This window comes from Phyllobates terribilis, unplaced genomic scaffold, assembly GCF_046119375.1.
Source record: "Phyllobates terribilis strain yellow unplaced genomic scaffold, ASM4611937v1 Scaffold_2__4_contigs__length_985480577, whole genome shotgun sequence".
Classification (NCBI taxonomy): Eukaryota; Metazoa; Chordata; class Amphibia; order Anura; family Dendrobatidae; genus Phyllobates; species Phyllobates terribilis.
Window position 1 is genome coordinate 63,614,047 of NW_027362762.1, and position 144,179 is coordinate 63,758,225.

General features: G+C 45.0%; 2 protein-coding genes across 3 annotated transcripts; one reads left to right on the plus strand and one right to left on the minus strand.

Annotated features, from left to right (window-relative positions):
• Nucleotides 1–287: 287 nt before the first annotated feature.
• Nucleotides 288–84,298, plus strand: LOC141192769 (N-acetylated-alpha-linked acidic dipeptidase 2-like). Of its 2 annotated transcripts, XM_073662054.1 has the most exons (19): nt 289–494; nt 8,009–8,120; nt 8,201–8,387; nt 10,738–10,839; nt 11,289–11,414; nt 22,309–22,495; nt 25,013–25,106; nt 28,532–28,624; nt 30,472–30,557; nt 42,136–42,255; nt 46,429–46,511; nt 64,487–64,550; nt 66,359–66,426; nt 72,576–72,667; nt 74,445–74,535; nt 78,834–79,098; nt 80,540–80,621; nt 81,207–81,299; nt 82,045–84,298. In XM_073662054.1, the coding sequence occupies exons 1-19, from the start codon at nt 410–412 to the stop codon at nt 82,229–82,231; spliced, it is 2,217 nt and encodes a 738-aa protein (XP_073518155.1). In that variant the 5' UTR covers nt 289–409; the 3' UTR covers nt 82,232–84,298. The 2 variants fall into 2 exon arrangements, with proteins under 2 accessions (XP_073518156.1, XP_073518155.1); XM_073662055.1 differs by lacking the exons at nt 80,540–80,621; nt 81,207–81,299 and having other exon boundaries at nt 288–494.
• Nucleotides 84,299–88,595: 4,297 nt separating this feature from the next.
• Nucleotides 88,596–106,562, minus strand: CHORDC1 (cysteine and histidine rich domain containing 1). Its single transcript, XM_073662060.1, has 11 exons — nt 106,383–106,562; nt 101,926–101,975; nt 101,779–101,835; nt 101,167–101,324; nt 100,823–100,926; nt 96,546–96,604; nt 95,258–95,328; nt 92,159–92,264; nt 91,043–91,162; nt 89,980–90,042; nt 88,596–89,474 (listed from the first exon to the last, which is right to left on the minus strand). Exons 1-11 carry the CDS (start codon nt 106,438–106,440, stop codon nt 89,328–89,330), a joined length of 993 nt encoding a protein of 330 aa, XP_073518161.1. The 5' UTR covers nt 106,441–106,562; the 3' UTR covers nt 88,596–89,327.
• Between the last annotated feature and the right edge of the window lie 37,617 nt (nt 106,563–144,179).

The window sequence follows — 144,179 nt, forward strand, 5'->3', positions numbered from 1 at the left end:
CAAAAATGATACTGCGAGTGGATATATATATTATGATTCATATTAGTTACGTTTCATCAGCAAAAAAAAGTTCTTCTTTTGCTGTAATTATCAAAATGATTGGTCAATTAGTGGCAAAGAATTCTAAGATGAACATGTAGAAATGAAATACAATAGATAAATGTGTTTTTCTAATACTCTTATCAGCTTACATAAGTGCATCATAAGGAGCTCCTAAATCCATCCATTTACTCCACTGTAAAGTAATCAGATGTCGTTTGTGCTTTCAGCCGCTAGGTGTCGCGAGTATTCACTTTCAGAATTGCAAAACAAAAGTTTTGAAAAATTTGCAAACTTCTCCTTCCATTACAGAAAGTTCTCCGGTGTCTGTCATTAGCTGCGCGGAAGGAGATCCGGCAGGTCAGGCTTCATGGCCAGAAAGAGAGGAGTGAAGAGAAACTGTATAGTGATTATTCTGTCCCTGGCTGTGCTCTTCCTCCTGGGAGTGCTTGTAGGTGAGTGCCTCGTCTATTACAATGTGTAGCAGAGAACAGCTGTCAGGCTGAAGTGACAATCACATGTGCAGAGCTGTGCAGGACACCACCAGGCGTTATAACAGGGCAGAGGAAACTTTTCAGCTTAGTGAGGCTGCACAGGAGCAGGTGTGACAACATTACAATGCCTGATGTGACTTTTTTTTTAAGATTTACTTACATAGTTGTTACACTGATAATTCATAATTAAATAATATAAAAATTAGAAACCATAAATATCTAAAAAAATATGTATTATTGATGATGATAATATTGCATAAGTTTTATATTCTAGAGGAGATATAAATCCTCTAAACGTTTACCCCGCTTCCTTCTCTGCCCTATCATAATAATAATCAAGGTCCAGGGAGAGAACCTGCAAAAATCTTCCTCTCTCTGTTTTCTGCTGGAGCGGAATTGGTTAAAAATATGGACATGTGCCATCAGTCCTATATAGAATAGCAGGTGATATAAATGGATCACTGTAGGATTGACAATCGCCCAGAGGTGGACATATCATTGGTGCAACCGCACAGGGGCCTGAAAAGTCAGGGGGCCACTACTACCTCCATAGCAGGTGGAATTGTGCATTACGATGAGCTCTTGGACTGCAAAGGGCCCCATATATTGTTCTTGCCCAGGGGCCCTCTTCTGTCTGTGTTCGCCCCCGCATTCACCAGTGTCTCCCCTAGCAATGACTGTATGGTCACAAAGCGGTTTATTGTTGTGTACAAGGTTTACGCTTGTGAGTCTGATTAAGGCTTCATCCATACGTCCGTTTTTTCGCAGATATCGGCTTTTCATTGGAGTCATTTAAATCAGCGAGTCCGTGAAAAAAAATCCAGACAGAATTCAGATATTTAATGAGTAGGAGAAGCTTGGAATATTTTTTTTTTTTTTTACCATATGGGTAAAATGGTAATGTTAAAAAAGAGAACACACGGCAAATAATCATGAGTCATGGTAAAAAAAAAATTTTTTTCATGCCTGCAAAAAAAATAAATTGAAATTAAAACGAGGTGAATAGACATATAGATAAAAGCTGCTTTATTAAAATATAACGCATTATATATAAATATATATATATATACATACATACATATACACCTGATAGATGAAATGCAGAGCCGTTTTTATTTTATGGTGGCCTTTAATCTATATGTCTGCTCACGGGGGAAGCACCAGATCGCCTGGTTTTATTTTCCGGTTGTGATTGTTTTCTGCTGGAGCCCTTCTTGGAGGAGATGCCCATAGCACACGGGGTGAGCCCCACCCTGGACATACTACTCTCTCCCTAAACGCTACATAGAGTTGTGCCCTGATTTGCACAACTTAACCAGGTGAATGTTCTTATTTTTATTCTGACATATTACACCATCGTCATATACTCAGCGCGGTTCTTCTTCCCTTTCTCCCTTTTCCAGGAGAGATTACCTCCAATTGTTGCAAAAAATAACAATAAAATAGACGTCTATAAGAAGCATAAAGTTATGTACACACATGACGTATTTGCAGTGTTTTTTTTTTTCTACAATGAAAACTAGAGTGGTGGCAACAATCAAATTTTGAACGCGTTATTACATGCGTATTTGCAGCGTTTTTACTTGCGTTTTTCACCCATAAATGAATGTAAAAACCCTGAAAGGACTGACATGATGCGTCTTGGCAAAAGCGAAGCAAGGCTCAAAGTATGCGTGGGAATTTTTTTTTTTAGAAATCTCATTGATTATGCTAGTACTGTGAAATTTGCAGCAAAAAATGTCATGTGTGAAGATACTCCCACTTCCCGCGACAAAAAATATAAACAATTCATGAATTGCTGTTTAATATTCAATCAAATTCCCCACTTAATACTGAACCCCAGAGTGTGTCGTAACCACTTTTGGTGTGCATATATATGGCAATAGTCATACACAGCCCCCCCTAGGAAGCCCACACAAAACGCGCGTCGGGGCTGAGAGCAGTGGGTCCCACAGGGAGAGACATGAGTAAGAAATCTCTTTATTAATGCATTTAGGTTACTAGTTGGTGTCCTTAATATTATTGCTCAGCAAGAAAGCATTGACTATATTGCAACTTACATATGGTTACCATACCGACAATAGGACTTTTAATTGATCCTTTCTTACTGAATAAATATACAGTACATGCAATTATTGTAACGTCAAATAAAATCATCATATAGCACTGACACTTTATAGCTATGATTTTTCATTTTTTTTCCTCTCCAGTAGTTGTTTTGTGAGGACCACATGCTCCTTTTCACCTGAGTCCCCCTGTTATTGTTTTATCTTTTGCAGGTATTATTATAAGTGTTGCCAATTTTTGTCCATGATTTAATAAAATTCAATTGATTATGTAATATTGGCCGATTGATTCCATGTTTATAGTAGCAAAAAAATGTATGGCAGTGGTGTAGCAAAAAAATGGATGGCAGTGGTGTAGCACAAATAATCCATTAAATATTTTACGGGTTGTGTGTTTCTAAAAGAACAAGTTGGGTACACTGTGTGGGCACATAGGTGACATATTTGCATTTCCACTTTGCAAATGTCATGCGTCTGGATTCGAACCCTTCAGTCTGTGCTTTGAGGTCAACTTCCCTGTCCACCGAGCCACAGTGGATACACCTTTTCTCTGGGTGTTTAGTTTCTGTTACCCTAAAAAAAATGAAACAAGGATAACAGGTGTTTTTTATTTACTAATTTGTCTGCCCTATCACCTTTTGAGTGCGGCTTTATATACTTTCTCCCTCATGGTATTTCCTGCTGGTGATAGTCTCATTTGGCTGTCCAGCCATACTGCTGTAGTTTATGCCAGTCAGTGAATGACCAGCTAGGGTTTATCTCTCTGCTGTCTCTATCAGTACGTACTTTATCCTTTATTTTGTATTATGTGGTTTGTTTTACTCACCCTTGGATCGCTTTCTACTTCAGCACACTTTCCTTTCTGTAGGTAATTTGCACTCTGCTCTGCCCACCGTTTTTTTTCTGAGTAACAAGTAGCATAGGTCCGAGTTGCCATCATCTAGTCAGTGGTTAGGGCTATCTCAGCTCAAGCAGGAACAACTAGGGACTGCGGGGGCAGGATCTCCAGTCTGTACAGGAACCAGCAGGGTCAGTTGCAGTTTTTAGTGTGTAACCTATTTTCCTTGAGGGAGTTGATACACTATCATAACAGCTAAATCCACTCTCTTGCTTTTTTTCTGGAAAAGTTCAGTGGAATCAAAATAGTACTCACATGTAGATGAATTTTGTGGAGATGTGTAGTTACAATATGTTTTAATTTTGTTTTTTTTCCTGCTGTTCTGGCACTTTAGGGCTTCTGCAAATGTCGCCCACAAAGTATTCTAGCAAAATATGTGCCCCAAAAGTCAACTAGCGCTTCTGCTTTCCAAACCCCACCGTGTGGCCAAACAGTAGTTTGGGAGAAAATGCATAAGAAATTGTGGGGTCTGTTTTCTCCTATTATCCCTTGTGAAAATTAAAATTTTGCAGCTAATATTTTTTAGTGCTAAAAATGTACATTTTTTTTTCTTTCCATGGCCCAATGTTTTAAAATTGTGTGTGGACCTGTGGTGGGTTGAAGATCATCACTACACCCTTACATAAGTTCCTGGAGCAGTTAATTTTCCAATGTGGGGTCGCTTGTGTTTTTTTTGTTTGCGAGCTGGCACCTCAGGGGCTCGGCCCACAATCTATTAAAAAACAACCTGCATTCCAAAAACCAAATAGTGCTCCTTCCCATCTTACCTCTGCCATGTACAACTTCATAAGGGATATCACTACGTTCGCTAGATATTGCATAACAAATTGTCATATCCATTTTCTACTATTATCCCTTGTGAATATGAAAAATTAGAAGCTGAAGAAGCATTTCATGGAAAAAATAATAATTTTTCATTTTCAAGGCTCAATTTTATAAAGTTCTTTGAAACACCCGTGGATTTAAAATCCTCATCACATCCCTATATTAAGTCTTTCATGGGTTTAGTTTACCAAATGAGGTTACTTGTGGGGGGAATATCTGCTTTTTTTGGCACCTCGGGGGCTTTACAAATGCAATATGGCATCCACAATCTATTGCAGCAAAATTTTTGAGTCAAAAATCAAATATTGCTCTTTCCTTTCCAAGCCCTGCCGTTCGCCCAAACTTTCATTTTCAACCATATGTTGTCATTATTTTTAGGATAGATTGGAGGGGTGCAAGAGTGTTAGAGGGGAGGTCACAGAGCAGGAGGTTGCAGTATTCGAGGCGGGAGATGAGGGGCTGCACTAATGTTTTTGCAGATTCTTGGTTAAAGCGCACCTGTCAGCAGGATTGTGCTCAGTAAACTACATACACTGTCAGGTGGGCGCCGTTACACTGATTAATATGATACCTTGATTGATGAAATCTATCCTGTGGTTCTTGTGTAATCTTTACTTTCAGTTTGCAGATAATGATATGCCCGTGCTCCGGGGTGGCCTGTGGGGGGGGGGGTGTGTGCTCTATCTGGTGCTCTGCTTGCATATTCATCTGTATGCTCTTATGACAGCTCACTGTGCTTTCACTGACCTGCCTCCTATTTTACCTAGCCCTGCACTACTGGATGCATTACGTAAAATAGGAGGCTGGTCAGTGAAGGCACAGTGAACTGTCATAACAGCATACAGATGAATATGCAAGCAGAGCTCCAGATAGAGTGCCCCCCCACAGGCGGTCCTGGAGCACGGGCATATCATTATCTGCAAACTGAAAGTAAAGATTACACAAGAGGCACAGGACAGATTTCATCAACCAAGGTATCATATTAATCAGTGTAACGTCGCCCACCTTACAGTGTATGTAGTTTACTGAGCACAATCCTGCTGACAGATGCGATATGCTGACGCATGAAACCAGCCTTAGGGTATGTGCACACGATGCAGAAATGAAGCAGAAAATTTCTGCATCATTTCTGCATCTCCCTGGCAGAAAAAACGCATGCATATTGTACATGCGTTTTTCCTGCGGAATACATGCGGATTGACAAGCGCTTTCCAGGCAATTTTAGCATCACTTGGAAAGTGCTTGACAACTAGGTCACACTATATAAATCCATGCAAACAGCATGGATTTATATAGTGTGACCTGAGAGAATTGTAAAAATAAAAAATACATGTATACTTTACCCTCTGATGGCCCCCGGTGTCCTGCTCCATTCTCCCTTGCCGGCAACATTGAATTGAAAGACCTGCCGATGTCAGAGTCACGTGACCCGTCACATGACTCTGATGTCAGCGCAGGTCCTTCAACTCAGTGCAAAGTGTCTGGAACCAAGCAGGAGCTGTGCGCGGGCCGCCAGAAGGTAAGTATACATTTATTTTTTATTTTATTCTTTTTTTACAGCTTTTTTAATGGTACCTGGGTGTGGATGAGACTCTCCTCTCCTCCACACCCGGGTACCATCCGCATATTAGAACGCGTCAATAACGCAAGAGCAAATGCTGTCTTGCGGAATTGGCGCGTTCTAATGCAAGTCAATGGCAGCGAAAACGCCGCGTTTACGCAAAATTAATTGACATGCTGCGGATTTTTGACCGCAGCGTTTACGCTGCGGAAAAATCCGCATCATGGGCACAGCACATGCGGATTTCAATTGGGGAACATTGCTGTCCTTCTACCATGCGTTTTTAATGCGTTTCCGCAACTGCAAAAATGACGCGGAAAAGCATTAAAAACGCATCGTGTGAACACAGCCTTAGATGAATTCCTCGAGAGGTCTAGTTTCCAAAATAAAGTCACTTGTGAGCTTGACCAGTTTCACAACAGCAGTTTTAAACTTGCCACGGGTTAACAAATTTTCTGACAGCAGCTTTGGATATTATGAGGGGCGCTTTATTTTAAACGGTATCACTTTGGGGGAGTTTCATATATATGAAACTCCCCCAAACTGGACATGTTTTGGTATCACCATAATCGTACTGATAAGCAGAATCATATTGCCAGGTGGTTAGTTTTACCACAAATTGTACATTGTTAAAACAATTCCCAAAAAACAATGTCAGAATTGCGTTTCTTTTCACAATTTCACCGGACTTGGAATTTTTTCCCATTTTCCAGTAAAATGAATGGTGTCATTCAAAAATTACAACTTGTCCTGCAAAAAAACAAGCCCTCATATGTCTGTGGACAGAAAAATAAAAGAGTTATGGTTCTGGGGAGAAAGGGAGGAAAAAAAAAAAACAGAAACGCAAAAATGGAAATTGACCCCATCGTGAAGGGGTTAAGGCTAAAAGTGGTTTGGTGTTTAAGGAGTTAAGTCTCGTTATTGTGTTAAATGTGATATATAAAAAAAAAATTGTGCAGTTTTTTTTCTTATCATGACCCTTATTCCAAAACAAAGTTAGTAATCTTGCAATTTTCACGCTGTCCATTGGGACATTTTCAGTCTCTAATTTCCTCATATTTCAGGAAACAACACATGTACATTAGCAGCAATGAACCTTATCTTGTGCACTAACGCATCTAATGATCGTGTGCAAAGTTCATTATGAAGGGAGGGGGTGCAGCGGAAGCTGTCATACCAACTATTCTGATTTATGGATCATGTGTTATCAGCTGTGTATACAGGTGTCCTATTTCATTGTAATCCTGCCTGTGATGATAATGAGACTGCTGAAAACTCGTCCTTAAGTCTAAAATAGCCCCAATTGTCAGTGTGAATTAAACAAAATTATTAATTTTAGTTTCTTAATAAGAATCATATGAAATTGGGCAGCACGGTGGCTCAGTGGTTAGCACTGCAACTTTGCAGCGCTGGGGTCCTGGGTTCAAATCCCATCAAGGACGACATCTGCAAGGAGTTTGTATGTTCTCCCGTGTTTGCGTGGGTTTCCTCCGGGTTCTCTAGTTTCCTCCCACACTCCAAAGACATACTGATAGGGAATGTAGATTGTGAGTCCCGGGAATTAGACCCATCTGAACTGTTTTTGTTTCTCTCGTGAATGAAGGGCTCTCGTATGGAGGAAAGAAACACAAATACAGTAGTGTCTACATGTTGACTCCCATTTCTCCCCCATGGGTGACAAAGGCTTTATAATCAGTTTTTAGGTTGTAATTATTTCCTGAGGTCGAATACATCTTGCCCTACTGGTAAGTGGTTCATGTGTGTTGTCATAAAATCGAAAAAAAATGATACAAAGCTGGTGTGATCATATATTTACCAAGTGGCGACTTATGGCCATAATGGATCCAAACAAGTTCTCCATTCCTTTACTTCCGGCAAGTGAAAACAACCCTTTCCGGAAATAAAATCTTCCTAATTATTGTTGTCGTTAATTATTGCCATAACAGCCCATTACGGTGTCGCATGTTTTTCCCTTACGTGTTTGGGCTACATACAAGGACATCAAGCTCTTTGATGAAGATGTGTCAGATCTTTATTATTTTTCTTGATGAAAGCCAAAGAGAGCTGGAAGAGAAGTTTGTTATTTGTTGTAAAACTTTTTGATGTTTTTTTTTTTTGCTTTCAGGTTGGCTTATTCGACCGTCACATGGAAATTATGATGTCACTTTTAAACTTCGGAACGTACGGAAGGAGATTGTATCTGACATGAAGGCGGCGAACATAAGAATGTTCCTGCGGTAAGCAAGAGAAAAAAAATAGGTTGCTCCTGCTTAAAAATAATTTTTTTATTTCTGAAACGGACTTCATCATCTTTCAGAGATTTCACCAAAATTCCTCATTTGGCTGGAACAGAACAGAACCTTCTCTTGGCCCAAAAAATCCAGGCTCAGTGGAGAGATTTTGGATTGGATAAAGCTGAGTTAGTTCACTACGACGTCCTGCTGTCCTACCCCAATGTAACCAGTCCTAACTATATCTCCATCATCGATGAACACGGCACAGAGGTGAGATGATGCCAATTGTTTTTTTTTTTTATATATATATATATATTTTTGTGATTACCGATGAAGAACTCATGATACATTTTTATTTAAAGGGTTATTGCCACTAGTGAAAGTGATCCATTTTCCAAAGCATAGGGGATAACCTACTGATCATCACCAATGGTCCAACCCCCGGAATTCTTAGCGATCTCAAGCCCCATCTGAATGGAGAGGAGATGTGCATGCTCAACCTCCACTCCATTTATTGCCTATGGGGCTAGACGAGTAGAGAGGGTTTTTATGTTTTTTTTATTCTAAACATATTTTAAACACTTTGACTTTTTTCTAAATGTAACAATCTTGAATTTTCACAGCTTTAAACACATAGAACCAGAGCAGTCTCATAGTAGCTGATACTTTCTGTTTTTAGTAGCTCAGCTTTGCCATGTAGACTGTGACAGAATGAGCAGTGTCACCTCATTAAAGAGTGATGTTATCAGAATCCTCTCATTGTCATTAACTCCTTCCCGACATATGACGTATTTGTACGTCATATGTCTGGTCAGGTTTTTTGATGAGGGCTCAGTAACGGAGTCCGAAACTTTTCCGGCAGATGATGGTGTTAGCATTCAGCCATCATCTGACTTTAACAGCTGCAAGTGGAGCAAAGCTCTTCCCTCTGCTTTCTACCTATTAGATGCTGTTGTCTTATTTTGGACGGCGTGTGTGGACCGGGGGTCGCGCTGTTCTTACTGCCCATCAGTACCCACAGGTACATGATCGCGGGATGCTAATGGGTTGCCAAGAAAGCTGGTGGTCTGCTCAAGACCCCCATGCCTGTCATGACAGTATTCCAGTGAAAGCCAGGCCGTGGCTGGCGTTCATAGTAGACCATTATTTTTGCTACACGCAGCAGTAATGTAGTATTACTTTGTATAGTACAAGCGATCAGATGATCACAAGTTCAAGTCCCCTAAGGGAACCACAAAGAACAGCAAAAATTAAAATGTTTTTAAAAATATGGAAAAAAATAAAAAAAATATATAAAATTCTCACATTTAAAAAAAAAAAAAATAAATAAAATACATGAGGTGCTTTCTTGTCCATGAAAGTCGAATCTATCAAAGTATAAAATTAATACGTTCAGTAAACTCTGTAATAAATAATAATAAAAAAAATCAAAACACCAGAATTGCAGTTTTTTGACCACCGCAAAAAAATGTAGTATGAGGTGATAAAAAAAAAAAAAAGTGTGTATATACATAGTGTATATATATATATATATATATATATATATATATATATATATATATATATATATATATATATATATATATATATATATATATATATATATATATATACTATGTACCCCCAAATAGTACCAATAAAAACATCAACTTTAGGATGCAAAAAAACAAGCTCTCATACAGCTCCATCAACTGAAAATGAAAAACCTTATGAGTCTTGTTTTTCACCACCTAAATAAAAAAAAAACCTATGCATATTTGGTATTGCTATAATCGTACTGACCTGGAGAATCCTACTGCCAGGTCATATATACCATAAAATGAACACTAAAAAAAAAAATAAAATAAAAAAATAATTGTGGAATTGTGCGTTTTTTTTTTGCAGTTTCACTGCACTTGGAATTTTTTTTCCCACTTTCCAGTACATCACATGATAAAATGACCAGTGTCATTCAAAAGTACAACTCGTCCCACAAAAAAACAAGCCCTCAAATGTCTATCTTGACAGAGAAATAAAAATGTTATACCTCTTTGAAAGAAGGGGAGTAAAAAGCGAAAGCGTAAGATTAGAAAATTGCCATGTCAGGAAGAGGTTAAAGAAATTATCGGCACTGCCCCCATTGCGGTTCCCAATCTAAATTCCCTATCGGTATGTCTTTAAGTGTGGGAGGAAACCAGAGAACCTCGAAGAAATCCATGCAAACACGGGGAGAAGTTACAATTTTTCAGTAATCATACCGGCCACTGGAGCAACTTCACTAGGATGATACTTGTTGTTTGCTGTAGAACACTTCCCAGCTTTACTGTATAGACTGAGACAGAATAAGCAGAGTTCTCATCATGAAAGTGATGTCACCAGAGTCATTATCATTAATGGGTGGGCAAATTAAAAAGGGGAATTCCAGACGGAAGTATTTAGCAACTGGTGAAATCTGACCGGTGGGATAACATCTGATCACCAGAAGGGGAGCCCCATTCCTCCAGTATTTTTTTTATACATGTAATAGGTCATCATATATTAACCACTTAGGATATGAATTTTCTGATGATAAACAAAATAGTTTAATTGTTATTAATTTTAGGTATAACTTAAAATGTTCATTTTTTTTTTTTTTGTTTAGATATTCAACACTTCCTCGTCAGAGCCACCACCAGAAGGATATGAGAACTTCACGGATATCGTCCCACCATACAACGCTTTTTCTGCTAAGGGAGAACCTGAGGTAAGTGGACCAGTTCTGAGACCTCATGAAAGGCAGTGAGCTTCCTTCCATTTGCAGTCTACTTTTAAGCAAAAGTTCTTGGGGTTTCTAAGGCACGGATGGGATTTGTATGAATTCTTCTTTTTTTGTATAATATCTTATGAAGATTGTATCACTTCCGTGCAAAGAAGCCACCTTGCTAAAGTAAGGTTTAAGATGATAGACCATCGACGCAGCCATGTCTCTGGTCCAGAGTGTCAAACTTCAAGAGCACACTGCTCCCAGGAAGCCAGGAGGCAGGGGAGCGATGTGCTCCCGAAGAGAGAAGATGAGTCCAACCCTTTAAATAGAAGAGCCAAGACCTCCAATCTAGAATCAAATGTTGGAGCTCGAAACAGTCAATTGATAATGATCCGTTATTGGACTTTTATTAGCGTTATCGTTGCTGAGTTTGTTTCTTTTTCTTGCAGGGAGATCTGATCTATGTGAATTACGCCCGAACAGAGGACTTTTTTTTTCTTGCGCGAAACATGAGCATCAATTGTACTGGAAAAATTGTCATCGCTCGATACGGGAAAATCTTCAGAGGAAATAAAGTAAGAACTGGAGGATTTTTTATTAGATATTATAAAATATTCTTAAACTTTTATTCAATTTCTCTTCCCTTATGTAAAGTAGACGGTTTGGAATGATCTAGGAACATATTGATCTCAGCCTGGTGCTACGAGCCGTTGGGACCGGGAAGTGCATGGGTCTGTAACATAAGTTACTCCTCTCTAAGGCTATGTGCACACAACGTCTTTTCCAGGCGAGCGAACCCTTCGAGTTTTTTCGAGAGGAAGATGCTTCAGAAAATGCTAACCTTTTTTTTCGCATGTTTTGGTCATTTCCTGAGCGCTATTTTGATAACCACCGGTGGATCTTATTGAGCGTTTTTCCAGTGTTTTGGGGTCGTGTTTTTTTTCTGTATTTTTTTTTTTTTTAGCTTCATTGAAGAAACCACTAGCAGTTTTTAAAGCAAAAATGCTCAAAAATACGCTTGGGCGTCTTTGAGCCTTCCTATTGACTTGTAGAGAGTGTATTTAGAGTGGAAGATGCCAGAAGAAAGGACTGGTGCCTTTGTTTTTTTTACCCGCTTGGCATCTTTGGAAACCTGAAGCAATTAAAAGATGTTCAAAAGATGGAACATATGCACAGCAAGGGGCTTTTACATCGCAATGCATGTTTATTTTTTTGAGTTAACCCTTTTCAGATGGGTTTCGGAGCAGACCCGCATGAAAAAGGCGTCGTGTGCATATATCTTAAGGATAAGGCTATGTGCACACTGAGTATTTTGAGGAATTTTTTGGAGCAAATCCTCCTTCTCAAACATTGCTTCAAAAACCCTGGGAAAACTCTCCCAATACATTCCTATGAGAAATTCACTTTGTTGTTCACATGAGGACGTTTCCTGAAGGGGTTTGTTGATAAATTAAATTGCACGTCCCTTCTGTCAAAACTGGGCACTGTCCAATTAAAGGCTGCGAAGGACGCTTAAAGGGAATAAGTCACCCAAATTTACATTTCAAGCTAATCACATACCCCTGTAGGAGAGTGAGAAGCAATGAAAAATGTTTTGTTTTTTTAAATCTGTTCCTTTGTTGCCACACCCACCCCCGCACTCCCAAAAAAAAGTTTATTGTAATATTCAAATGAATCCGGCAACAACACTCAAAGGTAAGAAGATCACCCCACCATAGCTTAGAACAGATTTCCCAGTGTGTAAGATGTAATGATCTCTTGGTCTAACCTCCTGCATGAGTCGGTGTGGGAGGAGGAGCAGCACAGCTGAGTTTGGCTGTGTCACATTACAAACCCTTCGATCAGTTCTCCTCCCCTCCTAGCACTGTCAGCTCTGCTGTATTGTCACCCATGCTGCCTGCCCAGAGATGAGAGCTCAAAGTGTCAGTATCAAATTATTGTCTGTTGTGCTCAATTTGCCTCCGCACAGCAGGCATAAGTGTGATTACTGACACACTCCGTAATCAGGGTTTGTAATGTGACACAGCTAAACTCAGCTGCACTGCCCTTTAAACCACACTGACTCATGCTGGAGGTTAGACCAGGGAACAGAGCTGTATCATTACATCTCGCATGCTCTACAGGGAGAAGTACACAACCCTAGTGAAAACTATCTGATCATTTTTTTTTTAAGTCCCAAAGGGTGTTAACTCATTAGGTGACATAGTTTAATTGCTAATATCTCCCAACTGAGGAGTGAAATTAATAAAATAAAATGTTTTATGCCGCAGCCATTATTACATTTCTCTTTAAAGGGAACCTGTCACCAAGTTTTCCCCATTATAAAGTAGGGCGAGCACCTCTAAGCCGTCATATACATCATTCTGATATGCCCACTATCAGTATTTGGTCAGTATTTTTTCTCAGGAGTGGAAGCCAAAACCAGGAGTGGGTGATAAATGCAGATTTGGTGACTTGTTTCTATTATACCTTTTCTCTGATTGTTCTTCACCTGGTTTTGCCTCCCACTCCTGAGAAAAAATACTGAGCGAATACTGACCAAATACTGATAGTGGAGCCGTGGCCTAACTACAAGGCTCTTCCAAAGGTTAACGCTTTCCCATTGCAGACGATTTTGATTTTTCTTTTTTTCTTGACTTCATTCATTTTACCGTGCAATGTACTGAAAAATAGGAAAACAAATTAAAAATGTGGGGAAATGTTGAAAAAAAAAAATTTCATTTTTGTCATTGTCTTTTGGGTTTTGTTTTTATGGCTTTCATTGTGCAGTAAAACTGACTTGGTACCATGATTCTCCAGGTCAGTACGATAACCGCGATCCCAAATTTGAACAGTTTTTGTACATTTTAAATGTTTTATTGATACCATATTGGGATACATAATGTTTTAATTGATTTTTATTCAATTTTTTTAGGGGGGGGGAGTTGCGGCCACCGAATAACATCTGGTGTTTAGTTTTTAAAAGTGTTAATAATAGTTCTTTATTTCTTTATATCCAAGTTGACAAAAGAGGGGTGATTCAAACTTTTATGTTTTATTTTTTAATATTCTTGAAAACTTTTTTTTACTTTATTTTTAGAGCCCGTAGGGAACTTAAATGGTTATCCCCTACTCAATTTCTATATTTCCTGGTGTAAAATAAAAACAGCCTGTACTCTCCTCCAATGCTGGCACCTTTCCAATTATGTCGATGCCATATCTCCCAGGGCTTGCATGACGTTATGTCAAATGAGCCCTGCCACCCATTATCGTCCTCTAATGAGCCGCTTTACTCTCACTTCCTTCTGATGAAACTAACATCCAGAAGAAGTGAAAGCTGCTGCTGCTCTCTGACTTCCTGCGAATGAAGGAAATGAGAGTGAAGCGGACGCTGATTGCCTGCAGGGTTCACGTGACATAACCTAATGAGAGCTCTAGAAGATCCAGTGCTGACATTATGGAACAGCGTCTGAAAAAGAGGTGAGTATATACAGGTGCATCTCACTACATTAGAATATCATCAAAAAGTTAATTTATTTCAGTTCTTCAATACAAAAGGTGAAACTCATATATTATATAGAGTCATTACACACAGAGGGATCTATTATATAGAGTCATTACACACAGAGGGATCTATTATATAGAGTCATTACAGACAGAGGGATCTATTATATAGAGTCATTACACACAGAGGGATCTATTATATAGAGTCATTACACACAGAGGGATCTATTATATAGAGTCATTACACACAGAGGGATCTATTATATAGAGTCATTACACACAGAGGGATCTATTATATAGAGTCATTACACACAGAGGGATCTATTATATAGAGTCATTACACACAGAGGGATCTATTATATAGAGTCATTACACACAGAGGGATCTATTATATAGAGTCATTACACACAGAGGGATCTATTTCAAGTGTTTATTTCTGTTAATGGTGATGATTATGGCTTACAGCCAATGAAAACACAAAAGTCATTATCTCAGTAAATTAGAATACTTTATAACAGCTTGAAAGATTATTTTAAAATCCGAAATGTTGGCCTACTGATGACTCGCCCAGCGGGGGATATAGGGGACTCGATACCCGGGCCTTTACCTCCTTGGGATGTCACGGCGGTCGGCTCCCGGGCCCTTACCCTGGGGTCACTCTTAAAAAGAGGTTGTAGTGTTTTTAGTTTGTCTCGTGACGCCACCTGTGGTTTCTGGTCATTTGTACCAGCGCTGCTGCAGACCTCTGAGGAAGTTGATAGGGCAGCTAGGATGGAACAGCTTCCCACAGGTGGAGCGGGCCTCAGGGCAGTGTAGAGTTTGATGGTGGGTGATGCTGGGACTTGTGGTGCAGGAGAGATGGTGCAGCGGAAATAACTGATGGAGGCAGTGGAGTGCAGTCATCCGAGTTTTACTCAGTTCTTGTGCAAGGTTCTCAGGTACACTGTACGGGTGTACGCCTCCGCGTCGCACTGCGACTACCAGACCAGGGGTTCAGCTCTTCCTCAGATGTGTCAGGAGCGCCTGCGGAACCCCGCTTTCTTTAAGTTCCTAACTAGTCCGACTTCTCACGCTGGGTTTTCTCCCTCCTGCCCTGCGCTTCCCCACACTCAGTCCTGATCGGATGCTCTGAAGTCCCTCTGGGCAACCTGGAGTTCCCGGACCTACTTGACCCTCACGGTGACTAGGGTGAGGCTGTGGCAACTGCACCATGGAAGTGCAAAAGCCTCCGGTTTTTCCGTCCGAGACCTGCAGTAACACGGCTGGTCCAGGGGCCGGTCCCTTTCTTGCGGCCTGATCCCTATGACACCCGGCAGATTCGGGGCGTACGGGTGCCATCCTGCACTCACCATACCTCCTGGGATCCCTTCTATAGAACGGAGCCTTTCACCTCTGCTCCCCTCCTGGGCCTCTGTTACTAGGCCCCACTTGTGGAGCAGAGCTCCTGAAGAGCCTCTGCTACCCTCCTTCCTTCTCACTGACTTCTCCACTGACTGTCCTGCCACCCTAAGATGGCTTCCCTTTATATACCTCCTACAATGGTGCTCCCCTAATCTACATCCTCCACCCACACCCACTACTGGTTCCCCCTACCTTTGGTTCCCCCCACTCCAGCCAGGGACAGGGCTCAGCAGGAAACACATTGCATCTTGCCCATCCAGCCGTCCTGGAGCAGTGTAGTGTTGGATGCAGGTGTCGGGGTTCCGGGCAGCACTCCCTCCTTACCTGAGAGAAGGGAGACACCACACCTCTGGGTGAGGTGCAGTACCTCTGTGGTGACTGAACCCTCAGGGGCGCCACACTGAAATATATGCTCAGTAAATGCACTCAATACTTGGTCGGTGCTCCTTTTGCATCAATTACTGTATCAATGCGGCGTGGCATGGATGCGATCAGCCTGTGGCACTGCTGAGGTGTTATGGAAGCCCAGGTTGCTTTGATAGCAGCCTTCAGTCGTCTGCATTGTTGGGTCTGGTGTCTCATCTTCCTCTTGACAATACCCCATAGATTCTCTATAATAGATTCTCTATGGGGTTAAGGTCAGGCGAGTTTGCTGCCAATCAAGCACAGTGATACTGTTGTGTGTAAACCAGGTATTGGTACTTTTGGCCGTGTGGACAGGGGCCAAGTCCTGCTGGAGAATGACATTTCCATCTCCAAAAAGCTTGTCGGCAGAGGGAAGCATGAAGTGCTGTAAAATGTCCTGGTAGACGGCTGCGCTGACTTTGATCTTGATAAAACACAGTGGACCTACACCAGCAGATGACATGGCTCCCCAAACCATCACTGATTGTGGAAACTTCACACTAGACCTCCAGCAGCTTGGATTGTGGCCTCTCCACTCTTCCTTCAGACTCTGGGACCTTGTGGAGTGTGTCAGTGACTGCCTTCTGGACATCTGTCAAGTCAGCTGTCTTCCCCATGATTGTGGAGTCTACTGAAACAGACTAAGGGACCTTTTTAAATGCTTAGGAAGCCTTTGCAGGTGTTTTTTGTTAATTATTTTAATTTGCTGAGATAATGACTTTTGTGTTTTCATTGGCTGTAAGCCATAATCATCAACATTAACAGAAATAAACACTTGAAATAGGTCACTCTGTTTGTAATGACTCTATATAATATGAGTTTCACTTTTTGTATTGAAGAACTGAAATAAATGAACTGTTTGATAGTATTCTAATTTAGTGAGATGCTGTTATTATTTTACAGAGGGGTAATTGAAAAAGGGTTGTCTGAATTGTGGGCAATCCCTTCAAACCTATAATTATTTGATAAGATTTGATTTGATAAGATAAAATAACAATCTCCTAAGAAGCAAAGCCCATGGTATCCCATCAATTCTCCTTAATCACATCATTGAAGGGGGGGGGGGGGGGTGCGATGGGTACCAGAATCAGCACGCCACTTTGGATGCACCACTTTCTAGTAATTGACAACTGCATTTATATTACCCGGGGATGCTATCAATATTCAATTGGTTATTATGATTTGCTAACTTAGAATGATGACTCGAGTGCCACCATTGCTTTAGCACAGGCTTTATTAAGCCACATTGAGACATTTGTGAAATATGGTCTAAACATGGTCAACTAGTGGCACAAGATAATTTTAGCAACTGACAATGATGACATAGCACTGGCATGTGCCATCAATGTCCATTTAGTCCAACGATGATTTGTGTGCCACAGTTGTCTTGGCACAGTTTAAATTAGGATATAAAATCTACAGATTTCCCACTCTTCCCACTTTGTCCACTAAACCGCAGGGAATTTGAAGGGCATCCCTTGATCATGACCCATCCAAGATAGTCATCGACTTGTGGCAAAATATGGGTTCAGCTACTGACATTGATGACATATCACCAAGATGTGCCATCAATGTCCAATTGGTGGTAGTCTTTGGCACAGGTTAGGTTAGGGTGCGTAATCTAAAGGATCCCTTGGTCTTCACACTGTGACCAATAGATAGACCTAGACTTTGGGGAAGAGAATATCCACAACATGGTCACCAAAATAGTCATTAGCAGATCACAGTTCGATGGGCAAGTGAACATGGGTAAGAGTGAGTTGGAGTTTGGAAACAGAAGAACTGAAGTCTAGCAAAATGTCCAGGTGTTCTGGACTGGTACAATGTTAAGAGCAAGATAAGGGTCAGAATCAGAAAAGGCATAGTAGCGTTGGCACAGCATAAAAGGGGCCATCAGAAATGTTGTCTAAGGGTGGAATGGGTCAAAAATTGTAATTCATGTTTATATAGAGCAGCCAGCTCTATGACTTGCTGACGACTGTGCATTCGGATTAACCGGACAGCCAAGTGTCCAGATTGCCCAGTGGGCTGCCTGCCATGATTGGAACATGCACCTCCCCATTGCAGTGGGGGCCTGGAAGCAGTGAACAGTACAGGACCATGTTGGGGTGATAATGTTACATTAGAGGGGGTCTAACTATTGTAACTCCTACCCAAAAGTAGAGTGGCATGCAACTGTGACCTTCTATCAATCCCACTTCGAGAGACCACAGGGTTAACCATTGACTCTGTTGGGCCAACTACGTGACCACCTTCACCACCTTCCACCCCCCCCCCAAAAAAAAAATGTATGAAGCCAGCCAGTTGATGGATAAAATTGACATTCCTTCAGCCTTTGTTGGTTGAATAAGTTTTCTTTGGATTGGTTTGATGGCAAATGCTGACGGTGATCTGCAAAAATGATGAAAATATAGGCTAATTATTACAGAAGTCAATTTAGAGGATGGCCACTGCTTTATGTGGCTACAATAGGAGGCCATTTGGGATTTGGGTTTCAAACATGGGATAGGGGTCAACACTAACCTAAATTTGCCCCTGGCCTGATTAGCGTGAATTGTTGTAGGTCCTGCAGTATTACTCTTGTCTCTAATAACATTTTCTAAAAGTCATACTTCTGTAGAACAAGGTGATTTAAAAAAGTAAACTGGTCCAACATTTTTATATGCTCCTCTTTTGGGTAGGTTCCTCCCGTAAATTTAATTTTGGGGTCAAACACCTTCGATCTGAGTTATATCTGTTTTTTGCTGATGCTGGCTGTATAACACAGCCATCACCTGCCATGTGTAGATCGGGTTCAGCTCCTGAGACTGCTCCAAACACCTTCTCCATACGTGAGCCAGATGTTGGGAAGGGTTTATATGGATTGTCTAATCAATGAAACGGTGTGATCAACTAATTTTTCAGGGACCTTTTTAACCAAGGAGGACCACCCCTTTTATTTGGTAAGCTAACTTGTATAGCGGCATCATATTCTGCACAGACTTTATCATCATCACTTTCCCCATTGGGGCTCACAATCTAAATTAATTCCTTATCAGTATGTCTTTGTAGTGTGGGAGGAAACCCACGCAAACACGAGGAGAATGTAGAGATGTTGTCTCCCAGCGCGACTAAGTGTGTATTGTGGCACAATGTTATGACGTTGCCGTCCAACTATTACAAAGAGGTGCAGGGAATGCCGCAGTCAGTAGGCAGTTTGCAGGGCTGATGATGTGGCCACCAGACCAGGGTCATGAGAATCTTTTTGCTCAACGCTACTGTGTAATATACATAGCATTTCAATACGTTTCACAAGCTTTAATCCTGAAGTGAGTTTTCTTGACCCAACCTCCCTCTTATCTTCCTCCCGCCAGTAATTTCGAGAATGTGCAATGAAACTAAGGAGGCTAATGACTATAATCAGCTCCCACCAGGAATTGTGCAGGGACGGAGCAGGTGCTAGACCTCACCACCAGACTTGCTGATGCCTTCATACAACTATTGGTGTTTTCTGCTAATTACTCCAGGAATGTTGTATCCGTTGCTCAGCCGCGGCCCCCCTCGCTGTGTCAGCAACCAGGGAGGGGAGACAGAGCATTAGGCCGGTCAGCACATTGCTTGGTCATTCGTTAGTCGGTCCAATGGTCTTGTGATGTTAATGAATATCCCAACTATCACACATACAACCACATGGTGTAACATAACGATATATGACTATTAATAGGAAATGCGGAATTTTATTTATTTTTATGTAGCATGCTGAATTTTTCAAAATATGTGAACCCCTCCCAGATATACATAGGTGTTCATTGGGTGATCTTCTGGGATCACTTTTTCACGGCACAGCATGATAACCGAAGTTGGCCTGCTAAAGCCACTCTGGTCTGTAGTACACCTGCCATTTTACTCATGTACTTAGGGCTCAGAGTATTAATTTTTTCAGAAGAGTTTCCTTAAAGGTGTTGTGTGGTTAGTAGCGCGTCCCTCAGCTCTGCTCTTTGCAGCCTTGATTCACAGCACTGGATCACGTGGGATTGAAATCTGGCACGTGCACACATCATCGTGATATCAGCACATTCGTAGAACAGCCTTTGCCATCTTCCAGTTTTGCACATGCCCAAGAATGTTTTCCTGCAAGAAAAACTGTGTAAAGGCAACTAACTTATGAAGGTTCTTCAAACAGCAGGCACATGATAGGCAACGCGTTTTGGAGCTGTACTTCCTCAGGCAAACCTGAACGAGTGAATACAGCTTCGAAACGCGTTGTGTGTTTTCACCGCAATATTTTTTTTCATGTTTCAATGGTCAGAAGAATAGAAGGAACAAGACGAAGAAGAAGACCAGCAACCCGATGGCTTGATAACTCTTCAAGATAATAGTGGAGAAGACCCTGATGGACCTATCTAGTCTTGCACAATATCGATCTTCCTACAGAGCTTTCATCGATCAAGTCACCATGGCTCGACATCAAGCCGAAGGCCGTTTAAAAAAAAATCCCGTGGACAGCGCTCATCTATCCTGCAAGAATATTTTCCCGAAATACGGAGCACAGATTTTTGGAACAAATGGTGTGATTCTTGATAGGGCAAGCTGCCCTGCCGGACTTCCTTTAAAGAGATGGTGTTATGATGGACATATAAGATGTCATTCATGAGGTTCCCTACTTACGAACCACCTGTATGAGCCAGAACGCGGAGACCTGAGAACAGCTCCAAACCTGATGGTTGCGTTACATGGCAGCCATATAATGCAGAATGTAAAATCCAACATCTTTTTTAATGATATAAATTTTTACCTTTGCTAATTTTATTTAGTATTTGTATCTTGTAATACCCTATAAAATATGACTACCTAGAAACAATTAGCAAGTAGGCTAACTGCAGTTGATAAATCTTATATGTAATGCCATATTTTTCCTTTGGGGGTGCTGCAGGTAAAATGACCAGACAGGTGCCTCTGAATCATCCCAATGAAGAACTACTTTCTTTGTAGTAGAAAAAAAAAACAGTTTTTATGGAGTACCCAGAGGAAAACCAAATATGGAGAGAACAATAAACTCTACGGAATAGTGGTCCTTTGGGGACATTTTTAATTTTTTTAACTTAAATTCATTAAAATTTATTTTTGGTATTGAGTCTCATTAAAAAAAAAATGTCTATTGCTGGCCACAGAATGAGTTAACTTGGAATCTGTCAGTCAACTCCTTATGACGATCCAATGGGAAGTTTTGTAACTCTTTTATCTGTCTTTTTCTGAGCTCCCCTCAGCTGGTTTATGATCACTGACCACATCAGAGTTAAATGTGCCGGGAAACAAAGACCCTGTAAAAGGCAAACGTGCAACATTTTTCATAACAAAATTTTTGCATGTGGGTTTTATTTAAATATTTGCATTTTTTATATTTTTTTTACATTGTTGGTCTCCGTGCTCTTTATTGGCTGTAGCATGAGATTAACTAAGAATCCATCAGTGATCTTGTTCTGATGGGGCGTTTCTAAATCTTTTTATCGTCTCTTTAAACTGATTTATGACCATATAAAAGGAGAGCTGAACATCGATGTGGTCATAAATCAGCTGGGAGGAGCTCTGAAAAGTACAACGTTACAAACTTCCCGTCAGAACCAACTCACTGACTGTTCTCAGTTAACTCAAATAAAAATAAAACATTTTTAATTCATCCTGATTGCGCAGAACGGGTCTACAATTTTTGCCAGCTGTGCAGGTATCTGCTGACGAAACATCATCAGTGCTGCTCTCTTCACTGGGAGAAGGAAATGATCAGCTCTGGAACCATTTAAAGGGATTGTCCAGCCTTAGGATAGAAGTCTGCAGTTGCTTTGTGACTGCAGACTTGTGAATTCTCAAAGTGAGCAGTGGGCACATAACTGCATGTATGCAAATCACATACTTGTGGTCATGTGCCGACTAGTCGTGTCCATCCTCACTCAATGCAATTGTACTGAGTGAGGCCAGGCACGTCTAGTCGGAATGTGGCTGGAAGTGTGCAAATATTTGCGGTTTCATGACCGCCCGCTCCCCGTACCGAAGAATCCTCACAGTGTGCACGCTGTGAGGATTCACTAGTCTGCATTCACATAAGATACAAGTCTGCAGTCACTCTAAGGATGGACAACCCCTTTAAGGTCCATGTTTACATACTTTTGTCATTGTTTGATACTCATTGATGCTGTATTTCCATAGGTGAAAAATGCTATACTAGCAGGAGCCAAGGGAATTATCCTGTACTCAGATCCGGCTGATTACTGCGCTCCGGGGGTTGAGCCCTATCCCGATGGTTGGAACCTGCCAGGTGGTGGTGCCCAACGTGGTAACGTCTTGAATCTTAATGGTGCAGGGGATCCTCTAACACCAGGTTATCCAGCAAAAGGTGAGTGGATGGGAAGAAATTGGAGCAGAAACCTTTAGATTAGATGCAGTTTTTTCATGAAGATCTTGTGATGTCCACCTGTAGCCCAAGTTCCGATCTTCAGTACCAAATAAACAAGATCTCTCGGAGAAGAGAATCATTCTAGCTCAGGAGGTCTAAACATGTCCTTTATTACACTGAGGACCCTTGAATTTAAATGGGAATTTGTGTAGTGCATTTTTCGTCAGACCGAATGCTCCAAGGAAAAAAATCACAGCATGCACGATTCGCCTCCAATAATCGGATCGCACTCGGCCATTCAAGTCTATCGGACTGACAGCATGGAGAAGATAAAGAAACTTCTTCCTTTTTTGTTATTCTCCACATCCTAGAAAAATGGATCCCACTCTGATCAGAGTCTTATCAGAGAGTAATTAGCATAATTGGACCAATTTTCTCGGAGAGCATACGGTCGTGTGTCCCCAGCCTGTTGAGTACCGTGACTCCATGTCTGTGTCCAGCGTTGAGTCTAATTAACGATTTGGGCCGAGCACAAAATATTACAATGTTATGATTATGATCTCATTCTAGAAGTCCGAATCAATCTGTCTGTTCCATGGTCAGCCATTTATTTGATAAGCCACATGGTCGGACTCCATGGCAGAAAAGGGTTAAAGGGAATCTGTCACCACTTTGGAGTTATCAGACCTCTACTATGGCCATAGAGGGTATAGAAAAGTAAATCTATACCTACCTGTATGGCCCATAGCAGAGGTCTGATTGCAGAGAAAAGCACTTTAATCAATTATATTTTGTACAGGCTTGGCGTCCGGGGGACGGGAAGAAATCCCCACCTATGTGCTTATTATTCCCCTAAATCCCCACCTATGTGCTTGTTTTTCCCCCAAATCCCCGCCTGTATGCTTAATTATCATATCCCCCCCTCCCCTGCACATCACAGGGCCCTGTGACGTGTACTGTGCTCCCTCTTGTGCGGGCTTGAGCAAAGCGCCGCTCACATAGAGCACGCTCTGCGCGCCGGGAAGGGACAGTGGGGGAGAGGGGGAATATGATAATTTAAAGAAGTTGTCCACTACTTTATATGAACCCCCCCAATGTTTTCCCCCGGGGCCCAGAAGTGTTTTTGTAAATACCTTGAGGTGCCTTTTTCTGCCTCTGAGCGGAGATATCGCTGGCCGCTCAGAGGCATCCAGTGAGGTGTGACTCAGCGCTGGGGTCCCCGCAGTGGATGCTGGGCCGCGCCCTTTCCCGATGAATGAGGAGAGGGAGAGAAGGAGAGCGCGCGGTGGATGCCGGGTGTGACGTGCGGGGTAACCCTGCCCACAGCCCTACGTCCACCATGGAACGCAGAAGTGAGTACCCCCCTGCTGACGCCGGAACTTGACGCGACATCAGCGGATGTCAGAGCCGGCTGCAGCCGGGGGTCACGTGGTGCCTGTGAGCGGCCAGTGATGGCGCCGCTCACAGGCAGAAAAGGCTCCACAAGATATTTAGAGAAACACTTATGGGCCCTGGAGGAATACTTTGGGGGATCATATAAAGTAGTGGACAACCCGTTTAAGCATACAGGTTGGGATTTGGGGGAATAATAAGCACAAAAGCGGGGATTTCCCCGGACAACAAGCCTCTAGAAACTAGAAGTGATTAAAGCGCTTTTCTCTGCAATCAGACCTCTACCATGGGCCATACGGATATGTATAGATTTACTTTTCTATACCCTGTATGGCCATAGTAGAGGTCTGATAACTCTCAGGGGGTGACCGATTCACTTTAATTAAAGGGTTTTTCCCCACTTTCATAAATGGGTAATTTTGGATAGCCCTTGTAAATACAAGCAGTTTTGTAATTTACTACTTATTAAAATCTTCAGCTGTTCTTGAGATAATATCCCTTTTCTTGTGTTTACAGCTCGTTTCCTTGGAGACCAACCACCGTTGCTAAACAGCAGAACACGCGTAGTTCTTACAATTTATTTTCTATTGAGCTTGTAAGCACTTGTTTTGGAGCTGGCCAGGATCTATGAAGTGCGCTGTTACCTCCTAATCCTGGCCTAATTCAGCGCAATGCTTAAAAGCTAGACCGCAGCGGTGGTCGGTCTCCTAGGCAACGAGCTGCAAACGAAAGAAAAAAGTGTTATTATCTCAAGAATGGTTGTAAATTATAATAAATAGAAAATTGCAAAAGTGCTTGTTTCTATAAGCTCTATCCGACAATGTCCATCAATAAAAATGGAAATAACCCCTTAAATCACAATTCCATGCAAGGTCAAGAGGAATTTATTATGAATGCTGCTTTATTTGACCTAGGTTAAGATTAAACCTGGATCCATGGTTGAATTTAGTAAATTGTAATATCTTCTAACTTGGTGTAAAAATAATCTTTGTGGGGGAGGGGAAGAGGCAATTATTATGAGCACCATATAATGGCATCTGTAGCCGTTGTTTCTATTTTTTAACCTTCTATTGTTTAGTGCATGTTCAATGATCTTTAGTTTATTATGATCTTTCTCTCCGGAAGATTTTATGTATAGATACAAGGCAGATGAAGGAGTCGGACTTCCCAGCATTCCCGTCCATCCTATAGGATATCATGATGCTGAACAAATTCTAAGGTATGCTCAAAGTGAGAGAGGAGCGAATCCGCCAATAGACCAGGCACTCCAAGAGTTTAGAGATGAAGGGGAGATTGGAGACTGGTCTGTAGTTGTTTGTTCAGGAAGGGTCAAGAGAGGGCTTTTTTAACAATGGAGTGTTTGAAGGAGGAGGGGAAGATACCAGAAGAGAGGGAGAGGTTGAAGATTTTAGTTAGGTGAGTAGTGACGACTGAAGAGAGAGACTGGAGTAGATGTGAGGGGATGGGGTCAGTGGTGCATGAAGTGGGATGAGAAGAAGAGAGGAGCCTGGAGACTTTTGATTCTGTGACTGGGTCAAATGTGGAGAGTGATCCAGAGGAGATGAGGGGAGGGATGGGAGTCACGGCACTTGGTGGCTGGGAGCTGATTTCCTTCTCTATTTTCTCTGTGAAGTAGGAGGCCTCAGCACAAATGTCCATGATAGGGGCCTGCGCTTTAGGACTGAGGAGGGAGTGAAAGGTGTCAGTTTTTTTGGGTTGTTGGATAGTGAGGAGATCGGGGTGGTGAAGTATGTCTGTTTGACCAGGACTGGTTGGGTTCTGACATGATTAACTCAGGGATTCCGTCACCCCACGTGGTCACGTTGGCTCACGGACATTATGATGTCGGAATGTCCTTCAAAGCCTAACCCGCGATGGAAGCACCAGAGAAGAGTGAAGAGGAGACGAGTGCCAGAGAGGATACCCTACAAAAGTCAGGGAGGAGCTGCAGCAGCAAGAACAGATGAAGGGCTAGGTACGTATGATTATTTTTTTTTTTATTTTTTTTTTTTTATTGTTTTTTAAGCCCTTCCCGGCCTATATGACTCCACTTACCCAACACTAGAATGTACAAATTTTGGCAAATTTGAAGCTAATTTGATTAGTTTAGAATCTATTCTCTCATCCTTATTCGGAATATATGAAAGATAGATACATATATTCCAAGTGACTGAAGGCTCCTAACTAAATTTCTACGTAGAAAAATCCGATTACTTGGGCAGGATGAGATGGGGGTTGGCATGGGGGTGGTGTGGATAATGCCAAGCTACTTTTCGGTCCCAGTTCAATTATGTGGAACAGTTTGGGGGTCAGGGATACTGTGTTATACAATCACACACTTTTGAATGGGCTCCAAAGTGGTCCTTTTAACACAGATTTGCATAAACTGCTCCTTTTTGTGGTCCGGATGGTTCTAAGGAAATTTGTCTTTTTGGCTAGTGTGGGTATGTGTACTCTGAGTTTTTCCTGGAGATTTTTTTTTTAGTGCAAATTGAGTGGAAACAATTCAAAACTCCTTAAAAACTTGGAGTCTATGCTTAGGTTCTGCTCCAAAAACTCTACAAAAAGACTCTGTGTGCACACAGCCATGCATGTAAGAACTCTGACAAATGTAATTTCCTAAAATGCAGAGATTAACTGGTACCACATCAGCAAAAACTGCAGTGAAACCACCTATTTGTGAGCATAGACCTGCACAAATACATTGTAACACACTATGAGAAAGGAAAGGGGAGAGCGTTTTGTGGTTCTGTTACATTTACAGTCATGGCTGAGAGTTTTGGTAACCTTGAAAATTGTTCCAGAAAATGAAGTATTTCTCCCAGAAAATTATTGCAATAACACATGTTTTTTATACACATGTTTATTTCCTTTGTGTATCGGAACAACACGAGAAAAAAAGGCAAATTGGACATAATTTCACATAATTCTCCAAAAATGGGCCGGACAAAATTGTTGGCACCTTTCCAAAATTGTGGGTAAAGAACTTTGTTTCAAGCATGTGATGCTCGTTCTCACTCAACCGTGGCAAGTAACAGGTGTGAGCAATATAAAAATCACACCTGAAACTAGATAAAAAGGGGGGAAGTTGACTCAATCTTTGCATTGTATGTCTGTGTTCTAAGCATGGAGAACAGAAAGAGGAGAAGAGAACTGTCTGAGAACTTGAGAACCAAAATTGTTGAAAAATATCAACCATCTCAAGGTGGTTACAAGTCCATCTCCAGAGATCTTGATAAATTGTCCACGGTGCACAACATAAGACTGGATACGACTGTACACTCCTAGTAGTGGGAAACATCCTGATATCCCCATTCACAGTAAGCCGAGACCTTGAAAGTGGGGAGGAATTGCTACACAAAGTGTATGACAAAGTTAAATAACTTTTATAATTCTACAATGATTAACTCCTTGGCATCACCAATTGTTCAAGTACAGCTGACATGCTGTATGGAGCGGGCTCAGGAGCTGTGCTATACAGCCGGCACCTGAGAATACCTGCTGTGATCGGAGTGATATTTAAAAGGTTAGGAATGGAGGGCAGTCTTTTAGGAAGCCCATCGCCCTTCTTTCCCTGAACCTACTGAGGGTCCTCATGTTTGTCATGTTACTACTCATCATTTTACTACAGTATTGCAGTGTATTTTATTGGCAATCAAGCAATCGCAGGTTTAACACTCATAAGGAGACTTTTTAAAGTTGCAAAAAAACCATTTTAAAAAATATTTTTTCAAAAATATAAAAGTTTAAATCACCCTTTTCCCCAAATGTAAATATTGAAATCTGGAAAAAAAACGACAACAAAAAAAAAACTTAACATATTCGGTATCAGTGTGCTTAATTGCCAACTAATAAAATATAAAATTAATTATCCAAAAATGTGAACATCGTAATGGGGAAAAAAAAATAATGGTAATGGCAAAATCACTGTTTTTGATTACATCACCTCCCCAAAAAAACAGAATTAGCACGATACGATACTTGGGTACTGCCATTGTTGGGGCGGGAGCCACTACAGGGGACACGACAAGGTTAGAAGTGTGTCTACCCAGTTACCAGCTACTTATGGGGCTCGACTGACTACTACGTCTCCACGTCTAAATTGGTGGGATATGAACTATTACCTATTTGGCACTTTATTACACACTGTAGCATCCATGTGACAAGTGTTATTTACTCATACAAAGCTCGTCTCTGATTAGTCTATAATTTGGTGTTCACCCCAGTGTTTTGGGGATTATCCCAGTGATTTTAAATTATTTATTAAAAGTTATATTTTAATAGAGTCTCTACTATGAAGTAGTAGTAAAACAAAAAAATCTACTGTATATAGAGGGGTTATCAGTCATTGTACAGAAGGAGGAGGTGAGCTGTGACATCATCTATTGTGAATGGTGGATCCTGTGTTATCTACTGTATATAGAGGTGTTATCAGTCATTGTACAGGAGGAGGAGGTGAGCTGTGACATCACCTATGGTGAATGATGGATCCTGTGTTATCTACTGTATATATGTTATTTTTTAGTGTAGTCCTGTCCGTGATGATAGGATATGTGGATATTGCCTATGGCTCCATTTTTCTCCCATTTGTTACATTAATTGATTATAGATGCTCCAATTAATACACATATCATCTTCCTCCAGGTTAATAGGAGGTCCGGCATCACCGGCTTCATGGAAAGGAAATCTTAATGTCTCCTATAACATTGGACCTGGATTTTCAGGCGTCTCCAAACGGTAAATCCAAAGCTCTGATTTGTCTATTCTTTCATTAATTTTTTGCTAATTGTATAGATAGAAATATTAAAAAGGAATGCAACAAATAAAGAATGTGATGGATACTTTAGAGAAGACCATCCATGACAAGTGACCGTTGCAGGTACTGCAGTTCCCACGAAGCTGACTTGCAGTACCAGACGCCCACACAAGGAGGCGTTTAAGGTACTGCTGGGTTCAAATTATCCTCCAGAATGGCCATGAATGTTGCATTATGGAAACCACTTTACCTCGAGACTCTGTTTTTTGACGATATTATGCAAGTAAAACAGCTTCTTTCCATAAGAGCTTTTGGTGACAAGATATTTACTGCAACATTCGACTATAACATGTGATCGAGTCTACGGGACAGTGAGGGGATGCGACCAATGAGACCACCACTGACTGAGAAAATGGGAAACTTGTGTCCCCCTCTTCAATATAGAGGTGGTCATGTATGCGCCCAGCCATTTCTTCCAAGGTTTATAGGACTGATAGAGATGACTGAGTACAACACTCATCTCCCATAGTCCCACAGAGAATGAATGAGTCTGCAGTGCGCATGCACAACCGCTACTGCTTTCAATAGGGGGGACAAAAGTTCCCAGTTCACTCAGAGGGGGTCTCAGCAGTCACACATGCGCACTGCTGCTTCATTCAGTTTCTACAGGATTTCCGGAGAGTGCAGGGCACCGTCCTCAGTCAGTCTTGCGCATGCGCAACTGCTGTATCATTTAGATGCCGATTGATGGGGGTCTCAGTCGTCAAACCCTAATCTTTAGTAATCACCTATTTTGTGTGTAGGTGATAACATGTTATATTATTATTTTGTTTGGTCCGGGTTAAAAACGTCCTCTGTTTTACATGTCCGTTGGGAAGGGAAAGTTTCTAAAATATTCGTCAGACAGAAGCTTTTCCTTGAGGAGTATCGTCAAGAGTTCTTCAGGCTTCTAGGCGTACAATGGTAGACGTCTCCCATAAGTTGTAAAAAACCTCCTGTATAGAATAAAAGTCCCTATTTGTGGGACCGTGTTGTCTGGATATGCTTAGCGCGTATGCTGGGAGCTTTTTGCAGCATACGTGCTAACGTTACATCTGTGAGCAGGGCCGGTCATGCACTCCTTTTACTTCTCCTTTTACTTATATGAAACAAGGGGAACCTCTTTATTGTACATCTGTTGATCAGACTACAAATATATTAACGGGGGACTTAAGTATAGAGGCTTTCCCCAAAAAAGATGGATGTAGAAAATGTTAGCGCAAAAGTGCATCACGTGAAAAAGATTTTCAAAAAACAAAGTTGCCTTTTTTTCGTGCCAGTATAAGTGGACAGAAATGAGATGCAGTACCACTTACAACCTTTGAACAGGTGTGGAGCTGTTTTTTTTTTGGGGGGGAATAATCCTATTTTTTAAGCCCCTATAACCACTTTAGTGTAGTCTTTCCTTTATTTTCAATGATTGCATGAGTTTATGGCACTGTATAAGCCTCTCGTCTGCTCCGTAGGTGTGGACAGCATATCTCCTTGTATCTCAGCTGCTGCAGAACGCATTGTTCATGGTTACAACATAGAGAAGTGAAATTCCAGCCAGCGTTCACTGTATGCCTGTAACCCGTAACCTGTCCCACGCCCCCATTCACAGAGATAAAAGCTGCTGACTCTGTATAATCGTATGACCTGCAGCGAGTCATTCTAGAATGCTACTGTGCGAAGTGCTCGCTCTCTGCCATCAGTTTTATACACACAGAATTTTTTTAGAGTTTGCTTATTTTTATTAGTGTGTAATTATTCACATGCATTAATAAAAAATCTTAAATTAACATTTCAGACAAGTCAGGATGCACGTGTACAACAACAATGAGGTCACAAGGATTTATGATGTCATCGGCACCATCCGGGGAGCTGTGGAACCGGGTATGTACCTAACTAGATGGATGGTTCACTAGGATGGTGGATAGGGCAGATGGGACCCAGATAATGGCAAAATTATAGTTCTGGGGCCCTGACTCCATTCCTGATCAAAACCCTTAGTGCACAGTGGTGTCTAACTCAGGATAATCATTAACAGTGTAGATATAGAATGCACCTATAGAAACATCTGAGTCACTGTGTATATATACATTACATTACTGATCCTGAGTTACATCCTGTATTATACCCCAGAGCTGCACTCACTATTCTACTGGAGCAGTCACTGTGTACATACATTACATTACTTATCCTGAGTTACATCCTGTATTATACCCCAGAGCTGCACTCACTATTCTGCTGGTGCAGTCACTGTGTACATACATTACATTACTGATCCTGAGTTACATCCTGTATTATACTCCAGAGCTGCACTCACTATTCTGCTGGTGCGGTCACTGTGTACATACATTACATTACTGATCCGGAGTTACATCCTGTATTATACCCCAGAGCTCCACTCACTATTCTGCTGGTGCGGTCACTGTGTACATACATTACATTACTGATCCTGAGTTACATCCTGTATTATACTCCAGAGCTGCACTCACTATTCTGCTGGTGCGGTCACTGTGTAAATACATTACATTACTGATCCTGAGTTACATCCTGTAGATCTTTTTATTATAAAAATGAAAAACATAACAAAATTAATAACCAGAAAATAAGCAATGTAATGAACTGGTCCAGCCGCTCCCTCTCTCCTCACACACATATTATACATATATACACAATAATAACTACCTACACCATGACATCTGGTCCGGTTACCAAAGAAAATAATAACCACAAACAATAAATAAAATAAAATAAACATAAACAAAATAAACAATAGCTGACAAATATATACAATTTTTTTTTAAATTAATATAAAAGAAATACTAACTATACAAATATATATAAGACAAAACAAACCCCCCCACACTCAAGCCCACCAGTCCCTCCCCGGCACTGACCTGAGAGCAGGTCCTGCGTCTCATGCCTATATCCAACTTCCATAGGCTAGATCAGGCAGTGCCAGTTTTTCACCCAAATAACCAGTGTCCCTCAAGATGAACCCACCTCCCCCCTTTTCCCTCCACCCAACCTAACACCTACACCCAAACCCATATATACAATATATACAGAAAAAAACAATACAATAACCACAACTGACAAAGCTCAAGTTCGGTGCCTGCAGCCCTACATCACTGTCTACTGATCAAAACAAAACAAAAATCTATGGTGTCAGCAGCAGCCCACCACCAGGAGAGGAGATGACCGGACTAGGGCACACTAAAAGAAAAGCCCCTCCAGAGGATAGCGGCCCTCCGTGTACCCAGTCTCTCATACTCCAGAGAACGCACCTTCACCAGGTCACCGAGTATGGTCCTAAACACATCGTCCACAGGGAGGATTTTCCGTTGCGTCGATACTAAGCACTGTGCGTTCCACGTGTGATACCTAACCACTGCGCTAACTAGAAATAAGGTGCAGCAGTCCCGACAACCCAGGTCCCCGAATGCTCCATAGGCCCATTCCGCATAAAAGAGACCGGCCAGCCGGGGCCAGCCAATGGAGGCGCCCACCCTGTTGTACACCTCTGTGTTAAAGGGACAACGAAGCAGGAAGTGGTCCATGCTTTCCAGCATGGTACCACAATGCTCCCGAGGACAGTTCCTGTCCTCAGAGCTCCTACACTTCAGATTGTCCCTCACACACAGTTTCCCATGGAAGCAGCGCCAAGCCAAGTCCCAAAACTTCGAGGGGATCCTGATAGAATTCAAAAGATGCAGACCCACCCCAAGATCCCGACTTGAGCAATCCCTGAGCGCCAGAGGCCTCTGAAAATGGGTCAACAGAACCCTTTTGTCAAGGAGCTTCCTCGGCAGAGTCCTGACCTCCCACATTCCCAGACCCCACCAGCGAATTACCTTCAGAACCACGGTAGCGTAAGCCGGGAGATGTCCATGCGGTGTGCGTAGGTCCTTCACTTGCCCTCCTGTCTCCCATTCCTGGAAGAAAGACTGAAACCATCCCTTACAGGAGAATACCCACGGAGGAGCCCTCTCTTTCCAGAGGTTTGCAATATTGATCTTAATGAAGGTATTCACAAGGAATACCACAGGGTTGACCATACCCAACCCTCCTAGTCTCCTCGTACGGTAAGTAACCTCCCTCTTGACCAGGTTCAGTCTATCCCCCCATAACAGTTGGAAGAACAAACTGTAGAGTCGAGTCCAGAGAGGCTCCGGCAAGATGCACACACTGCCCAGATAGATCAGCAAAGGGAGCAGGTAAGTTTTGATCAGGTTTATCCTTTCCCTTAGGGTCAAAGACCAACCCTTCCATTGGTTCACCTTCTGAGTGGCGATCTCTAGCCTGCTGTCCCAATTTTGTTTGTGGTGATCCCCCTGGCCAAATTCGATGCCAAGAACTTTTGCAGAGACTTTGGGTACTGGAAGGGTGTCCGGGAGATCAAAACCAAGATCTCCTCCCAACCAGAGACTCTCACACTTATCCCGGTTGATCTTGGACCCGGATGCCTCTGAGTAGCGATTTACCTCTGACATCAGCCATTCTGTCTCCCCATCAGAGGAAACAAAAACAGTGACATCATCGGCATACGCCATGACTTTGAGAGTGGCTTCCGGTGCTGCCTGGTCCATCCCAATCCCAGCCAACGGTCCACGCTCCACCCTCCTAAGAAGCGGGTCAATCGCAAACACGTACAGCAGCGGGCTCAAGGGACAACCCTGGCGAACACCACACCCAACCTCAAAAGAGCTGCCAATCCAACCGTTCACAAGCGGGAAACTCTCTGCCCCAGCGTACAAGGTCATAAGCCAATCAACGAACCCCCCGGCAGGCCATACCTCAGAAGGACAGACCAGATGTACTTATGATTAACCCGGTCAAACGCTTTTGCCTGGTCCAATGACAGCATGTACCCCTTCCAGTGGCCAGCCCTACCCTGCTTCACCGCCTCTCAGACACAGAGTACAGCACTAATTGTACTGCGGCCCGGAACAGAGCAATGCTGGGCCCCCGAAAGGAGCCGGGGCGCAAATTTCACCAGCCGATTCAACAGCACCTTTGCCAAAACCTTCCTTTCTGCATTGAGAAGCGCTATGGGACGCCAATTCTCAATGCAAGATGAGTCCTTACCCTTTGACAAGATGATCAGGGCAGACCTCCTCATTGACTTTGGCAGAGTGCCCGAGGAAAGACACTCATTGAATACCTCAGTGTCGAGATAGGAACCAAGGCGTCCTTAAAGGTCTTATAGAATTCAGATGTTAAGCCATCTGGACCGGGAGATTTCTTTAGGGCAAGCCCTTCAATCGCCAACTTAACTTCCTCTTCCCTGATCATCTCTGTCAAAACGCCAAGAGAGGGGTCTACCCCTGGTTCGGGGACGGCTTCTGCCAGAAAAGCCGACATCTCATCCCAATCCAGATCCCTCTTCCCCAAGAGGTGCGAGTAGAAGGATCTGACGACCTCCAGGATCCCTGATCTGGATCTTTTCAGGGACCCCGCAGTGTCAACCAGTCCTGTAACAACTTTACTATTCACTGACATCTTGCAGTTTCTGTAAGGGTCGGGCGAGCGGTACTTCACATAATCCCTCTCAAAAACCAAAGATGCATGTCTATCATACTGACACCTCATTAGCAAAGATTTCACTCTGGAGATCTCCTCACGGCTATCTCCAGTTGAGACAAGATGCTCGAGTTTCCTCCTCAGGCCGTGATACAGGCGATACCTGTCCAGGCTCCAGAGCTGGCGGAAGAATCTGGCCACCCTTTTCTTGAACATCTCCCACCACTCTGACTTACTACTACAAAGATCCAGTAAGGGTACCTGGCTCTGAAGAAAATCCTCAAAGGACTGTCTTATCTCCGCTTCTTCCAAGAGAGACTAATTGAGCCTCCAAAAGCCTCTTCCCATCCGGGGGGTCTCTGTAACATTCAGGGAAAACAAAATCATACAGTGATCGGAGAACTCCACCTCAACAACAGATACTGCTGAAGAGACGGCTTCCTCCTTTAAATAAAACCTGTCTATCCTGGACCTACAGTTACCTCTATGATAGGTGAACCCCTCGTGGCCTGCGGTGTGCCGGATGTGGACATCCACCAGGCGAGCCTCACTAGCTATACTATTAAGGGCGACGCTATCATAAGTCAGCTTGTCTCTGGAACCTCCTCTATCCCGGGGCCTCGTGACAATGTTGAAGTCCCCTCCAAAAATAACCTGCCGACTCGTAAAAAGGTAGGGCTTGATCCTCTTAAAGAGACACTTCCGGTCCCACTTAGATTGGGGACCATAGATGTTAATGAGCCGAAGCTCCTGTCCCTTCATGAGGACATCTAATATCAGGCACCTCCCCATTTCTAACTCAATAACCCATCGGCATTCTACCGGTGCGGTAAAAAGGACCGCCACTCCGCTATATGGCTCGGCCGCAAGAGACCAATAGGAGGGCCTGAGTCTCCACTCCCTCTTAGCTATAAACACCTCTGCCTTATTTGGCAGCCTGGTCTCTTGCAAAAAGAAAATGTCAGCTTCAACCCGGCTGAGAAAATCAAAGGCCGCAAATCTAGCCATATTTGACTTAATGCTGGCGACATTAATGGACGCCAGCGTCAACGGAGTGGGTACCGCCATCACTGGTGATTGAGTTAGATGGCTTTCTTCTTCCCACTCCCCTTATCCTCTGCCTCAGACGAGGAATCCTTCCCCCTCTTTAATGACACAGAGGTGTCCATCCCCACATTTTTCCTTCTTTTTTCGTCCTCGTCTCCGGACTCTGGGCCAGTCCCTCCCCCAAGGGCCTTGCATCCCCAGGAGGAGGAGACTCGGCGCCCCCTGTAAGCTCCGCCGAAGCCGGAACCTCACCCTCAGCCTCCTCTTCAGAGGAAGAGATGTTATCAAGGGCTTGGAACCGGTTAGAAAGACCAACTAGAGGGGAGTCAGTTTTACCTTCCTTAGGTACCTTGGTCAGAGTGAGAAAAGATGTTTTATCTCCCTTCTTTCTCTTCTTTTTGGTGCCGAGCTTACGCTTGTTCTCTAGCCACCGCTTATTATCCTCATCCATACTTTCATAATGGGAGGATTCTGAGGCAGAGGCAGTTTCCTCCCTGTGGATCCTCCTGACCTCCTCATTCAACTCATCATCCCTCGGGGTCTCAGCAGCAACACTGGCATCCAGGACAGGGGCCGCCCCGGTAGTCTGGGGCTCGCTCCGCTCCCTCTCCTGCCTGCGCTTGTCTACACGCCTCAGCTGGGCAGGCGTCTTTTTATTGCTTTTCTTCCCTGGCCCCTCCGCTCCCCCACCCCTGCTAGTCCCCTCCCCAGCAGAATCGGCCTCATGGCTTTCTCCCACCGGGGTCTCGACTGCATTAGCGAAGGAGTGAGGACAACGGCTGAATGGGTGACCTAACTCACCACACTAGTGGCACCTAATCTCCACACAAGAGGCAGCAAGATGGCCGACACCCCCACACAACGCACATTTCTGCACAGTGCAGTTTGCACTGAAGTGTGTGGGGTCGCCGCACCTGTGACAGAGCTTCGGTTGCCCCTGGTAGAAGACCAGGATACGATCTCTACCCAGGAAGGCAGATGATGGAATGTGGGCAACCGTACCACCTGAACGCTTAAGTTTTACCATAAACGTCCGGGCCCCTGACCAGATACCAAACTCGTCGCGGTTTTTCTTTGGCATCTCCACCACCTCTCCATACCGACCAAGCCACGTCATGATGTCATAACAAGAAAGCGACTCGTTATGAGTAGTGTTGAGCGATACCTTCCGATATCCAGAAATATCGGATCGGATTGGATCGGGCCGATACCCAAAAAGTATCGGATATCACCGATTCCGATACCGGAAACCAATGCAAGTCAATGGGACACAAATATCGGAATGAAAATAAACCCTTTCTTTCCTTGTAGGTTAATTCTACATGAAGGAAAACAACTAACAATAATGTAGAATGTATTGGGGGAGGTGGTTGCCCAAATCGATGGGAACAGTGCTCACAGTGAAACATGAAAAGCCGGCAATTCAGCAGCGGCATATACCGGTACCCGACAATTTAGAACAGAAAGAATAGAGCTTCACACATAGATTAGATAGATAGAAGCATGTCAGTCACATATATAATAAGTACAGTGATAGTGTTGGTTACTGTACTTGTCATTTAGTGTTAAAATAAAGGATTTATAAAAAAAAAAATTGGCGTGGGGATCCCCATAATTTTAGTCTCTAGCGGAGGTTAAGCAGACGGCTGGGGCAGATGTTTGAAGTCTGGGAAGAGGGTAATACCCACGGAGCTTCCCAGGCTACTAATATGAACCCCCAGCTGAATACCTAGCCTTTACTAGCTATTAAAATGGGGGACCCCCCCTCAAAAAATGACATGGGGTCCCCCCTATTTTAATAGCTAGCAAAGGCTAGGCAGACTGCTGGGGGCTGATATTAATAGCCCAGGAAGGGTGCCATGAATATTGGCCCCCTCCCAGGCTAGAAACACCAGCCGTCAGCCGCCCCAGAAATTGCGCATCCATTGGATGTGCCAATTCTGGCACTTAGCCTCGCTCTTCCCACTGCCCTGTAGCGGTGGCAGTGGGGTAATAGGGTTGGAGTTCATGTCAGCGCCAGCTGCCAAGAAGCCCAGGTTAGTAATGATGGGCGTCTATAAGACACCCCCATTACTAACCTACAAAGTGTTAAAAAGAAAAAAACACACACTACACCCAGAAAAAAATAATTTATTTGAAATAAAACAGACCATTTTATTTAATTCTTAGCTTACTAAAAAAAATAGTTACCTGTCCACGTTCCTGCGCTGATCTCCCATGCACAGCTGTCACATCTGGAGATGGTGACAGCTGTGCATGGCTGCTGTAAGCTCACACTGCCGGGAACACGTCCGCTCCCGGCAGCGGGAGCCACTGACTGAGGTCACCGGAGTGCATTCAGTCAGCGCAGCTCCGGAGACCTCCTTTACGGCACTGCTGTACCGTGGGAATTTCTCACGGTACAGCAGGGCCGTAAAGGAGCTGACCGGAGCAGCGCTGCCTGAACTCCGGCGAACCCGCTTATGCAGTGACGGGGCTGCTTTACGGCCCCGTCATTCTAGCGGCGGCAGCGGTTCAGAGCGGTCACATTCTATGTGGCTGCTCTAAACTGGAGATCATCGTGGGGCACTTGTGGACTACTACGGAGGGGTAAGGATAAGGTTGTGGTTTATTATTTTAGATTTTATTACAGGAGATCGATGGCTTCGGGGAATTAGGTGTCTAGGTGAGTATAGGTGTAGTTTTTTATTTTTTACTTTATTTTAGGTGGCGATCGGCAGGGACAGGTAATGTATAAACTAATTTATTTTAGGTAACCACTGGCCACCAATGAAATGTATTTAAAATTGGGGACACAGTAGGGCAATTTAAATAGCAGGATCAGGCTGATGGGAACTACTGCTCCCATCGAGCTGATCCTGCTGGCACGAGTGGACGGGGGACAGACATAGGCCGATGGGAGTAGTAGTGTCACATCGGCCTATGTCTGCCTGCACGCAGATACCCGCAGACATCCCGCACACATCGCACAGACACCGCGCATACACCCGCATACATTGCACAGACACCGCGCACACACCCGCACACATCGCACAGACACCACGCGCACACTAATCATGACGGGCTGATGGTCTGGGAGGTGAGGCTGACTTGTGCGGCCGTGGGAAAGTTCATGTGAGTTCATGCAATGCAGTCAAGCATGAACTCACATGAACCCTCTGAGGGCACCGCGGCGACTTCAAATGAACAGCTGATCAGCATCACCTGATACCTCAGCTGTTCATTTGAAATAACCGGCGGGAAAGTGCAGCACAGAACGGGAAAGCCGGCGGTGAAGTCTTTTCATTGCCGGATTCCCCGCCCGGGTCCTTCGCTCCCCGCTCCTTGGTGCTGTGCTCCCCTCCCGGTCCTAACTTATGATCGGGATGGGAGGTGGCGAGGGGAGCGGAGGATCGGGATGGGAGGCTGCGGGTAAGTGAGTATGGGGCTGAGTGATTGTTTAAAAGCCGGCGGGCGGTAAAAAGCCGCCGGCTTTTAAACAATCAGGAGAATTCTCCCACGCTGGGATGGCATTCTGATGACAGGCTGGATCGCAGCTGAGCGCTGAAATCCAGCTTGTCATCCTTCAGAGACACTGCAGAGCGCAGGCATTATGGGAACTTCCGATTACGGTATTCGATATTGTAAAAATATCGGAACTCAGTATCGGAACTCCGATACCGCGAATATCGGCCGATACCCGATATTACAGTATCGGAATGCTCAACACTAGTTATGAGTCATCACGGTCACTTTCTTGATCTGGTTTTGGCGAGACACTGCCTGAACGGCAAAGTCTCTCCAGCCGGGCTCATTTTTTGCCAACTCATAATTCGTCCAGAAGAGCTCAAGCCCCTCCGGCCGAACAAAGCTGACATCAAACTCAGGCGTGGAATAGGGATGTATCAAAGCGTAGATGTCAATAGCCTTGAAGCCCATCCTCAGCAGGAGCTCCACAACTTTAGACCTTGGAGGACATGCATCACTGCCCCTCCACCGAAGATGGACCACATTCCTACGCACACTGCCTGGCCCGGCTGTTGGGAGGGACCACACTGTACCCCCCCCTTTTTGCTCTCGGAAGGCCCTGAGGCCATGCCTCTCTATCCAGAAGGATAGATCAACCTCTCGACCCTCTACCATTAGTGATCTCTCCCCCTTCTTTAGAGCCTCCGGAAGGCGCCGTTGCAACATGCCGTCCCCAAAGCCCGGAGACGAGGAGGAGGAGGATGCCCTATTTTCCACGGAGGTGACACTGGCATAACTCTGGACAGGCGTTGCCACCCCCGGGGGGCAACCGGACCAGTGACTACATCAGCCCCAACAGCATCACTATTACCCACCTCCATCTCACCCTCCACCAAACCAGCAACAACACCACTAGACAATGAATTGGCCTCATTCACCCCCACCACCACATTCATTCCTGCTGGACCAGTGACAATGGTGGATGACCTTTTGACCTCCGCATCAGGCACAAGGGGCAGAGTCACCTCCATAGAACTGGAGGCGACCTCACCCCTGGTCTTATGTGTGCCCTCCACATCATCAGTCGGTAATTTCCACTGTTTTGAATTTGTAGTGATGCGCCGCTGATCTTTAGCCGCTGTGAGGCGCCGCTGATCTTTAGCATCAGGATCTTCCTGACGAGCGGCGCCAACACAGAATAGCACTTTGGTGGGAGGACTGGAACGCTCAGCCCCGACAGCCCCCTCACACTGCCTCCGCTCCTCAACTAAGTGATCAGCGGCAACAGCATTCAGCGGCGCTGAGGCTACCGGAGCTGCCCCCGACACCGGGCCGCTCCCCCCTCCCACTGAGGAGCGCACCACAGCATCATGGCCTGACGGAACGCCCGCCGCCGGGCCGCCCTCACTATCCAGCCTCTCGGCTGATGCACTTCCTGCTGTGTCCCCGCTACTACAAGCAGAGATGGAGCTCTTTTCCTCACTACCGCGCTGTGCAATCTCCCCGCGCCTTTGAACCGGATCCACAGCAGAACCCGGGCTGGGCTGGGCAACGGGGCTTATACAGCGAGCTGAGCCTGCCGCCGACTCATGGGGTACAGGGAGGGGGGCATAGACATAGCTTACCGCTTCCTGCAGCTTTGGCTTGGTCTTCTTAGCCTTTTTGTGGCCCCCAGGTGCCTCTTCTGGTAGATCGTCACCAAGATGGAAGTTTTGGAGGCACACTGGGGACTCCAGGAGCTTTATCTCGGCCATTAGCGCCCCTCCCTGGCCGCTGCTGTCACTGTTCTCCCCAGAGCCGGCAGAACTGCGACCGGATGCCATTGCTGCCTGTCCTGCAGGGAGCTCGCTGCACGTGGCCTGCGGGTGACTTTGCAGGCTGCTAGGTGGGGCTTCCTGCTGGTCATCATCACTCTCATCATCCACCTGGCTCTCAGGCTGCAGCCCCATCTGCCTTTGCTCTCTGGTATCAGCCATTTCTCTGTAGCGGTCTTCATTTATCAGCTTTTCCTTGAATGGACCACTCTGCTCCCTGATGGTGGCTTTCCTTAGTTCCAGCAGGTGAATCTCACTGGTCAGCCTCTTTACCTCAGCCTGGAGCTTTGTCTTCCTCTGTTTGGAGGCCCCCGCAGCTTTTGCGCTTGTACAGCGCAGCTTCTCCCGAAGTCTCCTGACCAGCTTACTTGCATCTTCATACTCACGGAGGTGGATCATGACCCGGGAGGCATAGGTGGACACAGACTCCCGGGGTCCCTGCAGCGCCCAACCCCCCTCAGTGAGGTCGGCCTCACCTCCGTGAGCACTCAGCTTTCCTCCGGAAGGAGCGCCATCATGCACGCCGCTGTCAGACTTACCCTCCATGCTGGAAGCCTTGCGGCTTCTGGGAGTCTCCACAGTCCCGGCGGGAGTAGGAGCCACATTGCTGCGACTCCTGGTGGAGCGCTTCACCCACGAGTCCTCCGATGTGCAGGCCGGTTGCTGGTTTCTCCTGCCCCCTGCCGGCCTGGTTCGGGAAGCAGAAGCCTGGGACTTGGCTCCATCACTCATCCCAGAAACCCGCTCCCTCCCTGGGTAGGAGAGAGAGCAAATCCCCAGGTGGAGAGGTGTTGGTTCTCAGAGAGATCAGGAGCTCACAGCAGGATCTGCAGCCATCACACCCGTAATCAGCACACTGAGCAGCAGCTGATCAGAGCTGCACTCACTAGTCTGCTGGTGCAGTTACTGTGTACATACATTACATTACTGATCCTGAGTTACATCCTGTATTATACTCCAGAGCTGCACTCACTATTCTGCTGGTGCGGTCACTGTGTACATACATTACATTACTTATCCTGAGTTACATCCTGTATTATACTCCAGAGCTGCACTCACTATTCTGCTGGTGCAGTCACTGTGTACATAAATTACATTACTTATTCTGTACTGATCCTGAGTGACACCCTGTATTATCCTCCAGAGCTTCACTCACTATTCTGTAGGTTCAATATCTGCTTGTACTGGTAAGTCACATTCTAGAAAACAGGCACTTTAGAGTACTCTTGACTATGCACTGTCTTGCTGTGTTATAGGAGCCTGGCTGTTTAGGGGTACAGCTTGTTGACTTTCTAATAACGATCAGCAGCATTTTAAATTCAGCTGTGGAGTATAATACAGTCTGTAAATTAGTATCATCCTAAGTAATATAATTACAAAGTTACTCATCGTTAATGTACATTAATTATATAGAGCATAATATGATGTTGTATTATTGGCTTGTTCCTTGGGATGACATTCATGAACACACATTGCAAGGACTAGCAGCAGCGCCGTTCAGTGCTGGGCAGATATCAAGGATATCAGCTCAGCTCATTTTCCTCATCAGTGTTATGTACTACATGTTAATATTATTTTAGTTAGAGACCACCGTAACAGAAATAGCATTTATTATGATGTCCTACCTTTTGCAGACCGGTATATAATTTTGGGCGGTCATCGGGATTCGTGGGTGTTTGGAGGAATTGATCCGACAACTGGGGCTGCCGTGCTTCAAGAAATTGCAAGAAGTTTTGGTGCAAAAGTAAGAGAAGGTACAAAGTATAATATAGAAGTATAAACCTATATTGGAGGTTGTTTTGGAGACCATGTAGAAAATGTAGTGAAACTATCAGAATTCAGCATTTGGGGGTATCTTCTTTTCCTTTTTGCATGTCGTTTTGTCTAGACAGCATTTTTGCAATAGGGTTTCATTAGAATTTTCAGACCTTTTGACTTCTGCACCCTCATCTTTCAGACGTGGCTAAAAGTTTTGAGACTGACACAAATTTATGTTTTCACAAAGTTTGCTGCTCTAGTTTTTATCTTGTCAATTTGCAATTTTTTGCAATTCATCTAATTACTTTTCATTTTAGAATTATTGCAGTCATTATTCATTGCCATGAAAATTAACTTAATTACAAAATCCCATTTTCCACTGAATTTCAGCCCTGCTACAATGTGATCCACTTACATAATTTCAAGTGATCTTCACGTTCGCGCAGCAGAAAGTTTTGAGGACAAGACAGCTGAAATGATTCAATTAGCATGACAAAGTGATAAGTGTTAGCAAGGACAAGGCAGCTGATATTTTCTCTGTCATGCTGATTGAATTATAAGAACAGACTGGTTGGTTTAAAAGGAAGCTGGTGCTTGAAATCATTGGAAATAAGTGGTTAACAGAATAAAACAAAGAAATATGTTCAGTTGTCACTGCTTTGGATCAAAAGGGATTTACAGGCAAGGACATTGCTGCTTGTAAGATTGCCCCTACATCAACCATTCATCAGATCATCAAGAACTTCAAAGAGACTGGTTCAATTACTGTGAAAAAGACTGCTTAGTACCCAAGAAAGTCCAGCCAGTGCCAGGACGTCTCCTAAAGAGGATTCATCTACGGGATCGGTTCAACACCAGTGCAGAGCTTGCTCAGAAATGGCAGCAATTAAATGGCAGTGCATCTGTTGTCAAGAAGGACAGCAAAGGAGCCACTTCTCTCCAAGAAATATATTGAAGACAGATTGACATTCTGCAGGAAATACAGGGATTGGATTGCAGAAGATTGGGGTCAAGTTACTTTCTCTGATGAAGCCCCTTTCAGACTGGAACATCTTCTCTGGACAATCATTTTTCCAGAAGAAGTGAGTACTATCATGTGTCTTGAGTCTGCCAACAGCAAAGCATCCTGAGAAAATTCTTATGTTGGGGCTTCTCATCCATGGAGGGGGCTCACGCCTAATTTTGCCTAAGAATATTTCCATGAATAAAGAATGAGATCTAGACATCCTCCAAGAGCAACTTCTTCAAACAATCCAAGAGCAATGTGGTGATGATGTTTTTTCCAACATGAAGACATTTAACATTTTTGGTTTGTGGCCAGGAAATTCCCCAGATCTCAATCCCATTGGAAACCTGTGGTCAATCCTCAAAAAGGCAAGAGGAGAAACACAAAACCACAGAAATTGCGATATCCCCCAAGCACTGATGAGACCAGAATGAGTCATCAGTCAGGATCTGGCCCGAAGCTGATATCCACCATGCTAGGGTGGAGGACAGAAGTCTGGAAAAATAAGGGACAACACTTTAAATATTGAGTCTTTATGTAAACTTGTTGCATTTGTGTAAAAAAAAAAAAACAAATGTATGAAATGTCGATAATTGTACTTCAGTGACCATAGAAATACTCAACTAAAACATCTAAAAATACAGAGGCAGCAAAATATGTGAAAACCAAAATTTGTGTCCATCTCAAAACTTTTGGGCACAACTTTACTTAGACTGCAAAATGAGTTAATAATAAATCTGTCTGTGAGCCTATCTGAAGGCAGGTCTATAATCCTAACCTCTCTTCTTCTGAACCATCATCTAAGCTGATTTCTGACTTGTGAAAAGTGAAACTTGCTTATAAATTAGTTTAGGAGGTTGGTTTCTAATACATTTCATTCTTCTTGCATTGTAAACTACATAAAGCAAAAGAAAAGTCTAATTTCAAGAATTGCCATTTTTTTAGTCGCCGCATCTCCTTCGAAAAAATTCAAGGGGAAAAAAAATGTTTCCCTACCTTACAAGTTTGGTATCGCCATAATCATACTGACCTGGGGAAATTCTTCTTACCGCACAATCGTGTGTGTTTTTTTTTTTTTTTTTTTTTAGGTTTTTCAGTACATACAGTAGTATGGTAAAATGAATGGTGTTATTTATAAGTACAACTTGCCCTATGAAAAACACAAACCTTCAAAAGGTTATGTTAATGACAAAAATAAAAAAAAAAGTTATGACTCTTGGAAGGAGGGGAGGAAAAAATGATAGCACAAAAATGAAAATCTGCCACAGTTCGGAAGGGAGTAAAGCCCCCGTCTCACAAAGCGAGATCGCTAGCGAGATCGCTGCTGTGTCACGGTTTTGGTGACGCAACAGCGACCTCACCAGCGATGTCGCTATGTGTGACACTTTGCAGCGATCAGGCCCCTGCTGTGAGGTCGCTGATCGCTGCAAAGTGTCCTGGACCATTTTTTGGTCGTTGCCCTCCCACTGGTCAGCACACATCGCTGTGTGTGACCAGCGGGAGCAGCGATCAGGCTGGTAACCATGATAAACATCGGGTTACTAGGGGCACACGCGCACCTAGTAACCCGTTGTTTATCATGGTTACGAGCCTGCTAAAGTGAGCGGTAACCTCCCGCTCACCGTAGCAGAGTGGTAACCATGATAAACAATGGGTTACTAGGTGCGCGTGTGCCCCTAGTAACCCGATGTTTATCATTGTTACCAGCCTGCTCCTGCTTCAGCAGGCTGGTAACCAGGAGCAGGACATCGTGGAAAGATTCTTTCCACGATGTCGCTGCTCCCCTGATCGTTGGTGAGCCTGCCTGTTTGACAGCTTACCAGCGACCACATAGCGACGCAGCAACGATCCCTGACAGGTCGTATCGTTGTCGGGATCGTTGCAGCGTCGCTAAGTGTGACGGGGCCTTAAGGAAGTGTTACTTCTTCCTACCATGTAGCTCGCCAAACCAGAGTTACCAGATTAGATGGCTTGTCAGGTGTTCTGTATCCAGCCATATGCAAATTGCCTCTTCAGAGAGGAAAAGAACTCTAGTGTCACATTTTGGAAGTAGCAATCCTAAAAGTCAATATTGACCCTTTAACGAACCTTGCCATATGATTTAGGAAACACCATATGACTTGAACTCTAGTGCCACCTATTGGAAGTAGCAATCCTACAAATCTTCTTCCTGCCTGAAGAGGCAATTTGCATATTTAATTTCCCAGAGGAGCATGCATGGCCTATAAGTCTCCTCACTCTGACATACCAGGCCTGGCTTGTCACACTCCACAAGGAGAAACCTTACCCCTTACATCCAAGTCTTAGCCTCTCACCCTGCCAAATCAGATCTCATACTTTGCACCGACGAGGGGCAATATCCAGAAACACCGTATCTGCAAATTGAGATCATGTGACAAGGCTTGTTAGAGGGTCAATATTGACTTTTAGGATTGCTACTTCCAATGGGTGGTGCTAGAATTTTAGTCCTCTTACTGTCTGAAGAGAGAATTTGCATTTTTAATTTCCCAGAGGTGCATGAATGGCGTATAAGTCTCCTCACTCTGACATCCCAAGCCTGGCTTGTTACTCTAACCTTGTGACACATGACACAACCCCGACTATATAAGTCCATGCACCACAATACTAGTACCATTTTCATCATGCATAGAATAACTTTGACGTCACACTTTCACAATACTGAATTGTCATAATAGATTCGTCAACAGCAGCTTGTTGATGGTTTCCACATAGATAAGTTATTTATTTTTTACTAAAAAAAAAAAAAACATTTCAACATCGTCAAAAAAATAATAATACTCTGACACCTAATGTCTCGTAGCCCGGTTCAAGTGAGGGGAAGGAACAGGTTTTCTTGAGATTACATTTGGCAGGTTGTATTTTGCCTGCAGCCAAATAGTGAGATGACGCACTGTGCTGTCATGATGTTTGGGATTTATACAGCATTAATTAACCGTAGATGTTTTATAATAAACATCGGCTAGGACAATTTACTTGTATAAGACCCATTTGAGACTGGTCTATCACGGGCACAAATTTCATTGCTGGCTGGTGGATTGACCTGTTGGCGAATCGGGGTAGGTGGTCAAAATTTTAGATCGGGTTCATTACCCAATTTTGCGATGCACAAGTAATTATTAACATCCCTTTTTTGTTATTTCAGGCTGGCGGCCCAGAAGAACTATCGTCTTTGCTAGCTGGGATGCAGAAGAGTTCGGGCTGTTGGGATCGACAGAATGGGCTGAGGTGAGAGAAATCAATCTCCAGAACCAAAAAGTCCAGCGCTGTTGACCAGGGTTTTATATTTGACAGGGGGAGCAATTAATTTTCTCAAGGGGCCAAATGCAAGAACAAGACACTTTGGAGAGCTGAATCAACAGGCCAAACTTAGTTCTGATTATTATTATTAATATTATTATTATAAATAAATCATTTTATGTTTAATTTTTATTACTTAAAATTGAGCAGAATTAGATCTGTTGATTAATTGCTATTCCTAATATATGTTTCAATAGGGCTTATTGTAAAATGTTTTCTATTAGCAGCTAATCCAAAACTATATAATGTAATGCTTTTTATAAAGTTTATAAATCATACTGCTCCTTTTATTCGGCCCTTTTTCCTTGATCAACAGCTTCCAATACAATATGATGCCCCTTAAACAGTATAATGTTGCCACCGAACTTCCTACGCAGTATTATGTCCCCGCACAGTATGATGTACACACGCGGCCTCCCACACAGTATAATGTTCCTACAGCCCCACACAAAGAATGATGTCCTACACATCATAGAACACAGTATGATGTCCGTACACAGTATGATGTCCCTACACAGTATGATGTCCGTACACAGTATGAGGTCTCCACCCATCCTCTCGTACTATGATGTCTCCACAAAGCCTCTCACGCTGTATGATGTCCCCACACAATATGATGTCTCCACCTATCCTCTCGTACTATATAATATCTCCACACAGCCCCTCACACAGTATGATGTTTCTACACCGTATAATGTCTCCACACATCCTCTCGTACTATATGATGTCTCCACGCAGCCCCCCACACAGTATGTTGTGCCCACACAGGCCTCCCATGCAGTTTGAATTCCTCAAACAGCCACCCCATGCTGTATGATGTCTCCAGTTTCCCCCAAATGCTGGCAATTTAAAAAAAAGAATGCCAAGAGTGTGCAAAGCAGTCATCAAAGCAATCCCTGACTGTTCTTGCCTCGTGGTCTCTGTGCGTTGCATTCCGGCAACTGTTACATTTGGCGTAGTCGGCAGGATGCAACATTCGGACACAGAGATGGCGGATCACTCCGTGACCGAGCCCGGCAAGGGACATATACCCTTGGGGCTATGCTCGGCAATCTTCCCAAGTTCACAGGGAGCAGCATGTTGCTGTGGGACTGGGTAGAGAGGCTGAGAAATATGCTACGCATGTATCCCCTGACCCCTTACGCCCAGGCCGAGCTAGCCCTACTGACCCTTGACGGGGAGGCCTGATAGATGGTGATGTACCGCCCACCTAGGGACTGTGACACTGTGGACAAAGTAATAAAAATCTTGAAGGATATGCATGTGATACCACAGACCTAGGGCACCTTTGTCTGTGGTTGTTCCAGTGGGTCTAAGGGGAAAATGAGACCATAACTTAGTATGTTAATGCTTTGCAGAAAGTGACGACCCATATCGCCAAGAAGGCTCAAGATGGGCACCGAGAACTAGGTCCAATGGACAAAGTGCTGCGTGACCAACACATTGCTAGCCTGAGGAATCCTTCCCTGAAGCAGATCTTAAAGGAGCCGACTGCGCTTGAGCCCATATCTGGGCTTCCTTTAGGTCGGGGTCGAAGCTACAGTCTTGGAGAAAGAGATCCCTATTCTCACCGCCGCGGTCTGGAGCCACGAAGTGGTCACTCCTGAATCGACCTGACTGGGTGGGGGAGATAAGTCAAGAGATCCGTGAGCTGTGCACTCTTAAGGGGACTCCTGCTTCCATCCCTGTAGCTGGTCACACGCCTCCACATGAAAGGAGGTCAGCGTGGAAAGTGCTCCTTCCGAACCCCACCATGCCGCGTACGCAGTCACTCGGCGGAACACAAACCAGAATGTTAGACCTGCGGAGGAAGAGGGCATATCTCAATAGACTTCTCGAGCCGAGAAATGAAAAAAATGGGGACGCCCGTTAAACTAATGTGCCCCACGGTCGTGGATCATACCGTGGGGTTTCGAGCCTCAAAAAGCGGGAGGGAGAACTCTGAGGATATTGTCTCTGAGAGACCCATTATCTGGGCTGAATTCAATGGACAACGCATTCACTGCTTGATGGACACGGGGTCTCAGGTGACCACTAAGCCGGAGACGTATTTCCAGAGTCATTTTCCTAAAGTTGCTCTCTCCCAAAAAGAACACACCATCCGGCTGGTGGCGGCTAATCAACTGCCTATCCCAGTAGCGGGGGTAGGGTGCATCTCTGTCCGGGTGTGCAGAAAAGATCTGGGCCGAAAGGATAGTGCTAACCAAAGGGTCCGGAGAAGGAGGGCCCATTGTAACCCTGGGCATGAGTGTGCTAAAAGAAGTGGGACAAATCTTGGCCGAGGGCCCCGATAAAAATAACTGGACCCTGCCACTTGTGACCTGGCCAGTAAGAGGGTGTTTAAGCAACTCGTGGAAGTCAGCCAAATCCAAACGTTACCTGCTGCCTCCCAGTATCTCGGCAAGGTATTAATACCGCCCGAAACCACCATGACACTGCTGGTGGGACAGACTGTACTCACTTTACCGTTATTGGCACATGTATCCTTAGAGGGTGTGGACGTCCAGATTGAGCCAATACAGGGAGAAGAGGCGCTCTCCGGACTATTGGTTGCTTGCACTCTGGCCAACGTGCGGCAGGGGCAAGTACCTGTGCGCTGCTTCAATCTAAGTGAAGCAAGTCTACAGTTGTTGCCTTGACAAGAGGTGGCTTGAGTTTGTATAATACAGGAAGACCTTAGAGATGTCGCTCAATAGACCGGAAAATGGAAGTGAACCATTGGCTGGACGTGATCTCTTGGAATAGATGGAGGCCAGTCTTACTGAGGTTTCCTCGAGGCAAGTGGACCAATTGAACAATTGCTACAGAGCTATCGGGGGGTGTTGACACAACATGAAGACTACTTTGGGTGCACCAAATACGTACAGCAACTACTGCTCCCATTCGAGAGAGGTAACTGCAGATCCAACCTCAATTGTAGCAGGTGAAAGAACTGTTGCCCACATGTTGCGGAACGGTGTGATCTGCGAGAGTCAGAGTCCCTGGGCAGCCCCTATCATGTTGTTTCAGAAAAAGGACGGTACCCTGAGATTCTGCGTGGACTACCGGAGGCTTAATGCGTGTACTGTGCGGTACTCCTATCCCTTACCCAGAATCAAGGAGTCTCTGTCTGCGTTGGGAAATGCTAAATTCTTCTCTTCTCTCGACCTAGCTAGTGGCTATAGGCAAGTCGGTAGCTGAGAAGGACCGTCTGAAAAAAGCCTTTCTCCTCTCTATGGGCTTGTTCGAGTTCAACCGAATGCCATTTGGACTAACAAATGCACCAGGGACCTTTCAGCATCTGATGGAAAGATGCTTGGGGGATCTCAACTTTGAAGCCACTTTGATATACTTGGATGACATAATCATTTATTCTGCTATGTTTGAAGATCACCTCCAGCGGCTGGAGCAAGTGCGGCTTCAAAAACACGGGTTAAAAATCAAGCCCTGTAAGTGTCATCTATTTAAACGGGAGATTAAATACCTGGGACACAGTGTCCAGCGCGGCAGTACACCCCACCGCAGAGAAAGTGGCTGCAGTCCAGAAGTGGTCCACACCTACCAACCTGAGAGAACTGAGGGCATTCCTGGGGTTCGCCGGATTCATAAAAGACTTCACTAAGATTGCAGTACCACTCAACGAGTTGTTGAGAGGAACGTCCGGAGGAGCCAGGCGTCAACCCATTCAGTGGGGTCTACGACAAGAGGAAGCGTTCCGTGCATTGAAGATGGCACTGACGGATGCTGCAATCCTGGCCTATGCTGACTTCTCAAAGCCCTTTGTGTTGTACACTGATGGGAGCTTGTATGGGCTAGGAGCAGTATTGGCTCAGGTACAAGAAGTAAGAGAGTGGGTGATCGCTTATGCCAGTCAATCGCTGCAGGACACGGAGGAGAATCCGGACAACTACAGTTCATTCAAAGTGAAGTTGCTGGGGCTAGTATGGGCCATGACTGAGATGTTCGAGGAGTACTTGTCTGGGTCAGAAGTACAGGTGCGGACAGACAACAACCCCTTGGCCCACTTAGTAAATTCAAAGCTCTGCGTGCTAGAGCAGTGGTGGGTTGCAAGGATATTTAAATATCAGTACAAGATCTCCGATTGGTCCAAGGCCCTGAACACTCATGCAGATGCCCTGTCCTGAGTCACCCAAGAGAGACATATACGAAGAGCTTGAAGGTGACAAGATCCCAGATTTCAGGCAGTTTGCCGCGACTGTAATAACCACTGAAGAGCCCAGACCCACCCATATTCTAGGTCATTCAAGAGACGAGTGGATACATCAACAATCCAACCCAGAACTACCGAAGCTGAGGAAATGGGTCTTTCTGGGACAACGGCTTGATCAAGAGGTAAGAGAGTGGGTGATCGCGTATGCCAGTCAATCGCTGCAGGACACGGAGGAGAATCCGGACAACTACAGTTCATTCAAAGTGAAGTTGCTGGGGCTAGTATGGGCCATGACTGAGATGTTCGAGGAGTACTTGTCTGGGTCAGAAGTATAGGTGCGGACAGACAACAACCCCTTGGCCCACTTAGTAAATTCAAAGCTCTGCGTGCTAGAGCAGTGGTGGGTTGCAAGGATATTTAAATATCAGTACAAGATCTCCGATTGGTCCAAGGCCCTGAACACTCATGCAGATGCCCTGTCCTGAGTCACCCAAGAGAGACATATACGAAGAGCTTGAAGGTGACAAGATCCCAGATTTCAGGCAGTTTGCCGCGACTGTAATAACCACTGAAGAGCCCAGACCCACCCATATTCTAGGTCATTCAAGAGACGAGTGGATACATCAACAATCCAACCCATAACTACCGAAGCTGAGGAAATGGGTCTTTCTGGGACAACGGCTTGATCAAGAGGCTAGGGCTGCTTCACTCCCAACTACCCTGCAGATCTTGGGCCAGTGGGAAAGGCTCTTCCTGAAAGATGGCCTTGCGTGTCTAGGGATTCAACTACCTCGAGAGTTTGATGGTTCCTGGCAAGTAGTGGCTCTAGAAGCGCTAGTAGTGCAACTAGCTAAAGGAGCTCATGAGAGGGGTACCCAATTTGGTGTGGAGAAGACCTTTCGTTGGTTACAATGGCTGGTATATTGGCCCCAACTGCGTCAAGAGGTTGAAGGAGTTTGCTGAAAATGTTGACGCTGTGAGCTAAATAAACCCCCAGAACAGAGAGCTCTTGTTCAGACTATCCGAACTTTTGTGCCTTTTGGAGGTCCTGATGATCGACTACCTGATGATCGGAACTTCGTACAATGGTTACAGGTATTGCTTGGAGATGACTGATAACTTCACCAAGTTTGCAGTGGTGACCCCCACTTGGGACCAGACAGCTGAAGCTGCAACCAGGGCCATCTGTCAGGACTTCATTTCAATATGCTGCTTCCAGGGACAAGTGATGGACAAGCTGTATCGTATTCACGGAATTGATAAATCTCGAATGACGCCGTATCATCCTCAGGGGAACGGGGAAGGTGAGCGCGGTAACCAAACCCTGTTACAAATGTGGCGAATGCTGGAAGAGGACAAGAAGATGAAGTGACTTGAATTCGTGTGTGGGTTTATAACAATCAAGTCCATGCGACTTCTTATTACACTCCCTATATACTACTGTTCGTGGCGGAACGGAGGAGAAATCACTGAGCTGGACTCAGAAGACCCCTGTCCAGGCAGTAGTCCAGATACCTGGATCCGAGAGTACCAACACCGACTTCAGTAAGAGGATTAGTTGAACAAAAGTTTCGGGAAGTGGAACATTCAAGTTGGTCCCCGATCTTAGGTGGACAACTGTAGCCAGGGTACCGTGTGCTAGTACAGGCCCAGAAGCAAGCTGGATCACCGTTGGGAGGCGGCACCCTACTGAGTAGTGAGAAAGGTCCACCCAGACAACCCGGTCTACGAGGTCAGACCCGAGGGAGGTGATGCTGCCGCACCCAGAGTGTTGCACCAGAATATGCTGCAACCCTGCTCTTCCGAAGCAGAGGACTGTTACGGGGCTGAGTCCCCAACAGAAGTGGCTGAAGTCCCACAAAGGAGGGCCTTAGAAGATGAGGAAGGATTGCTTGCAGTGCCATTGGGTCCACCAGAATTGTCGATGCTGCTCTCAAGTGGGACAGAGAATGAACCGGGAGGTGATTTACAATCCCCGGTGATTGAGTCTTCGGGGACTCCAGAGGCGCTTCGGTGAGTAGAGCCCAGCAGGACTGAGCCCCACTATCAGTTTGTCTGGTCTCAGATACAGCAGAACACCAAGAAGTACGCTTAATTCTTGGCTGAACTTGGGTTACCTGTGAAGAAACGTCGAACTTGCAAGGATTCCACTCTCCTCGGAGACTGGCGAACAAAAAGGGAGAGGAATGTAATAGGAGGCAGTAAAATTGCAGAAGAACTCTTGCAGGATGTGCCAATAGTGGGGAAAGACTGCCATCTGCTGGCCAGGCAAAATCAAGCGGAACCAAGTTGTGCTAGAGGATTTGATGGGTGAGTAAATTCAAGTGCTGGACCTGAACAGGTGACCAACAGGAGGGATTTCCTGGATATTAAAGCCCTGGGCGTCAAACCACAGGGAGATTTGGCGCCAAGCTGGAGAAAAGAGCAGACGCGCTCTAAAGGTGCCACAGAGTCCATCGAGGCAGGCCGCAGCAGGAGGCCTGTGTCACCAAAGTGTCAGACACTGCGTGACAAAATCCGGATCCCTTGCAGAAGTGTCCAGAGTTCTGCATATGTTGGCCAGGGCCAGGACCTGCGCTCTTTGCTGATTAAGCTTCTGGAATCCAACGTCGCCTGTTGAGCCGAGGTCTAGACCCCCCCCTGCCCCAAGTCTGAGAGACTGCCATCGACTATCAAGCCAAGAAGAGAGAGGGGGTGCAGGAGTAGCAGTACACCTAGCCACTGTCACATGTGAAGTCACCAGTATAGATATATAGATAAATGGTAGGTTAAATGTATTTTTTATTTCTCAAAATTTCATATCACAATCTACAACCTCTGGCAAAAATTATGGAATCACCGGGCCCGGAGGATGTTCTTTCAGTTGTTTAATGTTGTTGAAAAAAAGCAGATCACAGACATGGCACAAAACTAAAGTCATTTAAAATGGCAACTTTAGGGCTTTAAGAAACACGAAAAGAAATCAAGATTAAAAATGTGGTACTCAGTAAGGGTAATTTTTTTCATACCAAGCAGAGGGAAAAAATTATGGAATCACTCAATTCTGAGGAAAAAATTATGGAATCACTCAATTCTGAGGAAAAAATTATGGAATCACCCTGTAAATTTTCATTACCAAAACTAACACCGGCATCAAATTAGATCTGCTCGTTAATCTGCATCTAAAAAGGAATGATCACACCTTGGAGAGCTGTTGTACCAAATGGACTGACATGAATCATGGCTCCAACACGAGAGATGTCAATTGAAACAAAGGAGAGGATTATCAAACTCTTAAAAGAAGGTAAATCATCACGCAATGTTGCTAAAGATGTTGGTTGTTCACAGTCAGCTGTGTCTAAAATCTGGATCAAATACAAACAACATGGGAAGGTTGTTAAAGGCAAACATACTGGTAGACCAAGGAAGACATCAGAGCATCAAGACCGGAAACGTAAAGCAATATGTCTCCAAAACAGGAAATGCACAACAAAACAAACGAGGAATGAATGGGAGGAAATTGGAGTCAATGTTTGTGACCGAACTGTAAGAAACCGCCTAAAGGAAATGGGATTTACATACATAAAAGCTAAGCATAAGCCATCATTAACACCTAAACAGAAAAAAACAAGGTTACAATGGGCTAAGGAAAAGCAATCGTGGACTGTGGATGAGTGGATTAAAGTCATATTCATTGATGAATCGCGAATCTGCATTGGGCAAGGTGATGATGCTGGAACTTTTGTTTGGTGCCGTTCCAATGAGATTTATAAAGATGACTGCATGAAGAGAACATGCAAATTTCCAGTCATTGATATGGGGCTGCATGTCAGGTAAAGGCACTGGGGAGATGGCTGTCATTACATCTTCAATAAATGCCCAAGTTTACATTGATATTTTGGACAGTTTTCTTATCCCAATTGAAAGGATGTTTGGGGATGATGACATCATTTTTCAAGATGATAATGCATCCTGCCATAGAGCAAAAACTGTGAAAACATTCCTTGAAAGAAGACACATAAGGTCAATGTCATGGCCTGCAAATAGTCAGGAGCTCAATCCAATTGAAAATCTTTGGTGGAAGTTGAAGAAAATGGTCCATGACAAGGCTCCAACCTGCAAAGCAGATCTGGCAACAGCAATCAGAGAAAGTTGGAGCCAGATTGATGAAGACTACTGTTTGTCCCTCATTAAGTCCATGCCTCAGAGACTGCAAGCTGTAAGCCAGAGGTGGTGCAACAAAATACTAGTGATGTATTGGAGTGTTCTTTTGTGTGTTTGTTTTTCATGATTCCTTAATTTTTTCCTCAGAATTGAGTGATTCCGTAATTTTTTCCCTCTGCTTGGTCTGAAAAAAAATACCCTTACTGAGTACCACATTTTTAATCTTGATTTCTTTTAGTGTTTCTTAAAGCCCTAAAGTTGCCATTTGAAATGACTTTAGTTTTGTGCCATGTCTGTGATCTGCTTTTTTTCAACAACATTAAAAAACTGAACGAACATCCTCCAAGCCTGGTGATTCCATAATTTTTGCCAGGGGCTGTATATTAAAAAAATCATAAAACCTAATATTAGGCTTATGTTTCTCATTCTTTTCATTAGACGGACTCTTGTCCTATTGACTTAAATATACCGTATGTATTTTCTCTTATTTGGGCAAAGGTTATCATGAAGCGAGGGAGAGTTGGTGAGCTGTGACATCACCTATTGCTCACATGGATCCTATTCTATCTACTATATATAGAGGTGTTATCAGTCGTATACGAGGAAGAGGAAGTGAGCTGTGATATCACCTGTTGTGAATGGTGGCTCCTGTGATATCTACTGTATATAGAGGGGTTATCAGTCATTGTACAGGAGGAGGAGAAGGTGAGCTGTGACATCACCTATTGTAAATGGTGGATCTTGTGAGATCTATTATTTCATTGTAATCCTGTCTGTGATAATGAAATTCATAGAAAAGTAATCTTCACGAAACAGCAAGCATGATTCTAGTATAAAGTCTATTTACCAGTTTAAAAATGACAAAATGTCTGACATTTTATTATATAGATATGAAAAATAGCAAAAAAATAAATTGAAAATACACCTGACTTAAATGCAACAGTGCCTACAGAAAATAAAAATACCCTATTCTCCCCTACCATACGGGTGATATTGCAGTTGGCACCGGGTGTCCTGGCACTTGCGTGACCTTGTTAGGCCACATAAGTGCTGCAGCCATTAAGTTGCCACTCCTGGGCTACAGCACTTACACCTTCCATGGAGGGAAGTGTGAGAACTGCAGCCCATTAGCGGACAATGATAGTCTGCATTGCCGATGTGGTATAATAATGGGCTACAGTTTTCACACTTCCCTTGGACAAAACTCAGGCTTTGGGGGCGAGGTGTGACCGCTGCAGCCTATTAGCGGCCACTTATTGGCTTCAGAACTCAAGTGGCTTAACAATGTCACACAAGCGCGTGAAGACCAGGCTGTGACTGGGCTGGGACAACGCTGGCGGGTCACCACTCCACTTATTAATCGCTTGTATACTTGAGTAATCTGGCAGGATCAACCCTGCTAGGACATTGTCAGACTATGTAGGTGTGTGCATTATTCATGAAGACAACTGGAACATTCAGATATCAATGTACTCATACATTTCTAGGAGGATTAACAAAGGAGTGGCATAATGCAGAGTTTTTGATTCATGCACATGTTTTAATTACCTTCTACATTGAAGTTTAATGGGTAATGTTTTTCCTTGTGGAGAGTGACAAGCCAGGCCTGGCTCTTGTGGGGAACTAAGAGAGGGGGAACTATGTAGTGGGTGTGGGTGGAGGAAGCAGGTCAGGGGAGCACTTGAGAGGGAGGATATAAAAAGGGGAGCCATCTTGGGAGTTGAGTAGAGGTCAGTCAGACAGTCTGGGAGAAGAGTGAAAGGAGCAGGAGCTCTGCAGGAGCTCTGCTCAGGAGGAGGGCCTAGTGAGAGAGGACCAGGACAGACTGAAGAGAGGAGAGGAGCAGGAAGGAAGGCTCCAGTAAAGCAGAAAGGATCCCAGGGGCATGGGCAGTGCGGATGCCACCCGTGCGCCCGAACCCACCAGGAGTGGAAGGATCAGGCCACAGAGAGGGGACCCGCCCCTAAACTATCAGAGTTCTTCAAGTCTCAACTAGATAACCGGAGGGTGCAGCATTTCAGGTGCTGCAGCCAACAGCCACCTCTAACTCACCAAAAAGGAGGCCATAGAGGACCCAGGGGACAGAGAAGACGTCGCCCGACAAGGTCTGCGGTCACCGGCTTGGGACACTGGGTGTGAGGTGCAGGGAGACGGCCAGAAGGAACACACAGAACGGGGTCCCACTAAGTACTCTGGAATTGCCTGAGGGTTTACTGAACCCCTCCCTGAGTAAGCACAGGACGACGTGGGAAGTTACCCTGGCCCTGGTAACTTGGAATCTAAAAATCATGAGTAAAACCCTGAAAACTGCACCCCACTGTCTCTGCGAATTATTACTGCGCGATCATCCCCTCTACACCACTCTACACACCTACTTCATCTATAACATCCCTGCAATGCCCTTGAGCTAAGCTCTACCTGTGAAGAGCTAAACCAACTCTGCTGCACTAACATCAGCTCCAGAGGACCCGCTCCGCAGGTGGCGTCACAAACTTTATATAAAAACTATAAATCCCCTGTAAATAACCCCCTTTATTGACCTCCCTGGGTCACGGACCGGGTCACCGCCACTGCGACATCTCCCCTAGCAACGACCGGCCCGGCTACCGAGTACCCCACGGCCCAGGGGACACGTCATACATGCTCCTCTGGGAAATTAAATATGCAAATTATCTCTTCAGAGAGGAAGAGGACTAGAACTCTAGTTCCACCTATTGAAAGTAGCAATCTAGAGTTCTAGTCCTCTCTCTGTCTGAAGAAACATTTTGCACTTCTGCATTGAAAAATAGCTTGAGTATTTGCAGGAATAGAAGGAATGGGATGTACATGATTTGTCCCTATGATAACTCTCAACCATTTGGGGATGGAAGTGTTGACATAGGGAAACTAGTATGTCTGCGTTTGCACAGGCACTGCCGTTTCCAATAATTGGCATTTGTATAAAACTACACTCGGATTTAGTGGGAGTTTTACCTCCCTCGGAGGGTCCGTAGAGGTAGAATCTGCAAAAAATCCGAGTTTTCATATTCACCAAAATCAAAAGAGCAATCTGCAATCGAGTGCATCTAAATATATAACTAGGATCACACATCCCACGTGTTTCTGGGCTGTTAATGGCTCACGGACTGGAAAGGGCGGTGTGGATATGGCAGGGAGACATACGACTGTGGGCGTCTCTTTCTGTAATGACATTTGTTATTATGGAATCATTGAGAGAAACAACTCCCTGACATTTACATTTTACAGAACGGCTTTCATTTCTTGTATTTTGCATCTAATTAAACAAAGGCCACTGGTAAAAGTGATATAATGGAGGAGATTTATAAAATTGACTTTATTTCCCATGGCATCCAATCACAGCTCAGCTTTCATTTCATATTCTGCTTTTCAACAATGAAAGCTGCACTGTGATTGGTTGCTATGGACATCTAAAGGTCTGACTGTGTTATCCTTAGTTACAAGGCCTGAGGCGGCAAAGCATAACACAATGGGCTCAAACCCTTGACGACAGCCGCCATGTGTGTACAGCGGCCGTGCGCCATCGCTATTTGTTTCGGAGCCCACTCCATACAGCACTGGTGCCAGTTTTATTACATATCTGGCACTTGAGAGTAAATTATGTCATTTGAGCAGTTTAACCTCCTAAATGCCACTATCCAGCATGACTGCGGCATTAAAACGTTTTTAAAATGGCAGCTGTCACTTCTGACAGCCATTGAACGTGTGTGCCGATTGGTTGCCGTGGCATCCGGGAGCTTACTAATGGCCCCCGTGTCCGCCATGCTAGAACTCCTATGAAGGAGTTTGTCAATTTCACAATGCACTGTAATACTACAGTGTCAAGCGATCGCAGTGCCCCAAGAGGAATAGTTAGAAATGTAAAAAATTATTAAAAAATAACTAAATAAAAATAAATGTGAGTGTGTGTGTGTATATATGTGTATATATATATATATATATATATATATATATATATATATATATATATATGTATGTATGTATGTATGTATGTATGTATATTATATATATATATATATATATATATATATATATATATATATATACACAGTAAATACCAAAAGTTTGGACACACCTTCTCCTGTAAAGATTTTTCTGTATTTTCATGACTATGAAAATTGTACATTCACACTGGAGGCATCAAAACTATGAATTAACACATGTGGAATTATATACTTAACAAAAAAGTGTGAAACAACTGATAATATGTCTTATATTCTAGGTTCTTCAAAGTAGCCACCTTTTGCTTTGATGACTGCTTTGCACACTCTTGGCATTCTCTTGATGAGCTTCAAGAGGTAGTCACCGGAAATGGTTTTCACTTCACAGGTGTGCCCTGTCAGGTTTAATAAGTGGGATTTCTTGCCTTATAAATGGGGTTGGGACCATCAGTTGTGTTGTGCAGAAGTCAGGTGGATACACAGCTGATAGTCCTACTGAATAGACTGTTAGAATTTGTATTATGGCAAGAAAAAAGCAGTAAAGAAAAACGAGTGGCCATCATTACTTTAAGAAATGAAGGTCAGTCAGTCCGAAAAATTGGGAAAACTTTGAAAGTGTCCCCAAGTGCAGTTGCAAAAACCATCAAGCGCTACAAAGACACTGGCTCACATGAGGACCGCCCCAGGAAAGGAAGACCAAGAGTCACCTCTGCTTCTGAGGATAAGTTTATCCGAGTCACCAGCCTCAGAAATCGCAGGTTAACAGCAGCTCAGATTAGAGACCAGGTCAATGCCACACAGAGTTCTAGCAACAGACACATCTCTACAACAACTGTTAAGAGGAGACTTTGTGCAGCAGGCCTTCATGGTAAAATAGCGGCTAGGAAACCACTGCTAAGGACAGGCAACAAGCAGAAGAGATTGGTTTGGGCTAAAGAACACAAGGAATGGACATTAGACCAGTGGAAATCTGTGCTTTGGTCTGATGAGTCCAAATTTGAGATCTTTGGTTCAAACCACCGTGTCTTTGTGCGGCGCAGAAAAGGTGAACGGATGGACTCTACATGCCTGGTTCCCACCGTGAAGCATGGAGGAGGAGGTGTGATGGTTTGGGGGTGCTTTGCTGGTGACACTGTTCAGGATTTATTTAAAATTGAAGGCATACTGAACCAGCATGGCTACCACAGCATCTTGCAGCGGCATGCTATTCCATCCGGTTTGCATTTAGTTGGACCATCATTTATTTTTCAACAGGACAATGACCCCAAACACACCTCCAGGCTGTGTAAGGGCTATTTGACCAAGAATGAGAGTGATGGGGTGCTACGCCAGATGACCTGGCCTCCACAGTCACCAGACCTGAACCCAATCGAGATGGTTTGGGGTGAGCTGGACCGCAGAGTGAAGGCAAAAGGGCCAACAAGTGCTAAGCATCTCTGGGAACTCCTTCAAGATTGTTGGAAGACCATTTCCAGTGACTACCTCTTGAAGCTCATCAAGAGAATGCCAAGAGTGTGCAAAGCAGTCATTAAAGCAAAAGGTGGCTACTTTGAAGAACCTAGAATATAAGACATATTTTCAGTTGTTTCACACATTTTCGTTAAGTATATAATTCCACATGTGTTAATTCATCGTTTTGATGCCTTCAGTGTGAATGTACAATTTTCATAGTCCTGAAAATACAGAAAAATCTTTAAATGAGAAGGTGTGTCCAAACTTTTGGTCTGTACTGTGTGTGTATGTGTGTGTGTATATTTATATATACACACACACACACACACACACACACACACACACACACACACACACACACACACACACACACACACACGCATATATATATATATATATATATATATATAAAAATGTACCCCTCGTTTAATGAAAGAAGAACCCATTAACTTGAGTCTGACAAAACTAATCATAAATTAAAAATCTGTGTAAATGAAAGTCAGTCATTGCTTTTCAACCCTGCTTCCACCGAATTTTTTAAAAAATATCGTGTTGCCGGGATGATTTAAACAATTTCCTGAAATTTCCTCATCTCTATTTGTGACTCATACAAAAACCCTTTAATTGTTGAAACCAAAATAAATACATCCCCTGCCTCAGCCACTGTCTGATTGTTTGCTTCCTTTCCATGCTTTACACTGCAGCTCTGCATGTACTGTTTGGCTACTGTGCAGAAGCGCAAGCTCAGCATGATCACATCTGGACGGATGATTTGCATTAGAGCTAGGATCAGGGCCGGGACAAGGTATTTTGGTGTCCTAGGCAGAGGAAGCCATACTTTAGAGGTGAGGCTCAACAGGGAGTGTGATTTCAAAATTAGATATAGAATCATTGTTTGGGAACCATTTACACAATACAAGGGACAAATAGTGATATTCATCCCTGACATCCTATATTTAAATGTCAGGCTCAAGGGCAATCATGGAAACTAATATAACTTGACTATAATGTGGCCAGTTGGTTTACAGCTTTCAAATGTAATGTCGGGTCAGCCCATATATACATTTGTATCTCATGAACACACAACTCCAAGTATGTCCTTAACAATAGTAAGGAGATGCTGGGAGTCGTTGTTATCAGTCTTTATCAGACTGTGGACCATATAGGAACCATAGTACTGATGAGACCTAGTCAGTATCAACAAGTAAACCTTTACATCCAGGTACCTTATTGGTGACCGCTTCTCTGATTGAGCCGTTTCTTTCCTTTCGTCTCCATCTTGTTCAGACACCATGATGATTTTTCACATCCACTGCTTGTTTTTCCAGATTCCCTCTTCTCTGGTCTTCTGCAGCACATCCCAACACAGTGCCCTTAAAAATAAGTGTCATTATAATACCCTCTGCATAAAAATATCTGTCCATACTATGCCCTAAATAAGCCTCCAGTGGTATATGGCCTCCACACTGTCCACCTTAATGAGCTACCCCCACCACACTGTTAGCCATTATCAGATATAACCGCCACACTGCCTGCCTTTATGAACCACGATCTATTCCATGGCTGTCCCATCTCCAATGATTTCCCTCTTTATCTCTTTACTCTCTCCTTGCCATGCTAACCTCTCTCCATACTGTGCCCCTGTCACGCCAGGTGTGAGTGCAACACAGAGGGGAAAGGGAAAGGGAGCCCACACAATAGGGAAAGGGGGAAGAGGTGACCTAATCTGGACTAGCTTAACCTTGTCTCTCCCTTACGTCCCTATACAGCCTCCGCAGCTGTCACCGATCACGTGCCTCGCCCTACTATCCCTGGCGTAAGGCTATAGCTGGGGGTGGAAGGAGCACTAGTCAACCTCCGCTAGCACTCTAAAGACAAAAGGGGAAGACAATACAGGGGAATAACAACTTAGCTTTAGAAGAAACTCCAACAGGACACACGGCCTAAGACTCCAGAGAGGACGTGATACTGCTTCAGCCAAATCCAAGTAGAAATGAGTATAACTGGCGACGCCCACCTAGACACCCCAGGTATATATACACCCAGACTAAAGGGAGGTAGTCACTGGGTCCTAAACACAGCCCCCTATCTAGGCAGCTGTCTACATTGCCAAAAGTGGAGATCTCCTGCAAACCACTGCTGGGCGACTGTCTGTCACCTTTGACACACCCGTGACAGCCCCCATTTCACACTGCCCCCTCCCCATATCCATACTGTGCTCCCTTTTCACACTATCAGCGATATTGGCACCAAATTTAAACACCACTCTGCTGATTGGTCGCGGCCACGACCATTCATCGATTTTGGCGCCAAATTTAAACACGCTCTCCGGTCCTCACTAATACGGTTCGCTGATTGGTCGCGGCCGGCGGCTGCGACCAGAGATATTGGCGCCAAATTTAAACACCGCTCTGCTGATTGCGCCCGGTGGGCCGCATACATATTCTAGAATACCCGATGCGTTGCAATCGGGCCACCATCTAGTACTGTATAATGTCCCCACATGCCCCCATTCATTGGCAAACTACAGTAATATAAAATAAATAAATAAAAAATAGCTTATACTCGCTTAATCCAGGCTCCTCGTCTTGTTCAGCTCTGTCTCCTCTTCTATGAAGTACAGCAGTGGGCACTGGATGGCGCAGTGACGTCGCTGCATCGCGCCGTCCGACATCCCTTGCGTGCTCGGTCACCAACAGGGCTCAGACCGGAAGTAGCCTGCGTTTTGCTGGAGTTCCCGGTGGAGCAGGGGGCTGATTACCGCTCCTCTTCTGTCGGCTCACAGGAATTATTTTCGTGTCTAACAGATGCAAATACGATTTGGGTGCGAGGAGGGAGCTGAGGTTGGTGCGCAGGGAGAGAGAGGGGTGAGCGGTGTCTGACACTGCTCCCCTGTGTGCCCGCCATGACTGTGCTGAATGCCTGTGGCCAGAGGAAGATGCCAGGCTGCCACAGGCATTCAGCAATGTCCTATTATTCCCCCATAGCGCGCCCCTCTCGAGGAGGCAGAAGGTAGCATCCTAGGCGGGTGCCTGCCCCTCGTCCTGGCCCTTGCTAGGATACAATCATTATAAATGTACTGTGCTCATAGACTGAAGGAACGGAGACTTACTAGACCAAAGATCTGCTGTAAAATATATAATTTCCATTTTTCCGGACTGGGTGGAAGAAGACTGTCCCAAGACATGTTCTTTTTTTTAATTTTATTTTCTGTGGAGATGTTTGGTATTTACCACACACAACATTACGACATTGAGTTTGACCTCCAAATGTATTATGGCTGCCATGGTGATAGACTGGGCAAGCAAGAATATTCTGCGGAGATCGGATGCTTAATGGGTAAAATTTGCAAAACTGACAAAGAAGGACTAGAGGTGCCCACAGGATATGTCACGAATGTTTCGCAGGGTCGAGTTCCAAGCTCATGGACTCTCTGCAGAAAGAAATGGCCTTGTACAGGATTAGAAAAAAAAAAATGTCTGCCTTCTTCCTAAAACAACCACACTCTGGTCAGCCTATCTGCAATACTAAAGAGAACCTGTATTCATAGTGGCGCTGTTTTGGGAAGAAGGCTGACTTTTTTTTTTTTTTTCGCTTTTGTTTTTTTCTTTCCTTCTCCCAAAAGCTATAACTTTTTTTTTTTTTCCATCGACTTAGCTGTAAGAAGGTCTATTTTTTTTTTCATGGGACAAGTTGTAGCTTAAAATGTAAATACCGCTGAAGGGGATTGAGTGGCATCTAAATGGTTAAAGGGCAGCAATCGGGGCTGGCTCTGGCCACTGCTATTAGAGGCAGAAGTCAGCTGTATAACACAGCTGTCACTTGCCCAGTATGGAGTGCCCCATAGAGTTTTGCAGTAGTATGGTTGCATGACCACTGGTCCATTCAAATTGGGGGGACACAGGACCCCCGCTCTTATGATCGGTTAGAGTCTCCTCATATATTTATCACCTCTCCTGTGAATGTTGTTTATTGGCCAACCCCTTCAATGGGGAGAGCGGATTTAGTAAATTGGTGAGTGGGAGACACTGGACCCCTTAATGTTTTAGGGTTAGACTTACTAGGTTGCCCTGTAGAAACCTTCTGTGAGACATTTTGTAGGCTCTCTTGAAAGGACAGAGAAGATCTCCGCTTATATGGCTCCTATCTCATTACTTTATATTATCGTTATTCATGTTTTGTTTTTTATTTGTCTGCAGGAAAATGCAAAAATTCTCCAGGAAAGAGGCGTCGCTTATATCAATTCAGATTCTGCAATCGAAGGTAATTGCTCCGCACACATGCCCCTACAATAGGGGCTAAAAGTCTTGAGACTTGCACAAATTTTGCGATTTCAGTGTTTTTAGATCTTTTATGTTTCTGTGTACAGTTATAAATATTTCATAAGATTGTAAATGTTTATTAACAAATACATCAAGTTTACGCAAAGGCTCAATAGTTAGTGTTGACCCTGGGGAGTTTCTTGGCCATGGACCCAAAATGTCAATGTTTTGTTCACCGAGCCACTTGGTTATCACTTTTGCCTTGTAACAAGGTCTCCATCATACTGGAAAAACATTGCTCATCATCAAATTCTTCCTGGATGGTTGGGAGAAGTTGCTGTTGGAGGATGTTTAGATCCTGTTCTTTATTCATGGCCATGTCCTCCATGGAGGAGAAGCCCCCATACATGAGTGGTCTCAGGAGGCTTTACTGTTGGCAAACACAGGACTCTTGGTAGCGTTCACTTCTTCTTTGGACAATCATTCCTCCAGATGTCCTAAACAGTCTGAAAGGGTTGCATCAGAAAAAATAACTTTACTGCTGTCCTCTGCTGCCCAATCCCTGTATTTTCTGCATAATGTCACTCTATCCTTGATGGTTTTTCTTGGAGATAAGTGGCTTCTTTGCTGCCTTTCTTGACATGAGGCCATTTCCAAAAGCATTTGTCTCACTGTTCATGCACTGACTCCTGCCTGCTGCCATCCCTGAGCAAGCTCTGCTCTTGTTTTAAACTGATCCTGTAGCTGAATCTTCTTTAGGACACAGCCCTGACACTTGTTCGACCTCCTTGGGCGCTATGCTGCTTTTTTCACAGCAATAGCACTTCTCTGTTGAAGTTCTTGATGAACTGATAAATGGTTGATTTAGGGTCAATCTTACAAAAAGCAATGTGATTGCATGTTTCCTTGGAGGTAACCATGGTTAACCAAAGAAGACAATGATTTCAAGCTTCAGCCCCCTTTTAAAGCAACCAGTCTGTTCTTACAAATCAATCAGCATGACAGAGTGATATCAGCTGCCTTGTCCTTGTTATCACTTTCTCCTGTTCTAACCAGAAGATCATAGAATGTTAGAGTTGGAAGGGACCTGCGGGGTCATTGTGTTCAACCTCCTGCTCAATGCAGGATTCAAAAAACTATCTCGGACAGATGTCTGTCCAGCCTCTGATTAAAGACTTCTAGATAACTGAAATGGTGTAAGTAGGTCATTTTGTGGAAGGGCTGAAATTCAATGCAAATGGGGGGGTTTTGTGATTGTTCATTTTCATGGTAAGGAATGACTGCAGTTTTTAGCCATTCATCTCATCACTCTTCATAACAATCTAGAGTTAATGCAAATTGCCAGTATAAAAACTGAAATGGAAAACTTTGTGAAAACCAAAATTTGTGTTAGTCTCAAACTTTTGGTCGTGGCTGTAGGACTTGACTTATATCTATAGTTCTTGTCAAATCAAGATATTAAATTAGTTAGTACAAAGTTCCATGTCTGGTCACTCATGGGCAGTTTCTGTATAGGAAACGGCGGCCATTTACATCATTGGGTGCGTGAATGAGCGTTTCTCTGGGACATCTTTGTTTTGCCATTTAGAGGATGAATGGTCTTTATCTATGATATCCCTGTACCTTTAATATGACATGCGTAAAGAGATCATCACCACAATATACGGAGAACCACAGGTTGATGATCACTCGTTTTAGCTCGTTCTTCTCCTTAGCTGGAACGTCCTTGGTCACCAGGCTCATTTATCACAATGTTTTTTGTTTTGTTTTTTAATTTTAATTTTAAAATATATATTTTTTTATTTTCAGGCAACTACACACTAAGAGTTGATTGCACCCCGTTGTTGTACAGACTGGTGTATGATGTCACCAAACAGGTGAGTATTGTAGGATAATAACAAGAGAATCAGTTGAGCTCCAAGCGCTGGAACCCCACCATTCCCAATAATGGGGCTCCACTGTCGGAATGGAATGGTTGTCCACGCATGTACCGCCTCTTCACTCATTCTCTCTGTGACTGCCGGAGATAGGCGAGTATAGTGCTCGTTTCTTTCTTTTTTTTTTTTTCCGGCAGTCCCATAGAGAATGAATGGAGCAAGGCCACCACTCCATTCCGATGGGGCATTCTTGGGATCCGTTGGGGTCCCCATGGTCTGACTCCAACTGATCTACAATTTATCAACTACTATGCTTTTGGATTGGTGGTAACTTTTTATGATGTAAATAACCCATGATCTATGGGAGTGACCGGTGTTGGACCCCACAGAATCTGATGATTGATAACTTATCCTAATCTTATGCCCAGACAGTCACTTTAATGGAAACCAGATGGACCACATTGAGCAGTGGATCCGGCACAGCATTATGGTTTACGTTTTAAACAGAAGCCATCCATTATGCAAGTGTGAACAGAGCCTTATGCACATCAGACAATGAAGTTGCAACATCAAGAAAGAAAAGTCATAGAGTTATGGAAATCACATGATTGATAAACATGCTAAAGAGGTTGTCCAGAGCGAAGTCTGTCCTTCGACAACTATTAGTAACCTCGATGTAAGTGCGGGTATTTCTGCATGTGGCGCTCATGCTCAACGATGAAGAAATCAAGGTGTTTTAAAAATATTTTTTCATCATTTACAGTTTAGTAATATGTCTATCCATCCTCTGATTTCCATAATTCCACGACTCTTCCTTCTTGGTGTTGCAATTTCAATGTTGAGGAGTATATAAAGACAATTTAGCGTAAAGTAGTGAAGAGCCCAGGTATGGAAAATGCAGGTTCTGCCAATTAGAACCTTCATGTGATGAGATGAGAACCCAGGGAAAGTATGTAAAATGCAGCTTCACCTTCAATTTTTGCAAATTTTCATGCGATGATCACAACATCCACTAGGTGGCACCAGCATTCCATCGTCAGTATTAATATTAGCATTTCACTTTCAGGGATAATTTATCGTTTAGTTTATCAACTTAATTTTTTTTTTTTTGTACCTTTTCTGTGTTATACTTACCAAAAATTGGAACAGATCCCAGCAGAAAGCAAAAGGAAAATATTCCTTGTGCTTTTAGATTTAAGATCCCTTACTGCAGAATACGATGTTTGCAATAACTGGAAAGATGAAAATCAGACCATGTTGAGATAGTTTAGGGATCATTATAAAAACGGTCGTTATTTTATTTTAAAGGGGTCATCTCGGCGAGTCACTCGCTGTCCTTGTTTCCTACTAGGGCATAAGGATGTGAGAGAGAAATAGACCCCCGCCTCCCCCAAACTCAGGACCCTTTAAAAGCCAAATGGCAGCCTGAAGGGGAGGGGAGGGGGAGAAGGCGTATGCCATCCAATTATTACATAGTTAGTCATAAATGGACACCTTGTAATACTACAGTCATGGCCAAAAGTATTGAGAATGAGACAAATAGTAATTTTTCCAACGTTTACTGCTTCATTTTTTGTAATGGCAATTTGCATATACTCCTGAATGTCAAAGAGTGATCAGCTTAACAGCAATTACTGTACTTGCAAAGTCAATATTTGCCCAGAAAATGAACTTTAACCCCCAAAACACATTTCAACATCATTGCAGTCCTGCCTTAAAAGGAGCAGCTGACATCGTTTTAGTGATTGATCCATTAACACAGGTGTGGGTGTTGATGAGGACAGGGCTGGCGATCAATCAGTCATGATTAAGTAAGAATGACATCACTGGACACTTTAAAAGGAGGCTGGTTCTTGGTATCATTGTTTCTCTTCAGTTAACCATGGTTATCTCTAAAGAAACACGTGCAGCCATCATTGCACTGCACAAAAATGGCCTAACAGGGAAGAGTATCGCAGCTACAAAGATTGCACCTCAGTCAACAATCTATCGCATCATCAAGAACTTCAAGGAGAGAGCTTCCATTGTTGTCAAAAAGGCTCCAGGGCGCCCAAGAAAGACCAGGAAGCGCCAGGACCGTATCTTAAAACTGTTTCAGCTGCGGGATCGGACTACTAGCAGTGCCCAGCTTGCTCAGGAATGGTTGCAGGCTGGTGTGAGTGCTTCTGCACGCACTGTGAGGCGGAGACTCTTTGAGCAAGGGCTGGTTTCAAAGAGGGCAGCAAAGAAGCCACTTCTCTCCAGAAAAAACATCAGGGACCGACTGATATTCTGCAAAAGGTACAGGGAGTGGACTGCTGAGGACTGGGGCAAAGTAATTTTCTCTGATGAATCCCCTTTTCGATTGTTTGGGACATCTGGAAAACAGCTTATTCGGAGAAGAAGAGGTGAGCGCTACCACCAGTCTTGTCTCATGCCAACTGTAAAGCATCCTGAAACCATTCATGTGTGGGGTTGCTTCTCAGCCAAGGGAATCGGCTCACTCACAGTCTTGCCTAAAAACACAGCCATGAATAAAGAATGGTACCAGAATGTCCTCCAAGAGCAACTTCTCCCAACCGTCCAAGAGCAGTTTGGCGCCCAACAATGCCTTTTCCAGCATGATGGAGCACCTTGCCATAAAGCAAAGGTGATAACTAAATGGCTCATGGAACAAAACATAGAGATTTTGGGTCCATGGCCTGGAAACTCCCCAGATCTTAATCCCATTGAGAACTTGTGGTCAATCATCAAGAGACGGGTGGACAAACAAAAACCAACAAATTCTGGCAAAATGCAAGCATTGATTATGCAAGAATGGACTGCTATCAGTCAGGATTTGGTCCAATAGTTGATTGAGAGCATGCCAGGGAGAATTACAGAGGTCTTGAAGAATAAGGGGCAACACTGCAAATATTGGCTTGCTGCATTAACTCATTCTAACTGTCAATATAACCTATTGGTACTCATAATATGATTGCAATTATATTTCTGTATGTGATATAAACATCAGACAAACACTAATAAAAACCAGAGGCCAGCAGATCATGTGAAAATTTAATTTTGGTGTCATTCTCAAAACTTTTGGCCATGACTGTACATTTCACCAGTAGTGGCCGCTGTAGGGGAACTGTATAATTGAACAAAGCCAGACCTATGGCGATCAACTGATCGCTTTGATGAGTTTATGGGGTTGGGATGGTGAGACAATCCACTTTGTGTTAATTTTTAAAAAATATGAATCAGGCTTGGTTGGGCAGTGCTTTTAATTAATGGTGTACCATATAGTGCCTAAATAACACTGCCCAATTAATAAAGGACGCTATAGAAGAAGCCTTTTTATAGGCTCGGGCACCAATTGTAGTGTCAGGGTTGCAACCAGGGCCACCCCTCTGGTGCAGATGGGTGCCCCTAAAAGTGCCACACAAGTCTCCCACCATGCAAAGACCCCTAAAGTCAGCCCACATGTACTCATTTAAACTGGAGAAGGTGATTAGCATAAGTGTGTTGATTGGATTAATGCCGTACCTCCCTTTTATCCTATTAATATTTGGCCTACATTAGTCCTGGCAGGGGTTTTCATTTTATTTTTTTCCTAGAGACATTCATGACATATCAATCTGATAGGTAGGAGCCTCACTCGTCCTGCTAATGGTGATAACACAGTCCAATAGCAAATGTGAGATGCAAAAATGGCAGAAGATCCCCCAATCGTTTCAATATGTCCCATTTATTATATTGAGTGACCCATGATTCGCACTAAATTGGGAACAGTAAGCGGGCAAGGAGCGGGCACCCCCCTCACAGTTATAGTGTTTTTAATGATATAAATATAACTGCTTGCAGCCACCACTAGGGGGAGCTCCCATTAACTGCTTTATACTTATGTCCCATGGCGGATGCGGGTGTACGGAGTGGGCTTTGGGGCTGAGCGCACATCAAACACACAGAGATCTAAGCTGAGCTTAAATGCTGATATATAAACTTTCCTAACTTTTTCTATAGTCCCCATAGGGGACTTGAACTTGCCGTTGTCTGATGGCTTCTATATATGCTACAATACAACTGTATTGCAATATATATAAGAGCTAAAATCATAGTTTTCTATGAAGCCCAATCCGTGGCTAGGCCCTACATGGGTGTTTGGAATGCCGCACCATAGGGAATATAGTAGAAACTAGGAGCAAAAAAGTGCAAATAGGGTCTTATCTGAAATAACACCTATGCAAATAAAGGATACGCTAACCTGATAAGTTTGTGTGACACATAATCATGAATCCGCATGAAAACAGCTGCTGTAGATCCACAGGTCTGCTGACCAGGAAAGAGATAAAAAAAAAAGGAGCTGATAAACTACATTTGGCTTCTTTTTTTTTTTTTTATTCTCTTGCACTTTAAGGAAGGCGCACCTTAAATGGCACTGCACAGTTGGAATCGTTTGCTTGCTCGGTATACGGCAATACAAGTTCACATCCCTTATGGATTTTGAAAAATAATATTACCCCCCCAAGAAAATCACTCTTCCACTATTAAAAATAGACTAAACTTAAGAAAAAAAATGAGCATATACCCTGCTGTAAGTAAATAAAAAACAATAGTGCATATAAATAACAGGATACTTAGTAAACACTGTTTTTGATTAAAAAAAAGCATAAAAGCCATCCCACCACGTCAAGGTGACCCAATCGGGATTGTCCTATTCCATAATATTAAAACCTCACCTAGTGTCAGCTGACCTCAGTGTAGATGGGGGCAGAGCAGGACCGAGGCCCAAATGTACAGGGACACTCCGACTCATTTCTTTAGATTTGCACTATTAAAAATAGACCAAAAGAAATTTATTTGTTATGGCTGTGTCCATAAAAGTCTGATCTATTAAACTAGAAGACTTTTTAACCCATATGTTTTTTTTTTGTAAAAAAATTTTTTTGTTACCACTATAAAAGTTGTGTTGATTTTTATGAGTGAAATATGTGGAAAAGGGTTAAGTCTTTTAGATAATCTTATGATTTGCCTGGTTAAAATCTGAGGAAGCATCAGAGGTCCCTGACGGACACCGTTTGGGTTCTTTATTCCTTTCTCATGATATGTGAGCCGTGCCCAGGATGGCAGCGTATGAAAAGCTTTCCCTTTTATCTACCTTTCCACTCTCCCAGGCTGCCACGGTTAGCCAGTCAAATAGATCAGATTTATTGGAAGTAATCACACAAAAAAAAGGAAACCGTGTCGGTTCTGTGCACACAGAGTTTATAATTTAATATAATCTCTTATCTTCTAGTAGTTTTATTTTCATCTTAAGCTAAAAAACAAAATGTGACATTAAAGACAAATATTCAGTTTTCTCTCTAATCCAAATTGAAAATTAATTTACATGAATTTATCCATAGGAAAACACATCCCTTTAACTTGCACTCATTATTTAAAGGGTAACTGTACTTTCAGGTAAAGCTATTCTGGCCATCATATGACTTGTATCCTGCATTTTCCCCAGTTTTCCTCTCTACAGACTCTTTCTCTAATTTTCAGTTGTCTCTGAGCTAGTGGGTGGAGAGTGTCTGCTATGATGTCTCCTATCACAGCACACACAGATGAATTCCTGCTCTTCATTCTTTAGTCAGCATACAGCAGCAGCTGTAGTGATCAGTGTAGATGTGAAACCAGCTCTGGGGTGAGGTACAAGACTTGATATAAAGCTCAGCACGATCTTTCTGTGTCTCCCTTTGCTTGTTTTCTTACCCTGCTCCTCACTACAACTCCCCTGTCCAAAGAAAATTATAGGAGGTGCAACCTGACACTTTACTTTGCTAGAAATTTGTTTTGCCTTGAGCAAGATGGAGTTGAGCTGTTTTTTTTTTTATGAGCTCAACAAGCAGAGGGGAGGGGAAGAAATGGCTCATAAGTGGAGAAAGCCGCAGAATTCTCTTATAAAATATATTGCAAAGTTTCTCATATTCGTCTGTACTATTGATTTATGCAAAATTTGATGAAGGAACATTTACATTTTTAAGTCTTATGAAATAGTGCCCCAAGTGGATAGGTTGGGAACTGATAAAATATAATAAAAATATTTATTGCTGTATTATTATAAATGTTAGCAACTGAGAGTTGGAAATCGGGTGTCCTATTTCATTGGTAGATTTATTGGTCATTGATGCATTTTGTATTTGCAGATCACTAGTCCAGATGAAGGCTATAAGGGCAGCTCCCTATATGACAGCTGGCTACAGAAAGATCCATCTCCGCAAAAGAAAGATCTACCGAGGTATTATCATAATTAAAGGAGCTGTATACACAGCGAGTGAAATAAGTATAGAACACGTTACCAATTTTCTAAGCAGATATATTTCTAAAGGTGCTATTGACATGAAATTCTCACCAGATGTCGGTAACAACCCATCCCCTCCACACAGGTAAAGAAATCAATCCATAGATGCCCATAAAGTTATGTGTAATAATGAGAAATCACACAGGGAAAAGGTATTTAACACATGAAGAAAGAGAGGTGCAAAAAGCCATGTAAAGTCCTGGCACAAGCTGAAATCTATCAGTAATTAGAAAGCAATCCTGCCACTTAGTTTAAAATAATGTCAACTGGTTCAACTGATGGTCTATAAAAAAATTTCTCATTACCAAGGTGCCACACAAGAAACATCTCATGATAGGTAAAACGAGTCTCAAGACCTTTGCAACCTTATTGTTGCAAACATACTGATGGAATTGGTTACAGAAGAATTTCTAAACTACTGAAGGTGCCAGTGAGCAGTGTTGGGGCCATAATCCGGAAGTGGAAAGAACATCATTTTATCATAAAGTGACCATGACGAGGTGCTCCTCGCAAGATTTCTGACAGAGGAGTGAAAAGAATTATCAGAAGAGTTGTCCAAGAGCCAAGGACCACCTGTGGAAAGCTACAGAAAGACATGGAATCAACAGGTACAATTGTTTCACAGAAAACTATAAGTAATGCACTCAACCTCCATGGCCTGTATGCACGCTCACCATGCAAGACTCCATTGCTGAAAGCATGTTCAAGAGCGGTTACAGTTTGCTCAATAACATTTAGACAAGAATGTGAAATGCTGGGAGAATATAGTCGCGTCAGATGCCATAATACACACCATGGTTGGAGGCCAAAAGGCACTGCATATCACCCCAAAAACCCCATATCAGTGAAGTTTGGAGGTGAGAACATCATGTTTTGGGCTGTTTTTCAGCATACGGCACTGGCAAACTTCGTGTCATTGAAAGAAGGATGAGTGCACAAATGTACCAAGACATTCTTGATAAAAATCTGCTGCCATCTTCCAGGAAGATAGAAACGAGGGTGGACATTCCGGCAAGACAATGATCCCAAAGACACACACAGCCAAGGAAACTTTCTATTGGTTTCAGAGAGAGAAAATAAAGCTGCTAGAATGGCCCAGCCAATCACCGGGCCTGAATCCAACAGAAAATGTATGGAAGGAACTAAAGCTGAGAGTTCATAGGAACCCACGGGAGCTTCAGGATTTGAAGGGTGTTTGTGTGGAAAAATTGGTCAAAATCCCACCTGAGCAATGCCTGCGACTAGTTTCTCCATACAGGAGGCGTCTTGAAGTGGTCATCATCATCAACAAAGGCTTTTGTACTAAGTATTACATTTCAGTAAGCGTGTTCAATGCTCTTTCCCTGTGTCATTTCTCATTATTACACATATTTTATGGACAACTATGGTTTGATTTTTTTTGCCTGTGCGGATTGGATGGGTTATTACGGACATCTGGTGAGGATGGGATAGTTTATACCTATTTTTTAAAAAGTTGCAATTTATGAATTAGGCGAAAACATAAAAAACTGGCGAGCATATAAAAATAGACTTTAAAAAAGCCGCAAATAGAATAATGAATTGGGTGCAAACAAAAAAAACAGGTGCAAGGTCAATGAATCAAATAAATAAATTTTGTAGGAAACCATTGGTAGTGCCTGCAAACCTTTTGTGTCTTGGTCCAGTCACTGCTAACCACTGACGTACCGTGTTCCTACTGTTCTCTGCTCTTCAGAATTAATAAACTTGGATCCGGCAGTGACTTTGAGGCTTATTTCCAACGTCTTGGAATTGCGTCCGGAAGAGCTCGGTATACGAAAAACCCGGTGAGTATACTGCCATTATGTCACCTGGGAAAAGAAAAATTAAATGGTCCTTCTAGTATGGGAATATCATGAACATGTCTTCTTTCCTCCAAAAACAGTACCACAGTGTTACTAGACAACCCCTTTCCTTGACCACTGATGGAACCTCATATGGTTCCTCACCGGTAGGTTCAAGTGTCCATCTACCAAAGTGACAGGGAGACTAAGTGACAGTATAGATTCTTTCAAGAGTTGCCACTTTTCTGTGTGGCCTATATGTGGAGATGAATTGCCATGGAGTTGACTATCTTACGATGGTCATGATGGCTGCAAGAGAAGAGTGTGCTGACTTTGTGGGAGACAGAGACCTGTCCATTCATGTGAGCGAATTACAACAGGTCTACATGAGATAAAGGTTGAGCCATGACGTTGGCAGCAACAGAACGTGTAGACCATCGGCTGATGGAAATTAAGCCAACAATAGAAGAGGAGTGTGCAGATCTTGGGGGTAGACAGTGACTCTTCCATTCATGCGATTCCCTTACTGTAATTATGGTAGGTCTGTATATAGCAGAGACAGAGCCTTGAAATTAAAGGGGTTGGATCATGTACCATTGCAAGATGAGAATGAGCAGCACAAAAAGAAGGTTGTGTTGATCCAGATCAGGGGTCTCAAACTCAGCTGGGCATATGGGCCGCACATGGAAAAACATTTAATTTGGGGGGCCGCATTATTTGCATGACAAAGTGACATTTTTAGTGATACCATTTTATTTTCTGTACACCTTTTGAACTGGTCCTCATCTTGCAGACATGGTCTCCCATCCAGGTCCCCCATATTGCAGACATGGTCTCCCATCCAGGTCCCCCATATTGCAGACATGGTCTCCCATCCAGGTCCCCCATATTGCAGACACGGTCCCCATATTGCAGACATGGTCTCCCATCCAGGTTCCCCATATTGCAGACATGGTTCCCATATTGCAGACATGGTTCCCATATTGCAGACATGGTCCCCATATTGCAGACATGGTCCCCCATCCAGGTCCCCCATATTGCAGACATGGTCCCCATATTGCAGACATGGTCTCCCATCCAGGTCCCCCATATTGCAGACATGGTCCCCCATCCAGGTCCCCCATATTGCAGACATGGTCTCCCATCCAGGTCCCCCATATTGCAGACATGGTCTCCCATCCAGGTCCCCCATATTGCAGACATGGTCTCCCATCCAGGTCCCCCATATTGCAGACATGGTCTCCCCACCAGGTCCCCCATATTGCAGACATGGTCTTCCATCCAGGTCCCCCATATTGCAGACATGGTCTCCCCTCCAGGTCCCTCATATTGCAGACATGGTCTCCCCTCCAGGTTCCCCATATTGCAGACATGGTCCCCATATTGCAGACATGGTCCCCCATCCTGGTCCTTATCTTGCAGACATGTCCACCATCAAGGTCCCCATGTTGCAGACATGTCCCCCATCCAGGTCCCCCCCCATACTGCGCACAGGGTCCCCGTCCCCCCATACTGCGCACAGGGTCCCCGTCCCCCCATACAGCGCTCAGGGTCCCCTTCCCCCCATACTATGCTCAGGGTCCCCGTCCCCATACTGCACACAGTGCCCCCCCCCCCCAAACTGAGCGCTGTATTTCACATGACAGATAAAAAAAAAAAGAAAAAAAAAAAAGATTCTCACCTGTCCTCCGTTCCCTCGGCGTCCTTTCTGCACCTGTGGCCCGCAGGGACAGACCCCATAAAGATCGCGCCTCTCTTCAGCAGCCGCCGCCATCAGCGCTGTAATGCAGTGTATTGCCGCGCAGAGACCGGCTCTCTGCACAGCAATACCAGTGTCAGCCGCCGGCCTATCAGAGACCAGATGCTGACATCTGTGCATGGCAGTGACGTCATACGCTGCTGGGCTGGGACGCAGAGGTCAGCTGCTGGCCTCTGATAGGCCGGCGGCTGCCACTGGCATTGCTGTGCAGAGAGCCGGTCTCTGCGCGGCAATACACTGCATTACAGCGCTGATGGCGGCGGCTGCTGGAGAGAGCCCCGATCGTTACGGGGTCTGTGCCTGCGGGCCACAAGAAGCAGCCGGAAGGGCCACGTGTTTGAGACCCCTGATCCAGATGGAGACAGTGACTCATACATTTATGTGATTAAAAGGCTTGTCCCATACTAACATGTTGATCATAAAATTGGTGGCTGGCCCTACATCTTACACACCCAACTGAAAACTGCTCCAACAGCAGAGTACTCAGCTGCGACCACTAAGTAATGTACGTAGCTGATGTGTTCTGCCCTCTACATTGAGTATCATCATCCGCTGCCAGATCAGTGCTGGTGCCGGGTGTCAGACCCTCGGTGATCTCACCTTGATGACCTCTTCTACGCATAGGCCACCAATAAGTCCGTTCCAGACAAGCCTTTTAAGTTAAGTTATGCAACAGGGACCGCGTCATGAAGTTAGGGATAAAGCAACTTGTAAACCATGGCGATGATAGTAATTGTAACAGCAGAAGAACAGTGTGTTGATTGTGCCCGAGACAGTGACCTGTCCATTCCTGTGACTACTTGAGTTGAGAACAATCTATGTAGCACCCCGAGGGCTCGGCTGCTACAGGGGTATTGCACCTCAAACCAGAGGTGTGATATTCCACTCCCGGGTAAGGATGGAGTGTGGACCAGGGCTCGGTAGGCTGCATGCACCACACACACCCCATTTCCGAGGAACAGACCAACGGTGCTCCCACTAGACAGAGTGCAGGCACGATAGCTTCTGTTCCTGGCTGGAGTGGGGAGGGGAAAGTACACCCAGTGGTGTAGGAGCAGATAGGGGTGGGTTTCTGGGCATAGATAGGAGCCCATTGGTTGCTAGTCACCTGGGCTCACACATAGAGGGAGGTATATAAGGTGGGCACCATCTTAGATCAGTGTTCAGTTCAGGCAGGAGGAGAAGAGGAGAGGAGCTCAGCCAGAGAGGGCTGACAGGGAGCTGTGGCTCAGTCTGGGCCCAGCTCCAGAGGCAGGCCTGGAGTGGAGGCCAGAAGCAGCAGAGAGAGAGAGGAGGAGGAACAGAAAGGAAAGTAAGAAAGGAACTGGAACAGAGGAGAAAGGAAGCAAAGAACACAGAGAAAGGCCCAGAGACACGAAGGCAGAAGGAACCCCATATGCCCAGAGGAGATACTGGGTGAAGGGTTGGCAGAGCAGGGTACCGGAACCCGAATTGGTGGAGGCGACTAATCCTCAGCCAAAACCGGAGGTTGTGACCACATCTTGGTGCGACCCCTCACTACATCCACCAGAAAGGCATACCGTATAGGGTCAGGGAAACCGGGAGAGGTTTCGCCAACAGAAGGCCCGAGGAAGCTGGACAAAGGTGGGTCACTAGTGGGGACGGCCAGTAGAAAGGAAGAGAGGGGAACTCTGAACCACACTCTGGAATTGCCTGGGAGTTGACCGAGTCCCTCACCTGGTGGACGCAGCACGGCTTGGGCAGTCATCGCCTGCAGCATTGACCTGAATAACAACCGTGAGTAAAGCTTTGGAAACTGCAATTACAAGTCTCTGTGTTTCATCGCCGCACCAGCACCATCAGTACTGGGACACTCACACCATCACTACCACCATCATCCACATTAGCTGCCCTGAGGCAATACTTCTCCCGTGGGGAGTCATCCCATACTCCGCTGCGCAAACAACATCAGCCTCAGCGGTCTGCAGCGCAGCGGCGGTCCCCACTGACCGCAATCCACGGGTGGCGTAGTCGGACACTTATTATAACACCAATAGACTGCCACTGGTTTGACCGCCCTGGGCACGGACCGAGTCACCGCCACGGAGGACTACAACCCCCAGCGATCCGGCTCCGGGTATCCCCCTGCACAGCACAGGCCCAGGGGGCGCGTCATCTACATGTGAGATGAACAAAGCCATGATACTGGCAGAAGTAGAACATCATGTAGACTATTGGCTAAAGAGAATGGTGACTGCAGTAAGAGAGGAGTGTGCTGATTTTGTGGGGACAGTGACTTTTACATTGATGAAATTTAGTTATGAATATGTCTTAATGTAAGAGAGATGGTGCCTTGATGTTTGCAGGAATACATACAATGTTTATACGATTGAGTGAAAGGAATGAGGAGAGCAGCAGAAGAAGAGTGTGCTGAAATTGTTGCATACAGTGACCTGCCTTATTTTTCTTCATAACTTGAGCGTAACTGCATAAAATTTTGCGCTAAAAAAAAAAAAAAATTCCAATCGATCGTCTACATACATCGTAACCAATTAAATACAGGTCAAATTTTATATTTCAGAAAACCGACAAATACAGCAATTATCCAGTCTACCACACAGTCTATGAGACTTTTGAGCTGGTGGAGCGTTTTTATGACCCATCGTTCAAGAAGCAGCTTGCAGTGGCCCAGGTGCGGGGAAGCCTTGTGTACGAGCTCGCAGATTCCACTATTATCCCCTTTAACGCCCTGGATTATGGAGAAGAGCTGAAGAACTACGCCGATAGCATTTCCAACTTGGCCAAAAAACACACAGAGCAAATGGAAAGCTACAATGTGACTTTTGGTGAGTACCCTCAAGGAACAAGGTAAAAACCACAACTATCTCCAACATCTACACATGTCAAACAGGTTCTTAAAGGGGTTGTCCATGTTAAATAATACCAGCCTATACTGGATTCTGGATATATAGTGGGTTCTTATGGTGTGTTCACACTGAGACCATTTCTGTTCCAAAAGCTCCTCAAAAAACTATGGGCACACAAGGTCTTTTTTTAGGTTGAAACAGCCTGGAAAACCTGTCAAAAAAAACATGGTTTCCAAAAACACCAAGTAGTTAAAAGAAGTGACCGGTCCATTCTTCTGGTGCTTTCCACTTGGAAGACGGTCTGTACTTACTTTATAATACAAGTCAAAAGGAAAGCCCAAAAGACAACTGGATGTTTTTTTGAAGCATTTTGGTCATTGTTTCACTTAAAGAAATGCTAGCCACGTTTTTTTCACTTCATTGAATCATGAAAACCAGAAAATGAGAGTAATAAAGACATAACAAAAACTATGGAAAAACCACCACTAACCAAAACCGTCCGAAAAATGCTCAGGAAACGACTGAAAAAAAGGTCATAAAAGACGTTCTGGGGAAAAAAACTCAAAAGTTTCCTGAAGAGTCTTCTGCTTGAAAAACTCGTGTTCACCTGAATTAAAAAAAAACAAACAAAACATTGTGTGTATATAGTCACTGAGGAGGAACTCTCCAATTCCTTTCAAAAACTTGAAGTTTCCCTTCAAAAAACACAGCAAAAAGACTGTGTGAACATACCCAAATGAGGATTTTCTGACTATCATAATCGGACCGATTTTCTCTGATGTGTAGAATACGGTCGTTTGACCCTAGCCTAAGAATCCTTGGCTTACAACTGTGTGGTGGAATTTTCCAGGGCAAGGTCCAAATGGTTTGAATTGAGTGGTGTGGAAAAAAGTTACCCACCTGTATAGAACCTGGGTCATTTTTGAGATGACTTGGAAAACCATCTAATGACAGGACTCCTCACCCAACATTGGTGCCCAACCTCACTAATGTTCTTGTCAGAAGTGGGAAGCCTCCACAGAAGAGTGAAGAGAAGTGGGGAAACTTTAAAATCCTCAGTGTTAGAATGCGCTGTTCAACAAGGACACATGGATGAGATATTGAGGTGTCTACATACATTTAGCTGCAGTGATATGTGAGACTACTATCGTACGTCGATTAACAGTGTTCAAAAATGTACCCAGACAACCAGTGACCCAACGGAGGCCAAAAATTATCATTTTGGTCTCCGTCGATTAGATTACTCCATACTACTTTCCAGTAACAAAAGGTATACCATGCTTTTTTCATTTCTCACAATGGGAACCTATGGACGCTGTGCAGCCACACAATGATCTCCATTGGCAGGATAGTTTTTTTGGAATATGGTTGGATTGATGATTTATATGCTTTTCTAACACCTTTTTCTTGTGTCTCGTAGACCATTTATTTGATGCCATTGATAATTTTAGCAACTCCGCTGCAGGACTTGACCAACGTATTAAAAATGTTGATAACAATAAGTAAGTTGGGAAATCCAGGTGAAATTATGTTCTGATGCCTTTGGTAATATCATGGTCTTCACCAAAGTGAAATCTAACCAACGCTGATTTCAGAACCGAATGGGCTTTATGAAGGTGTCAAACCCCTTTTGGGTTTGATTAGAAATTTCCCACATGGAAAAACAAAAAAACTAAAATTTATATCTATGACAATGTGTGATGGATATATTATCAAGTGTTGACAAACTCCTTGAACCTTGGGAAGATCTTCCATCTAATCTATTTGGCATAAGAGGCAATGGCCCAAAGTCTTGTACCTGGTGGCTGTGATGGTCACAATCAATTGTATCTGCACCCTCTTCCAGTGGTTTAGGTATCCTTGGAGTCTACCAACATCGATGATTTGGAGAACGTGTTCTTGGCGAGGACCTTAACTTTCTTTTCCGTTAGGTGACATCAACCTTAGCAGATGTCACTAGTAGGAAACACATTCTATTGGCAAACATTTAGCACAATGTCTATTTAAGAACAGATCCCACCACGTGCCCAAGGAAAGTTATATTCTTTGTAAATTATCCACTACTAATCAAAGTTGTCTTCTTCTAGTCCAATGGCTGTTCGCATCCTAAATGACCAACTGATGTTTGCAGAGAGGGCATTCACCGACCCTCTGGGTCTCCCAGGAAGACCTTTTTATAGGTAAGGGGTAGTCTTTTTCTATTCTTTTGGCATCTGTGCAGCTTGAAGACAACCCTCTGGAGGACCTGGCACTTCTGTAAGCCTAAGCCCATTGATTTCAATGGTATCTAGGTGAAACATCATTTACCCTGCTGTGGAGCTCCATACTTTCTCCTACAGATCTCAACCGATTTCAGGGAGCCCTAGTGGGACACCTTGATATCTGCTTATCTAGCTAGTGGATGAGCCCATTAATCATATCATAGTACATAAAATTGGGTTTTCCCTTCTTATAAAGGGATGGCCTATCCACAGGATATGCAATCATTTGATGATCTGTGGATGTCCAACCCTTTGGGACCCTCAACCATCCTAAGCATGAAGAGGGCGCATCGCTGATGTTTTTTTTGCTGTCCCTCTCATCTGTCTTTTAGGAGGGTAGAGACAACCAACCACTTCTTTCTGTGCTTTGATCTATAATGGGGTTTTGAATGGACCCACCACAACTCTCACCCCATCTGACTACCAGCAGGCATTTTAGATCTGTACTAGTAACTAAAAACCCCGTCGACTTTGTTTTTACTCAAAAAGTCGGAAATCTTGCGTTCTTCACCAACATTGGGCCAGAGCTGAATAATCTCATCCTGGGCTTTGGGATGCATGTTCTGCAGTTCGGGGCTGAAATAGCAATGGCATGATTTGTCTGAGCCATATGTGGATAATGGGGCCTTTTAAGAAACTTTTTCTTATATTTTGTTTTTTACAGACACATCATCTTTGCACCAAGCAGCCATAACAAATACGCGGGAGAATCGTTTCCTGGTATTTACGACGCCTTATTCGACATAGAAAACAAAGAAGATCAGAGAACGGCCTGGGAAGAAGTCAAAAGGCAAATTGGTATTGCCACATTTACGGTACAAGCGGCCGCAGAGACGTTGAAAGAGGTTTAGGGTGAAGGATCGCTATTCCGCGTTTTCCCGACTGCAAACTTCTCACTCTTACATAGATCTCGACAACTGACTTACAACCAGCGGACAGAAATATATATATACTCGGGTAGCCAGTAACCATTTCCTGGACCCAAGCATCTGTACAACTTTGAAAATTCCAACTGGGGTTCAGAACGGGTAGCAAATTGTAACATCTATTTGTCCCCATAGGGGGCAGTATTACTGTAATTTTTGTAATAAAGATACTGGCCCTGATTCATCAAAATTAGTATTTTGCATGCCAGTCTTGATGAATAAGGGCGGAGATGAACAGGACTGGCGTAAAAATGCAAAAAAAAAAAAAAAGTTGCAAAAAATGTTTAGCAAAACTAAGAGTTGTGCAAAAATTTTGAAAAATTTCAAATATTTTTATGCCAGAAAATTGGTGAAAAATGCTTGATGGATCAACACCACTCTGGTTAACCTGGAAAAGTGGGAACCACTGACTTGTTCGAGGTCAGTACTTTATTTTTTATAATGTGCATTACTCCGCAGGGGCCGACCATGAACACAGGACACATAAACCAAGCTTCTCCCAAGAAAGGAGAAAAACTAGTAAAAAAAAAAAAAAAAAAAAAAGTATTTAGCAGAATCTAATTGTTATATATATAAGACATAAAATGGAGTCACCCTTTAATGTATTTATTTTGTTTATTGTCCACACATTCCTTTAAAAATGAAGGTTTTATAGTTTATATTATAGTACAGTGTGACTTATACCTATCCTGACAAGCTCTCTGCACACATTTTCCAAGCGACCGCCCACTTGGCAACTAACTGAAAAACAAGTAGTGATTTACTAATCTGCTCAGCGGTTCCTGATCTATCACTTGTTAGCGATCGGTACTATTTGGGGGCTGAACCATAATATAAGGGCGAGACTGCATGAACAGCCGGCTGCGTGAGCGCAGAAACTCCACTCCTCGCGGTACCCAACATCATGCAGTCACTGGCCACTGCAAAAGTGATCATTACCTAAATTATAAATTCTGTTAAAGTAACTAAATAAATCACTTAGCCGCTGTCACCCTCCTGGATCCAGGGCAGTACCCTCCCTTTGCTTCCAGTCCGGGTGCAAACTATCAGGTCACCATTTCAACCAGCAGCTTGTAACCAGCTGCAGCAGTCATGTAATTTGAACCGTGCATGGTACAAGTTACCTGACCGCTGCAGACGATCACAAGCCGGAGAGTTCCTGTGGCTAGTTGAAAATCTGCCAGCCCTCTATGATGGTCTTACAAGGAGTTTGTCTTTTTTTTCTGCGCTCCTCCCTGTAGATTTATGATCACATCAAAGTTGAATTTGCAGGAAAACAAAGCAAAAACATTCAAAAATTTTAATGAAACCCAATTGAAAAATATACATTTATAGCCAATTTAAAAAAAAACCTCATTGGAAGAAAAAGTTGAAGGGAATCAGTCAGCAAATTTGAGAGCGGCATGATTTAGGGGCAGAAACCCTAATTTTAGCGATGTCACTTACTGCAGTTTTGCTAATCCCTGTTTTCTCTGCTGCAGATCTCTGAATACTGAGCTCTGTATAAACCCCGCCCCCACACCACTGATTACACTGTGCATAGGCAGAAGGCAGCCAAACAGTAAGGCAGCCCAGTAAGTGACAGCTCTGGAATCAGGGTCTCTGCCCCTATATCATGCTACTCTCAGATTAGGTGGCAAATAAAAGAGAATCTGTCACCAGGTAAGAACTGAGAGGGAAGGATGGGGGATTTTTAATTGAAGTATATTAGAAATAGTACTTATTTTTATTAAATAATCATTAAATGTATTTAGATTTCAGGACCTGGCAAAAGATATTTAATTCTTCAGCCTCTCCCCGTCCATAAACCGCCTATAGCACATTATTTGGTGAAACCGCTGCCGCATGATTAAAGTGTAACTTATTGTACTAGAATCACAAGGGATCTGGTTTTGGTACGTGGATTATAAATATTGTGTATTTCAGACTTTTTATCATTTATTGTATAGTATTAAAATGCTGTCCTCAATAAACCGGAGTGGTAAAAGTGGACTGGTCAGCTCCCCTGACATGTTTTTGTAAATACTTGAAATCTTCATGGAATAAAATCTTAAAGAGGAAAAACAGAAGAACCTGCACATTGCAAAGTTATCAATAAATAGTCCGCTGGGTGGAGCCAGTAGAGCGTGTGACCCCACCCACTCAGATACTGTCCAATCAGTGCTGACTGTGTAAGAACACACCCCTTTTAACACCTTCCTGACGTGTTCCCACACATTGATGAAAGTGAAGGTCCTGGTGATCAGGCAGGCACAAGAGCTCTGGACCCAGTGCCATCACTCCATCACTGCGGGAGCTCGACTTAACTGACAGCTGAACTCCGGCAGCAACAGCCGTGTCAGTACTGATCCTGGCCGTCTCTCCCCCCTGATGCTGCGATCAATAGTGACTGCAGCATGTAAGTGATTGAAAGAAGGGTCAACCGCAGTGGCCTTTTAGACCCTGCCAATAAGCAGGGCCTAAAAGGTTTAGTCCCCGATTTATTAAGACTGGATTTTCATACATTCATGCAGGAATAAGATGTGCCAAATTTATTAAGAGGCGGTATGCCACTTGATGAATTCAGCGCGTCTCATCAGTCGCCAGCATCCATCATCTGCCAGGAAAGATGCGGGCTTGGCCTGCGAGCCCACATCGAAGTCAGCGTATGACATACCAATAGGTCATGTCAATAAGAGGTCATGTGCAACTTTTTTTTTGTAAACTTCAGATATTAAAAAACAACATCAACCTAAAATTTACCACCAACATAAAGTACAATGTGTTATGATGGAAAAAAGAAAAGCAATTTTATTTACGCCTGTCATTCTCCTGCTGTGAGCATTTCTCTTACATAGTGTACAGCTTGTTTCCATGGCACTCGACCAGCAAAGCCTGGCCAATTGAGTGCACAGTATAGACATTCCAGGAACGGAGTTAACTCCTAACATCCCAGTCAGCTTGCTCCAGTCCAGAGCAGTTAGGCGTTCGCCTCCCTCTCTGAGATCCTGACAGGACTCTTATCAGTCCTGTAGAATCACAATCCCCACCCCCTAGCAGTTTCCTTAATCCGAGTCTTCACTGTCCTAATCAGGGTGCTTTTTCAAATGCACCATCATCTCCGTACATAAAAAGAGTGCAGAGCATTAATGTGTTGGAGCAGGATGAAAATTCTGACCAGAACTATCACTCAAGGAGGAGATCCTGCCCCCCAGCCAAGAAGCAAGGAGACTGCAGAGCTGTGAGCTGCTCAAGAGACTTCCCCTTCAAGAAAAATATTAATTGTGGTTGGCATCTCTGATACATTTGAAATGGAACTAGCACCACTCTTACCTAATGGCCATGTCTGGTATTGCAACACACCACTGAAATAAAATACTACACGAGCAGTCATGGCGTACAGGAAAGGAATAAAAATACGTTGCTGATTTGAGTAAATCCACATCTTTTATTACGTTCTGCGCGGAGCAGTACATGGAACTGGTTCTTAATAAAACATTAATTCTACCCAAAACATGTGACGGAGCAGCCAGATCAATAATTTACAGCCAATCTAAAGAATATATATATATAAAAAAAAAATACATATTTTCTTTCCCAAGTCAGTAGTGACCCCACATCCAGTCCAAAAAGCCCTGTGAGATGAAAATCAAAATGATTGTTGACTTGTCCTCAGTTTGTAGCAGAAAACGTCATTTAGGCTCCGGTTCGACATTGAGTTTATGTACAAATTTCAGTATTATTACAAGTTACAAAAGACTGTAAAATTGTGAAAAAAACAAAAATAATCAAATCCCTTACACCACTCCATAGCCGAGTTCTACTTACTTTTCGGTTAAACTTTTATTCTTTGAGGTTATTTTCTGTTGTGTTGTTGTGTTGAAGTCCCTTTCCTTTTTTTTTTTGTTTTTTGTCTTGTGGTATTCTTTGGGTTTTTGGACCAAAAATTCTTTATAATGTGGTTCATGAATTTTATGCAAAATCTTTAACCTTTCTGCGACAATTTCTAGAGCAAAAAAAAAAAAAAAAAATCGCAGAAATACATAAAAAAAAAATCACTCCGGGAGGGGACTGCAGTACATTTTCAGGAAAATCTTTTTTAATGATTCAACTGAAAACCGTCCAGAAAATAAAATAAATAAAAAAAAAAAAAAAAAAAAAAAAAGAAGAGGCACACACATAAAAGGTGCAAACGAAACATGGAAAACACCAAATAAACGAGACACAAAAAAGGCACAAATGCAATAATTGGGCCCTCAATAAACAATGCTACCATCCAATTGTCAATTCAGTCATTTTTTCCCAGAGGATTAACAGAGGTGCGGCATATTTAAGAACAATTAGTTTAAGGGAAGAGTCAGACGGCCGGATTGCAACGCTTCGACTGGCAGGCGGGCTCTCCCCACCCGAGAGTGGCAGCCGCATAGAAATACATGCTGTCACGCTCAGGTCAGGAGAGCGGCCGGCAGGTCCGAGCAATGCGTTGCGATCCCTGTCCGAGTTATTCGGCCGTCTTAAGAGAATGCAAGGACTTTAAAAGGGTTGCACCCATCTTAAAAGGCTAGGATAGGTAATGATTGGGAAGGGTCGTACGTCTGGGATCCTATCCAATTCTGAAATAGAAGGACCACCGCTCCGGGTATAGCGCCATCTCCCATTCTGCACAGCGGCGCTCCTGATCTTCCTACTGTGCTGGAAACCGCAGGGAGACAGTCTACCTGAATGGGGCCCCTTCATTTTCAGGATTGTGGGGTCCGGGACATACATATGAGCCAATAATGACAAGGCAGGTCACAACGTATGGAGGACTAGCATAGCGGCCCGGACAATGCTGGATCGGGCCAGTACTCGATCACACGGGGATCACCACTGCTTTACTAGATCTCACATATAGTGAACAGAGAGCCGGCTATTCCACCCCCTCTAAACGATGATCAGGCGATACACTGCATAATATAAAACAAAATATATACAACAAACCCATCCGTTCCCATAAATATCTATATTTTTTTTACCCGGAGTAAAAGCCGCTGTTCTCCTGAATCCGGCGTAGTTTTTCTTTTGTTCCTGCGCCTCTCCGTTCCTGAGATATGGCCCCTTTTGCCCCTGTATGTAAATCTAAGCTTATTAGCCAAGAGGGCGTGGTCCACAACTCTAGTCTATGGGGATACTTCATAAAAGGGACATATCTGAGGAACGGAGAAGAGTAGGAACAAAAGAAAAACATCACCGGATTCAGAAGAACAGCGAATTTTACATCGGGCAAAAAACAAAAACACTTATGGAAAAACGATGGGTCCTTTAAGAGTAAAAATACAGCTTTACACACGTTCAGTACGGCTGAACAGCACTGAAGAAGGGTAAGGATTCTGGGAATAAGCCCCTCCAGCCGTTCAATAGAGTTTTTGTGGCACTTTTCCTGGACTGAAATGTACAATAAAGCGGCCGCAGGTCTTGAGGTCTTCGCTCATCATGCAGAAGATCGAAGCCGTAATATCGACGTCCTGACCCCACCGAAGAGCTGGTCATGGTTATGCAATGGATCAAAAGAGGGGGAAAGAGAACAGGCACGATGGGGGAGGGGAAACAAACGTGAATGCCCCCCCAGCAGATGACCCCACACCAGAATCAGTGAAAACTGAGCGACCCATACGCGGAGATTCAGACAGCGGTGATGGAGCATTAATGGGGGGCTCCACCTGAATCTTCTTGTTATGGCTGGAAGTGAAGGAGCCAGTTGGACTGGAGCAGAAGCCGTAAGAGGGCAAGAAAGAAGTAATCCCAATGACGATTGGGGCAAGTCATCAATAAAGATGGTGGATCTATAAATGATCGAGGCAGCGAGCGCTCCGCAGCTGGCGATGTGAAAAACACTCAAATCCATGATTTCCTTCCTGCATCTCTTAGGTCTTTATTTTCATAGATGGAGATTGTCGGATAGAGCTCGTAAAAACAAACAATTTTGCAATTTGCTGCTTATTAAAATTTGCAGCCGTTCTTGAGATATTAACACTTGTTTACAGCTCGTTGCCTAGGAGACCGACCACCGCTGTCTGGCTTGTAAGCATTGCGCTGAAGCTTTCCAGGATTAGGAGGTAACCGCTTTCTTCAGCGATCCTGGCCAGCTTCAGAACGAGTGTTTACAAACACTTTTTATATTGAGCTTGTAAGCACTGCACACGTACTGCTGTCTAGCAGCGGTGGTCGGTCTCCAAGGCAACGAGCTGTAAATTGTTAATATCTCATGAACAACTGAAAATTTCAAGTAGCAGTAAATTGCAATATCGCTTGTTTTTACAAGATCTATCCGACAATGTCCATCTATAAAGATAAGAACTAAGAGATACAGGAAGGAAATCATGGATTTGAGAAGTTTTCACATGCCTGGCCGCTCTATCCAACAATACTCCTCTATGATGATGGGAATAATCCATCCAGCACCTCATCACCGTGTAGAGAAATGGTTTGGAGACTTCCATTGAGGTAAACCCCATGTAATGGCTGGAGAAGAACATTCCCGACTGATAAAAAAAAAAAAATATATATATAATTTACCGATATATAAAAATAAATGAAGATGGGTCGGCATGGGCTCCTGGAAATCTCTGGAATAGTTCATGCTCTGCTGAGATTTCTGTTTTTGACACCGTCTCTAAATTACCCACAAACTTTGCAAAGACGAAAACTTTCCGACATCGATATTTCCATAAATCGGTGTAAATACATTATGTATATGATCCGCTCTGTGCGACCGGGCACAAGCGTCATCATCAACAGAAATAGATTAAAAGGGGGCTATCTAGGATTAGTATAATTTTCTAGTCGTTGGTGTAACTAGAGGAGCATTTGGCCATAGCGACCTATCGAATTGGGCCTCTGACTGGACGTGTGTCGGATTTTTGGTCACATAGGGAGTGGAAGGCTTTCATGCTGGACTGAACCAGCTAATAGAAATGGCGTATGTGGAACGAGTCTTTTCTTTTGGATCCGATCCCTTGACATAAGTAATACTACGGGGCAGGACATCCCGTCCGGCCGGGGGTCATTCTTGGACCTCCGTGCTGTTCTGCGGTGGAGGCGCGGGCTGCGGTAGATCTAGCCTGGCCCACGTCATCGGCTCGGCCTTTCTCATGAACACCTCCACTTTGGTTGCCGTTAGGTTCACGTAACTTTTTTGCACATCGATAACCTGGAAGTAAAAAACAACAGTCTCATCAGTGATAGGAGACACATGAGAAACTGTAGCAAGACATCTAGAATTATTTGTATCATGGCAGGAATTAATCTGCGTGTCCCACGGCAAACAGAGCGGAGGGGCGGGGGAGGCTCCTGCTGCAGCCAGTTGTCTTACAGCCGCACACAGGAAAGATCTGGAGAGGACTTGGGCCTGATTTTTTTTTTTTCTTTCACTCAATTTTTTTTTTTTTTGCTTTGTGATAGTCATTGATGTGTTTTTGTGCCAAATTCTTCAATATGTCGCAAGTGGCTCATGAAATTGCACACACACACACAAAAAAAAAATTCACTGTTCCCCCATCGGAGGAGAGCGGTGCGGATTTTGATTTGACCCCATGTACACAATCAGACCTGTACTCACAGACACCTACAGAACAGATGTTCACCTGCGGGAACATCTCACTTAGGGGTCTGACCCCATCATGAATGATAAAGGGCCCCCCTCCTGTTTTACTCACCCCCCACAACTGCAGGTTCTGCTGAAACTCCTTCTCGCCATCGAAGATGATCTGGATATTAACCTACCGAGAAAAATGTGACAAGTTCCAATGACAGATGAGGATGCTCAGTCAATTATTATTAACCCCCCCCAAAAAATTTTTTTTTTTTACTTTAATACTACTTGATAATGAGCCCAATACATACGTCCGCTGCTGTCCTGAAGGAGCCGTTGTACTGGCTCAGGACAGCTCCTGCTCTACCACCGGTATTAGATTTAAAAAGGTAACTTCTGCATCAGGAGGTGAATAACGTCCCGCTGGGCATCAGATTGCGGTTTCACCCCTGTGCAAAATGGATCGGAGGTTGATCGTGCCCACTGCCGCTCCATTCATGCTTGTGGAAGCAGAGAAAACCAGCCGGGTGATGCTCAACACGAATGAATGAATGAATGAAGAAGCAGTGCGCATGATTGACCTCCGCTCCATTCACACCAGGCTCTTTAGAGTCCTGGGAACATTGTGGGTCTCAGCGATCAGATCCCAGCAATGGGGAAGGGATGGATATTATGGAGCAGTCTCAAGTTTGGATGCCAAGTTTTCCCTTTTTAAATCTAAATTGAAAATGTGGCCATTTTATTTTTCGCTTTCCAATACACATTTTTTTACTTCTGGTGGATAGCATTCTAGGAGGGCTTGTATTTTTCATTCTACTTTGGTGTCCACATGCATTTTTAATTCTTTTTATTTTATATTTCGGGATGAAATAAAATTCTGCCTTTTCCATTTTTTTCCTGTTTCTGAGTTCACTGTATGGGTGAAATCGTTTTTTGTATATTTTACAAGCGCATAAAATAGCAAAAATAGTTTTTTTTTTTTTTTTAAAGATTTTCACAATTTGTGTTTTGGGAATAAATTTTAATTTGTTGATTATATTAATTTATATTTACGTATTATTTATTTTTAATCTTTTATTAGAGGACTTAAACTGGGATCGCAAAACTTCAGTATTGCAGTCTATTGCACTACTACCAGTCTCCTATGAAGCCCAGGCACCCTGCCAGGACCATGGGTCTATACTTACCACCGTGCTATTGGCCTCTACGTGGCTCAGCTCTGGAATAGAGTTCTTGGCATAGATGGAGATGGTGACTCCGCTGCCGGTCTGGTGCCAGTCGTGTCTGCAGGGAACCACCTTCTTACCCTGCAATACACGACCATACAGATCAGACAATCCGCTTTATGTTGGCTCAAAGCGAGAACAGTTTTTCTATACAAACTCTTCAATATTGAAAACACTAAGACGGAAGAGTGGTGTAATGATGGAAATCACAGGATGGAGACATGCGATTGATCTGCAGATGGTGAAAAAAAATGGTTGACAGCAGCCAAGCCATGTAAATGCAGAGGATGAAAAGAAAAATGGTTGACAGCAGCCAAGCCATGTAAATGCAGAGGATGAAAATAGAAATGGTTGACAACAGCCAAGCCATATAAATGCAGAGGATGAAAAGAAAAATGGTTGACAGCAGCCAAGCCATGTAAATGCAGAGGATGAAAACAGAATTGGTTGACAGCAGCCAAGCCATGTAAATGCAGAGGATGAAAATAGAAATGGTTGACAGCAGCCAAGCCATGTAAATGCAGAGGATGAAAATAGAAATGGTTGACAACAGCCAAGCCATATAAATGCAGAGGATGAAAAGAAAAATGGTTGACAGCAGCCAAGCCATGTAAATGCAGAGGATGAAAACAGAATTGGTTGACAGCAGCCAAGCCATGTAAATGCAGAGGATGAAAATAGAAATGGTTGACAGCAGCCAAGCCATGTAAATGCAGAGGATGAAAATAGAAATGGTTGACAGCAGCCAAGCCATGTAAATGCAGAGGATGAAAATAGAAATGGTTGACAGCAGCCAAGCCATGTAAATGCAGAGGATGAAAATAAAAATGGTTGACAGCAGCCAAGCCATGTAAATGCAGAGGATGAAAATAAAAATGGTTGACAGCAGCCAAGCCATGTAAGTTAGGGGATCTCTGCACACTGCTCATACTCCATAAATTGAGATGTTTTGAGCATTTTGTTTCCATATCATCATCATCATTATCTTATCTATCCATCCTGTGATTTCCACGATGCCACCACTTTTCCTTTTAGGTGCTGCAATTTCAATGTTGAGGAGAAGAACTTTACACTTACGTCGTCTTTCTTCATCCATAAATGTGTTCCCTTAAAACATCCTTCCTGGGACAAAAATGTATTGAAGTCAGAGGTTTTCCTCTTACAGCAGCTCCAATATTTCATCCTAAATAAAGGAAAAAAATAAATAAAATGGGTAAAGAAATCTGGACGGGACACCTATTATCCAAACTAGAGGGAACCTGTCTTCCAGTTCACGCTGCCTGAATGATGTGTAGCATGGATGAGTCTGGCTGCGTTACTGAAGCCGGGTATATGAAACGCTGAAATATATTAGAGGAGACAAACCAAGCAAAGCCGGCTAAGGACTATGCTTGTTGACCCAAAGTAAAGTCTCCTCGTCTCACATCCCTAGACTGACCGGTCTCTCCCTACTGTGTATAAGGAGAGCTGTCAGTCTGGGGGAACGAGGCGGGGAAAAGCCGCTGGTGACTGGACAACTCATCCGAGAAGCACAGTCCCAGTCCAGCTTTTCATAAATTAGGGTAAATTAGGTTCCCTTTAAAAACTTTTAACAACTTAGCCTAACTTTTGCTGCACTTTATTATGCCGCCGCGGTGCTTGCTGAGGGTTTCTGCACAGATCAGGAATATGATGCCCTGGGCATCTACTGTGTATATATGGACAAGGAAAATACCCTTAATAGGATTTTTTTTACTTAAGCAATTCATATCAATATCCCATGCTGGAATATATGGAAATAATAGAGGTAAGCCCCAGCACCTGCTACATCCACAGATGGTCTTCAAGTTCTCAGGCTATTGCGCGAGCACCAGGATAATGAAGACTCGCCAGCAGCTTCCCCTCCTTGGCACATCGGCGCAGGTCGTGATCAGACAACCCCAAATATTACCATACACATCCTGCAAATTGGGAAAACGGCACGTGACATTTAGCAGTCAGGTGCACTGTATACAATTTCACTTTAACCCTTTGGAGAGATGCAGCCATTTTTTCTCTCTCCTCGTCTTCCAAGAGTCATAACTTTTTTCTTTAATTTTTCTACTACATTAAGACTTGTGTTTTTTTTTGTTTTGTTTTTACTGCAGGACAAGTAGTGTGCATTAAATGACCGAAGAACTGGAAAAATAGCAACTGGGGTGGAATATATAATAATAAAAAATAAAAAACAAAGGTTTATTTTTTGTTGGTTTTATTTTTTTTTTTATGGCTTTTCTTTTTCCCGTAAATATATTTATTAAAATTTTGTCAAAGATAAGATACAACATATGGCTTTTCTTTTAACCATCTCCCCCACCGCCTCCTGTGTTCACTTCGATGTAAAAACGACCTTGTAATTGTTCTAAGGTGATACCAAGTTTGGGTAGTTTTTATCTGTAGTAGTAGAACAAAAAAAAAAAAACATAAAAAAACTTGCAAAAATCCAGATTAGTATACAACTCCTGGCCAAAATTATGGAATCACCGGGCTCGGAGGATGTTCATTCAGTTATTTAATGCTGTTGAAAAAAAGCAGATCACAGACATGGCACAAAACTAAAGTAATTTCAAATGGCAACTTTAGGGCTTTAAGAAACACTAAAAGAAATCAAGATTAAAAATGTGGTACTCAGTAAGGGTATTTTTTTTCAGACCAAGCAGAGGGAAAAAATTATGGAATCACTCAATTCTGAGGAAAAAATTAAGGAATCATGAAAAACAAACACACAAAAGAACACTCCAATACATCACTAGTATTTTGTTGCACCACCTCTGGCTTTAATAACAGCTTGCAGTCTGAGGCATGGACTTAATGAGTGACAAACAGTAGTCTTCATCAATCTGGCTCCAACTTTCTCTGATTGCTGTTGCCAGATCTGCTTTGCAGGTTGGAGCCTTGTCATGGACCATTTTCTTCAACTTCCACCAAATTGGATTGAGATCCGGACTATTTGCAGGCCATGACATTGACCTTATGTGTCTTCTTTCAAGGAATGTTTTCACAGTTTTTGCTCTATGGCAGGATGCATTATCATCTTGAAAAATGATGTCATCATCCCCAAACATCCTTTCAATTGATGGGATAAGAAAACTGTCCAAAATATCAATGTAAACTTGGGCATTTATTGAAGATGTAATGACAGCCATCTCCCCAGTGCCTTTACCTGACATGCAGCCCCATATCATCAATGACTGTGGAAATGTGCATGTTCTCTTCATGCAGTCATCTTTATAAATCTCATTGGAACGGCACCAAACAAAAGTTCCAGCATCATCACCTTGCCCAATGCAGATTCACGATTCATCACTGAATATGACTTTCATCCAGTCATCCACAGTCCACGATTGCTTTTCCTTAGCCCATTGTAACCTTGTTTTTTCTGTTTAGGTGTTAATAATGGCTTATGTTTAGCTTTTCTGTATGTAAATCCCATTTCCTTTAGGCGGTTTCTTACAGTTCGGTCACAGACATTGACTCCAGTTTCCTCCCATTCGTTCCTCATTTGTTTTGTTGTGCATTTCCTGTTTTGGAGACATATTGCTTTAAGTTTCCAATCTTGACGCTTTGATGTCTTCCTTGGTCTTCCAGTATGTTTGCCTTTAACAACCTTCCCATGTTGTTTGTATTTAGTACAGATTTTAGACACAGCTGACTGTGAACAACCAACATCTTTTGCAACATTGCGTGATGATTTACCTTCTTTTAAGAGTTTGATAATCCTCTCCTTTGTTTCAATTGACATCTCTCGTGTTGGAGCCATGATTCATGTCAGTCCACTTGGTGCAACAGCTCTCCAAGGTGTGATCACTCCTTTTTAGATGCAGATTAACGAGCAGATCTAATTTGATGCAGGTGTTAGTTTTGGAAATTAAAATTTACAGGGTGATTCCATAATTTTTTCCTCAGAATTGAAATTACCCTTACTGAGTACCACATTTTAATCTTGATTTCTTTTAGTGTTTCTTAAAGCCCTAAAGTTGCCATTTGAAATGACTTTAGTTTTGTGCCATGTCTGTGATCTTTTTTTTTTTCAACAACATTAAACAACTGAATGAACATCCTCTGAGCCCGGTGATTCCATAATTTTTGCCAGGGGTTTTATTTCCTGACAGGTTCAGTCAATTTTGCATGATGTTAAAGTCTCACTTTCCTACGTACCCTTCATGGAAGATCGGCACCCCAGAATGGTACTGGCAAACCTCTTCATTACTCTGCGCTCCTGCAAAGGTCTATGGAGAAAGACAGAAATACATGAAGTGTCTCGACAGCACATCATCCTGTGTAAACAGTATGTGCTGCCGAGAACAATGGTAGACTGTGTGCATCAAAACGATCTATTATCTATGCATGTACAAATTTCAGCCTGATATAGGGACAGAGACCCTGATTCCAGCCATGTGTCACATAGTTTACTGGTTGCAGCAGTTACAGTTTTCTCTGCTGCAGATCTAGCAGAGCTCAGAATGCCGAGCTATGTATAGCCCCGCCCACACCACTGATTGGTTGCTTCCTTTGAACATTGTATATTGACAGAAAGCTGATAGTGGGGTGTGGTTGGACCAGGAAGCACCAAACAACTAGTCGTGTAGTGATAATCTCCTGCTGATAAAACACTAATTTTATTGTAACAGCAAAACAGTCCAGTAAGTGACACATCACTGGAATCCTGCTGCTCTCAGAATACCTAGTAAAATCCTGATGGCAGATTGCTTTTAAAAGCAGAGTTGTCCCATCTTCAGAAAAAGGAGCGAGATCCTCCCTCTCAGCAATCCTTTTAATCTTTACTCAGAACAGAGATCCTCCGGCTTTGACATGATGGTATTTCTGGCTCCGCAAAGTCATTAAAAGTGGTTACCCAACAAGCATCGGAGCTGCCGGTGTTTGGCTGCAGCGGTCGCGTGCCACCCGCATATAAACAATCAGTTGGCACAGCAGTCAGGTGTCTTGGCTCTCATCGCTGAGGACACTGAAGAGGCACGTGACTGTTGCGACCACCGATCACACGCTGGTGGATTAGGATTCAGCAGCCAGACTAAGACTAGGAACCACAAGGGGGATCAGCGCCATATCCCCGGGGGAGGGGGGAAGAGGAGGCAAATCACTTTATTTTACAGTGCTGGCAGCCATTTTTTCAAGTTGGATCCCCCTGATTGACATCGCACTTTGTATTTGGTTAGAGATGAGAGAACTTGGGGTTCTCCAAGAAGCCCATCTTAATGTTCGGAGTTCCGGGGGAAGTTCAAAGAGGGAGAGAGAATTTTTCAATGGGGTTCGGGTTCAAGTTTGGGAAAAGTTCCTGGCACCTGATTCAAACTTTGGACTAAGGTTCGGTCGGGTACCGGAAACCGAACTTCCCGGGGTCCGCTCACCCCTATCAATGGGTACTACAAACAGTCACACGCATGGGCACTTTTGGCCGGAGGATAAATCAATGTCCGCCCCTTACCTTTGTGCAGCCGCCATTTTTACAGGAGGTTCCGATTTTGATTTCTCCTGTGTCCTCATCTACAGAACAAGAGAAAAGAAAAAAAGCATCAAAGTCAGAATTATATCTAAAGAGAGAACAAAGGAGCAAAAAGTACCAGAAAGCGGGGCCAACGTCCACCTCATCCAGGGAAGTGGTCATAATTAGAGACATGGACTAACGACTCCTGTAACTTGTCAAGGGCGATTATTCTTCATATGAGGCTTCTGTGCACTAAAAGGTCATTCACGAGGAATTGTCCATGTTTGAGGACACATTTATTTTTTTTTATTTTTACACTTAAACGGCTAAAAATATTTTTTTGACATCAGGTTTCATTAAAAATGTTGCACTGTTTTCCTTGTGTAGCCTTCGTGATGCGCTGTTCATTGCTGGCTGCAGAATGAGACAACTGACAATCTGTCAGTGAGCTCCCTATGACAGGCTTACAGAGCGTTTGAAGTTATTATGTCTTTTTCTGAGCTCCTCTCAGCTGATTTATGATCACATCAAAGTTTCACACATCGCAGGAAAAATTCTGAGCCTGCAAAAGCCAAAAGGAGCAACATTTTTAATGGAAGCACAAAGCGAAGATCGCTCCGAAAAATCGTAAATTTCGTTGCGCAACGCGAAATCCCAGGGAATAATTTTGCAAGTTCTGGCGGTTCGTTAGGCCAAGTCAAAATGGGCGTCCAATTCATGCCTTATGCCAGAGATCTTACTCTAGTCACTGACTGGACTAAGATTTGTGGGGAGACCCATGCCAAGAAATACACATGTATATTAGCCGTAATGGATAAGGCTGCGTGCCCATTGTGTGTTTAAGCGTTTCCGCAGCGGCAATTCCGCCGCAGAAATGCTTAAAAAAACGCTTGGTAGAAGGTCTGCCATGTTCCCCAATGATAATCCGCATGTGCTGTGCAAATGCTGCGGAAATTTACGCTGCGGATTATTGCAGAAAAATCCGCAGCACTACCAATTATTTTGGCGCTGCGTTTTTGCCACCATTGACTTGCATTGAATCGCTTAATATCTACATGACTACATCTGTACATGCGGATATTAAGCGATTCAATGTGCGGATGGTACCTGGGTCTGGAAAAGCGGAGACTCTCCTCCAGACCCGGGTACCGTAGTACCTGTAAAAAAAAAGAATTTAAAATAAAAAAATACATTATACTCACCTTCCGATGTCCCCCGGTCTCCTTAGTGATGCGTCCTGGCTCCCTGGCGGCTCGCGATGGTCTAAAAGGACCTTCCATGACGTCATTTAGTCATGTGACGGGTCACGCGACCTCCGACGTCAGCGGTCGCATGACCTGTCACATGACTAAATGACGTCATGGAAGGTCCTTTTACGCCACCGCGAGCTACCGGGGGGGCCATCGGAAGGTGAGTATAATATTTTTTTTATTATTTTTTACCATTTTTATTCTTTTTTTTAACTAACTTAGTCACACTATATAAATCCATAGCCTAAGAGTCAGACCTTCCTGTATTGAAGCGTTTAATGAGTGTGTAAAAGCCATTGTAAGCAGGGGATAGTGGATCCGGTGTTATCAGCTGTGTATAAACAATCCTTCCTCTGATGATAATGAGTCTGCTGAAAACTCTTTCTGAAAAAACAACACGTGTAAAAAAAAAAAAATAAATAAATAATGACTCCGTGCAATTAACTTCTTTTCTGGCCCAAACTCCTCAGAAAGTGTCAGAAAATAGATAAATGGCTGGCCTCCCCAAAAATAGCCAGGACCACAGTGTTCTATGTTCACTGCTGCTGCTCCTCTGTGGGAAACCTGATGAAACATGAAAGGGTTAACGCTATCTGTAACGCCTGGAGGAGTCGCCTCGGAGTTAACGACAGGAGCGGGTGTTGAGTGCGGATCTGTCAGCGGCTCCGAGTCTCTTCTCGGATCGTGTTGCTTTTTATAGACAAGTCATTATCAAGGTATCGGCGCCTTACAGAGAGGATTACGGGGGCGTTTGTAGGGTACGTCCATACAGCTTACGTTACGGCTGACGATATAATATTACATATTTTCATGGGGGAAAAAAAAAAAAAAGCTGGGTAACACCACGCAAGGAACTGCAGGGGTATGTTCACACAGTGCTTTGTAGCAGCATTTTTTCTCCTGCATTCATTACACTTATCTATGCAATAGATTTACCTAAATAAATTCCTGACCTCGCTCCAATATCTAGCCCATCATGTGGGGGGAAAAAAGAAAACCTCTGATCTTCATCTTATTGTAGCATTGAATTAGATATTAAAGGAGATGTCCGGTCAAAAGCGATGAGTCTGCAGACACTCTGTGCGACTGCAGACTTATGAATTCCCCCAGCGCACGCACTGCAGGGATCCACCGGTTTCTGACCCGGGACCGGAGTGTATGTATGAGTTACCCATACCCCGGCCAGTGGGCACTGGGTATGTATAACTCCTGTAGAAGTGCCCGACCTCTACAGGAGACTGAGATTTCACAATATACAGCTATACTGGGATACTGCAGAATATGATACAACGTGTAAGTTAAGGGGGAACTAAAATATACATAGGGAAAAAATATATATATTTAACCTTTAAAAATAAATAAAAAAAATGCACAAAAGAAAACATTTCATATCTGATCAAACTATAAAACTATTGAACACCAGAATTACTGTTTTTCAGACGTCGCCCGCCGCCCCCCCCCAAAAAAAATAATATATATATATATATATATATATATATATATATATATATATATATATATATATATATATACATATATATATATATATGTGACGCCCAGCTGCGCTTGGCATCACAGATCCTAGAAGAGTGCATTAATGGAATCCTCCACAAGAGGCCCCCATAAACATTCACACATCTCCACCTTCCACCTCAGACCAGCAGAGGGAGCCCGTTAGGGATATAAATAGGGAAGGTGGAGCTAGGTAGCTCAGTCTAGTCTGGAGTCGACAGAGAGCCAAGTCTGTTGAGAGAGTTCCTGCAGTAAAGAAGCCGGAGAGAGGTTAGTCTGCAGTGGAGCAGAGCCCAGACTCAGTTGTAGCTCAGGATAGTGAGCTTTAGGTGTGCCGGCGCCATAAGATCGGTGAAGCGCGGCAAGCTGCCGTTAGTGTGTATAGCCTAGTGAGGGCCCGAGTAGGCCGAAGGCAAGTGGAGAGTTAGTACATAGGGGGCAGAGGAGCTTAACTAGCTCACCCCGAAGCATAAACCGGACACCGGGTCCGAGCTTACCGGGATCTCTAGGACCCAGTAAGGCATAACCGGAATCCCTGGAGAACTACAGGTCCCAGGATCGCTAAAGTGCTGATACGTAACAGAGCCAGGAGACACATAGGCCCTGCAAGCTGAGGAGCGTGTATTCCAAGAAAAGGCCCTACCACAAGGTCAGCCAGCGCAGGACAGAGACAAAGTTAGGCCTAGCTCCAGGCAGGTCAGAAACTTACTACGCAGAAGCAGGGAACAGGAGGCCCAAAACCCACTCATTGGGGAGGATCCTGATGTGCACCCTTCACCCTACAGTGCTCCGGGACGTGCCTGAATTTCCACCAGTAAACGGTACTGAAGTGACTATCGTGTCCGTCCCTGTTCTTGCTCTGACCCGGCTGGGTCTCGCCTGTCCTGCATTCCCCTCTCCGTACGCTGCCCTGAGGCCGAGCTCCTATACCATCAAGCTGCCTTATCATCGGCCTCAGCGGACTGCCGCAGCGCTGGTGATTCTCACCAGAAACCACAGGTGGCGTCACGAACTTTAATAAAACTAATAAACAAACCAATCCCTTTTTAAAAGCTGACCCCAGAGTACGGGCCCGGGAGCCGACCACCCCGACATCCCCAAGGTCAGGCAAAAGGCCCGGGTACCGAGTCGTCCCCATTCACCCTGGGCGAGTCATATATATAATATAATATATATATTATGATAAAAAGCGACTTGAAAGGTCCAATGTTCCAAAAATGGTACCGATAAAAACAAGGCCTGGCACAGCTCCAAATTTCAGAAGTTTTTTCACCATCAAGAAATAATAAATCCTATACGGCTTTAGTATGGTAGTAATTGAACTGACCCACAGAACCATCTGGCCGGGTCATTTGTACTCCATTGAACGCTCTAAAAACAAAACAATAGCAGAATTCTGTTTTGTTGGGGTTTTTTTGTAATTTTTCCTCACTTGGAATATTTTTCCCCCATTCTCCAGCACATTGTATGAGAGCAGAAATCTCCGGCCAGGTCCCCTCTAATTGTGAGCATTACCTGCTACCGTCTGGTCAACTCCTGTGGAAAGTTTTAACTTGTCCAGCGCTTGCTTCAAAGACGGCGATATCTTCAGCTGTAACCATGTCAGGGGCTCGTCCGCACTAGGACAGGAAGGAGAAGGGGTTTACTTATTAAGGAATGGGATTATTGCCATATAGTGCCATAACGGTCAAGTCTGTCTGATGAAGGGGCCGCAGAGGGTCCCTTACCGTGTCTGCACCGTATTCTTCAGTACATCCGGACCGAACCTTCGGTACCTTACACAGAACCACTGAGGAGGTTCAGATATTTAGAAGGTTACGACTAGGCTTCACAACCCAACACCCATCCCCCGCACTCACCTGGGTCTCTTTATACATTCTATAGGCTTCGGTGCTTGGATGATGTGTTCGTTGAACTTCGGCTTTACTTCAGCCAACTCTTTCTTTTCCGATGTCGTCACCTCGGGCTTCACCGGTTCTGGGGGCTTCTCGTTGCTGTGTAAACCCTTTGTGCAGCCCTGCAACAAAATGAAATGGCAAAATGATAGTGAGCGTGATATTACAGTGATCCTATACACGTTACTGGATGAGGTGGCCAAAAGGTACATCCCTTCATCTGGGGGGCGGGGGCAGCTCTAGGAGAACCTGTGAGGAGCTGAAGGGCGGGCGCAGCTCTAGGAGAACCTGTGAGGAGCTGAAGGGCGGGCGCAGCTCTAGGAGAGCCTGTGAGGAGCTGAAGGGCGGGCGCAGCTCTAGGAGAGCCTGTGAGGAGCTGAAGGGCGGGCGCAGCTCTAGGAGAGCCTTGAGGAGCTGAAGGGCGGGCGCAGCTCTAGGAGAGCCTGTGAGGAGCTGAAGGGCGGGCGCAGCTCTAGGAGAACCTGTGAGGAGCTGAAGGGCGGGCGCAGCTCTAGGAGAACCTGTGAGGAGCCGAGTTTATGTCTCATTATTATATCAGGAGGCGAAGACATGTACCGCAATACTGAGGAAATCGGAAAAGTCTGTTGTCCGCCTCTTACAGCACGACCAGCCCTGCACACAAAAACGAAGACAAGTTACAGCACGGCCGCACTCCACTACTATTTCACAGGAGCGAAGAAGTAACATAAGCATTGCTCCTACCTTCAGAGCGTCGTGAAATACTGGGACCCCCGGATGGTAGGTGCACGAACCTGCAACACAAGAACAAGCCCCACATCTCCATTATTATATAAGTACAAACAAAATGTGATCAAGTATCGTTGTATTCAAGGAGAGGATGGGGAGGTGGAGAGGACGGGGAGGTGGAGAGGACGGGGAGGTGGAGAGAACAGATAGGCTCCTCAGGGACTATATAAAAGGTTTTCTGTATATAGAGCACACGTCACAGCTCTATGTGGTCTATGTGAGTCTACTGGAAAAAGGCAAGTATAACGCCCGGCTACATGCAGCAGTCCCATGAACAATGAGTGGAGCGGAGGTGCGCAGGCTCAAATGCCACTGCATTCAGATGGGCTCTGCAAAGCCTTGTTCTCAGGATCGGTTGTGGGACTCTCAACAGGCAGCGAAATATTGCCTAAACCATGCCTAGAGGGCGTTACATTCAGAGACAGTAACCATGTCTATAGCTTGTCCTGCTCTCCCCAGAGAGATAGACCTAGCCAGTGTAGACAGTGCTCTGCTGGCTTGCTACAGAGTATCAGTCTGGAGTAAATCGCATTTAAAATACATTGTCTACACGGGATACAATTGTATCCTCTTCTCAGCAGAGTAGTAATAGCCATAATCGTGCCGGGGTTCCTCTGGGTTCAGTCCTCCTCTTCTCCTTATATACTGCCCAAACCATCAGTAGATTTGGTGTTCAGGACCATTGCTCTCCTGATGACACACAATTATAATAATAATAATAATAATATTATACACATCATCTCCTGACATCACCCCTGCATTACTACAAAACGCCAGGGATTGTCTTTCCGCTGTCTCCAACAACATGTCCTCACTCTATCTGGAACTGAATCTGTCAAAAACTGAACTCCTTGTGTTTCCTCCCTCCACTAACCTAACTATGCCGATATTGTAATTACCTTGGGAGGTTCTACCAATACTCCACAGAAGCACGCCGCTGTCTTGGGGTCATATTCGACACTAAACTTTATTCCCTATATCCGATCACTCACTCGCTCTTGTCACCTGGATCTTAAAAACCTCTCCAGAATCCGACCTTTTCTCATCTTTGAAACAGCTAAAACTCTTACTGTTGGCTCTTATTCACTCTCGTCTGGACTACTGCAACTCTCTACAGATCGGTCTCCCTCTTATCAAACTTTCTCCTCTCCAATCTGTCCTGAATGCGGCAGCCAGGGTCATATTTCTGTCCAGCCGCTTCACCGATGCCTCCACCCTGTACCAGTCATTGCACTGGTTACCCATCCACTACAGAATACTATACAAACTTATCACTGTCACCCACAAAGCTCTCCACAGGTCTGCACCACCCTATCTGTGCTCTTCATTCCTTCGTCTCCAAGATTTCTCTCGTGCTGTGCTAATTTTCTGGAATGCACTATCCCGGATGATCCGATTAATACCGAACCCCCCACATTTTTTTTAAGCATGATTAAAGACATTTCTTTTGCGTATCACTTCACTAATGTAACTCTTCCCTGCTCCCTCTTTCTAAATTTTCCCCAGGATCTGGTCCCTCTTATACATCTGTCTCCACACCCTCCCATGCACCCAAGTGCACTTAGAAACTGGATGATGGCCGGATCATGCAGCTTTATTTGAAGACCCTAAACTTAGAGCTGGATACCAAATCACCCTGAAAACTGAAATCAGAGGATCCAATTTGTCTGAGTTTCATCAGGTCAACAGATTATGTGACGTGTGTATATGAGAAGCTGAACATGTTTGGTCGTGTGTAACCGCTAGCATGCAATACCGGAAAATCATGACAGGACATCCACCACAAGCTGTCATGTAGAGTGACGGCAGACTTTTGTTCCAATCCTTAACAACGCCTTTAAATGCCAAGGAGATGCCAATCGTGGACCTACTAATTCTGGTGTTCTCTAGCAAATGCCCATTGAGTTACACGGTTTTGGGCTGTGAGCGCAGGTCCCTATACAGCTCGTCAGGTCTTCATTCCTCATGGAGTAAGTTTGGTCAGATATGCACAACAGTAGCCGCTAGAGGTCATTTTTGTAAAACTCTGGAGGTACTCCTCATCATCATCGTCATGAGAAGGAGCAGATGCTTCCCACACCGGCTATCCTTGTGTAATGGTCGTGTCTTGGTATCTGATACTTAGTCTTGAGACTGTGTTAGGAGACACAACAAAGCTTCTTGTGGTGGCACAACAAAGCTTCTTGTGGTGGCACATGGATACCCGATCCTGGAGGAGCTGTGCTACCTGAATGTGCTGCAGGCACCACATCGTGATACTAGTAGTGATAACGACACCACAAAAATGCAAAACTAGAGAAGGAAGGATGAGGAGAGAGGACTTGGACTTGCAGCCACCTGCACCAGTAGTCACTTTTTGGACGCTTCTTGATGTTCCTCAAAGCAAAGGTGACACCGATAAGCAATCTGCTCCTAACTGGACAGACGGATATCCATAATGCTTACATGGTTTCTCCACTACTTAAACAACCCTTTCTCAACAGCTATCTTCCCCCTTTTACTCTCCTCGTGAGGGCGCCGTACCAGCGATGTCGGCTCCAGCTCACAACCGCCACGAGCCCTGCAGCCAATCAGCGGCCGCTTCATTCTCACTTCCATCGGACGATACTTACACCTGGAAAAAGTAAGAGCTGTGACTGCTCCCGGACCTCCTCCGAATGTCAGTGATGTCTGCAGGAAGCGGCCGCTGATTGATTGCAGGGCTCACACGAGTTGTGAGCCGGTGTCAACATCGCTGGTATGGCGCCCGCACATGGCAATGACGACGTCGTGCCGACCTGGCTAATCAGAAGAGGCGCAGCAAGGCAAGGAGAGTCGCTGCATCCCGTCCAGCGGTTAGTTGTATCATCCCCAATCAGCCTTCTAGGAAATAATAGTGAGCTTTTATATACAACCCCTTTAAATTAATTAAAGGGGATGTCTGCTAGCCTTCTTTAATGCTGAAAAAAAACAAGAAACAAAAAGAACACACACACACCTTACCTCCCACACCAACGTCGGTTCTCATGAGCGCTGCAGCCAATCAGCTGCAGTGCTTTCACTTTCTCCAGTCATACAAATTTTGTTTGAGGGCTGCAGACCTTCGGAGATCGCCGATAGGCTGCAGCGCTCATTTGAGATAATGTCATATAAGCACTGGTGCAGGGGGTGAGTATAAGGTTGTGTGTTTTTTTATTTTACACGGGGGACTATAGCATTTAAGGAGGGGTTGTGCTATAATGGACAATCCCTTTAAAGACGCACTCTGTAGAATGGTTTTGGTCCCTGTATAATGTATATGGCACTGCGAGTCGTGGGCGCAGGTAACAGGAATTCAGCGATGGGTAAAGTGATCTACCTCGGCGCTATTCGCTCCTTTACGTGCTCACAGATGACAGTACTTCTAATGAGGTATGGGAGAAACATTTAGGAAAAAAAAAAAATCTTCTGTATGATTTGGCGACAGGAGGGGGCGCAGTCCGGGTGGCTATCAGGTCATGGGCACCATGTATTGCTAGTGAGGCCCGTGGTTGCACTTTTTCCTTAAAGTCTGGAGGACATTTTCCGTTAAAAGGGTCTTTATTTTAAAAGGATTTTCCCATAAATGCCATTTATCACCTATCCATAGGATGGGGGCTGAAAATGCTAGCAGCCCCCCCACCCCCACCCCCATTCCAATAGCCCATTACTCCACATTGACAGGGGTGGTGGTCACTGATGGTGGCCGAAGGAACGGATAGCCATGTCCGCACCGCTTCAAAGATTATTCTCCCCATTGATGCAGGGACACAAAGAGAAGCCAAACTCTTTCTGCCACTGCTTCAATTGGTGTTGATCAGCTGCAGCGGTGACATCACATCAACAGCACTGCAGCCAATCACTGAGCTCAGCAGCTCCTGCCATCTGCTGTAAAAAAAAAAAACGCAGTCAATGGGCTCAGTGATTGTTAATGGTCACAGCGCTGCAGCCAATCGCTGAGAGCAGTGTCTCTCCAATGGCGGGAGCCGCTGAGAGAAGTGATTGCCTGCAGCGTTGTGAACAACAGAGACGGGAGCAGAGATGAGGCTATGTGACATCACGTAATGGGCTCCGTACTATCGCATCCCCCCCCCCCCCCGAGAGCGGCAGTGTACATCCATCAGGAGACGCAGGACCCCCGTGCTGGATGCTGGTCGGACCCCTCGTCCTGGACGCTGGTCGGACCCCCAGGGTCATACACTTGCTTCTTATGATATGGACAGGTGATACAAACTGATTATGGAACATCCCTTTAAGGCTGGGTCTCCATGGCAACTGTAATCACGCTATAATGACGTCACTGGTCCCGGATATCATCCATTTCTGAATGCCCTTACTATATATTCCGGGTGATGGGTTCCCCCCTGTAATCTCCAGCTCTGCCCCCTCTATAGAACCCCAGGAGATCCGCTCACCGTCCGTGTTGGAGTCGTAGCGCTGGCCGCAGCCCCGGTTGTAGCACAGCATGGACATGACGAGGAGCGGGAGGACGGGCGCTCACAGCAGTGGACACAGCACGCACGCTCCTGCTTCCGGAAAACGCCGGCAACACTCGGGAATTTTCGCGAACATTCCGCGCATGCGCTCGCCAAAGGGTTCTGAGCCACCGCGCATGCTCGGATCACAGCCGCAGGCGAGAGTTAAATGCGCATGCGCCGGGTTCCTTTTGCCTCTGTGAAGTCTGGAGCTGTCAGTGCTGGTCACGTGTGCTCAGTGTCACAGATGGGAAAAGAGCTGCCAGAGAATCCGGGAAATCTGCACCTATTAATAAGAGTGTACATACTATTTATTTTTAAATGCATCTTAGATACAATTGCAGTCACTTTGCACTAAGATTTGGTTAGCTGAATCTTGCCCAGGGGACAACCCCATTAACCCATTACCCATCAAAAAAAAAAAAAAGTTGAAAAATGGAAAAAAAAGGCCTGCTATATTTGGTATCACCAGCTGCCATGGTAACACATTGGCACTCTGTCATTGTGTGGTGCTATCACCGTCTATTTATATTCCGCTGTCGGAGAATGACAGCGGCATCTAAATGGTTAATCAGCGGCGATCAGTGCTATTAGAGGCAGGCGTCAGCTGCATGACACAGCCGTCACCAGCGGTGCAGGGGGAGATCCATTCACGAAGACCAGACGTGGCTGTGACTTATATTTTAAGGGGTTAAAAAAACAGTCCAGTAATATTTACTGCTCTAACACACCCCTCAACTCTGGCCACGCTGGTGGTCTTTCATGTGAGCTCTGGGCCCCACGTGTTACAGCAACCGCACGAGAGCCCCAGGACCGCGAGTGCTAACTCTGCTTTAATGTCGCTAGGACGGGAGGTGAGTATAAGCTTTTTTATTATATTGGGGCCAAACATATAGATCAAGAAGGGTTGTCCTAGTAGTGGACAACCCCTTTAAGACACAAGACTGTGTGGCTCCACCATTACTCCCCTGCAGCACGCCGCTGTCTTGGGGTCATACTTGATTCAGATCTTTCCTTCACTCCTCACATCCGATCACTCGCCTGCTCGTGTCATCTACGCTTCAAAAACATCTCTAGAATTTGACCTTTTCTTACCTTTCACTCTGTAAAAACTCTTATTGTCGCTCTTATTCATTCTCGCCTGGACTATTACAACTCTCTACTAATTGGTCTCACTCTTACTAAACTCTCCCCTCTCCCATCCATCCTGAAAGCAGCCACCAGGATCATATTCCTTTCCAACTGCTACACCGATGCCTCTACCCTGTGCCAGCCATTGCACTGGTTACCCATCCGCTACAGCAGGGGTCTCAAACACGCGGCCCGCGGGCCGCATGCGGCCCCTGAGGCTGCTTTATGCGGCCCGCAGGCACAAACCCCTTGACGATCCCGACCTGGTCCAGGAGGAGCCGCCGACAGCAGCGCTGAATTGCCACACAGAGACTGTTTCCCAGCACTGCATTTCCAATGCCAGCCGCTGGCCAATCAGAGGCCAGCAGCTGATATCTGCGTGTCGGCGCAGCGAGTATGACGTCATTGCTATATGCAGATGTCAGCTGCTGGCCTCTGATTGGCCGGCGGCTGACATTGAAAATGCTGTGCTGGGAGACAGTCTCTGTGCGTCAATGCAGCGCTGCTGTCGGCGGCTCCTCCTGGACCAGGTCGGGATCGTCAAGGGGTCGGACTCTGTGGTGCCTGCGGGCCACATCTGCAGGAAGGCCGCCGAGGGAACGGAGGACAGGTGAGAATCATCTTTTTTTTTTTCTATTTTATGTGTGTGAAGAACAGCACAGGGGGCACAGAGCCACAACATGGGGACCGGGATGGGGCACAGAGCCACAAGAGGGGACCTGGATGGGGCACATAGCCACAAGAGGGGACCTGGATGGGGCACATAGCCACAGGATGGGGACCTGGATGGGGCACAGAGCCTCAAGATGTGGACCTGGATGGGGCACATAGCCTCAAGATGTGGACCTGGATGGGGCACATAGCCACAAGATGGGGACCTGGATGGGGCACAGAGCCACAAGATGGGGACCAGAGCCACAACATGGGGACCTGGATGGGGCACATAGCCACAAGATGGGGACCTGGATGGGGCACAGAGCCACAAGATGGTGACCAGAGCCACAACATGGGGACCTGGATGGGGCACATAGCCACAAGATGGGGACCTGGATGGGGCACATAGCCACAAGATGGGGACCTGGATGGGGAACATTGCCACAGGATGGGGACCTGGATGGGGCACATAGCCCCAAGATGGGGACCTGGATGAGGCACATTAGTACAAGATGGGCGCCAGGATGGGGAACGTTGCCACAGGATGGGGACCTGGATGGGGCACATAGCCACAAGATGGGGACCTGGATGGGGCACAGAGCCACAAGATGGGGACCTGGATGGGGCACAGAGCCACATGATGGGGACCTGGATGGGGAACATTGCCACAGGATGGGGACCTGGATGGGGCACATAGCCCCAAGATGGGGACCTGGATGAGGCACATTAGTACAAGATGGGCACCAGGATGGGGAACGTTGCCACAGGATGGGGACCTGGATGGGGCACATAGCCACAAGATGGGGACCTGGATGGGGCACAGAGCCACAAGATGGGGACCTGGATGAGGCACAGAGCCACAAGATGGGGACCAGAGCCACAAGATGGGGACCTGGATGGGGAACATTGCCACAGGATGGGGACCTGGATGGGGCACATAGCCCCAAGATGGGGACCTGGATGAGGCACATTAGTACAAGATGGGCGCCAGGATGGGGAACGTTGCCACAGGATGGGGACCTGGATGGGGCACATAGCCACAAGATGGGGACCTGGATGGGGCACAGAGCCACAAGATGGGGACCTGGATGAGGCACAGAGCCACAAGATGGGGACCAGAGCCACAAGATGGGGACCTGGATGGGGAACATTGCCACAGGATGGGGACCTGGATGAGGCACATTAGTACAAGATGGGCGCCAGGATGGGGAACGTTGCCACAGGATGGGGACCTGGATGGGGCACATAGCCACAGGATGGGGACCTGGATGGGGCACATTAGTACAAGATGGGGACTTGGATGGGGAACATTACTACAAGATGTTTTCCATTATTACTATATGATGCTAATTGTAAGACAATATTACTGTATGTGGCCAATTGGGGGAAATAAAATTGTAAAAAAAATAAAAAATAAAATAAAGCATGAAAAAATATTGGGCACTAAAAATGCTGTTTTATATGTAAACTAAAGTAAACACAAAAAAGTGCACGTTTATTATCGCCACATCCATAACGACCCAAGCCATAAAATAATAAACACGGCAAAAATGTTCAAAAGGTGTATACAAAAAAAATGGTATCACTAAAAATGTCACATTGAACAAAGAATGCGGCCCCCCAAATTCAAATTTTTTCCATGTGCGGCCCATATACCCAGCCGAGTTTGAGACCCCTGCGCTACAGAGTTCAATATAAACTCACCCCTCTCACGCACAAAGTGCTCCATGCTTCAGCACCCCCTACATCTTCTCTATTGTCTAAGTCTACCACCCTACCCGTGCCCTCCGTTCTGCTAATGACCTAAGATTAACATCCTCTACAATCTGAATCTCCCATTCCCGTCTGCAGGACTTCTCGCATGCTGCGCCAATTCTCTGGAATTCTACTACACTGCTACAGATAGGGCATCAATGTCAAAGTAGTGGACAACTTCTTCAATATAACCTGCCCTATTGTATAGGCAATGGCCCAAGAGGAAAATTGTTGTTTTTTTAAGTAGTGCATGTAATGTGACGCGTGACAGTAGCTGTCGGCGAGGTACTGTTCTGAGGCGCCCTAGCATGTTACAAGAAAATGGGGGTCCTGGCTGGGTGTGTGGACTTGTGCTGTGAGGGCGCTACACCTGTGCAAGCCGCATGTAACCAATGTTGCTGGTTTGCCAGGACCAGATGTTTCACAGTTCAATGAGGGAGACCACCTGTCAAAAATAAACTCTTTACTAAAAGGTAACTTGGAAAGGGATAGTGGCTACAAAGTCTTATGGACATTGTCTTTGCAACATGAAGCATTTTCCACACAGTATCCTTCCTTTGTAGTATACTCCAGGGATATTTATGTCCCCTGTTTCTCTGTAGTCCACCACAACCCAGCCTGAACGCCATAGTCCTAATCAACAAGTCTCCTTACTTGTTCAGCAGTTCCTTGTCCTATTTTTTTCCACCACTGGTGCCTTGGAATCTCTGCTCTGGACTCTTCACTAGTCCCCCAAACTCAGTCCTGTTTAGGCTCTTTACCTCTCAGCGTTACAAGACCAAGGTCTCGTGGGTAGGTGTCCCCTTATAGGACTCCTCTCCGGTAGGCCACTCTGTCTTAGTGCTCTTTCACACGTCAGTGTCTCTGGTACAAGTGGTGACAGTTTCTACACGTACTGGAGACACTGACATAAGCAGACCCATTCAAATGAATGGGTCTGTGCACATCTCAGTGTGTTTTCACTGACCGTGTGTCCATGTGCTCCATGCGGAGACAAGTCCGTTTTTTTGTGGATACACAGTCAGCAAAACGTACCACACAGATGACATCCGTGTATCATCCGTGTGACACATACCGGCGCCTGGGAATCAGCGCTACAGTTAGTGCTGTTCCCAAGCGCCAGGAGCAGACTACCACTACCCTCATCATGGTCCCCTGCCGGCGCTCTGATCAGCACCAGCAGGGGTAGTGGTAGTCTGCTCCCGCAGTGTCCTGTGAGAGCAGGAATTATACTTTATCTATCATGAACCATTTTGATTTTTGTACATGCATCTTCTGCTTACCAGAATGGAGTTTGAGCCAGCATGTGTGTGTGTGAGATAAGGAGTCTTTTGAAATGTCTTTGTCTAGAGATTCAGAGATAAGGAAGAAACCAAAACTAGAAAGTGTCCACCGGGTGGCAGATTTGATGATGAGGGTTTCTTGAAAGTATTGGAGGAACAGCAGGGTTGTTTAAATTATGTTGGTATCCTAGACCAGCCTGAGATATGGTGGTAAAACTCTGAATCTGTAACTAGAGGCGAGTTGGAGGAAGAAAAACATGGTGATAAGTTTTTGTATGTTAAAGTATGTAACAAAGATGGCGTTCATTCCCCTGCCTCTCCCAGTTTGACTCCACCCCGTACATTGTCCCTGAAGAATGGACATGTTGTGTATGTAGGAATCAATACCCAGAATGGGTGGAGATCTGTTGTGTACAGTACAGACCAAAAGTTTGGACACACCTTCTCATTTAAAGATTTTTCTATATTTTCTTGACTATGAAAATTGTACATTCACACTGAAGGCCTCAAAACTATGAATTAACACATGTGGAATTATATACTTAACAAAAAAGTCTGAAACAACTGAAAATATGTGTTATATTCTAGGTTCTTCAAAGTAGCCACCTTTTGCTTTGATGCCTGCTTTGCACACTCTTGGCATTCTCTTGATGAGCTTCAAGAGGTAGTCACTGGAAATCGTTTTCACTTCATAGGTGTGCCCTGTCAGGTTTAATAAGTATGATTTCTTGCCTTATAAATGGGGTTGGGACCATCAGTTGTGTTGTGCAGAAGTCTGGTGGATACACAGCTGATAGTCCTACTGAATAGACTGTTAGAATTTGTATTATGGCAAGAAAAAAGCAGCTAAGTAAAGAAAAACGAGTGGCCATCATTACTTTAAGAAATGAAGGTCAGTCAGTCCGAAAAATTGGGAAAACTTTGAATGTGTCCCCAAGTGCAGTTGCAAAAACCATCAAGCGCTACAAAGAAACTGGCTCACATGAGGGCCGCCCCAGGAAAGGAAGACCAAGAGTCACCTCTGCTTCTGATGCAGATGCAGAAAAGGTGAACAGATGGACTCTACATGCCTGGTTCCCACTGTGAAGCATGGAGGAGGGGGTGTGATGGTGTGAGGGTGCTTTGCTGGTGACACTGTTGGGGATTTATTCAAAATTGAAGGCATACTGAACCAGCATGGCTACCACAGCATCTTGCAGCAGCATGCTATTCCATCCGGTTTGCGTTTAGTTGGACCATCATTTATTTTTCAACAGGACAATGACCCCAAACACACCTCCAGGCTGTGTAAGGGCTATTTGACCAAGAGGGAGAGTGATGGGGTGCTACGACAGATGACCTGGCCTCCACAGTCACCAGACCTGAACCCAATTGAGATGGTTTGGGGTGAGCTGGACCGCAGAGTGAAGGCAAAAGGGCCAACAAGTGCTAAGCATCTCTGGGAACTCCTTTAAGATTGCTGGAAGACCATTTCCGGTGACTACCTCTTGAAGCTCATCAAGAGAATGCCAAGAGTGTGCAAAGCAGTCATCAAAGCAAAAGGTGGCTACTTTGAAGAACCTAGAATATAACACATATTTTCAGTTGTTTCACACTTTTTTGTTAAGTATATAACTCCACATGTGTTAATTCATAGTTTTGATGCCTTCAGCGTGAATGGACAATTTTCATAGTCATGAAAATACAGAAAAATCTTTAAATGAGAAGGTGTGTCCAAACTTTTGGTCTGTACTGTATGTAGTGCCCCCTGTTGGCACATAGTAACCATTAAACGTCCTACTCCTAAAACAGGATTGTACCCTTTTTGTTAACGCCCCACAATCCATTTGCATAGTGAGCCTACCTTGGCCAGTGTCCCAAGTGCAATGCCCCCATAAGTCTCGGTCAGGCCCCCAATGAATATTTTATGCCTGCACTGGATGGGCCTAACGCCCCTTCAGACCCTGCCTTGTCCTCCAGCTCCTCCTCTGACATGACCCAAATGGATGCAGCAGTTTTACGTCAGCCTTTTGCTGTCATGAAAGACTCACTAGAACAATTACCCAGTCAGGGTGATCATCTCACTTTAACCCCCCTGCTTCTTGCCTGCAGCTCTCGCCAAGTCTGCTACCACCAGCCCTCACACTCCAGTCTGGGGGACCAGAGACTATAGAGCCACAGTAGAGTGTGTGGTGTCCCTGGAATCCTAGTGAAATGCTGGCCACGATGAGTAGAATGCCAGACCCTGAAATGTTTCCCATGCCATTTGTTAGAGAAAGTAGAGAAAATTAGAAATGCTTTCTCCTGTTAGTAGAAAAATATTATACTCGGCTCTGGCAGAGATGGCAGGACTTAGTATATGAGAACACGTCTAAAGTTCACACCTGTTTACTGTCTTGGGCCTCTGTTGGAAGTTTAAAGCCAGTGGCTTGCCTAGAGTACCTGTCTATGTCCCCAGGCATGATACTCCAAGTAGCCAAGGGTGTGGAAGCAACAAATGCCCTTAATAACAAGGCAAAAATCCGGTCCAGAGTCCCTCTTATGTATGACCAGTCCAGGCAAGGACAAAGTAATTTCACGTTATAATTGTGAGACGCTAGACACAGAAACTGCAGTCTAAGGTCAGGAGGGAGAGTAGAGCATGATACCCGTCCTCCTTCCCCTTTTTCCAGCGGGGAGGGGGGAGATTCAGTGTCTCACTAAGAATCCTATTTCTGCTGTATCAGTCTGCTTGAATTTCTTTAACTTTCTCTCACTGCTTGACATCTCAGACTTTAATGTGTCCTCCTCATGCCTGATAACATCACCATTCACATTGCACTACTCTGAATCCAGCCACCTTGTTGCCTCTGGAGTGGGAGAGAGGGGTGGTAGTGATAATGTGGGTGATCTGCTAGTTAAGACACAAGGGGAACATACCTGTGTACAAATAATGTCCTACGTGGTGTTTCAGTCATGTTACCGATGTCCCACTAGATAACCCAGACCATGAGCTCTTTGTGGATGCATCGCAGTATGGCATTGATGGCCGGTTCTACACTGGACATGCTGCTTTTTCCCTTCATGAAATTGCTGCCCCCACCCATGTCCACCCAGGAAGCTGAACTCCGTGCCCTTGAAGACGCCTGCAGATATGCTAAAGATCAGACTGCCATAATTTATACAGACAGCCGCTATGCTTTCATGACTATGGACCTATATGGAGAGCTGGATCTTTCCTCACAGTGGCAAGTAAGCCTATCTAGAATGATAAATCCGTCCAACGCCTGATGGAGGACCTACCTTTATCCAAGAAACTTGCCATGGTGAAAGTCAAAGGCCATGCAAAGGACGACTCAACTACAGCTGAAGGCAACCATCTGACCGACCAGGCTGCAAACTCTGCAGCTTACCAGCCAAGAAATAACCCTGCCGGGGTGACAGCTGCACAGGTGGCCTCAGCCGCAGACCCACCGGTGACCTACGACCTTCTCCAGAAGCTGCAAAACAGGCTGGTGTTGAAAAATTTGCAAGATGACAAGAGAAGGGAGCCGTGCAGTTACCAGAAGAACTGTGGCAAGTGGGGGGCAAAGATTGCATTCCCCGTGCTCTGTATCCTATGATGGCTCAGGCTACCCATGGCAATACCCACCAGTCAAAGACTGCCATGACAGACCTTGTCCACTGCCATAGGTATGCTCCTGAGTTCAGTGTCACTGCAGACAAACACGTTCAAGCCTGTCTGACCTGTGCACTCAACAACGTGAGACGGACCATCAAGACGCCTATGAGACACACACTGAGGCCCCTGTACCTGTTCTAGCGTCTTCGGAAGGATTACATTTAACTTCCCAAGATGCAAACCTACGAGTATGTACTTATGTGTGTTGTCCTCTTCTCAGGATGTACAGAAGCGTACCCCATGTGTAAAGCCACCGCCAAGGCTACAGCAACGAGACTAATCTCAGAAGTTATCTGGAGATACGGGGTGCCCGAGACCATGAAGAGTGACAGAGGCACCCACATTACCGGAGAAGCAAAGGAGGAAATAACACCTGCCCTGGGAGTGAAAAAGGCCTTCATACAGTGTACCATCCACAAAGTAGCGGTAGAGTAGAGAGATTGAATGGGACCCTGAAACTGAAAATCCAGAAAGCCATGGCCAAAACGGGCAGGCCATGGCCAGAATGCTTGCCCCTTGCACTGTTCTCAGTCAGGTATACCCCAACAAAAAGACAGGCCTCAGCCCAAATGAGGTGCAATTTGGGTCAGCCCCTAGGCTAGGGTTGTATTTTTCCACAATAGCTCCAGATGCAACACGATAGGCTGTCTTCTTATGTTATTGAACTTACAAAATGCATGTCTAACAAATATTATCAAGTTTTCTAGATCCAGATTCTGTGGAAGGGAGCCACCCCCTGCAGCCCAAAGACTGGGTGGTGGTCAAAAGACACCTCAGGAGAGCCCTTAAGCCTCGATTTGATGGACCCTTCCAAGTCCTGATGACAACTGCGACGGCTTTAAAGTTCGAGAGAAAGCGCAACTGGATCCACACCTTACACTGCAGGAGGACAGCTGAGCCCAAGAAAGCCACCGAATGATGTGGACACACACCCTGTGCCTTATCCTTGATAAATGGTGGCTCATAGAGGACTATAACCCAAGAGAGAGAGAATGGGGAGCTAGTTACCACTTTTTGGTTTGATACCTCAGACCCTGTAGTCAGTTATAATTTTGACTTAGAAAGCATGGTTTCCTGCCCTAGGGAGGAGTGGCAGCGTGGGGGCACCTATAGACTCACCCAAAAGTATATATGTGCCACCACCGCCAATACTGGCTATGGGTCTGATTGTAAGTCCTGAAGTATGGTGGGGTAGAACACTGGGGAAGACTGGGCCTACAACCCTTCCATAGACCAAGAAAAGACAGACAACTCAGGTAGAAGCCTCCTTACTAGAATGACTCTGCTACAACCAGAATACGTATCCAAACGTTGAACAGTAGTTTCCTGCCTTACTTGTAAGTCTGACATCTGTCTTCCCCTATACTTGACGATAGAGAACCCCTCTGTTACAGATGCAGGACTACATATGTGATGGGCATAAATATCTTGAGGGACACTGACTGATTAGGACACTTTTACCTTAAAGATATCAGTGACCGACCTATTCTAAATAAGACTGAGACTCTGCAACTTAATGCTTCCAAAGACTTTTCCCTGGTGCCTTTCCCTATAAGCGACTAGACAAACTTCATTGTTTTCTCCTGCCTAATTCAGCTATTTTCAGCTACAGAAGGAGAAAATACTTCAGCTTGTAATCTGCTCCAGCAGTTGTATCCCCTTATTAACCCTAAAAACATAAAGGCCAGTGGGCTGGGAATTACACTTGTTTCCACAGCTTAACATGTACCATTGACCTAAATCATTTAGGTTCTGTGACGCCCAGCTGCGCTTTGTATCACAGATCCTGGAAGAGTGCATTGATGGATTCCTCCACAAGAAGCCCTCATAAACACTCACAAATCTCCACCTTCCACCTCAGACCAGTAGAGGGAGCCCGTTAGGGATATAAGAAGGCAAGGTGGAGTCAGGCAGTTCAGTTCCTGCAGAAGATGAGCCAAAGAAAGGTCAGTCTGCAGTGGAGCTCAGTGATTCAGCAGTTCCTCTGGAGAGTTCAGCAAGTACAGGTCTGAATACAGAGTCGAGCTCAGGTCAGTTTTAGCTCAGTTAGAGCTTAAGGTGTGCCGGCGCCATAAGATCAGTGAAGCGCGGCAAGCTGCCGTTAGTGTGAGTAGCGTAGTGAGGGCCCGAGTAGGCCAAAGGCGAGTGGAAAGTTAGTACATAGGGGGCAAAGGAGCTTAACTAGCTCACCCCGAAGCAGTAACTGGACACCGGGTCTGAAGCTTACCAGGATCTCTATGACCCAGTAAGGTATAACCGGAATCCCTGGAGAACTACAAGTTCCAGGATCGCTAAAGTGCTGATACGTAACAGAGCCGGGAGACACATAGGCCCCGTAAGCTGGGAGCGTGCACTCCAAGAGAAGGCCCAACCACAACGTCAGCCAGCGCAGGACAGAGACAAAGTTAGGCCTAGCTCCAGGCAGGTCAGAAACTTACTACGCAGAGGCAAGAAACAGGAGGCCCTACACCCGATCATTGGGGAGGATCCTGATATGCACCCTTCACCCTACAGTGCTCCGGGATGTGCCTGAATTTCCATCAGTAAAAGGTACTGAAGTGACTATCGTGTCCGTCCCTGTTCTTGCCCTGACCCGGCTGGGTGTCGCCTGTCCTGCATCCCCTTTCCGTACGCTGCCCTGAGGCCTAGCTCCACCTGTGGGGAGCTATACCATCGAGCTGCCTTATCACCGGCCTCAGTGGACTGCGCAGCGCTGGTGATTCTCACCAGAAACCACAGGTGGCGTCACGAACTCTTATAAAATTAACAAATATCCACCCTTTCAAAGAGTGACGTCGGTACAGGCCCGGGAGCTGACCACCGCGACATCCTCAAGGCCAGGCAAAGGCACGGGTACCGAGTAATCCCCATCCCCTGGGCTAGTCAGTTCCTCCTACTGAAGTCCCAACACCACCACTAACTTGGTACGAGGCCCTCTAAAATCAGACGGTAGCTACGGCTGAGTTGGGAAAATGGTGACTTTGAGACAGTGCTGCTATACCTGGATGACGTTATCGTGTACTCTAGGATGTATGAAGACCATCTGAAGCACCTGACGGAGGTATTTGAAGCATTGTCCCGGTATGGGATGAAGCTAAAACCTTCCAAGTGCCACCTACTCAAACAGAAGGTTCAGTACCTGGGACACGTAGTCAGCTCAGAGGGAGTAGCACCAGACCTGGAGAAGGTCACTGCCATCCAGAAGTGGCCTGAACCGAGAAATATCAAAGAAGTACGTCAGTTTCTGTTACTGGTCGGGTACTACAGGAGGTTCATAAAGGATTACACCAAAAAGGCGGCACCTTTACAAGATCTCCTGGTAGGACAGTCCAAGAGAGGTAAAAATCTCCCATTCCAGTGGGGTAAGGAACAGGCTGAATCCTTTGCAGTAATGAAGGAAGTCCTAACTGTTGAAGAAATCCTGGCTTACCCTGACTACAGACAGTCTTTCCTGTTGTACACCGACGCCAGCAACGAGGGACTGAGAGCTGTGTTGTCCCAGAAGCAAAACGGCAGAGAAAGGGTAATTGCCTATGCCAGTAGGAAGCTTCGCCCTACTGAGAGGAACCCGGAGAATTACAGTTCCTTCAAGCTGGAGTTCCTGGCTTTGGTCTGGGCTATCACTGAAAGATTCAAGCATTACCTAGCTTCAACTAAATTCACAGGCTTTACCGACAATAATCCCTTGACACACCTGGAGACAGCCAGGTTGGGAGCCATGGAACAGCGTTGGGTGGCCAGACTGTCGAATTATCAGTTCACAATCAAGTACCGGGCAGGTCACAAGAATACCAATGCTGATGCCTTGTCAAGAATGCCCCACCAGTCGGACAGTGAGGATGAAGTAGATGATCTTGAAGAAATTGAAGTACCTGCTTTCCACAGAAATGGAATGGTCCATGAACAGCACGCCTTCAGAAGATGTCATGGTAGGACGCCAAACCCTCTACCTCATCACAGCTGGAAGGAGACCCAGGACAGTGACCCGGTTGTCAGCCTCATCAAAAGACTAATAACCCAAGAAGGTTCTCACCTGGAGAAGAATGCTCCCCCATAAGCCAAACACCTGTGGAATGAGAGAAGCCGGCTGTTCATCTACAGAGAGAAGCTGTGCAGAAGATATGTCAACCCCAAGACTCATGAAATGGTGTGGCAGATTGTTGTACCCAGGACAGATATCCAGATGGTGTTAGAGGCCTACCACGATCAAGCTGGTCACTTTGGCTGGAAGAAGCTGGAAACCCTCCTGAAGGACCGTTTCTATTGGGTTGGAATGCGGAGTTCCATAGAGAGGTGGTGCCGGAATTGTGGGCCCTGTAGCCTCAGAAGAAAAGACTGCGGCAGCCAGAAAGCACCCTTGTGTGGCGCCCCTGAGGGTTCGATCGCCACAGGGATGTTGCACCTCTCTGATGGGGTGTGGTATCCCTCCTTCGAGGTAAGAATGGTGCAATGATCAGGACCCCACCTCCACATCCAACACCACACTTCTCCCACCAGAGGGGGGCTAGTAGGCACTAGAGTGCTGCCCCTACTGGAAAAAAGGAGACTGGGGAACCAAAAGATAGGGGGAACCATGTAGAGGGTGAGGGTGGAGGATGCACAATTTAGTTACACTTAATAATTCATATTTATTAAACAGCCATCTGGGGCTCATGGTTCTTTGATTGTGATCTCCCTCCCTGAACGTGGATCCTGTGTGGACCTGCAGCGGATGGAGACACGGCCGTCGTACCCTGGCCTTGGGTCGAGGGGCAGGTTGGAGTTAACGTATGTCTCAACCCGGTCAAGGACCATGACCAAGAAGGCCCGGAGCTTAGGAGTGTAGCTCCACCGCAAAAGGATCCCAGGGGGATGCAGACGGAGCGGTATACGCCACCTGTCCTCGCTGTTCTGATTTATTCAGAGGGATTCTGGCTGCAAGAGGGGTACTGGCCCCCGACACCTGACTTTGCTACTCCACGTCCTAGTCAGGAAAGCCCGGCAGGCCCTGAGGATCCCACCGGGTAACGGAAGGAGCGGAGCTGCCACCCGTGCCCTTATTCTTAGTCCAGAGGGAGACCCGGCCTATTTACACACACAGACAGGAAAGGACCCGGTCTGAAGTCTAGGAACACTCTGGTGCGGGGTCCTGATCGAACACTTGAATAACTCAGAGGTTGTCGGACCCCCGTTCCTGGTGACCGCAGAACTCCGTGAGGAGCAGGGAGAAGCCTTGTAGCTGCACTATCCACCATGAGTAAACACCCTGGAAGTCAACCCCTATGGCCTCCGGACTCTTTATTCTGCACCGCGCAACACCAGACCTCCTACACTACTACCCCCTCCATCCTCGTCACCTGCCCTGAGGCCCTGCTCCGCCTGTGGGGAGTAGTGTCAACTACAGCTGCCACAACATCACGCCTCAGAGGACTGCAGCAGCGCTGGTGGCCTTCACCAGGTACCACAGGTGGCGTAGTCGATAGCAACCACTCAACCCTGATAGCCCTTACACCCTTTTACATGTGAAGGCCCTGGGCACGGAACGGGTCCAGGCCACGACTGCTTCCCCCAACATCTGACCCGGCTCCGAGTACGCCCTTCTCCCAGGGTAGGGCTGCGAGCGTCACATAACTTGGCGTAGTCGGCAGGATTGCGTGCCCGCAGCAAAGGAAGGAAATTACCCATTGCTACCGGGTACTGTGTGCCTTACACCTTAGACTGTTGTTTCCACTTAAAATGGCGCCCGCCCAAGAAGAACGGACGCCATAGTTCCCCAAAAAGACAGTCTCCTAGCACCTCCCATCGTGGGCCTGGCTCCCCCATGGCGCCAAATGAACGGACGGCCCCCTTCCATAAGAGACTATCCGCGGGGTAAAGCCCGTCAAAATGGATGGGATGTGCGAAGGCGTGCCAGTCAGCCTACCGCCCTGGAGCCGCCCCAAAAGAGGAGGGAATGGAAAAGCAACAAGGTGCGGCCATAGCAGTTGGAGTTTGGCAATCTTCAGGAGCGGACATGGACGCTGCTGGAGCGAGTCAGGCGGAACCTTCCGTACCCGGCCCAGGTTCTTCTCCCAGCAGGGAGCGAAGCGGCACAATCCTGACAGCGGGAAATATCGAGTTTCTCCACCAGGAAGCCCCGGGTCTCGCACGGAGAGTGGCTGAGGCCCAGCAAGCGGCATCCGCTACGTGGCGGGAAGAAATGCTGCTGCGCATCCGGACCCGCCGCCAAAGAGCAGCAGCTCAGGAGGAGGCCGCAACAGAAGTCACGTGCAGCCCAGGGGAGGGTGAGTGTGTGACCCCTGACCCAGCTGCTGAACCCACCGTGCCTCTCCGAGTACCTGCTGCCCGGCGCGGTCACCTGGGAGCAGGTCTTTGCTCCGGAGCTGGAAGCCTCAGCCACCGGCGGGGACCTGCACTTCTGCCTAACTCCCGACTCGGAGGAACCTGAGTCTGCTGGGGTATCCAACGACCCCAACCCGGACTGGTCCGCGCTTCTAGAGGACTTGCAGCAGCCCCTACGGACACCGCTGCCCGCACCGACAGTCACCTGGCCGGCGGCTGAGGAGTGGGCCTGGGATAACCAGGGGGGGGACCTGATGGGCTTCCCCCGGGAGACCCGGGCTGAAGCGCGCAGGAGGAGCGAGCTGTGCCGTCAGCAGATCCTCCAGCTCGAACGGGAACAGCGCCCGAGGGAAGTTCGCTGCGAGCACCTCGAGGTGCGCGCAAAGGCTGCCAAGTCCCGGGCCCCCCAGGAAAAGGCAACTTGTCCGAGTTCCCGTGTGGAAGGGCAAGTGGTCCGCTTCCACCATGAGGTGGGATGGGGATTTATACGGAGTTCCCAACACGAGCACGACGCCTTCCTCAGCCGGTGGGACGTCGAGCCACGTCTGAAGAAGGGACACCCTGGCCGGAACCTTTTCCCGGATGACATAGTCACGTACACCCGCCACCACGGGGTGCGGGGGTGGTATGCCTTGGATGTCCACAAGGTGTCTGGGAGCGATGCCCCCTCGCGCTCGGCCAGAGAGGACCGGTCAGCCTCCGTCGGGAGGAATGAGCCTTTTCCCCGGAGGGGACCCGAGAATTAAGCAGTCTCGGCGGCCGTAACCTGTTCAAAAGTTATTATGTTGCTGTTTATGTTTTAACATGTTTTCCCGGTTTCTAGAGACATTTGTCCCTGCGGACTTGCAGTAGACAGACTACTTATTTGTAAATAGTTTGCATCTCTTTAGGTGCTCCTTATTGGTTTTATGTAAAACCGCGGCTATTTCTACCTCAGACCTCAGAAGAAAAACCTGTCTGGTGTGGCTCTCCTGGAGGTCCAACTCGGGATCTTCTTGCCCTGCAGCCACCCCAGGGCCTACGTTGAGGGTTTTTGGGACAGGTCCCTCGCACTTCTGAACTGACTCTTCGTCTTTGCACTTTAACCTGTCTGTCTATGCATAAATGTCTCTGGATGGTTTTATATTTTTATACTTTTGTACTTTTATATTGTGTGCAGTTTGTAATGTTAAAGGAGAAGTGCCTCCCATAATGGGAAGAATGTTTATTGTTGTCAAAATATAAAAAGACTGTACCAGTTTTTACTCTCTTGCAGCCCGCGGACGTGCTGTGTTTCACCAGGGGGGAATGTGGCGCCCCTGAGGGTTCTACCGCCACAGGGATGCTGCACCTCTCTGATGGGGTGTGGTATCCCTCCTTCGAGGTAAGAATGGTGCAATGATCAGGACCCCACCTCCACATCCAACACCACACTTCTCCCACCAGAGGGGGGCTAGTAGGCACTAGAGTGCTGCCCCTACTGGAAAAAGGGAGACTGGGGAACCAAAAGATAGGGGGAGCCATGTAGAGAGTGAGGGTGGAGGACGCACAATTTAGTTACACTTAATAATTCATATTTAATAAACAGCCATCTTGGGCTCATGGTTCTTTGATTGTGATCTCCCTCCCTGAACGTGGATCCTGTGTGGACCTGCAGCGGATGGAGACACGGCCCTCGTACCCTGGCCTTGGGTCGAGGGGCAGGTTGGAGTTAACGTATGTTTCAACCTTGTCAAGGACCTTGACCAAGAAGGCCAGGAGCTTAGGAGTGTAGCTCCACCTCAAAAGGATCCCAGGGGGATGCAGACGGAGCGGTATACGCCACATGTCCTCGCTGTTCTGATTTATTCAGAGGGATTACGGCTGCAAGAGGGGTACCGGCCCCCGACACCTGACTTTGCTACTCCATGTCCTAGTCAGGAAAGCCAGGCAGGCCCTGAGGATCCCACCGGGTAACGGAAGGAGCGGAGCTGCCACCCGTGCCCTTATTCTGAGAGTAGTCCAGAGGGAGACCCGGCCTATTTACACACACAGACAGGAAAGGACCCGGTCTGAAGTCTAGGAACACTCTGGTGCGGGGTCCTGATCGATCACTTGAATAACTCAGAGGTTGTCGGACCCCCGTTCCTGGTGACCGCAGAACTCCGTGAGGAGCAGGGAGAAGCCTTGTAGCTGCACTATCCACCGTGAGTAAACACCCTGGAAGTCAACCCCTATGGCCTCCGGACTCTTTATTCTGCACCGCACCGCGCAACACCAGACCTCCTACACTGCAACCCCCTCCATCCTCATCTCCTGCCCTGAGGCCCTACTCCGCCTGTGGGGAGTAGTGTCAACTACAGCTGCCACAACATCACGCCTCAGAGGACTGCAGCAGCGCTGGTGGCCTTCACCAGGTACCACAGGTGGCGTAGTCGATAGCAACCACTCAAGCCTGATAGCCCTTACACCCTTTTAAATGTGACGGCCCTGGGCACGGAACGGGTCCAGGCCACGACTGCTTCCCCCAACATCTGACCCGGCTCCGAGTACCCCCATCTCCCAGGGTAGGGCTGCGAGCATCACACTTGCAGTCCAACTAGACAACTCAACCCCTGGAAGATATGCTTCACACAGTTCTAGGAGATTTCCCTGCGGACTGGCCTCAACTTGATGGAGCAGTTATTATACAAGTAATACACTTCTATCAACCACAAGCAGAAACTGTGAGCGCCCTAGAAGAACCTGCTCAGGAACCAGAAGAGTCCCCAGTAAGAGGAGGATCACCCGTTGAAACAGAGCCTGAAGGCCCAGTAATCAGTGCACTTGCCAGTCCCATAGAGAGATAGAGGCAGTTTTATAATCTACCAGCACGTACACCTGATAGGTTAACAGAGAGTGCATGCATAGACACTAGTAACACCCCAGTGTTACGAAGGTCCACACGCAGCACACAAGGCCAAATCCCTGCCAGGTTTAGGGAATAAGCACAAAGTGCCTACATTATAAATAGTTACCCAGTTGGGTATTGCCTATTGTTTATTGTGTAAACTGAAATTAATGTGTGCCTGTAGTTACCCGTCAGGGTACAGAGACTTGTAGGCTGAGGACTGTGAGCAGCCAAAAACTGTCCTTGTAAATAGTTACACTCATCAAAAGTGCTCACTTATTTGACCACTGAACAAAAACCCGTTTGGCGTGGCCGAAGACGTGGTCCAACACCTGGATCACTTATGCCCTGTAGCCATGCCCAGGGCCTACGTTGAGGGTTTTCAGGCGGGTCCCTCATGTTACTCATTTTACACTTTCATCGGTGAAATGGACACCGGGTTATGGGACTTACTGTAACTTTATTATTGTAACATCCCTGACGGAGTGCTTGCATGGCTTACCATCTCCCACCATGCAAGACCGCAATCTTACCTTTCAGGCCAGGCTGCACACTTTTGCTCCAGTACCTGCTGTTTGTATGTCTCTTGTCTGCTGGCATAGGGCGTCGGCGCTGTTGCTTTCTGATTCTTAAAGCTACAGTGTGCGCAGTCCTAATGCGTCCCCAGCCTATTGCTGTGAGTCACTGGATACTTAAACCCCCTCCACCCAGTAGGAGGTGCCTGAGCAACACTTTCACTCAGTTTGTCTTTTGCAACTGAGTTGCCAGGTCCTGTCTTGTATCTAGTCTGTTCTGCCACCCTGGAGGCTGAGTACCCAGGGCCGCTACCTGTACCTCTGACCTTTAGTCTGTTCCCGCAACCTTGGGGGCTGAGTACCCAGGGCCGCTACCTGTATCTCTGACTTCTAGTCTGTTTCCGCCACCCTGGGGGCTGAGTTCCCAGGCTCGTTCCTGTATCTTGTTCCTGGTTCAGTTCCTGTCTAAACAGTGTTCTAGACCATTACTTGTTTCTCTCTATGTCTGTACCTTCCCCTTTTCCTGCAGTGTCTGAACCTGCACCTAACTCCTACTCGTTGTCTCTGTACTTCTGTTTGTGAGTTCTGTGTCCACTCGCTACTTCATTGTAAGTACCTTGTGTGTATCTGGTTCTGTTTGTCCCCTTTCCCTGCCTCCGTATCTACCTCCTGTGTTCTAACCATCTTCCTGTATTTTCCAGTCTGTTCCATGTGAACAGAGCCCTGTCCTGTCTGCCTTCACCTTCTGCTCTGCTTGTTCACCGCTCCGGCGGTTCCGCTCTTCCCGCTTGTTTACCGAACTTGCGGTTCTGCTCCGCTTGTTCACCGCTCCGGCGGTTCCGCTCTGCTCCGCTTGTTTACCGCACCTGCGGTTCTGTTCTGCTCTGCTTGTTCACCGCTCTGGCGGTTCCGCTCTGTTCCGCTTGTTTACCGCACCTGCGGTTCTGTTCTGCTCTGCTTGTTCACCGCTCCAGCGGTTCCGCTCTGCTCCGCTTGTTTACCATACCTGTGGTTTTGCTCCGCTCTGCTTGTTCACCGCACCTGCGGTTTTGCTCCACTTTTCTTGTTCACCGCACCTGCGGTTTTGCTCCGCTCTGCTTGTTCTCCGCACCTGCGGTTTTGCTCCTGTATCCCAGTCTGTACTGGTCCCTATCCAGCCTGCGTTCATACCTGCCAGTATCTGCCTGTTTGCATTCCAGCTGTGCCTGTCAGCACCCGCCTGTCTGCATACCAGCCGCGCCTGCCAGTACCCACCTGCCTTCATACCAGCCGTGCCTGCCAGTACCCACCTGTCTGCATACCAGCTAACCTGCCTGTTCCTGCATTCCCCGGTGTGGGTCAACAGCTGTGACCGGGTTCTGACCTGGAGTAGCACCTGGTCCCTCTGCTCGGTACCTCCCTGGTTTACGGAGTCGACTGAGCCGCCGTGCGACCTTGGTCGGACCGGGTTGATACTTAGTTACGCCCCTTCAGGCACTCCTCGGTTCATGGTACAGTGGGATCACGCTCACGCCAGTCAGTCCGGGCACGAGCGCAACAATTATTGTTATTATAATTATTGTTATTGTTGTAACTGGTTACAAAATGCTTCAGTCCAGGAATACTGAATTGTACTAGGGGGGAATGTGGCACCCTGCTGTTCACAGGTACCACAGGATCCAAAAGGGTGCATGGATGGACTTCTCCACAAGAGGCCCTCAATACACCTCCACCCTTCCACCTCCTACCACCAGAGGGAGCCCTGTTAGGGATATATATATGGAGGGTGGAGCCAGGCAGTTCAGTCCGAAGTTAGTTCAGAGAGCGTGCTAACGCTGAGAGCAGCGAAGACGCAGCACGTCTGCTGCTGTATTGAGGGCCCCGAGTGTGGCCGGAGGCAAAGAGGAGAGGAGAGAGGAGTTGAGGGGGCAGAGGAGTATCATAGGCTCACCCTAAGACACAAACCGGACACCGGGTCTGCGCCTACAGGGTCCTCTATACCCAGTAGGGACTACCGGCATACCAGGAGGACTACAAGTCCCTGGTCGACCTGAAGCTAAACCCTTGACAGGACTAGGAACCACAAAGGCCCCAGCGTCCAGGGATAGTGGTTGCCAGAGAAAGGTCCTACTACCAAGTGACAGGTGAAGGAACAGCACGACACAGAAGCTAGGCTCAGTTGCAGGCTGGCCAGGAGCTTAGAGAGAGGGAGACACGGACCAGGAAGCCTTTTACCCGCTCACTGGGGAGAAGTCCTGAAGTGCACCCTTCCTACCGAGTACCCTGGACTGTACCTGACATCCGCACCAGTAAAGGTACTGAAGTGAATCCCCTGTTTCTGTCAGTTACTCCTGCTGCGCCATCTCTACTGCACTACAAGCCCAAGCATCACCACCATCTGCACCTACACTGCCCCGGGGGCCCGCTCCGCCTGTGGGGCTCCGCCTGTGGGGAGCAGAAACATCCCAGCTGCCATCCCATCACCCCCGGAGGTCTGCAGCAGCGCCGGTAACCATTACCGGAAACCACAGGTGGCGTCACGAGACAAACTGTACACTAAACCCCCTTTTAAAAGAGAGATCCAGAGTACGGACCTGGGAGCCTACTACCGTGACCACATAAACAAGGTAAAAGGCCCGGGTACCGAGTCCCCTATATTCCCCCTGGGTGACACATAAACATTATTCACACTTCCACAAACAAGTGTACCCGTTTTACTAGGAAGGGATGAAGAGCATGAATGAACCCTGACATACCCTACAACCCTAAACACATACAGTACAGACCCCTAAACCTCAGACCAGACCCCTTAAACTCCTACATATAGACCCTGAACAAACCTGATAAATGCAGATCACCTGAATAAATGCAGTTTTCTGAGCAGACGTCCCCCTACATAAATACAGACCCCCAGAACACACGTATAAATAAATATGAATGCTAGACCAGAAGTCTAAATATCACGAAAGTAATATGAACTCCAGATGAGGCTCCATGCATCCTGCAGTCCTCCTCCCTCCTGCCATCACAGAAGACAACATCCTAGCGTCGGTCCAGGTATCGGGATATTGCCTGCAGCTGCCCCCAGGAGTGAAGAGGACTACAGAAACCCTGAGCGGTGTCTCCCCTTTCTTTAGGAGTTTTATCAGGGGGTATACATGGAAAGGGCTGCCATCAGGGTGGGGGTCTGAATGATGGGGCAAGGCTTAACTGGTAAGTCGATGGGGCTTATGTGTGTTGTGGGCCTGCGGCCCCAGAGGTGGGGCACTAAGCGGGTAAATATTATATTGTGATTGAGGGATATTTCTGATGTGATCAGCAATGCTGTGTGTGTACAGTGCCAAAGACGAGTCCATTACTGACTGATGCAGTAAGCTCAGGGGCCCCACTGATTGCTGTGTGGTCTGTCTAGACTTTATGTTCAGGCATTTTTGAACCCAGACAGACCCCATAGTAATCTAAGGTGTGTGTGCTGCAGGTGTCTGATATGTGAGCGGTGTGTGCTTTATGTTTCTGATATGTGAGCGGTGTGTGCTGCATGTGTCTAATATGTGAGGTGTGGTTGTGTGCTGCGTCTGTCTGATATGTGAGCAGTGTGTGCTGTGTGTGTCTGATATGTGAGCGGTGTGTGTGCTGTGTGTGTCTGATATGTGAGCGGTGTGTGTGCTGTATGTGTCTGATATGTGAGCAGTGTGTGTGCTGTATGTGTCTGACATGTGAATGGTGTGTGTGCTGTACGTGTCTGATATGTGAGTGGTGTGTGTGCTGTATGTGTCTGATATGTCAGCAGTGTGTGTGCTGCATGTGTCTGATGTGAGTGGTGTGTGCTGTACGTGTCTGATATGTGAGTGGTGTGTGCTGTATGTGTCTGATATGTGAGCAGTGTGTGTGCTGTATGTGTCTGATATGTGAGTGGTGTGTGTGCTGTATGTGTCTGATATGTGAGCAGTGTGTGTGCTGTATGTGTCTGATGTGAGTGGTGTGTGTGCTGTATGTGTCTGATATGTGAGTGGTGTGTGTGCTGTTTGTGTCTGATATGTGAGCAGTGTGTGTGCTGCATGTGTCTGATGTGAGTGGTGTGTGTGCTGTATGTGGCTGATATGTGAGTGGTGTGTGTGCTGTATGTGGCTGATATGTGAGGTGTGGTTGTGTGATGCGTCTGTCTGATATGTGAGCAGTGTGTGTGCTGCGTGTGTCTGATATGTGAGTGGTATGTGCTGCATGTGTCTGATGTGAGTGGTGTGTGCTGTACGTGTCTGATATGTGAGTGATGAGTGTGCTGTATGTGTCTGATATGTCAGCAGTGTGTGTGATGTATGTGTCTGATATGTGAGTGGTGTGTGTGCTGTATGTGTCTGATATGTGAGTGGTGTGTGCTGCATGTGTCTGATGTGAGTGGTGTGTGCTGTACGTGTCTGATATGTGAGTGGTGTGTGTGCTGTATGTGTCTGATATGTGAGCAGTGTGTGCTGTATGTGTCTGATATGTGAGCGGTGTGTGTGCTGTATGTGTCTGATATGTGAGTGGTGTGTGTGCTGTATGTGTCTGATATGTGAGTGGTGTGTGTGCTGCATGTGTCTGATGTGAGTGGTGTGTGTGCTGTATGTGGCTGATATGTGAGCGATGTGTGTGCTGTATGTGTCTGATATGTGAGGTGTGGTTGTGTGGTGCGTCTGTCTGATATGTGAGCAGTGTGTGTGCTGCGTGTGTCTGATATGTGAGTGGTGTGTGTGCTGTACGTGTCTGATATGTGAGTGGTGTGTGTGCTGTATGTTTCTGATATGTGAGCATTGTGTGTGCTGCATGTGTCTGATGTGAGTGGTGTGTGCTGTACGTGTCTGATATGTGAGTGGTTTGTGTGCTGTATGTGTCTGATATGTGAGCAGTGTGTGCTGTATGTGTCTGATATGTGAGCAGTGTGTGCTGTATGTGTCTGATATGTGAGCAGTGCGTGCTGTATGTGTCTGGTATGTGAGCAGTGTGTGCTGTATGTGTCTGATATGTGTGCAGTGTGTGCTGTATGTGTCTGATATGTGAGTGGTGTGTGTGCTGTATGTGTCTGATATGTGAGGTGTGGTTGTGTGATGCGTCTGTCTGATATGTGAGCAGTGTGTGTGCTGCATCTGTTTGATATGTGAGTGATGTATGTGCTGTACGTGTCTGATATGTGAGTGGTGTGTGTGCTGTACGTGTCTGATATGTGAGTGGTGTGTGTGCTGTATGTGTCTGATATGTAAGCAGTGTGTGTTGAATGTGACCAATATATATGTGTTTTGTGTACAGTGTCTAATCTTTGGGTGGTTTGTTTTCTCTGTGGCCCCGGTTGATTGAGACTGATGTCTCATACACCAGTCTTAATGAGCGAAGTATAGAATAAGATGCGACAAATTCATTAAGAAGCACACGCCAGTTAATGAGTTCAGTGCATCATATCAGTGACGTGCGCCTCCATGCACCTCTTCAGACATGTTTCTCCAGTCAGTAAGTCACGCCATAGCTCCACATCATCTCTGCCTGTTTTGGCATAGCGGCTTAAATATGGTGTGAAAAGTCGCTAAATTTTTGCGCTCCTGGAACTCTTAACGGTGTCATGCAAAGTTTTTAATGAGGTAGACATCTATTATGAGGTTATTTTTTGGGGGTAGGGGCTCAGAAGTTTTGGCCATATAGGGCCTAGATGTTCCTAACGGCTGCTATATCCATAGAGAATCCCACCGCTTACCTCAATAATATAAATCCTAAATGTTCTTCCTGATTATTTGACCAGTGATTCCTTTAACATCCTGCGGATGGCAGCAGAGTTCTCTTTATGTTCAAATTCTTTGCGTATTCAGATATTATTACAGCTGAAAACTTTCCCATTTTACCTCTTATGCTGCCACAGGCGTCACCATATAATTCAGAAACCACAATGACATAGCGCAGTACTGACAATTTTTTTTTTTAAATATACGTTTCTTTGCTAAAATTTTTTTTTACGTTGTACAGAATCTAACAGAAACATACAATTTTAAAAAACTTTAACAAAAAAAAGAGAAAAAAAGAATGTAATTACTAGACACATGCAACATAAAAGAAGAAGCACAAAGACAGTGAGAGGACATCTGAGCTATATGTAATGTTTTTTGGTGTAAAATATACCTTGCCCAGAAGAATTCAGCTTCTGGGCAGTCTGTATGAGCTTCTGTACTGACTTCTGTCTATGCCTTTACGTCTGTTGCTGTTTTTATATCACAAAACAAACAATACAATTTTATACTACCTGAGATTTATAGCTGCTGCGATCCAGGGAACGCTGTTGTATGTTGCACTTCTGTTACTCACTTTTCCCAACTCCAGCTTCAGGCTTTCTATCCTTCTGCCCCATTCGGCTCCCCGGCCCATTAGGTTTACATTAGTAATTCAGTGTGCACTTCTGAGTTCTCGCTTTAAGGCCTCATAGGCCAACCCACGAGGTGGTGTGCTGCCTGAGTATTCAGGTAGTTAGTATACATGCCACTACTCCTACTGCTCTGTTCAGGTCAGTAATTCTGAGGTCCCATTGACAGCTCTAGCTCTACTGCTTCATAACAACTAACTCTGGAAAAAAGGAAAAGCTAAAAATTGCAACTGACCCTTCCGGTTCCTGTACAGACTAGGGATCCTGACCTCGCAATTCCTAGTGTTTCTTATTTGAGCTGGGATAGCCCTAACCACAGACTAGATGATGGCAACTCAGACCTATGCTGCCTGAAAGGCCATCAAGCGCTTCACGGTCCTCCTAAAGAACCGGAGGGCAGAGCAGAGTGCAAATTACCTACAGAAGGGAAAGTGTGCTGAAATAGAAAGAGATCCCAGAGTGAGTAAAACAAACCACGACATGCAAAATAAAGGATTAAGTACATACTGCTATAGAATATGCCACCTACTTCCTAAAAAGAAACAGAAGATAGGTGCAGGGTAAACAACATAAACAGCAAAAAGAAACCCTAGCTGGTCTTTCACTGACTGGCTTAAACTGCAGTAGTATGGGACATCCAAATGACACTATCACCAGCAAGAAATACCAGCAGGGGGAAAGTATATAAATCCGCACCTGAAAGGTAATAGGGTAGAAAAATGAGTAAACGAAAACACCTGTTATCCTTGCTTCAGTCTTTTTAGGGTAACAAAAACTAAACACCCGGAGAAAAGGTGTATCTGCTGTGGCTCGGCGGACAGCCGACCACAAAGCACAGGCTCAAGGTTTCGAACCCAGACACATGACAAAAGTAATCACATATCCTAGCCATCCTTTTGTCGGAGAAAATCCCTTTTAAGTTCCAACCCTATACCAGCCCAGTAATGCCCCTTTAGTTTAGGTTCAGCCTCCATATAAGAATGCGACATATATTTCATATCCTCAGACACCAAATACAAGAAGAGATTGAAGAAACGAGATCTCATAACACAGTATTCTGGATACCTGATGTAATCGGTGCAATGTATTATGTACTGAAGATTATTCATGACTTTGTGCAAACACAAAATACAGAATAAAAGTGTAAACCTACATTATGCATTACAGACGGCATTATATAATCCGAGTGTGTCTCCTTGCGAATGGTTAATTCTGAGTCCACAGAGCCGGGATTTATGCAGAATAAAGGAATAAGGAATAAACCCAGATCCTAAATTCCAAATTTAAACTGTTTGGAAATTCAGATGTGGCATGAAAGGAATCTAGAATACCATTTTTTCTGTAGAAAACAAACATTTCCACCCAGTAAAGTATTTTATTCTACATTTTAATAATTCAGATCCCACTTATTAATACAAGTGACACCTATCTATCAGGAGGATAAGTAAAAGTCAAAACTTTTGTATTTTTATCCTGTTTTTAAAGTAAATCTTTTAATGTATTATGTATGATATTCAACTTCACAGCAGTTTCCTAGTGGACACCTGTAGTATTGCAACTGTTGTTTCATTCTTTGCATATTAACATTCGTAGAGTATGTTCAAATCAGCATTAGGCGCGTTTCAGACGTCCGGATATTTCCAGTACTGGAAAAACGAGTACCGGAGATATCCGTGTCCATGTGCACCTGTGTGGCACAGGTGTGGCAACCGTGTGCCGCCCGTGTGCTGCATCAGTATCACACGTACTGGGAATCAGTGTACAGTTAGCGCTGCTCATAAGCGCCGGGTGCTGAACGCTGCCCTTATAATTGTCCCCTGCTTGCGCTGTGATCAGCGCTAGCAAGGGACAATGATGAGAGTAGTAGTCTGCTCCTGCTGTGTCCTGGGGTAAAAATAAGAATAAAATAAAAAAATCCATCTACTCACCTGTCCGAAGATGTCCCCCGATGTAATCCATCTGACTGCTCACACCGAGGAGCTGGGGAGAATGACTTGCTGCAGCGAGCTCCTGCTCGGTGCTGAGCTCAGTGAGTGACAGGCCACCACTTGCTGCTGGAGTATTCACAGCTCCTCTGCGTAAGCGGTCAGGTGGATTACAGCAGGGGACATCTTCGGACAAGTGAGTATAAGGAAATTTTTTAATTTAATTCTTTTTTTTACAGGCTTTGGACACAGCGGGAGAAGAATACTACTTTCACCATTGTCCCCTGCTGGCACTGATCGCAGCACGAGCAGGGGACAATGATGAGGGCAGTGTTCATCACCTGGTGCTTGGGAACAACACTAATTGTACCGCTGATTCCCTGGTGCTGATACGTGTCACACTGATGACACACGGATGTCATCCGTGTGTCATCAGTGTGCACATGTGAGGGACGTTTTGCAGCCCGTGCTGCGAGAAAAAAACGGACATGTTAGTGTGTCTTGCCCACGGACACACGGTCCATGGAAACACACTGACATGTGCATAGACCCATTCATTTGAATGGGTCTACGTGTGTCAGTGTCTCCAGTACATGTGGAAACTGTCACCACGCATACTCAAAACACTGACGACTGAAAGGCACCTAACATTGTGTGGATTTCACAATAGAAATTCTCCAAATTTCCTGCAGATTTCATCCTTGCATTTGGAAAGTAAAACCATAGTGTCAGTCAATTTCCACAGCTTATTTTCTTGGCAACGTGTGGATGAAATTTTGTAAAATCTGATTTGCAATGCTGCTACTTTATACATAATAAATTTACTTCCACAAATCTATGACAGAAAATCGGAAACGTGGGAACATACCTTTCTCCTGATGGAAAATTCGGACGGAAAATCTGCTGTGAAGATTCTGACAATGGTTGCCTTTCTTGTACATGGTCTAGCTGTTGTTTTGGTCAAAATACCACTCACTCATGGCAGTCCAATGCCTGCTGGCTAAACCTGTAAAATTGTGTGACCATTGGCCAACCACATGTGGGCAGGGTTTGGTGACTGCTGAACTGTAGTGACTGCTGTCACTGCGGCACAAAATGGACCCATCGACACTTGAGCAACATATACTGTATAAGTGACTATGAGGCAACTTAGCTCAAATAGTCCAGATCAGATGAAATCCCATAGTGATTTTCTTTATTTTCCAAACAGTTATAGCTGCGATTCAGCAAACTTCTCCCTCATCATATAAAACATAAAAAAAGGTGCAAGCTGAGATGATCAACATTGTGAAGCACTGCCAAATAGTAGCTAGAAAGTGCAAGTTCTCAACATACAAGGGAAAAAAATAACCATCAGTATAACCTATAGCATGAAAGGACCAACTCAAGTTTCACCATGTCGGCTTCTTCAGGGGCGTGGTTCCATAATTTTACCATATGATGGCCTATATATACAGTAGAGACCACAAGTTTGGACACACCTCATTTAAAGATTTTTCTGTATTTTCATGACTATGAAAATTGTACATTCACACTGAAGGCATCAAAACTATGAATTACCACATGTGGAATTATATACTTAACAAAAAAGTGTGAAACAACTGAAAATATGTCTTATATTCTAGGTTCTTCAAAGTAGCCACCTTTTGCTTTGATGACTGCTTTGCACACTCTTGGCATTCTCTTGATGAGCTTCAAGAGGTAGTCACCGGAAATGGTTTTTCAACAATCTTGAAGGAGTTCCCAGAGATGCTTAGCACTTGTTGGCCCTTTTGCCTTCACTCTGCGGTCCAGCTCACCCCAAACCATCTCGATTGGGTTCAGGTCTGGTGACTGTGGAGGCCAGGTCATCTGGCGTAGCACCCCATCACTCTCCTTCTTGGTCAAATAGCCCTTACACAGCCTGGAGGTGTGTTTGGGGTCATTGTCCTGTTGAAAAATAAATGATGGTCCAACTAAACGCAAACCAGATGGAATAGCATGCTGCTGCAAGATGCTGTGGTAGCCATGCTGGTTCAGTATGCCTTCAATTTTGAATAAATCCCCAACAGTGTCACTAGCAAAGCACCCCCACACCATCACACCTCCTCTTCCATGCTTCACGGTGGGAACCAGGCATGTAGAGTCCATCCGTTCACCTTTTCTGCGTCGCACAAAGACACGGTGGTTGGAACCAAAGATCTCAAATTTGGACTCATCAGACCAAAGCTCAGATTTCCACTGGTCTAATGTCCATTCAAGAGAATGCCAAGAGTGTGCAAAGCAGTCATCAAAGCAAAAGGTGGCTACTTTGAAGAACCTAGAATATAAGACATATTTTCAGTTGTTTCACACTTTTTTGTTAAGTATATAATTCCACATGTGTTAATTCATAGTTTTGATGCCTTCAGTGTGAATGTACAATTTTCATAGTCATGAAAATACAGAAATGAGAAGGTGTGTCCAAATTTTTGGTCTGTACTGTATACATATATATATAAAATGTGTGTGTTTTTTTATTTTGTGTGGTTTGTCCAGACAGTTACCACATGTGCTATTGTGTCTTTTTTGTGAGCTGTTATATTTTTTATTGATGCTGTTATATATAAATAATAGGTGTCATCACTATAAACCCACACTCCAGAAGAAGCCAACATGGTGACACTTGAGTTGGGCTTTTTACGTTATGCTAATGTGTGATCACACATGTGCCAAAGAATGCTAACTTCAAAACAAAAAAAACTGTAAATGTTATAAAATACATATGCCAGGATACATATAACACAGTGAGCCATGGTGCCTCCATTACATAGCCAGGGTACCCCTATAACACTGTGAGTAGTGTTGAGCGAGCATGCTCGACACTGCTCGGTACTCGCTCGAGCATCTCACTACTCGGGATGTTCGGCGAGCACCGATCATTTCCGGGTTACTCGGGCGGGAGCTCTTTACAGAGCCAATGAACATGCAGGGATTGCCAGCCAGTCACTGTAATGCTGCAGCCATGTTGGTTGTGGGCATTACAGTGATTGGCTGGCCGCACAGCGTCACCTCGAGTATTTAAAACCGAGCGCCGCCATCTTGGACACAGTCGCTCCGGATCAGACAGTGTAGGGTCAGTGCTGCTGAGCTAGGGAGATATTTATACTGCGAAAGAGGTAGTGTAGGGTCTCTAAAGCCTGCCAAATCAAACAAACAGTCCTTCTCAGGACTAATATCCATCCCAGATATCAGGCAGGCAGTCAGGCTGTATAAGAGATGCAGTAGTTATATCAGCAAACGCTGCATTACAGTCCTGTGTGCTGCTGCTGCTCAAATTAATAAACTTATCCCCAGGTCTCAGGGGCCAGGAAAAAATTTTTTTTTTCATCTAAATCCTCTTTTCTTTTTTTTTCCCTCAGTCAGACTGTCCAAATACGCGTCTTATTAACCTTTTGGTATCCCCCCCCCCCCCCCAAAAAAAAAATTGAGTGTGTCTGTGAGTGTTCAGACACAAATATATCTGTTTATCTGCTTCCAGGGGTCTTCCCCATGCTGTTCCCATGTCTTTTCAGCACTGTATGCATGTGTCACAAAGCACATGGCCAGATAAGGTTGTAAGATGTTAAAATGACATTTCCTGGTGAATGCATTTGTCACGGTTGAAAGCAATACAAAAGTGCAAAAACGCATAAAAAATGCTACTTTTGTACATAGCCCAATGCGTGGAGGAGTATTTTTGTTTCTGGTTATTTATTTTACCTTATACACAAGTCTTTACCCTGGAAAGGAACTTCCTTAACATATTTCACAGGAAAGCAGTTTCAGTTTCGTTTTTGAATGTTTTATTGTGAGCCCGTAAAAGTGGCTTAATACCTCTGACCACGTTGTTGAAAGCAGTGACCTGGGGGTCAGAAATGCTTCCTGGGGCAATGCCCATGCTGTCCCCATGTCATTTGAACACTGTCACTATCGTTTTGGGCACTTTTTAGGCTTTCTACAGACTGCCGGGGGTGCCACCGCAAAAATGCTCAGGTCTCCCATAGACTAACATTGGGCTCGTTGCTCGGCCCGAGCTTCGAGCACCCGAGCATTTTAGTGCTCACTCAACACTAACAGTGAGCCATGGTGTCTCCATAACATAGCCAGGGTGCCCCTATAACACAGTGAACCATGATGCCTCCATAACATAGCCAGGGTGCCCCTATAACACAGTGAGCAATGGTGCCTCCATAACATAGCTAGGGTGCCCCTATAACACAGTGAACCATGATGCCTCCATAACATAGGCAGGGTGCCCCTATAACACAGTGAGCCATGATGCCTCCATAACATAGTCAGGATGCCCCAATAACACAGTGAGCCATGGTGTCTCCATAACATAGCCCGGATGCCCCAATAACACAGTGAGCCATGGTGCCTCCATAACATAGCCAGGATGCCCCAATAACACAGTGAGCCATGGTGCCTCCATAACATAGCCAGGATGCCCCAATAACACATTGAGTCATGGTGCCTCCATAACATAGCCATGATGCCCCAATAACACAGTGAGCAATGGTGCTTCCATAACATAGCCGGGGTGCCCCTATAACACAGTGAGCCATGGTGTCTCTATAACATAGCCAGGGTGCCTCTATAACACAGTGCACCATGGTGCCTCCATAACATAGCCAGGGTGCCCCTATAACACAGTGAGCCATGGTCCCTCCATAACATAGCCAGGATGCCCTTATAACACAGTGAGCCATGATGCCTCCATAAAATAGCCCGGATGCCCCAATAACACAGTAAGCCATGGTGCCTCCATAACATAGCCAGGGTGCCTCTATAACACAGTGAGCCATGGTGCCTCCATAACATAGCCAGGGTACCCCTATAACACAGTGAGCCATGGTGCCTCCATAACATAGCCGGGATGCCCTTATAACACAGTGACCCATGGTTTCTCCATCACATAGCCTGGATGCCCCAATAACACAGCGAGCAATTGTGCCTCCATAACATAGCCAGGATGCCCCAATAACACAGTAAGCCATGGTTCCTCCATAACATAGCCAGGATGTCCCTATAACACAGTGAGCCATGGTGCCTCCATAACATAGCCAGGATGCCCCAATAAAACAGTGAGCCATGGTGCCTCCATAACATAGCCAGGATGCCCCAATAACAAAGTGAGCCATGGTGCTTCCATAACATAACCAGGATGCCCCCATAACACAGTGAGCCATGGTACCTCCATAACATAGCCAGGATGCCCCTTTAACACAGTAAGCCATGGTGCCTCCATAACATCGCCATGATGCCCCCATAACACAGTGAGCCATGGTACCTCCATAACATAGCCAGGATGCCCCCATAACACAGTGAGCCATGGTGCCTCCATAACATAGCTATGATGACCCTATAACACAGTGAGCTATGGTACCTCCATAACATAGCCATGATGCCCCTATAACACAGTGAGCCATGGTGCCTCCATAACATAGCCAAGATGCCCCTATAACACAGTAAGCCATGGTACCTCCATAACATTGCCAGGATGACCCTATAACACAGTGAGCCATGGTGCCTCCATAACATAGCCAGGATGCTCCTATAACACAGTAAGCCATGGTACCTCCATAACATAGCCAGGATGCCCCTATAACACAGTGAGCCATGGTGCCTCCATAACATAGCCAGGATGCCCCTATAACACAGTGAGCAATGGTGCCTCCATAACATAGCCAGGATGCCCCTATAACACAGTGAGCCATGGTGCCTCCATAACATAGCCAGGATGCCCATATAACACAGTGAGCCATGGTGCCTCCATAACATAGCCAGGATGTCCCTATAGCACAGTAAGCCATGGTACCTCCATAACATAGCCAGGATGCCCCTATAACACAGTGAGCCATGGTGCCTCCATAACATAGCCAGGATGCCCCTATAACACAGCGAGCCATGGTGCCTCCATAACGTAGCCAGGATGCCCCTATAACACAGCGAGCCATGGTACCTCCATTACATAGCCAGGATGTCCCTATAACACAGTGAGCCATGGTGCCTCCATAACATAGCCAGGATGCCCCTATAACACAGTGAGCCATGGTGCCTCTGTAAGGGGGAAGACCGGGGTGTAAGTACTTTCAGAACAAGGGATCCGGAACTGCTTGGGCCGGACCTCTGGTTGCAGGGGGAAGACAGACTGCGAGAACAGGAGTCAGGTGACTGGGAAGCTGGGGGCGTGTCCAGAGAGAGAGCTGGGAGGTCAGGTGACCGGGAAACTGGTGGCGTGGCTAGAGAGAGGGGGAGACGAGGACTTTTGCACGGGAAAGCGGCAGGAGAGTCCCGCTCAGGAGAGCAGTGTGAGAGGGTCCAGGCTCCTGGCTCCAGTACATGGAGCAAGATCCGAGTGCAGTGGACCGGAGGAATCAAGCTGACTAGAGGGAGAAGAGACGCAGGGTCTGTGGAGCCGAGCACGTGAGGTGCCGTGTTATGGACTAGGGGCTCAGCGGGTAAAACCGGAGACCGCCCGCTGCCGCCAGAAGACGGAGCATTGTTTGGGCGGGGAAGCCTGAAGAAAGCAACACCGGCATCAGCTGGCAACTGCCTCGTGGAGGATAAGAGTTAACTAAGTGTAAAAACTGTCGATTACAACCGTTTCGACTCTGCTATATCTAGTTAAACTGTGAACTGTTAGTTATAGACTTTTACCTGCTACTTCCCTTGTTTTCCCCCATATTTTCCCCTGTTACTCCCTGCGTGGAGATTGACCCTGTTATCATAAACCTCCCCTGTTTATTAACCCTGTATTGGCTGCTCTGTGTTTCTGTGTCACTGCATCTAAAGTACCCGTGTTACACCTCCATAACATAGCCAGGATGCCCCTATAACACAGCAAGCCATGGTGCCTCCATACCACAGTCACTTAGTGAAGAGCTAATCATAGCACCTGACCCTGGTCCAGCGGCCATGTCAGTATTCCATGGCGCTATATGGGAACCCTGCCGATCATCTTCTACTTGGTTGACTTTTCATCGCCTTTTCTGATTAGTAGGTCCTGTACAACATTATATGTGTGTCATGCCACAACAATAACGTTGTGCCGGGCCTACAAGCAGTAAAAGGCGTCAGGGAGGTGGTTTAGGGGGCTTTATTCTGACAGCCATGAAATACTGACGAGACCACTGGACCAGGGTCCTGCACATTGATTAGCTCATCAAGAAAATTAACTTTATTACCCAGAGCAACCAATCACAGTGCAGCTTTTATTTTCCAAGAGAAGAATATGAAATGAAAGCTGCGCTGTTATTGGTTGCTATGGAGAACAAAGACAGTTTTTTTCTTTTAGACCGTATCCTAAATCTCCATTATTCTGCAAAAAAAAAAAAGCTAAAAAATAATTGTCTAAAGGAACTAAAAAAATGATAAATAAAATGAATAAAAATAAACTAACATGGCAAAAAATACAATAAACAAGATCAATATAAAAAAAAAATTAAATATAAAATGTAAGAACTGATGAACTCCCTCAGTTCACCCTTTTACAGATAGTATGCCGGCAATAAAAAGGGGGCTAGAGGAAGTGGCACATGACAGCGGGATCTGTGGTCACTGATAACCATTTCCGTCTGTAATTTTTTACTGACGTAATGTTTGGGCCTATTGTTATATCAAGATGTGAATATTCGTATTCAGCTGCTTTTTTGTTGTATCTTAATGAAGGAAAAAGGGGTGTCCAACCAGCTTTTCCATGCACCTGAAAAAGTTAGGTGACCAAGTATACAGAGTTTTATCGGCATATCATTTGCCATTCAGAACTCAATGGATTCCCTGAACTTTAATATTGATGACCTATCCAGCACTAATCATATGATTGAGGAGGTCATGGCCTACAGTTCTTTGCTGTTTACCAGGCACAATGACATACCTCCTGTAGTGGTCATACCTGGTATTGCAGCTTATGCATATGAATGGGACATAGGGACTTAGGGTTTATGCACATGGAGACTTTTTGAGCAGATACTCTCATAAATCCTTTTGAAAAATTGCTTTAAAAACTCTTGGAAAACCCTTCAGTTTCATTTCTGTGCGAAATCCACTTTGCTGTTTATATGAGGAGTTTCTGAGCTTCTGTGGCCCAAGTTCATTCAGTGCGGAAGTGTGATTCCTCACACATCAATTAATAACCTCATTGATAGCAGCCGAGGTTTAAGTCCGGGGATTTCTGCACGTGGCTTATACTCTATACTAAAAAAATTGAGATGTTTTCTAAATGTTTCCATTTTTTTCATCATTTGCAGATCAGTTACATGTCTATCCATCCTGTGATTGCCATACATCCATGACTTTTCCTTCTGGGTGTTACAAATAGAATGTTGAGGAGTGTATAATAGTGCTATACAGTGTACCTCCTAAGCACCCCCAAAAATTAGCCACACTGTACCCCAGAAAGAAAGGTGCCACAGTGTGACTTTGAACAAAGAAATTAGTCATACCATACTTCCTGAACAATAAAAAGTTAGCCTTAAAGAGTTATTCCGAGCTCAGCTGTTCACGGCTGAGACAGAAATGAGGAGGCACACTGAGTGGTGAGCACAATTGAGGAGCCCAAAGAAAACTAATGGTAAAAAATCTTGTGGTCTCTAAAAAAGTGTCATGTCTACATGAAAACAATTCCAAAAGTTATCAGGTATGTCTTGTTTGTCGATCTGATCAACTCTTTTAAGCGTTAATCTTCCTCTCATCAAGCTGGAATGTCTTCTGGTAGCAGATATTTGTTGGGTTCTTTTTGTCACTATAAGTATAACCGTCCTCCAGAATATTTTTCGCTTTCATGCTCCTCATGGTCATGTCCAGTATTTCTGTGCTTGCTTACATTTATTTTATTATGCTCTATTCATCTATTTGCAATGAGTGTTTTTGTGTTCTTAACATCTTGTCCAATGTATGTGAATTACTTTGGTGGATCAAGGAGGTAGGTTTGAACCTTAACAGACCCATTTCCTTGCTTCTTAGAAGAAGCAATGGAATGAAACTGAAAGGGAGAAGATACAGATTAGATATTAGAAAAACAATTTTGACATGGTGATCAATGAGTGGAAAAGGCGGCCACGAGAGGTGGTGAGTTCTCCTTCAATGGAAGTCTTCAAACAGAGGCTGGACAGACATCTCTCTGAGATTGTTTAGTGAATCCTGCATTGAGCACGGGGCTGGACACGATGACCCTGGAGGTCCCCTCCAACTCTAACATTCTATGATTCTAGGATGATACCTGATGATCATCTTATTGACCTATGTCTTCTCATAACATGCCTTGACTAGGATACAAGTTTGTTGAGTTCTTTTGTGCTTCAAGTTGAAGGTTCAGCTTGATTTAGGAAAGGATCCACTTCCTTATCGTCTTCAAGTGCACAGTTTTCAATAAAATTAAAAAGTGCCAGTTCTTTTCCAAAAAAGTAACATAACGTGCCATTGTGAACATTTGCAAAGTTCTCGGAGGTAGAATGGCATTGAAAAGGTGACACGGCCCCTTGGCCTAGGAGGAGACTTTTCTAGTTTATATTCCTAACACACTTCCCATCAGAATATGGTTACACTTGCAAAGCAAACCTCATATTATCTGTACCAATGGTTGCACATAAGGCGGAAAACGATAATTACATTTGCAAATATCTACCCAATAATCCATGTAATCCTTTAATTCTGTAGACTTTATTTGCATTGCTAAATCCAAATAAAAATTTGTTGTGCAGCTCCTCTTGTGAAGATTACAATTGCCCTTCCTGCTGACATTTGATATAGGCTGGAACATTTTTTTTCCTCGTTTATAGATTGTAGTATTTAATTTTTTGTTGTATTTTTATGATTTTTTTTTTTTACCAATAACTTTTTCTTAATGTACTATTATTTGTAGGTCGAATACCCACCTGTTTTTGGCTTGCAGCTTTATTCTGCGGGTCAGTCCAATTATCAGCATTAACTAAATTTACATTTTTTTTTCTATGTATTGCTACTAGTTTCTTTAAAAAAAAAAAAAAAAACCTTTAAAAAAATAACACTTTTAGTACTTTTGTTCGTGTCGCCATATTCTGAAACCCAAAACTTTTTTTTTTTGTTTTTTCAGTGATGGAGCTGTGTGACGGCTGGTTTATTTGCGTGGAAAGTTAGCGTTTTTATCAGTGCCGGTTTTATTGGGTATAACTTTATGAACAATTTTATACCTTTTTTTAGGGAAGGTCACTGAAAAATAGCAAGACTTGCTGTTGTATTTTTTTTTTACTGCATTTACCCTGCAGGGTAAATAACATAATATTTTAATGTGATCTTTTCATTTGGATTTTTATAGACATGACAATTCCTATTATGTTTTTTTTTTAATTTCTATATTTTTTGTTTAATATTATATATATATATTAAAAACAAAAATGTTAGTATACTAAGAGAATTGAACTTGTGATAATTTCTGTATTGCAATATATTGTCCTGTAAATGAGCAGCTATGAAGCGCTGGGCTTCATAACCATGCAAAGATAGTGGAAATGGGCATCTTTATTTGGCACCTGGCTGCCTATAACCATGTAACGATTGGGGGGTTAATGTGGTGGCAGAGCAGACTGACTTCCCTTCTGTGTCTAAGAGATTTTAGTGATGATTTCTGCATTTAAAGCCAATTGTCAGCTGGCTCAGTATACCTGCACCAGAAATGTGATGTAGACATGTCGAGCTCTGTTTTAAGACCACCCCCTATAAAAGACCCCTTTATACCTGCACATAAATGTGATGTAGGGAATCGGATGTTAGCCTCAGTTTTTCTTCATCTTGTTCTCATTCTTTCCGAAGACCACTCCTATAGAAGACCCCTTTATACCTGTACCAGAAATGTGGTATTGAGGTTTCAGGCTCTATTTCTCTTCATCTTGGCTTCATTCTTTCAGAAGACCACCGCCTATAGAAGACCCCTTTATACCTGCACCATAAATGTGATGTAGAAATGTCAAGCTCTGTTTTTCTTAATCTTGGCCTTTTTTTCAGAAGACCACCCCTATAGAAGACGCCTTTTATACCTGTATACGAAAGGTGATGTATAGATGTTGGGCTCAGTTTTTCTTAAATTTTGGCTTTATTCTTACAGAAGACCACCCCTATAGAAGACCCCATTATACCTGCAACAGAAATGTGACGTAGAGATGTCTAGCTCTGTTTTTCTTCATCTTGGCCTCTATTCTTTCAAAGACCACCCTCTATAAAAGACCCCTTTATACCTGCGCATAAATGTGATATAGAGATGTTAGCCTCAGTTTTTCTTCATCTTGTCCTCATTCTTTCAGAAGACCACTCCTATAGAAGACCCCTTTATAC

What these genes read in the sequence shown, in the direction of transcription:
- LOC141192769 (XM_073662054.1), top strand. Translation starts at nt 410, where the DNA reads ATGGCCAGAAAGAGAGGAGTGAAGAGAAACTGTATAGTGATTATTCTG. An exon ending in CCTCCTGGGAGTGCTTGTAG is followed by an intron (nt 495 to 8,008) that starts GTGAGTGCCTCG and finishes TTTTGCTTTCAG; the next exon opens with GTTGGCTTATTCGACCGTCA. An exon ending in AAATCTTCAGAGGAAATAAA is followed by an intron (nt 11,415 to 22,308) that starts GTAAGAACTGGA and finishes GTATTTCCATAG; the next exon opens with GTGAAAAATGCTATACTAGC.
- CHORDC1 (XM_073662060.1), bottom strand. Translation starts at nt 106,440, where the DNA reads ATGTCCATGCTGTGCTACAACCGGGGCTGCGGCCAGCGCTACGACTCC. An exon ending in AAAATGGCGGCTGCACAAAG is followed by an intron (nt 95,329 to 96,545) that starts GTAAGGGGCGGA and finishes CTTTCTCCATAG; the next exon opens with ACCTTTGCAGGAGCGCAGAG. An exon ending in TAGAGGCCAATAGCACGGTG is followed by an intron (nt 90,043 to 91,042) that starts GTAAGTATAGAC and finishes TTTTCTCGGTAG; the next exon opens with GTTAATATCCAGATCATCTT.